The sequence below is a fragment of the Ixodes scapularis genome, unplaced genomic scaffold (genome assembly GCF_016920785.2).
Source record: "Ixodes scapularis isolate PalLabHiFi unplaced genomic scaffold, ASM1692078v2 PGA_scaffold0__279_contigs__length_252992795, whole genome shotgun sequence".
Classification (NCBI taxonomy): Eukaryota; Metazoa; Arthropoda; class Arachnida; order Ixodida; family Ixodidae; genus Ixodes; species Ixodes scapularis.
Window position 1 is genome coordinate 125,733,173 of NW_024609835.1, and position 112,956 is coordinate 125,846,128.

The 112,956-nt window shown below is 46.4% G+C and overlaps 3 protein-coding genes across 5 annotated transcripts; 2 read left to right on the forward strand and 1 right to left on the reverse strand.

Annotated features, from left to right (window-relative positions):
* The first annotated feature begins 4,144 nt into the window (after nt 1-4,144).
* On the forward strand, nt 4,145-18,941 carry LOC8026858 (palmitoyltransferase ZDHHC23-B). The gene is made up of 5 exons (XM_029970644.4): nt 4,145-4,491; nt 4,957-5,211; nt 9,599-9,943; nt 10,384-10,560; nt 16,842-18,941. Exons 1-5 carry the CDS (start codon nt 4,358-4,360, stop codon nt 17,032-17,034), a joined length of 1,104 nt encoding a protein of 367 aa, XP_029826504.2. The 5' UTR covers nt 4,145-4,357; the 3' UTR covers nt 17,035-18,941.
* An 8,917-nt stretch (nt 18,942-27,858) lies between these two features.
* On the reverse strand, nt 27,859-79,160 carry LOC8037074 (zinc finger protein 425). Its single transcript, XM_040217844.3, has 11 exons — nt 79,004-79,160; nt 76,840-76,969; nt 74,063-74,247; nt 68,922-69,135; nt 65,122-65,286; nt 58,519-58,826; nt 56,266-56,377; nt 41,456-41,642; nt 34,354-34,540; nt 32,744-32,853; nt 27,859-29,045 (listed from the first exon to the last, which is right to left on the reverse strand). Exons 1-10 carry the CDS (start codon nt 79,007-79,009, stop codon nt 32,746-32,748), a joined length of 1,602 nt encoding a protein of 533 aa, XP_040073778.1. The 5' UTR covers nt 79,010-79,160; the 3' UTR covers nt 27,859-29,045; nt 32,744-32,745.
* Nucleotides 79,161-80,630: 1,470 nt separating this feature from the next.
* Nucleotides 80,631-108,471, forward strand: LOC8041101 (kinesin-like protein KIF20A). Of its 3 annotated transcripts, none has more exons than XM_029972633.3 (8): nt 80,631-80,785; nt 86,166-86,456; nt 90,309-90,557; nt 94,695-95,354; nt 97,159-97,599; nt 100,563-101,093; nt 101,572-102,378; nt 107,000-108,471. In XM_029972633.3, exons 2-8 carry the CDS (start codon nt 86,184-86,186, stop codon nt 107,228-107,230), a joined length of 3,192 nt encoding a protein of 1,063 aa, XP_029828493.2. In that variant the 5' UTR covers nt 80,631-80,785; nt 86,166-86,183; the 3' UTR covers nt 107,231-108,471. The 3 variants fall into 3 exon arrangements, with proteins under 3 accessions (XP_029828493.2, XP_042145641.1, XP_040359581.1); XM_042289707.1 differs by lacking the exon at nt 80,631-80,785 and having other exon boundaries at nt 86,186-86,276; nt 86,410-86,456; XM_040503647.1 differs by lacking the exons at nt 80,631-80,785; nt 86,166-86,456; nt 90,309-90,557 and adding an exon at nt 91,766-91,840.
* Nucleotides 108,472-112,956: the final 4,485 nt, after the last annotated feature.

The following is a 112,956-nucleotide window of genomic DNA, read 5'->3' on the forward strand; positions in this document are numbered from 1 at the left end:
GGGGGAGTTTTGTCAACAAATGTTAAATTTTTCACCCGCACACGGATGGTGATAGACATCTCGGTGGCCGCTGTTGCGTTTGTTCTGACCATTTCTTTACACACTGGTATATTTCAGCGTTTGTACGGCAACAGAGCGATTTAAAACCTGCAAATAAATCACGGGTTGTCAATTGCTTCCTTCGTGAAATAGCAGACGCTCACAATTCAAGCTCGCGTTTGAGTTCGTTGCCCGCGGGACGCAATTTCTATCAGAAAATCTACTTTTTTTTTTTTTTTTTTTTTTTTTTTTTTTTTACCGTTTGGTTTCGCGACACATCGTAGCAGACGAACCCTCGTCGTCTGCTCCCGCTCCTCACCGGCCCCACCGGAGCGAGGCATGACGGGATTGCATTTTGGCGCACTCCCGATTTTCTCGGTGCAGCGAGTGCATGCACGCGTGGGGTGTCAGCGCTGAAACGAACTCGGAAAGTGCAACCACTCGTGGAGTGCCGGCCGAAACGAACCCGTTCCACGCTGCGAGTGGGCACGCGTGGGCACGAGTGCCGTGAAACGAACTCGCTATTAGTTCAGAGGCTCTGATAGTTTGGTCTCGGTGGGCGCGAGCAGTTCGGGTCTCAAGGGGCAGTTTCCCAACTGAGTGTTTTAGTAACGTTGGCTTAGGACCTTAGGTAGATGACGGCTCATAGAGAAATTTCGTTTTTCTCAATTATCTTCTGGTTAATAGCGAGTTCGTTTCACACGCACTGGCACCGTTCGAGTTCTCTCCCAGAATGCATCGCACTCACAGAGTGTTGCACGGAAAACTGGACTCAAACGAACTCGCCAAATGCACCGAGTGCAGAAGACTGACGCTGCCGCCATCTATGTTGTAGAAAAGGTACCGACTTCAAACCGAAACTAGCGCCTTTCTGTTCGGAGTGATGCGTGGGAATGCGAGAATGCAGTCGGCTACCAACGTTTATTTACAAACGTTGGTCGCTGCAACCTGTAGTTTATAGTTGCAATGACTTCAAGCAGCTAGGCTGCTGTAGAGATAATTACAGACGGCGTAAATTTCCGCAACCAGCTGTCTACAAATTGCAGCTGGTTGCGATCTTTCAATTCTTATAACCGTTTACACTGAAGAAAACTGATGATGCTGTCCGAGCAGAAGCTTGATCCGTTTGAGCATGGTATTATTCGTGAACCACTGAAAGGGTACGGCTTAAGACTATCCTGTTGGAATATCCAGCAAAACTGGGACTTTCGATTTGGATCGTCAGGATTAGATATTAGCCTTGGCGAGGGCGTCGAGAATGAGAGCTTTCTCGAACAAAATACGACGGGGTAAGTTAGCTGACGTAGGTAAATGTTAAACATGATGATGTTGCCCAATCCTCGGATAAAGTCTCCATCTTTAGCTTTCTCTGATGCTCATTGGGCAGTCAGAGGTTTCTGCTGGGGGAGTTTTGTCGACAAATGTTAAATTTTTCACCCGCACACGGATGGTGATAGACATCTCGGGGGCCGCTGTTGCGTTTGTTCTGAGCATTTCTTTACACACTGGTATATTTCAGCGTTTGTGCGGCAACAGAGCGATTTAAAACCTGCAAATAAATCACGGGTTGTCAATTGCTTCCTTCGGGAAATAGCAGACGCTCACAATTCAAGCTCGCGTTTGATTTTATGGCCCGCGGGACGCGATATCTATGAGAAAATCTACTTTTTTTCCCGTTCGGTTCCGCGACACATCGTAGCAGACGAACCCTCGTCGTCTGCTCCCGCTCCTCGCCGGCTCGACCGGAGCGAGGCATGACGGGATTGCATTTTGGCGCACTCCCGATTTTCTCGGTGCAGCGAGTGCATGCACGCGTGGGGTGTCAGCGCTGAAACCACGCTGAAACGAACTCGGAGAGTGCAACCACTCGTGGAGTGCCGGCCGAAACGAACCCGTTCCACGCTGCGAGTGGGCACGCGTGGGCACGATTAGAGCACTATATAGCTCCTACGGAGCAGAGTAGCGCAATCCTTTGAACCCCGTGTTTTGCCGACAACATGGCCGACAGAGCGGCTCGGCGCGAGTCACGTGGTACTCAGGGTTCCAGGAGGCGGCCCGCCCTATGGGAGAATACATGGAGATCATCAACACAACACGGCTGATTAAAAAACGAACGGTAAGTTCACACTTTTCAAAACTAGTCTGCCGTGAAGTTAGTAAAGCACTAAACACTTTATCAAAGTTCTAATAATATCGGATGCGTGCGTAAATTTTGAGAAGGCAATTTCCAAGGCAATGGCGTTTGAAGCAGACGATTTTTGCTCGTAGCGGAGATGGGCTTTTCGGGTTGGCCGGAGCGGGTCACGTGAATGGTGTGACGTCGCCGTGTCGTCTGCTGCATGATGCCGCACAGGCAATTTTTTAAAAAAAGTCACGTCCTTGCGGGGCACAAAACTTAGCGCAAATTATTCTAAAATATACCATTATTATTTCAAAAACGATTGCCGTTCCGTACAACCCCACAATACTGAAGAAACAACGATTTTCTCACGTTTTCTATGCATTTCTGACCGCAGTTGGAACCTCCGGGCGTTCGCCACTAGTTGCCGAGAGGCGGCGTTCTAGATTGCGCTACTCTGCTCCGAAGGAGCTATATAGTGCTCTAGGCACGAGTGCCGTGAAACGAACTCGCTATAAGGTAACGTCGTAACGTCATCATCATGTACTAAAACTTTCGCGTTTATCCCAACCGCCAACGTCACATTCTCACGAAGCTTGAGCTATCTGCGATGCATAGTGTATTTATTTACCCGGCCGAAAAACACGGTCCTCGTTTCTCGGAAACTCCACTTTGTTTCACTACCGCGGAGGATGCTACGGGCAGGGTGTCACGTGTCCTTCCGGTTGGTTGGGCGAAACTAGGCGAAACCAGGCGAAACTACGGAGAGGGCTCGTGTAGCTCGTAAAGTGTATCACGGTCACCGCGGTACATCTTAAACGAAGTATTTTCAGTATAATCATTCCAGTCGGAGCTCGGCGTTCTGACATCCCCGCGCGCTCTCGTTTAGCTGCGAGGTGATGGCAAAGGGACAAAAGCGTTGATTGTCTGCAAACGTCTCCACCTTTCCACCTGCTTTTCTTCTCACCGCTTGAAAATATAGCGTACAGGGTCTCTGGAAGTCAATTCTGATCGGGGGGGCGGGGGTCAAGGCTCACAATCTTGCAGTGCAGATTCCCCCCCTCCGCCCCAACTTTGAAGATCGTACGCGCGGTAAACCGAAATGGAGGAAGCGACCTTTGTTTAGCCGAAATCTTTTCTGAGTAACAAAAAGAGATCTTCAATATCTCTAGCACGCAAGAACGTCTCCTGTCACACCGAACAAAAGTATGAAAATGATTGACGGATGGCAGAAATGCTTTTCGCGTCTAGGCGTCGTGCAGAAACTTCAAGGGGCGCCTCCCATGCTAGGCCAGCTCTGAACCCTCTCCGGCCATTATGGGATCAGTGCACTTAATTGGCACGGTATTGGCATGGCCGAGCTTGAAAGAGCCGATCCCAAGCAAAACTCGTCAAAGAGAGTGTGCAGTCCCTCCAAGGGCATATGCTCCGGACTGCTGTTAGTCGAAGCGCTCTGCCAGAGACCAATTTCCCGCGGCAAGAGGTTGGAGGCTTATCCAGAGCCGGAGGGAGGCCTCCTCCCCTCCATCCTTTCCGATGACAAGGAATGGTAGAAGGTGCCTTTCCTGTCCCCGTCCCGCTGCCAGTGATTAACATGTGACCAATACGCGCGCCTCAAGGCTGGCTCTGAAGAGACGTTTATTCCGCTTCAAGCTTGGAACGCGCGGTAGCATGTTGCTCTGACTACATCAAGGGAGGGTTGTGGCTTCAGCCTTCAGCGTCGGGGGGGCATGACCCCTACGAAAAAAACATGAGGAGGGCGGACGCCCCCCCTGCCCCCCCCCCCCCCGGTTCCGGAGCCCCTGATAGCGTATGAACGCTTGCGACCACTCTTCGCAACCGCAAGCTGACATCGTTGACACGAACTCTGCTCTCTCCAATCTAGAATATCTTCGACTGGATTGTAACAGATGGCGCCATCTTCCACCCAATTCTCGGTTTGAGACATTTGTTCCACACGGTTGCTTCCATTGCCGCCATCACGTCAATTTGGTGTCCATTCACATGTTCATTTGTTTTTGTTGTTTTTTTGTTCGGTTGTGTCAGTTGTGTCTGTCGTCTTCATGTCCCTGACTGGGAAGGCTCACGCTCACACCGTTTGAGCTAAAGCCGGGTGCATGAAAAGTAACCATTCATTAGACGAGTCGTGACTGCAGCGCGTGATTTCACGGGCTCGTACCGGCATGCACGCCTTCTGGAATGTCGGCAGGCCGGCGGAGTCCTCCAGATGACGATCTCTTCTGCTGCTGCGAGTACGAGTCCGAGTTGGGAGAACGCGCCCATTTGTTGGCATGCCTCTGCGATTGCGAGGCTATAGACGAAGTCTTTGAAAGGTGAGGAAATGACTCCGAAAGAGCAAAAAACGTACGCGGAGCGCGAGTTTACGAAACAATGCCTCTCGGATGGCCTTCGGGTAGCCGAGCCGTGACGTAATTGGCGTCCTCTCCGTGGCTGTTTCATTCAACGCTTCCGCAACCACTACACGTTTATTGTCGTGTAGGTTTCCCAATTATTGTGCTAAAGCGCTGTGTCATCGAAGACTGATACTGATTACCAATCCGGGTTAAGCACTGTTGACGCAGAAAAAAAGGTTTGAATCACGACCGGTCGTGGTGCAAAACAGGCGATGTAGTAAAATAATGCATGGAAAGAGTAAAGATGCTCGTGAACTCGTTGCAATAAGTCACGCACAAAAAGAAAATCAAGGGGAAAAAACAGTTGAGATAGAATTGGTTAATCCATAAATCCATTCGGGCATTTCTTGAACATTGACGTCCGTTTGTCTAAAAACATTGCAGGATCGTGACCCGTCGTCCGGTCCCCCCCGTCTACTGGTCCCGGATTTCCAGCACAGTGATGGACCGCATTCGGGTGCCCTGGTTCGGGGGTGCAAGGCGTGTCGAGCCCGACGTCATGTCGGCCGTCGTCTTGCTGCCCACTGTGCTGTTGCTAGCATGCCATAGCTGGACTGTCCTCTTAGTCACATTTTCGCTGCTACCAGTGTGCCTCATTCTCATTCATCGGCGAGCTTCCAAGAACAAGACGAGGACAAGGTACGCTCATTATGCAACTTTAGGCATTAGATATTGACATAATAAGGAAACTGAAGGGTCCGGTGTCGTAGCCTGCTGGATCACCATGCCCATCTCTGCATTTCATCCCATCCAGCTCTCATTTTGTTTATGACGACACCTTGATTTTATTTTAGTGTGTTGAGTTTTTTTTTGGTATCGGAAGGAATTTGAACGTCGAGTGCCATTGAATTCACAATATTTTCCAAGATGAAGTGCATTCGAGTGTACTATCGCGGACAATATGAGCTGAAACAGCGCTCCGGCCTGTGAACGGTACTACCTGCGCCGCCTGTCGCATCGCTCCGCAAACACACCGCACCCTGATGCCGAGATAAATTCTCACTTGCGCTCACTGCGCCGCTGTGCTCTTCCGGCCGTCTGCTAGCGAAAATATTCGCCAATGGAACCACCATCACGATGCATGTGCCGTGTAGCCCAATGTTTCCAGCTAACATGCATTTCAGTGCCTTTCAAGAAAGCGCCGAAGTGTAAAATGCGTTGCCACGCTCGTATCTCCTCGAGGAGCGCTGCCTGACGGAGCTGCCTTGGCCCCCAAAAGGTACCGATCTGAATATCATCGAACACGCCTGGAGGCGCATCAAGGTAGCCATGTCACTGCGTCCCCTCTACCGCGCCACTGCCGACGAATTGTGAGAAGCGGTTAGACGTGAATGGCTTCGGGCCGAGCCAGACTTCGTGACCGCGCTCCATGATTCCTTAGCAGAGAGGATGAGAGCCGTGGTCGCGGGTTAGGGGAGAGTGACGCGGTATTAACTTATTTCATAAGTTTTACTGCGCCTCGGAACCCCCTGAACCGGACTTCTGCTGATTGGAACAAAGCTTGCTACTACGGTTGCGACACAATGTTCCATGCCGTTCACCGGCGCATACTGAACTTCCACTCCGACTATTAATCTTTTGTGTCTGACATTGTCCTCTGCGAATATTCTTTCGATGCAGTTTCATGCTACTTCTCATGACCAATATATGACTGTTGGTCACACTTTAGTAAGACTAGAAAATTTATAAATAAAACACTGGTGTCTTGTCATCAACTTTTCTTGTTTGAAAGAAACACGTGGGCCCGGTAATACTAAGATAATATTCTTGAACATTTTTATTCCAATCAAGGTTACAAAACCTTCGCATTAACATGTATTGTTACCGTTGTTTTTAAACAGCTGTGCTCAATAAAAAATGAAAAAGAAGGAAATACATTGGAGCCGGCCTAAATCCGGTAAAAAGATTTTGGTTAATATTTTACGAGGTCCTACTTTGTAGATGCACCTAATCAGATAAAAACAACTTGCAACGTAATTTGATGGGACTTTGAAAAACGATAATCGCAGCTGCAATTTAAGATAGCACAACATTTTTTCTTCCCCAGTCAGCGTTTCTTCTACTTCATTCTACGCGATGGAATGAAGTAAATCAATTGCACAAAAAAAAAGGACGGCAACTGTAATCTTCTGCCCCCCCCCCCCCCCCCCTTCTTCTCCCCCCCTCAGCCCCTGCCGCCCTACCGCACACACGCACGCTGTCGCACACGCCGTCTCGCTAGCAGACTGCCGGAAGAGCGCAGCGGCGCAGTGAGCGCAAGTGTTAATTTATCTCGGCCTCAGTGTGCGCCGTGTGTGCGGAGCAAGGCGACAGGCGGCGCAGGTAGTACCGTGCGCCGGCCAGAGCGCTGTTTCAGCTCATATTGTCCGCGATAGTACTATAGAGCTTGGTTCACACACTTTTGTTTGACTGTGAGAAACAGCGCTAAGACTCCTTGCGTTCCACTGCGACGCATTGTGCGAAGTTAAACCTAGGTGCTTCTAGTGTGCAAGTAGCACTTGAACGCTTTCAGTTCTGAACTAGACTGAAAGTTTTGAAGTATTTGCCAGATCAAACCTACACGCTATATGTGAGAACTGGCCGCTTATAACCTTCTAATAATTGTTTGAAGCCCACAGTGAAAGAATGTTGCATCCAAAAATTGGGAAGTATGAACACACTGAAATTGTTTCATGGCCACCTGAGAGATGGTGTCAGTGTGTTCTGTCAACGTAAGTAGGTGCAACAGGTCGTAGCACAGTTTATCACAACCAAACGCAAGTGTGCGAATGAGTCTTAACTTGTCACGTCTCCTTTTGTGAGGCGAGCATCTTGTCTAAGCTCCTCTTGGGTATCGCACCAAAAATTAGCTCCCTCCCACTTTTCAGCCAACTTAGTGTTTCTGGTTAGCAGTGGCGGTCTTAATGGGGTGGGCGAAGGGGGCGATTGCCTCCTCCAAAATCTCGTTGCTTTTTTTATTTTTTTTATTATGCATATGTTTAAAGATAGCGGGAGCACTCTTGTTAACTGGAAGTGTCCAGTTGACTTCGACAATGCACACCTGCCACACCGCACAGATTATTTCAAGTTATGTCCTCTCTTTAGAGGAGAATGTTAGCCGTCACTTTGAGGCCTTTTTGGTTTAGTTGGCACCATGTGACACGGCGGCGACGTAATCTCGTAGGCCCTGTTTTAAATTACCTCCCCCCCCCATACCAATATCTGGAACTTGCCCCCCCTACAACCAATGTCTCGGGCTGCCTTTGGTGGTTGGTGGGCTATAATTACGGTCCCGTGTTTTTAGATAAATCCGAAGAACACTCGCCAGTAAATTTTCTGTCAATTCGGATTTGTTTTACCAGTAAACTTTATAAGAGCACGTGGTCCTGAGGAGATGCCACTTCAGTTTCCTTTGGAATCTCGTACTGACAAAACGGGTTTGCCTTTTAGCTTCTCGAGGTTTGCTTCAGGACAATGGGTCATAACACTCACTTTATTTATTTTGTTTTTGAATTTTAAGAAATTGGGAATACAGTAAAATCAACATTTAATTTCAAAGAATTGGGAATCGAGCAAAAAATAAACCCCAAAATTTAAGTGAAAAAAAAAAAAAAAAAATTTTATACACAGGTCTAAATTTCATGATAAACATGGAAACCCTAGCTATAATTAGGGTGTGTACTTTCCGGTGTTTATTTGTGAGAAAAATCGGCGGATGTTTTTCGGTGTTTATTTATTTTCAAAACACCGGTGTATTTCGGTGGAACGTCTCACGACGAGGCTAAAATCGGTGATTATCGGTGAAAAAAAAAGCGTTTGATCACAGACAGAGCTATTTCTCACACTTGGTTATTATAGTAGATGCAAGCATACTTTCATGCTTGCATTTACACGCAAGGAACGTGCTGCCGTCATGGCAGCACGTTCTTTGCGGTTCGCAACCCGCAATTATGAAAACGCACGCTCTTGTACGACACGGACGTTGGCATTGCCTTCCAGGAACCACAGCAACCTCTGAATACATGGCTTGCACCGACATCACTTGGCCAGACACAATGAGTAAAAGGCACGTGAGAGCCTATTCTCCACTGCGTTAATTTTTCCCCAGAAGGGGGCTATCGGAGACACAATGGGGGAAAGGCGTATGAGAGCTTAGCTTCCACTGCGTTCAATAGACGCTTTTGACCCCCAGAAAGGAGGGCGGACTGACGCCACCTGCAAGCCATGTATAAACACTGGAAGAATGCAGGATCCACGAGATAACACGTTTGACGAACCCCTACGGGGAAAGGGTTTCGCTAGGTCGGAAACTAGCAACGGCCGATGTTTTTCGGTTCTAACCAGGGCGAACATGTCCAACCACCGGTGTTTTTCGGTTTTAACCGATTTTATGTTTTCGTCACCGACGGATGTTTATCGGTGTTTTTCGGTTAAAACCGGAAAATGCACACCCTAGCTATAATGTATTAGCAAAGTAAACAAAAGGAGGCACCAACGGTGTTTGACCTTGTGAAGCCGATCTTTGTTCAGGAGATTTGAAACATCAATACTGATCCATAGTTCAAAAGCCACAAGCTTCTCCTTTAGCCTGATACTGGGCGCTGAAACACAGACTGAGGGAAACAGCGCCAAACGTCCTCCATACTTTTGGCGCTGTTTCCCTTTTCCTAACTACGCATAACCAACTCGCCCAATTTTCAGCGGAGCCTGTCGGGCTGCGCATGGACAGCACGTGGTTTGTTGACTGACAACAATCGCAGATTCCTCGACGACCACCAGCAGAGAGTGTGTGTGGCTGTCCAGACCCACGGGACGAGCGCGCTTTGAATCTCTGTCCAGGGACGCAAGTGAAGGAAAGCTTCCCCCTGACAAGACAAAAAAAAATGTGTCAAAGCAGACTGGAACCAGAGGAAAATCTCCACTTCTGGTACATCAAGTGCTGCGACTGTGCAGAGAACATGTCCTAGTTCAACAGTCTGTTAATGTGACGCTTGGCATTTTGCCTGGTCACTTTCCAGCGAGTCTTCAGCCTCATTGTTTCCCCCAGGTTCTTCCTGTCGTGGACGGTCACGTCGCTGGTGCTGCTGCTCGGGGTGTTCCACCTGGAGGTGGTCCCTTACCTGGAGATCCTCTATTCTGAGAACTTCTTCCTTATGACCATGGTCACCTTCACCTGCATCTGCGGCTACCTGGTGCACAGCAATCCCGGCTATGTGGGTCCGGTCGCCGCCGAGATGGTCAAGTCCAGCAACGCTGCGGCCTCCTGCAGCGTGGATTTTGCCTACGGCGAAGGCGACACGTGCACGGTGTGCCAGTTGGTAAAGCCGCCCAGGTGCAGCCACTGCCATTTCTGCGGCCACTGCGTCCTCAAGAGGGACCACCACTGCGTCTGGTGCGTGGCTGCATGTGCTCGATTTCTTTGACAGTGGTCTTGTGTGCTGGGAAGTTGGTGCTCGAAATATCTGGTGTCGGGAATGGACGACGTGGGGCCTTCGCTCGTTAGGAAAAAAATTGTTTAATAACCAAATGAAACCAGAGGCTAGCTTGTATAATAAGCTAAAAATAGTTGTTATACTCTAAATTGCTCGTTCAGTGTGCAAATTGCAGAGTTCTCTCATTCTCAACGTATTTGCAAGCAGAGTTAAACCGAGTGAGAGTGCTGGAGGCGTTCGCCGCTAGCCACCAAAAGACTGCGCTCAAGTTTACGTTACTCTGCTCCCTGCGATTGCATACACAATGTCTCTAGTTTTGCTAAACCTCAACTTTGGCTGCAGTTTTCGCTAGGGGAGTGGACGGCCCTGATCACGGACAAACGGCGCTGTTTCTGCTCAGGCTCGACACGTGCGTTGGGGAGAGGAACCACAGGGCCTTCATCCTGGGCCTGGCTGGTCTGGTGGTGTCCCTCCTGTACGGGTCCAACCTGACCTTGACCACGGTGTGCCGCCCGAGGACCCTCTGGGGCACTGTGCTCGTACCAGAGAGCTGCTCGGAGGTCTACGAGGACATCCAGTGAGTGCTTTCTCTCGGCTGCCGTATCTCTCACAAATCTGTCTTAAAAGCTGGAAAGTATTAAAAAACTAGCTGTTCGGTTTATTTTTATTATTTTTGTTACATCATTCACCGAGTTGGTTGAAAGAGCTCAGCTTCAGGCAAGCTTTTTGAGCCAGCTAAAATTGGTAGCTTGAGTGCCGGTTCACTCATACATTGCAGCACTAAATCAACACTAGGAACAGCACTGATCCAGTGCTGTATCATTGGCGAGGATATCAAACTATATATCTTTCCAAAAAACGCTCCTAGGCTGCCGTCATGTTGCTGATGCTTATACGGCTGGTGCGACTCTCGCGCCCTCTACCAGCTAGAAATTTTATGCCACTCTCTTGGACTGTGAAGAGCCGCTCAGTGCGGTTCTCTACCTATGTTTTTGCGGTTTTGCATTGGACGTTTTCTAACCCCTCTTGAAAGTTCCCACTTAATATTTTTTTATGCGTGCTGCGTACCTTTCTGTGTTATCTTCCACTGTGAGAAATAAGGCTGGTAAGTGCCTGCCATTCAAGCTTTTCTGCTCGACTTTCACGGGAAATGGAGGAGCTAAAGGACGTCGAACGGCCCTTGACGCGATTTTGCAAATATTGTTCTCCCCCTCCCAGAGATAATCCACGTAGAATCCTCAGTAATCTCCAAAAATAGTTGTCCGGGTCGGGGTGGGAAACAGGTCAGTTGCGTTCGTTCCTTGCCTTGGTGCTGTTGGGAAAAAAGGAAGCTCTCGCCAAAACGTGCCCCAAAACGAAGTCAGCTTGGATTCCGTCCGATCGTCAGGATGTGACTGTCATCGACTGCGACTGTGTTATTTGAGATCTTTCTCAAATAAATTTGTTTAGGATAACGCTGCATCGTGTGGTACGTACAATATATTGTGCGAATGTCAACACTTGCTCAATTGTATGTCCGTGTCCTGTCAATCGGTAAACACATTATTTGTGAGCGTGAAAAATGCATATATTTCGGCTATTTTCTGTTGTAAATTATTTTCGACAGCTAAGCGCTTTGTCATTTGACATGCGGCGCCGCCAAAACTTATCGTAAAAAACTGAAACAATAAAACTAGAACTATACATTCCAGTTGCACTCGTTCTGTCGCGCGCATACCCAACAAAAATAGTTTATAGGTTTTTTATTGCTCTTTGTTTTTTTTTGTTTTTTTTTCAAATGTGGTACAATGCTTTCTCAATGACCTCGGAGAAGTACATGCACCATGAAACACAAAATACAGCGGGAAAAAAAAGTGAATAATATAGTTGCAACTTTAACCACCGTGGCAATAATTTTGTGAGATTCAGTGAGCTTATGGACCTTTTCATCCTCTGTCGCATGGGTGCTGCCATTTTGAAATCGCGTGACGCAGCCGCCATAAAGTGGCTTCAACTTGTCGCTTCTCACTCCCCTCCACGCCTTGAAGGCGTTGTATTCTTGTTTTACGTAGCTTTTTACCTCAGTTTTTTTGCCTTGCTTTGTGAAATGTTGTTTGATACTTATTTTTACTACCTAACTGCGTGCCACCATTATGTGCACAACTTGTGCACTTGGTTTTATAACACATTTTGACTATTTTCACCCTTGGCGTACCGGATACACGTGAGGAAAGGAATCAGCGTTAGCACTGGTGCACTTTGAGTATGTAGACGACTCTAAGACACACGAGAATTGAGATGCCAATTATTTATGACAGCTCAAATTTGCTTAAGTGATAGTGGCTAAGGGATAGTGGTGCAATAAGAAATGCAAGGTATATTTATGATCACACATTTATGATCTTAAAGAAGACAAATATAGTCAACGCAAAAAGCCACTGTGTGTGTTTCTTGAAAGCATTGTAGGTACTCTGCCTTCATAACAAATCTAAAAGTTATTTTTTATTATATGGGGAATCATGTTTGTGGTATAAAGATTCGCTTGATCTGTTTATTTATGAATTTAAAGAAACTATAGACTGTGCTCGGTCGCGTGTCTGCAGTGATTCAATGTTTTAAATATATTCGATTAATTTATTTAGACACAAAGGGGTGGGCTCCTCTGGTGAGAAACGTGTCAAAGACAGCTTGTGAGTGCCTGACAAAAGCACCGGAGGCACGCAACATGTGACGCTGAAGAGAGGCCATCTGCATGGGAATAACTCGAGTGCAGCGTTGTCGATGCCGGATTTACTCTCGACGCCGCTGAAAGTGAAAACCGTATCTGTTGAAACAAACAAAGATCTGTCTACACAAATCCATGAAGTGGTGCCTCGCATTTGACTTGAGCCAAGCTTGCTGGAGGTCAATTCTTTTTTGTGCCATTTAATTTTATTTTGCAAATTATACGGAAGACAGACATCAGACTTCAATTGACAGGTTGGTCCCTTATCTCTCATTCTCAGTACGTTGTAAGGAAATGTCCGTATTGGCCTTGAGATTGACATAGAGGTGGCGCTACTGCTGTGCTGTCATTATCATTACAACAGGGATAGAAGCATGGCCGCCCCATAGGCTATCCACGTTCGCATGCAAGACGGTGTAGATTTTTGCATTTATTTTGTTTCATAGTATCGGTAGGAAAATGATTTTAGTGGAAAATGACGCGGTACTGTTCGGTGCTTCAGTGGAGATTGAATAGTGTTACCAGTGTACGGCCTAAATATAAATAATTGCTCGTGTGGATGCGTCGTTTGCTCTAGGCAGACCAGAGCAGACGTAAGGAAGCATGTATTACCACAACGGAGGCCTGTCTCTGGGTAAATTGCCCTATTTATGTTAAATATTTGTTTCTTTTAAAGGAGATGTATCGGTTCACCAGCGTGGGAATTCAACAAAACAATGAATTCAACCCGGATAACTTAATACTGGTTCTGTGGGCTGTGAAATCGTAGCGATCAGTTGGGCTAATGTTTTAATCAAGCCACAGCTCTGATCAACATTCAGCGTTTTATGAAAGTTAAGGTTTGTGCGAGATAACTAAAATATGGGGAACGGCGGTTGTATGCGAACCACTACACTAAGATTATGGAAGGTTTCGACTTTATAATAATCACTTTGCTGAATTTTCACGTGAAACGATACAGTAGAACCTCGATTTAACGAAACCCGGTTTTACGAATTTCCCTATTTAACGAACGAATTCGGATTCCCCGCGCAGCCTATGCACGAGGTATCCCTTCCTTGATTTTACGAAGTTCCCAATGTAACGAAATAATTAGCGGGTCCCGGTGACTTGTTAAATCGAGGTTCAACTGTACAACACAACCTTTAGTAGGAAGAAACGACAACAAAAACAACCGTTTATTGAGGAAAGCTCAGCTGAGCCGGAAACGGGCTTGTGTCATCAAGATCCATGCTTCTAAACGTGCGCCTGTAACAGATGATGCATGGCGCACGGTGGTGACACGGTTTGATCTCGAGGCAAATAAGAAATAGTTTCCTGTTGGGTACTTCATTTCTTTAAAGAAACCAATGGAGAAACTATCGCTTCTTTTTTACACTCCATGTGTCATTAAAGGGAAGTTTCCCGGTCGGCAATTTTCACAAAACGTTGGTGTCCTCGAAGACCGAACAGTGGGCACTAAACTTCCGAGTTCATCTGTTCTCTGTGATTCAGCACATTTTTAGTCAGGTCTTCAACCTGCTTTTTCACTGTGCCTCCATTCACTATAGTAAGTTACAGGTTAAGAAGGTAGCGGCAAATGCCCCTCGAAGGGAATCATATATCCCTCCGCCACCTTTGCATCCAATAGCGTCCCATCGTTTCCGTGACGTCGCGGCCAATGCGCGAGGAGGGTCTTACTTTTCTGTACATATTTGCTTTATCTTTCGACTTTGACTTAGCATTGTGGAATCCATGAGCGGGAGATTAGAGTTTTCCCCCTCCGATAAAAACAAATTTGACTTTCAGGGATTAGGTTCCCCCTTCAATGGTTACAAAAGCTCTTTCAGGGGCTCGGTTCCCCCTCCGATGAATACAAAGGTCGCTTTCTTAAAAAGTGGGGGTCGAAGACAAGGTGGCACCACTCTGTGGTTATTATCCATCCATTGAAGCGGAACAAGGAGCGTTTCCAGTGAACTCTTCTTTCGACTGCGGAGGGATTTGAAACGGGCGCATCACGCTTGTGGGAGGAGCTTCTCCTACCTTCTTGACTTGTAACCAACTATAGTCTCTCCATTAGGTAGTTTATTTTTATGGAAATTAGTATCGGCGGGTACGTCCAGTGCGGCCGTAGACATCGCTGACCCTCCCTTGGCATCATTTCAGTTGTTTCACCACCGAACTTTGCCGAACGAAGATCGGATGAAGGTGTTCGTAAAAGCATCCACAATTTAGGTTTGTAACTGTCATGGTTCTCAAGGTGGCCCATTACCACTGTATAATTGTTTCTGAACCACAAGGGATACATTGATATCACGTAACTAAGCGAAAACGACTTAACACATCAACACAGCCTCGAGTCCCCTGAAACCGAAACCAACCAAATTGAAGCCACCTTATGGCGCCATGTGTGTCAGCGCCTTCTGTCCACTGGTCAGGTAATTACTGAGATGAAAAGGTCTATTGCTGTAGATAGGTAGTATCATTTTCTCAATATGGGAACTCCAACCAAAAGTTTTTTTCAAATAACATACATGCCAAAAAACTTTAACATTGTTATGCACTCAATTTTTTGTCCTTCAAAAGTAATATTTATGTAATGTAGGACAGGTTTATGTTTTGATCTAAAGAACATAAATTTTTTTTTACGAGTGTTGAGGTTAGGTTGAATATATTATAACCAAGAAGGTAAATCATTAAGCCAGTTGTTCTAAACTTGCTCAAGATATAGTATTCCCGGCTTGTCATGGCATTGCCATTTTTTTAATTTTTGTAACCAATCCTACAATACCTCCTGCACTGGAGCTGGTGGTATGCTCAAATAAATGATAAATAAAAATGCCCGCCTTAGGGCTTCTTGTTGACACATACCTCTACAAATCTACAAATTTCAAAAGGTGAATTAAAGGAAACCTAAAGTGGCTTTTGCATTTAAGAAAGCTGGGAGAGTCTTGTTTCATAGGTATATACCATAAAAATAATGCATATAAAGTTGTATTTTCGATGTTACGAATAAAGTGTTCGAGCCTTCCCCTTATGGCCAGTTCACACATACATCGCTGTGGCTGATCAATACTAGGAACAGCATTAATGCAGTGCTGACTTGAATGTAACTTAGCATTGACGCAGCACCATACCAGTGCTGTATCACTATAGTGTAGCCTGAAGTTAACACTGCATCAACGAGGTGCTGAGGTAGCACTGTGGTGTGTGTGTGAGCAGGCCCTTAAAGGGGCACTAACGTGGATCTTGAGTTTGTCTTTTTATGGCAATGTCTGTCTGCACCCTAAGCATCCTAACACAAATCCAAAATTACAGTGCCTAATGCATAGTCTTTTTTCCTATTAAAAATGTAACCAAACAATCTGAAACGCGCCATTGTTGTTGTTATTGTTAATGGGGAAACATTGTTAATGGGGAAAAAAGGCCACTCATAATTGTGATTTGGGGTTTTCTAGGACAGTAGGGAGCACGGGTTAAGTTTGCACCATAAAAAGATGATCTCGGAGACCACATTAGTGCACCTTTAAGAACTGCAAATAGGGAAGACTTAACACCCTTAATTACACCGAAAGATGTAATCATACTGTTCGGATCAACAATGACCTCGGCGTAAATGTGGCTAGTTAGCAATGGCAGAATAAAGCGAATGTTGCTGACTGGGTGGTGCAGTTATTTATTTTTGCTCCACCGCCCCTCACCAGAATAACAAGTTTGGCAGGGGCACAATCTAAAAATAGCCTTTTTAAACTTTTCTTGATTGCACCCCGAAAGTTAGCCCATTCCTTATTTTTGACCGATTCGCTCTCGATTTTGGGTGGGCTACCTCTCGGGATATTGAAGTACTCTCCGGAATTTATCGGTATATACATTAATGTCTCATTAACGTTAATACATGCCCATTGAAATTAATGCCGTGCACATGGACAAAGTTTTTGGGGACGAAATGGGATAACACTTGCATTTATGTCTCGTTATTATAGACAACTCTAATTGTAGACTACATTTCGAGGAACAGAGGTGTCCATATTAACAAGACGTCACTGTACCGAGAACATGGAGACCTACTTATCACCAACCCCTCCCACCTTCGTGCGACGTGTGCACGTACTCTCCCCGTTATGCAAATTTGTCTCGCGCGTGGTGAGCGAGCGCCTGTCTCTTGGTCGTTTCAGCATGTCCCTGTGCTTCGTGTCTGCCGTCTACGCCCTTCTTGTGGCGGTGCCGGTGGCCCTGATGTTGCTGCAGCAGCTCTGGCTGGTGGCCCTGAACACCACCATCTACGAGCTGCGCAGGCACCGCATCGGCACCTACAGTCGGGGAATCTGGACAAACTGCAAGATGTTCTGGTTCCCAGACCGGAGGTAGCATGCAGTCACTGCAGAAACCTGCGTCGGCTACGAGACTTATTTATTGAAGGGGGTATAGAAAGAGGACATGCTGGATGCCCGTGAACTGTTTTTTTTTATTTCCTCAGACTTTCATTCTTTACACCTTTCGTTTTTGTTTGTTCTCCAGAAACTTCAGAGTAGTGTGTACTTGCCCATGGCTTAGAGGTTCTATGGTTTAAAGCAAAGTGCATTTGTAGGAGTGACAAGTTGTTAAGGGAGACAACCTGCAGTAGTTTTATTAATGTTCTTTTTTTATTTTTTTTTATTCCATTTTGTGTTAACATACCTGTTACAAATCGGAGGACACAAAGAAGCACCCACGAGGGGACCAGTATTTTTCTCGGGGTTCTTAAACACCTACAAGATTGACTGTAGTATGAATGGCCCCTGATTGATCAAAATTACTCATAGATGTGGTTCAAAATACCTAAAGCAAATAAATTACAACTAACATAATTATTTTTAGGTATGTACCTCAGCAGTTTGAATTACCTCAAATGAATCGTATTTGCCCGATTCTAATCCACACTTTTTAATAATGAAGTCTGTGCCCTTGCGGAGCATGGTGAGACCCAATCGAAATGTTTTACTAGGGAATACATCCTACTCCACAAAAATTCAATGGCCTTGGCACCTATAGCTTTTGCATAGTTGGAAGAGCTGGACGTGCACAGATTGGAGTTTTCTCCTTTGCATCGGGAGGAGTGGCTGTTGCCATCTATCATTGTGGAAACTTGTCAAGACAGCAATGACACCCGTTTCAGCTGCCTTGCCAAATCTGGTATCTTGGTGTGTTGGCGGCAACCCCTCTCCCTCAGCAAAGCATGACAGCATGGACAGCACGTTGCACGTGCATTCTCTCAGATACTGGGTTTCCCCACTGCCCAGGGAGGATTTGGTGCTGTGGGGACACTCTAGTGCAAATATGACCAGAGTATAATGTATTCTCCTTGTAAAGTATTTGGCCATATGATGAGACACTTGATGTGACTTGTGTTCTGAAGGTGAGTGCAGAGAGGAAATTAGCTTTGCAGACTCAAGTGTGAGGCAGGAAAATGAAGCTGTCTACATTCAAAGCTTGTTGCTTTTTTATATTTATAGTTTCTGAATGCAATATTTAATGTTTAACCACGAGATTTACAAAATTGAATTACCATTTGAACTTTTTTGCAGATTTTAAGCTCGTTATAATAGACCTTGATTTACAGTCTAAGCTCGTTATAATAGACCTTGATTTTGACCAAGATTTCGGTCTGTTGTAAGAGGAGTATCTTGTATGGCAGATATGAAGTTGTGTAAATGGTATGTAGAGGAAAACCAACCGAACTTCACAAATCGGTAGGTTATATCCAAATGTCTGTTGTAACCAGGTCTTTTGTAATGAGCTAAGACTAACTTGAAGCCGATGGTGGTGCATGATGAATAAGTAGTCCATCATAGTTTTTTTTTGTATATAATTGTGTGCTTGTGCTGCAAATGGAACGCATATGACTTTGTATGTACAGTGCCCACCAAACTTACAAAACATGCAAATTGTGTCTTTTCTTATGGGAGTGTTATCCTGGCGGCTGCCAGGCAATGGTTTTGTGATGTACCCCTCGACAAATCATCCCGTGCTCCGTATAAGCTTGGTGAGCTCTGTACATACAAGTGCAACACTTTTAATGCAACAAATGATTGGCTTTCTTTTTTTCCTTTTTTTTTTTTCAAACCGAAAAGTTGTAATTGAAATTTTTTGTGTGGTGGAAAGTTCTTGTTTGGGACATTTACCCAAGCTGTAAATTTTGGTGCCTTCCAAATAATGTTTAAAATTAAAGCGCAAAAAAAAAAAATGAAAGCTGTTTACAACTCCCTGTAACGCCGAATTAGAGCGCAGCTCTTGAGGAGGAGGAGGGATGGGTACTAGGGGGGTGGGTCAAGTGACCTCGGGTGGCGGGAGGGTCACGTAACCTTGGGGGGGGGGGGGGGGGGGGGTCACGTGACGTCGGGGGGTCACGTGACGTCAGGGGGTCACGTGACGATGCCGATGACGTCATCAGTGACGTCACTGATGACGTCATCAGTGACGATTCCGACGTGGATACCGATGACGTCATCAGTGACGTCACTGATGACGTCAACGGGTGGGTCACGTGACCTCGGGGGGGGGGGGGGGGGGTATTCCCAGGTTACGTGACCGCGGGGGGGTCACGTGACCTGGGTAACCATCGTGACCCTTCTGAGGGTAACCCTTGTGAGGGCAACTCGTGACCCTCGTGAGGGTAACTCTCATAACCCTCGTGAGGGTAACTCTCATAACCCTCGTGAGGGTTATGAGGGTTAGTAACCCTCGTAGCCCTCGTGAGGGTAACCCTTGCGAGAGTAACCGTCGTAACCCTCACGAGGGTTACTTGCGGAGACGCCGACACCGCTCAAGCCGGGAATGGGTGCCTAAGAGCTGCGCTCTAAAAGCACCAATGTCATGTTTGCGTTAACAGTATCGTGCAGTGCACATGAATGTGTGTTCACATTCCCCTTCAAGCTGTAAAAATACTACTATAGAAAGAAAACTTAAAGGGGCCCTGCAATGACTTTTTGACTGGTTTTTAATTTGCACTGAACCTGAGCGTACTGAACGTAGTAACTTAATCCAACTTTTCTTTTCTCAAATTTCACTTTATTTTAAAAGTTATAGGCAAATTAGAATTACAAAAACAAGCAAAAAATAACCTCCTTCATGACGTCGTAGGTCCTGCCTTGAGTGGCCTTGAACTAGAGGAGGAGTAGTGAGCTCATCGAGCGCACACGGCTGCCGCACTCCGTGGCGATGGCTCGAGAGGGCGCCACTAAAGCACGTGTTGGATAGGCTGTATGAAGCGGGCGGCCAGGGCAGCTCGTATTGCATTTGCAGCGCGACTAAACACTAATTCGGCATAACATTCCATTGGCCACAAACGACAGCAAACACGGGGTAAAGATCAGTTCAGAACGGGAGCCACTTCGCGCTGACGCACCGCCAAATGGCCAAATCGCCAACAGGGCCCACGCCGAAAACCTTCGGAACGCTCGGAACCGGTCGGATTCTTAAGCCGGTATACGACCACAGCGCCGCCGCATACATCCGGGACCTTTCTACGCTCCTCGTTTGTCGTAGCCGTCGTAGCCTCATCCCACTAGTCTTTTCTACTATGTGCCATTTTTTTCCGCCGCTTGGTGGCGGGTATGTCGACGGGTCATTTCTCGTTTCCGTACTTTCTAAACTGCATTTGTTTCTTTTCTGACCTAAAATAGTGAACAAAAACCACTTTCATACATAATTGAAACGGTTCGCGACACTTATATTTTGTATCTCGACTAAAAAAGAGCTCTTAACGGCTTTGACCAGTGGCAAGCCCAGGACCAAAGACGTCACATTTTGCGCGCTTTCGGTACCGCAGGTCGCCCTCGTCGGTGGAGGAGGTTTCCGCGTCGTCCGGTTAAAATATGACGCACTGATACTTAGTTACTCTCTCCGTGCCCCATGGCTTGCCCCAGCCCCAAGAGACGTAGAAACCGCAAAAAAGGTAGACGCTTAAATATGATTGCAGGGCCCCTTTAAAGGGGCCCTGCAAGCACTTTTTTACTTGTTTTTAATTTGCACCAAACCTGAGCGCACTGACCGTAGTAACTTAATGTAACTTTTCTTTCCTTGAATTTCGCTTTATTTTAAAAGTTATAGGCAAATTAAAATTACAAAAACAAGCAAAAAAGAACCTCCCTCATGACGTCCTTGGTTGCTTGAGTGGCCGTGAACTAGAGGAGAGATAGTGAGCGCAGCGAGCGCTCACGGCTGCCGCACTCCGTGTCGACGGCGCGAGAGGGCGCCACTAAAGCGTGTTCTGGATAAGCTGTATACAGCGAGCAGCCAGAGCGGCTCTCATTGCATTTGCTGCGCGATTAAACACTAAATCGGCATGACACTTCATTGGACCCAAACGACAGCAAACACGGGGTAAAGATCAGTTCAGAATGGGAGTCACTTCGCGCTGCCGTACCGCGAAATGGCCAAAACGCAAGACAAAGCTACTCGCTGAAGGCCTTCGGAACGCTCAGAGCTGGTCGGATCCTCCAGTCCGTAAACGACCGCAGCACCGCCGCGTACATCCGGGACCTTTCCGTGTCGGTGCCTGAACCCACTACTGTTTTCTAGTATGCGCCGCCTTTTTCACCGCTTGGTGGCGGGTATGTCGAAGGGTTTTTTCTTGTTTCCGTACTTCATGAACTGCATTCGTTTCTTTTTTTATCTAAAATACTGAACCAAAACTACTTTTATAAATAATTGAAACGGTTCGCGCCACTTATATTTTGTATTTCGACTAAAAAGAAGCTTTTAGCGGCTCTGACCAGTAGTAAGCCGAGGACCAAAGACGTCACATTTCACGCGCTTTCGGTACCGTGGGTCGCCCCCGTCGGTGGAGGAGGTTTCCGCGTCGTCTGGGTAAAATATGATGCACTGATATTTAGTTACTCTCTCCGTGCCCGCTGGCTTGCCTGAACCCTAAGAGACGTGGAAACCGCAAAAAAAGTAAACGCTTAAATATGATTGCAGGGCCCCTTTAAATATTGTTGGCATAGTAGACAAGTAGTAGAAAAGGATACTATGTGTTTTCTCGGTAAAGCATGGTGGATAACTGGAATTGCTGGTCATTTCATATTCATAATCAGGTGCAGTGTTTGCACACTTTTCTTTTACTGTGGGGTTAAATTTTAATATTGCAGTCTTTTTCAAGGTAAATGTTCCAGTCTAATTGTCTGGGTGAATGCCAAAACACATGTCATTTTTAACCGTGATGCCAACCTAGTGACACCTTACTATTATGCAGGCACAGAGAGTCAAGGGAGCTGTTTTCAGCATGGCTGGTGCCCCCAGTTCATTGTCTAGCATACAAGTTCTCAAAACGGGTTCCTAGGAACCCGGGTTTCCCTAGAGTACCCTCATGGGCTCCCCAAGCTACCAAATTTTTTTCGACCATCTTTGTAGCCCATAAGTAAAGTTTTTTTAACCAGTTTAAGCACCATGTTAGCAGATATGTAACGCTCCCTCGCATACGCATTGTTGTTTTCAAAATCTGCAGGCCTCTGCACTGCTTCACTGCACCAACACAGAAACCAAGAGAGGTTTCTCAACGGCTATTCGGGACACATAAGGGCCCCTCGAGATAGGAAAGTTTGAGAACTTCTGATCTAGCATGCAAGCTGTCTTTGTGCTGGCAAATGCTCACTCATTGTTATTGGTTTCGCTGATGTTCTCAAAACAATTTCTATACTAGTAGCTCTTCCGTGTATATATGACGCAGAGTGATGGTTAACAAGGGCATTACTCCGACTGGTCCGTTTAAGCCGGTCGTGTTCTTGCGGGACAATGTTGGTGTCGCGATCTAAAGCTGCCATTTCGAAGCATGCTTTGAGGCACGTAATATTAGGCCGCCAAAACTATTTACTAAAAGTACCTACTTTTATGAATAAAAATCGAGATTGCCGATTAGAAGATGCGAGCTTCCTCTTAAAAGGGGTGCTTGTCGACTTCGTTCCTTTTCTTTATTCTGTGTTCCTGCGCACCTCTGAAGAAGACCCGCAATTTAAGCCATTGTAAACAACTTAATAAACATTAAAAATAAATGTGTCACTGAACACTTCACTTTCTGGGGAAACTGGCATTAGAACCACATTGAGGTATTAGTAGGTAGTTGATATTTGCGGAGTTTGCCTTTCTTATTTTTGCTATGGACCGACATTTAGTGAAACTTGCGTGAACTAAGACCCTCATGTACACTGGCACTTTGCCTCATCCTCACATTCCAATGTGAACTGTACATAAAACAGGCCACAAATCCTTTGTGTCGCCACACCGCCATCACCAACAAGGTTATCTCTGAAACACCACGGTCACCAGCAGTATGATAACGGCGGGAAAGGGTCGCAGCTGTTTGTCCCGCCTCCAGCGCAAACCTTCAACAATGCTTTGGCGTCTCACGAGCTTGGAGCACGCATGGGCAGCCAAAGCATTACAAAAGGCAATGAGCACCTGCCGAAAGCCGAGCGTTTGAAAGAGACGCTTCACCATTCTCATAGTAAACAAATTAGGCAAAAGCAAATAGGCCCAATTCTCTCAAAATCCTCAAGATGCGCCCACGTAATGCTGGCTGTGGCGTCTGCAAGACACGACCATAAAGGCAGCACCATGTGAAACACAAGCATCTGTCAGCGCCTCTATGTGTGCTAAGAGAGTGCCTAAAAAAAATATAAGGAACAAGCAAACAACAATATGCAGCTCGTGGCCTCGGCGTTCTGTCGAAACACAGAGAACTCATTCTTTTCAGCCGTTTTGTTTCTTTTCATACACCGGTCCAGCCCTAAAAATATCCCATTTTGCTCACTGGAAGCGCTGCTCGAAACTCAAGAGCTAAAGGCCTATTTCAGTATGGTCAGCTTTTAAGGAAAGGGAAGCTTTGCCTCGATTTGAATGTGGTTCCCCAGGCACATCCTGTCGCAACCACCAGCCTCCTATTCTGAAGCAGAAGAGAGGCGCAACAAGCGGAATTATGTCCATATGCAGGCAGCGGCGGATGTCTTTTGCACTTGCACTGCTTGGACCGGCACAATCTTCCGCGTTTTCTCTCGTGCCGTTTTCTATAGTCGTGGAGACAGTAGTACCAGCAGGGTTTACTAGTTGTAACTCGTATACTGTGTGGTGGTCACCGTCGTGCACTAGTCATGCTGGCAGCGCCATAGAGCTTATGATTGTCTCACGTCACTGGCCGATATCAATTGTGGCATTAGCAATGGTAGTATAACGAAATGGGTTGGCTTTTTTTCATTTGTTGTCGTTAAAGTGGCAACATAACAGCGAGTTTGGAAGCTGTGTTTCAGGTTTCCGACTCTTCCATCAGCTGGTGTAGAAGCAAAAAATGAATTGGGGCAGTTCCAGAACCTTTCAACACCGGGACGCAAGTTTGCAATATCTGGCATCAGGCATCTCCAAACCACGGCCCGTGGGCCAAATCCACCCCGCGGATGTCTCCTGACTGGCCCGTGGCTGGCCACAGTACTCCAAGCCCAGTTCGTAGCTCGCTGCTACCGGCGCAAAAATAAGTGGGCGTAAAGAAACGGTGCGCGTAAACGAAGATGCCATAAAAAGATGACAAAAATCTGCCTATCGATAAGGCGCGTCCTCTCACCACATTATTCTTTGAAGTTTGGACATTGTTATTACTGGCATCACCATCTTAGTCCCCTGTTCTATATCAGTGTAACGATGCATGTTAAAATTCCTTTGCATTCCCATGTATATTGTGCTTAGTGTCCGGTGTCATATCTACTGCATATTGTCAGCATCTGTTCTATCATTCTCATTAGTCTTCTGCCCTGCGTGAACATACCAAAGTTCCCATGTGCGTTGATTTATGCCACAAGTTGTCTAGGTCCCAATTATTGTGTAATGTCAGTGAGCTAAATATTGAATTTCAAAATAAAATATCTTTTCATCCAGTATTTTTTTTATTCTAAATTTCAATTTTGTATTTAGATGCTGATCTAGGATTATTTAAGCTTATACCTCATTTATATTTACTTATTTATTTTCCAGCCCTTGAGACGGCAACAGATCCCTTAGCCAAAAAGTTTGGAGACTTGTTTTACATTATGCTCATCGGTCTATGAGACTGGTCGAGAAGTTTTTCCAGTTTACCACCATGACCTGCACTGATGTTCGAGTGTTTTCTTTGTAGATGTAAATAGAAGTATGAGTGCTTTGTCATTAGGCTGTCCCCCTCCCAGAATCACCAGGCACACCATTGCAGGTGACTCTGCCATTTCCTTCGTCTCTAGATCACAATGCAAAATGTTTGCTTCTAGAAATATGGCTGCATACCTTCCAAGACACTATTCGCAACTCCAGCCCGCCGCTCGCCCTCTCGCGAACAAACAAAGAACCAGAGGAGCGGGGAGAGCGGCGGCGGCACGGAGACAACGGCAGGGACTGTCGGCCTTGGTGCCGCTACATTACCGCATGGTTCTGGTCGACGTGTTTGTACGTAAAGCAGTTTTAACGAAAAAAGTGAGCGCGTTAGAATAGCAATTCTTGTGTTCCACCCCGCAACAATGTTGCACAAAGGGGCTGGGATATCTTATTTCACTAGGGGCATTTCGTATATCGCATACAATGCAGATGCTGGTCTTGTGGTCGCCAGCTCAGTTTGTGCTCAACGTGACGGCAAATGCTCCCTGGGGAGCTTTATAGCGTACGGTTTACGAAAAGTTTATTCTTTGCCCCAAGTAGGAGACTAGTCGCAGGCTACTGTACGGTAAAGCATTGCAAGAGGAGACTAGTCGCAGAACAGTATGTCAAGCATTAGACATCGGGAATGGGTTAGCGTTTTCAGACCGTTACAAGGAACATGACCATTTGTTCCGAGCCTTTTCAAGAGACAGAATACGCATACTTGATTTCAGGTAATTACAAAATCAAAGAAATGCTCAAAGCTTTTTAAGCGAGTCTGTGCTAGCCAGCCGTTCGTGACGAGAGCTTTCAACGGGCAGTTTTGGCGAGGCGGGTCTCAACGCTGCAAACACAGCTCAAATTTATGGTGTATTAAAATAGCTGACAGAGCAATAAATAAAACTCCTAAACATGCTGATGGCTTCAATAGGCAGTTTTAGCATAGCATTATTGCAAGCTACCGGAGCACGGCAATGCTGCTGGCAGGTGCTGAAAATTGTGCTTCAAAGGCGCGGTACGAACTTGCGGTTGCAATGCTTTACCGTACAGTAGCCTGTGGCTAAGCTATCCTAAAACTAACCATAGTGTATTATGGTCACGGGTTGCAGTACGCTAAAACCGTGACTGTGAGCAGCGAGTGGCGAGCATGCAACACACACATTAATACTGTGAACACTGCTCTTCCAGAGCTTGACTGTCTTCGTGCACGGCTCACTTTATAAAGCACTAATGGCCAGACAGAGCACAAACACCATGATATCTTCAGCCCACTGAGGAGGAGGAGGAAAGAACATTTATTGTCCGACAGAATTGGCATTCTCCCTCCCCCCTCGGCACCAGGCCGGGGAGGCAGGAGGCACCGCTTTAGATGCTGGCCAGGAGGTCTTGTGTCCCGGCGGCCTCTTCAGCCAAAAATATTTTGCCACAGAGGCGTGGCCGATGCCCAAAACGCGCTCTCCAAAGCTCTGCAAGTTGAGGTTTCCGCAACTTCTAAATATCAGCATGCTCGTTTTCCTAACACACATTAGCACCTCAGTCACCTGTCATATGCTCCTGCCAACTAAATAGACTAATTATTTTTAGCACACTGACCAGCATGTGCACGGGTAATCCTGGGAAATCTATCCCTGTCCCTTCCACCGTCTTGGAACTACCGCCCCGCCAACTATAGGGCGTTGGAGTTGCGAATAGTTGGTCGGCGGTCATCTGAAATGAACTTTGGTGCTCGTTAGCGGTGCGCTTGGGCTTTCTGCCGCCTCTAAGCATCCAAACCACTTTGTCAATGTTTTGGTGGAGAAATAAAGCATGGGGAACCGCACGGTTTGCAAAAGTATTAAGTTTTATTCACGAACATGCACTGCTTGATAAAACAACACCCCTTACAATACAAAAAGAGCAAGGGCAACAAAATGCAAAGAAAAATATCGAAAACATTTTACACCTTCTGGGCTTCTGCTCTGGACGGTAGGCCACTAGGGATGGCCGCATAAAACTGCCAGGCAGAATGTTTGTGGCACGGACATTTGTATGTACACTGCTTCCGAGCCAATGCAAACTTAACACTGTAATTTAAACCGGGAGTATGTTCAGAAAGCATGGTTGCCATGAGGTAATGAACTGTTTCTCCCACCCTCCAAACCCCCCCCCCAATCTAAAAAAAAATTCCAGATTGCATGTGAGCAATGTGGACTGCACTGCTTTTGAAGGGAAGTTCCGGCAAAATTTTGGACAGTCACTGACTTGCCTCAAAATTGGTTCAGCACGTTAATAGACATCTGAACTAGTACACCAAATTACAAGTCTCTTTTTTGCAAAGTACTAAATATATAAATTCGGTCAGTTTGAGACTCTACTGGCAACACTGAAAACACAACGTCAAATGTCATATGGGGGCAGTACAGCTTGTTCCCGACGGGCTGCAAGAAGTTTGACAGTGTGAAATGAATACTGGCATAACCTACACCAGCATAACATGAAAAATAAAGAGTGAGATACCGCGTTTTTAAACTGCCTGCTCAACTTGCGAGTTATGCAACGACGTGTGATGTCGCTCCACTGGAGAGTATGAGAAAATTTGAATGGTTATATTTGCGTAAGACCTTAATTTTCTAGAATTGTGCAAATATTCAAATCTTCTAATAATAAGCAATTTGACATTCGCTTCGGGATGAACTGCAACATTCATATTTTGCAAAGTGTTGACTGCAGAGCATTGGCTCCGTTGAGCGTGCTGTTTACCGAGCACTGGTGCACTGCGGAGCAGCAGCACCCGCGAGGCTCGCTTCCCTGGGTGTTGCTTTTCCGCAGTGCAGGGGTGCTCAGAAAAAGGCGTGCTCCACGGGGCGATAAACACTTTGAAAAGCATAAATATTGCAGTCACGTGCTTGGGAAAAAAAGCACACTTTCAAAGTGGGATGGTGCACACCTGGTATATTTAAAAAAAAAAAAAAAAAAAATGAAAAGTTTGTGAATGTCGATACCTACACTGTAGCAAAATTTTAAAAACTAAACTGTGCCTATTATGCTAGAGTTTCTGTTAGGTAGAGATGTCCTGACAACCTGCATTTCATAAATTCATTTTTAAGAAAGGACATTTGCATATACCATAAAATCTCGTGAACGCCAACCCAAATTAAAAAAGATAATTGGTGAAAAACATGGGGTGGGCTACCGGACGCGATAGCCAAACTTTATAAAAACCAATAATGATAATACGCGGGGGTATCCCCTACAAACCACTAAAACGGGAACTGATACCTCCAAAAAGCGGACACGGCAAATTCGCGTTTCACGATTCGATAAACAACCGGGAATTAGCTACGAAGTCCCGTTTCCCTGTAAAAGATATTGTAGATCACAGATGCAGCAGACTTGCGTTTCATGGTGCAATAAACACGCATGGACAGCATACATGTCGCGGGAACCGATATCACGGACAAAAACACGTGAACCTGCCGCAAACTCTATTGCCACGTGTACCGGTACTGCAGATCACGCGGTTGACGCAATTCCCGTCGTCCGCTGCGTGATGTCTGGTGGGAATCGGGCCAGAAAAACAGGATGGGTGATCTCTCGGGTGAGGGCGTCCTTACGGTATTTTACGGTAGGTACAGTTGCGCATCTCTGTAGGTTTAACTTTACGTCAAATGCGTCGTTTAACTGCCATCCCAATATAGGCATTAGACATTCTCAGGCCACGGTCCATAAATATAGCTAGAATAAAAGTAACAGCTTTGAAATGGACAAGTGGAAGGAGTGAAAGGATTGGAGAAGCTATTAGAAAATATTCGGCCAAAACCATTATTCGCTTTGAATTTGCTTTGAACTCAAAATCCACTAGTATTTGCCCATGCATATTTCTTTCTGAATAGCCATTTTGAATTTAAAAGTAATAAAATAGCACGCCGGGAAGAGTAAAGCCTAGGTACCCCTGAAATGTGTCTAGTTTGCTTAGCTCGAGAAACCGCCGGAGCTCCCCTCAAGGCTGGATGATCGCCATATGCAGCATTCTCGTAACATTGTACGTCACCAAACTTTGTTGTCACATGAACCAGCACATGAACAAAGAGGGATGAAGATTCTGTCTGGTGTAACAACTAGGTTGCCAAGATATCGGTGGTCCATGGAGAAACTTGTTTCCTTATCACAATTTTGTTTTGTATTCAACTGCACCAATGACCCTGTAGGACCCTCTTGCAGATAGGAACAGGCATGGAGGCACGTCGCATCCCCTCTGCTGCGTATGCCGGAACCTGTAAATATAGAAGTGTTGATGTTAATCTAATACTGGGATCTGAAACCTATGGTATGGGTCACGAGGACTGTGTCACAGTCTTGCTGCAACCTAGTGCAGAGATACAGGCAGAAGTGTCTTTGTTTATTTGACGCGCTTAGACTGCCAGTGGGCTCATTAGCATGATGGCAAAGAGAGCGGTAATGGCATTATTGTGACTATACTATTCGTTCCTAGATGAAGATTCTCAATTACACAAAGGGTACAGTCATTGCAGCATCCATTCAGCTACTCTTTTTCTAAGTATGCATGCCGTGTTGGTCACATTCTTCTTGCAGCTGCACTCTGTTTCACTGTTGACATTCAGCTATTCTAAAGTATGTATGCCTTTCTGGTTTTTGTGTCCAAAAACTGCCACCCGACGCAACATGTTGGGCTGCCCGGTCGCCCTCTTCCTTTTGCTCTGCATCCCCCTTCTTTGCCTCCGTGCTGTGCTCCTTTCCTGTGCTGGAAAGGGATTCCGGCTTTTGCAGTAGCCCGTTATCTTTAGGTTTTTCCTCCTGCATACATGCATGCGCTTCTGTTGTGCTATGTTTGCCTAGTTAATCTACCAGAAAATACTGGGAAAGCGCCCACTCAAAATATTGAGATACTAATCATGAAAAAATGGGGGATGGGCACTTGTCCGGCCATGAATTTTACTTATAAATGTACTGTGCATATCTTCTCAGATCTTCCAAATTTGGGAATGGGCGCTTAGTATGGAATGGGCAGATGTGCGGTATTTTATCGTAGTACGGTAGTTTGTGTCAAGTTCAGAGTTTCTAAATGTGCATCACTCGTGACGTGCAGGCGTCGAACTTCATGGTTTGCACCGGCATGCATGTCCAGCTTCACCCATCCGCATTAATGTGCTAGGAGGCGTGGGGGAGTCTAGAAATTCTGCTCTAACCTAACCTAACATCCCGACACATAGGTGGATATGTTTTTTCAAAAAACAGCCCACGTGAAATAAATTATGTGAAAGTGCTTCCCGTTTCACCTATGGGCCCCCAAAAGCGTTTTAGTTGTTACGTTTCCCCAGATCATACTCTTTTTTCTTTGCGGCCCCTTGAAAAAGGTATTAACGGGGTTCTACTGCAACCCGTCTGGCTAGCATCAGAGCTGATGTGGTGTAATATCTCGTTTTCATTCATACTGCTTTGCACAAAAGGTAACGAAAACATGGCCATTTGATCACCTCCTCATGGCCCATGAAGCCCACAAGAATGATAGCCAATGATAGGATGACAGAAGTTTGGTGCCCGCTTACCTATACTCTTTAGAGTGAAGTAACTTCTGTCAGAAAAGAGGCAACTGTAACCCCGGGCTGAGACATCTTTGATCTTCTTCAGGATATTTTTCCTTCATCAGTAAGAGTATCTCATGAAAACTACTAGAATCATGTCAACAGTATTAGGAAGATACAATTGCTGCAAGTTATATACGAAGCTTTATTTTTATTTTTTTATGTTTTTCTTTACACACTACTACCAAAATGCAAATTTCCATTGCATTCCACTAAATGGAGTTTCAACAACTCTAAAAACAATAAGTGCTAAAAGCGTGAAGTGTTATTTGTTAGGAAAATGAACAAAAAAACTTGACTAGCAAACTCCTGACATATAAGTGTATATGTTTCTTCAAATGTCCCATCCACAATAGATTGATCTCACCAGCCGGTTTGAGTACGCTACCGTTGCCGCAATGCATCGAGGGAAGTTTAGTCTTTCTGCACGTGCCACCCCCACGCTGGAGCTCTGCGCTTGCGGGTGCGAGACTTCTCAGGCACTACCACCTGCCTCCTGCGAACTAAAGTTATGGTGGCTTAAAGCATGCTCTGAACGCTTGGTGAGATCGGTCTATTCGTTTGCCTTTCGGGTCGCCCATGCACGTGAGTAGTGGTAGCAGACGTGGCTGTACGCCATTTTCAGTAGCGCTTCAGGACGGCATCGAAAGTCGGTAACAGCGTGGGGCCGGGAGCAGCCCAGCATTTTAATTGCTGGATTGCAATCACGTTCACTTTTCGCCTGCAACAACAATACAAGCGTAATAACTGGCTAAAGTTTTGTAGGAAGCCATTTGAATGCTTCCCCATTTACTGATAGATAGCACCAAACAACATTCGCAAAAATCCGATTGCATCTACGCCATTGTGCAATGTGCGTCGCAGCGACAGCAACTTCGTGCTCGCGTAATTCGCTATCATTGCAATGTTGTCATCAATTCTGCGCCGCCTTCCGAGCACGATTCTGAGGATCTCCACGGCATTTATGCTTCCGCTCTCGGTTCCGTCATTCTCATGCCTGATCCATACTCCGTTTGTGACGAGCCTCCTTAGCGCGCCGTACCTGAAAGACTCGTTCTTCAGACCAGCTGCAAACGTTTTGACGTCTAGTCATACGGTGTGCAAGTTTGTCTGCTAGGATGGTCGTGCACGTGCGTTGGCACAACAGGGTGTCGACTACAGTCGACTATTTATACGACAAGGTCCGGGCATGATGTCGTCGTTGGTAGATTCCCGGCCCGCCCCATGTGCCAGATACGCTGAAGCTCGACAACACTTGCTGCAAAGCAGCAGACGGCGCTGCATAGATCCACTAGTATTAACGTTAGAAGTGGGGAGGGGGGGGGGGGAAGGGAAGGGAGAGGTGGTAATGCTACAGCCCCATCACCTCCAAGGCACCATTCAAGAAACGGGCTTGCAGCCTGTGCCATTGGCGGCCTTTGCCAATGGCAGCCTATGCCATTTTCGGCATTCGTGCTTGTGGCACATGCTTTACTCGCTTTCCGAAACATCGGACGTGCACGTGTTGGGCCTGTGAAGATCCCACGTTGGGCCGTCACATTGTAAACATTGAAATGGTGAATACGGACAGAAGCTGAGGAGGAGGAGGAGATGAGAGCGTGCGGGGACTTCAAAGCACCGAGCCCTGGTCAGAATAATTAGTAGGTAGAATGCTAGTGATGGGCCAAAGTTTTGCCAAACTTTTCTAAAGGTTTGGCAAAAATACATTGTTGACAGACCTAAAAGTGGATATTTCGTTTTAGTCTGGCAGAAAAAGTTTTTGGGTTTCTCTCTCAAGCTTAAATGCAACGTATAATGCATGTTGACACAGCTATTACTAAATGAGGTGATATTTTACAAGATAATTGTATCAATGTAATTTTTGTGTCTTTACTGTCAATTTTACGGCGACTTTTTGCAGAAGCGGTGTGACAACGAGGTTGGGTAGTAGCAGGCGCAGTCACGACACGCGAGTTTCGGTTTTGAGGCCTCGTCAGCACAAAGTACAAGTGTGTACACCGTTAAAATAAAGGCGGTGACACTGTGTTCTTACTTTCTCTGTGAGTCACCCTTTCGTGTGGCTTCATTGGCACTTTGAAAATAATTTCTGCAGCCTCTGTGCACCAAATTAAAAAATAATCTCGATATTCGTGATCCTGGAGGCCAAATGACGATGTAGGAGTTTTTCCTCAAATACAGAACTGCTTCAGTTTCCCTTCAAAGACGCCAGGCTAGAGGTGGAACTGCCCTGGCTAAACCTTCCGTCTACGGCATAAACCAGTGTCGCCACACCTCGAAGGCAGACCGACTTTACGCCGTTCAAATGTGAACAAGAAATTTGGTTTGGTTCTTTGGCACTCGAGGGTCCGCAAAGACCCCCGGTTCCCCACCTCTAGGCCGTCCGTTTCCGTCTTCCCCGGGGACGGCCCCTCTTCCTGGTGGTGCGTTTGGGCTCCGCCTGGCTTGCTTCGGACACCCTCCGCGACACCTTCTGCGTCCCCTGCAAGGCCATCCCTTCGGTCACCCAACTGAACCGTCTCTTGCTCCCGCCTCCCACAGGCACCAGAGAGAAGATGCTCCAGTCTTGTCTTCGGTATGTGAACTGGCACAGACCACAGACCACAACAACCCACACTCTAAAAATAAAAAAAGTAAAAAAAAAAAAAAAAAAAAACCTTGCATGCAACAAACTTTTTAATAAATTTTTTTTTTCTTTTTTTTTTAATATGCATGCATTGTTGAATGTTCAGTCTTTGCCCAAATGCAGCACTAGCCGTCCAGACCAGATGCCGAAGTTTCAGAACTAACCCTTCAATCCTTGTCTTTTCCAAAAGGTGCAAGGAATTTTCTGGAAATTTCAATGGATAACGGGGCTCGTTCTCATTTTTGTTGGCCATTATTTTACCACAGAAAATTTCAGAAAATCGCACAAAACCTTTGAAGAAGATAACGGTTAATTCTGAAACTTTGGCATCTAGTTTGGGCCACTAGTAGTGCTACATTTGGACAAAAAGCGAGCACTCAACAATGCGCTTCATTTTTGCGATTAAAAACGCTATATATTTGGGGGGATCCCCCGTATATCTACATAGGAAGGACCACTTGCTTCTCTCACTGTGCTGAACAGTACCTTGAACACAGTTAAATAAAAGTCAATTTAGACCCTTTACAACAACCCAGCACATGCAAAAATGACTCACGATTCCAAAGAAAATGTTCACTCCCCCTTTGCGCTTGATCTCCTCTCTCAGTGTAAGCCAGAGGAGAAACTGCTCTGTTGCGCCACACCTATCGTAAGCAAATTCTTTTAAAGGGGAAGCTGAAGAGGTCACTGATTTCGAACAAACAGTAAAGGTTCTAATGTAGACACTTGAAAAATGATGTCTTAAGTTTTATTTTGATCTCATTAGTAGGAGCGTCGTAATAGCCAATTAAAACTTGGATGTAGACCCGCCCGTCGCAGCGCAACGGCAGTAAGAAAGTGCGAAAGCGGAGAAAAAGACTAGCAAAAGTGACGTCATCAGTGAGGTCAGACGACCCTTGCTCGCCACCACGCTGCCTCGGGGATGCGGCCAATGACGTCGCGACGCTCTGGACAGATAACGGGAGACAGAGAGGATCACCGTGTGCCCAACAGCAATCGCTGCACATATTTCTCGAAATAAATGCTGTTTAGATTACTTCCGCTGAAGAGAAGTACGACAACTGAATTTACGGGATAAAACGCTATAGAAGTCCGTTCCTAACTCAGATTGCTTGAGAGGTGCTTCAGCTTCCCTTTAATGCTACTGACCACAGGTAGGCATCTTCTTACATGGTGCTCGCATTACGTAGAAAGATAGGGTGCAAACATTTGAGAGGGTGCCTGCCCATTTTTTTTTTTCACATAAAAGAGGAAAGTGGATGCTGGAAACTTTCAGATAATTGGACATTTGAGAGTGGTTTTGTCCCACTCTTGCGGCACTCGTTTTCCCTTCATCCGGACAGAATAGGGCCCGACCTGAGGGGCAGCTTTCGGCAGCCGTCCTCTCTTCTTGGCGGTGGACTGCAGCAGGGGGTGGCGCCTGAGCACTGCCAGGGGAATGTCTTCCTCGCCAATGTGCTTGAAAGGCCGGTTCACGCACAGGTATGTGCCATGCAGGGACTGCAACTCCTTCGTGGCAAAGGTGTTACTGCAGTTCTTGCACCTGTAACGGGGACAAACAAAAAAAGATCGCCGCCAAGCACACAATGGTGACCGCTGTCAAAGGGACACATTAAAACGGAATAAAAAAACGTTTAGCCTTTCCACTCTCGTAAAGAGGGAAGACCAGCAGAGCTGTACTCGATACACTGCCACAACGCGCACGCGTTTGGTTCTCCCGCTTCTTCTTTTCCGACACGCCGCCGATCGTGGATACGTCTCCGGCGAACCAGAGTCGGTCGCACACGGCGCACGTGACGCCAAACGCGTCCTCCACGAACTCCCTCCAGAACCTCGCCGTCGCACCCGGGAACTGTTCAGCCGGCGTGGAGTGCAGTCGTCACCGAGCCTCACGCTTGTGCTTGGCCTCCATGGCACGATTGTCGTCCGTGGCATTGGCTCACCGGCGCCCTTTACATCGCTGGTTCTGTTCCCGGCGGCGGCTTTCCAGGCGAGCGATGTGCTCTTTGGCAAGGCAATCTGAAGCGCTGGACGCAGTGGAAGTCGAGGCAACTGCGGCTTTGCGGCAGTTGCGGACCCATTCGCGCGGCTGCGTACGTCGCTACTCCTTCCGCAGCCTGTCTCCTTTCCACGAAAGGGCATGGGGCCGACCTATCGCGAGTCCAAACCGAAACTGACAAGAGCAGAGCGTAGGAAACAGCACGCAAAATAGACGAGGACAAAGAAACAAACGTGACAAGCGCTGCGTTCGTTACGTGTGCTTCTTTGTCGTCGTCTGTTTTTCACGCTGTTTCCTACAATGATTTCCCACCAACGCACATTACTGTACTCTGTTTCCCCTTGTGTTGTATCGCAGGAAAGGCTACAAGCGCGAGCTCCTCGCTCTAGGGCACATCTCGGTAGCATAAGCTCTCGTGCACTATAAGGGCAGCTGCTAACGCTATGAGCTCGCGCTTCTAGCCTTCGCTGCGGTACAACATACGGTGAAACAGAGTACATCAATTCTTCTATGATAGCTGGAAAGGTTGCCGCCATCTACGAGCGACGGCGGAAACCATACTGGTTGTGTGCTTGCTGCCGTCGCTTATAGATGGCGGTAGCTGTCCAGGTAGGTTTGTGTCGACATACCGGACACGATCCTGGGGAACCTAGCCCTTAACAGCTCCACTGCAAAAACGTTCAGCCCTTCCACTCTCGTGAAGAAGGAAGACCAGCGGAGCTGTACTCAATACACTGCCGCAGCGCGCATGCGCCCGTTTCCCGCTTTTTCTCGTCTGACACGCCGCCGATCGTGGATATGTCTCCGACGAACCACAGTCGGTCGCACACGGCACACATGACAAACGGGTTCTCCACAAACTCCCTCCAGAACCTCGCTGTCCACCCGGGAACTGTTCAGCCGGCGTGGAGTGCTGTCGTCGCCGGGCCTCACACTTGCGCTTTGCCTCCGTGGCACGATCATCGTCCGTGGCGTTGGCCCGCCGGCGCCCTTTACATCGTTGGTACTGTTCTCGGCGGCAGCTTTCCAGGCGAGCGATATGCTCTTTTTTGGCAAGGGAATCTGAAGCGCTGGACGCTGTGGCAGTCCAGGCGACAGCGGCTTTGCGGCGGTTGCGGACCCATTCGCGCTGCTGCACACGTCGCCGCTTCTTCCGCAGCCAGTCTCCTTTCTCCGAAAGGGCGTGCGGCCAACCCATTTTGAGTCCAAGCCGAAACTGATAAGAGCGTAGGAAACAGCGCGCAAAACAGATGAAGAGGAAGAAACACACGTGACGAGTGCTGCGCTTGTTACGTGTGCTTCTTCTTCATTGTCGTCTGTTTTTCGCACTGTTTCTACAATGAATTTTCACCGACGTGCCCAACTATCCATTCTTCCATGATAGCTGGAAAAGTTGCTGCCATCTATGAGTGACGGCGGTAACCAGACTGGTTGTGTGCATGCCGCCGTCGCTTATAGATGGCGGTAGTTGTCCAGGTAGGTTTGTGTCGACATACCGGACATGATCCTGGGGAACCTAGCCCTCAACAGCTCCGCTGTAAAATGGTCCTTAAAATACCAGAACTGCTTCTTGCTTCCTAAAGGCAGACCTGCCAACCCTACAATGCTGAAAATACTATAGGGGATGCCAAAAAACACTACAATTGTGTGAATGAAAACTGTTTTATTCTTCAAAACTTGGTTTAGGCAAAGAAAAACGCCTCAACTAGGGCAAAAACACATCATACAACACTGAGGAAGTTGCAGCTTTTGCTTTTCTCAGGAAGTCCTTGTCGAACACTTGTTCATGGCATTTCCCGGACTGGCTGCATCTCACGACTAACAACTGTTCAAGAGTCTTTTTTGACATGGAGGAGCGGAACTGCATGTGTGCCTTCTTCACTTTGCTGAAGACTCTTTCGCACTCTGCATTGCTATCCGGGACTGTCAGGATTCCAAACATCACTTTTGAATGCTTAACATACTTAAAAGTGCCATCCATGTCTCGAAGATCAGAGACTACAACCCACTGCTCATCAATCCGCTTCTGCATAGTTATTTCAGCAGGATGATCTTTCCACCTGTAAGTGGCTGAACTGAGCCTGAACATCATCCAAGGCAAACTTCATATTTTGCTCTTCTGCAACTGTCAAGAAACTGAACTGGGAGGTGGCCGATGAAGTACTTGACATCAGCTAACCTGGCTTGTTTAATGGTGGAAAGTCTGGCCACGTCCATACTTCTCAAAATCTCAGACTTCAGAGGAAATTTCAGGATGATGTAAGCACTTGCCATTACAAAGAATCTTCTGATTCGTGCAAAAATCTCTTGCCTGGCTTTCTTCTTCAATGTTTGCAAGTTCTGCGCTGTCTGGCTGCCAAGTACCATGTCTTCATCATCTCTTTGGTTGTCAGAAGACTTGTAGTCAACGTCTGTCAGCACATCCGTCCCTTTCATCACTGACGGTTTGACAAAGTGCAACATCAGGTCCCTAAGTAAGCTGTGAAGGATCTCCCAGAGCAGATGTAATTGGGGGGGCCCCAGACTGCAGAGGCACGTTCACCATTTCAATCTCTGGAATGACCGTCAGCAAGAAGTCACAATACACACTCTTGACATCCGACAAGAAAAACATAAACAGTCTTTCTGCCCTGTTCAAGACCTTGCCATCTTGACGCTTTTTGATTTCCAGAGAAGGAGCTATATTCGTTGCAGGAACACAACTGTCCATTCTCGGTCTCTTAACTTGATGAGCACCCTCTCCTTTAGTTTGATTGGTAGCTTCAAGACCTGGCTAGATGACCTTACCTCTCTATGGAAGAAGCTAAGCAGTGGCTGCGACGGCTCCACAAGCCGTCTTTAAGCTTTTGCCAATGACAGCCACCTAGTACCGACAAGCTTCAAAATTTTCTTGGACTCTACATCATGGAGAGACTGGAAAGATTTCAGCTTGTCCTTCTTTTTAGAACTCTTTTCGAGGTAATAGTAAACATCAACTAGTGCCTTATCCACACTTACTGGGAGGCATGCTGAGCCTTTCTGTGCCGCCAGATTGATTAACAGGCAGCAACATGCAACATCCAATGACGGCAATGTTCTCGTGATTCTCCTCGAAGACAGCAGCAGCACCCTTCTCGGATCCCATCATGACTGGTGCATTATCGCACGCCATGCCAATACAGTTCCAAATAGGAATGTTCTTGATCGTTAACATCTCCACAACAAGCGCACCAATGTTTCGTACCGTGGAGTCGACTTAGAGAGCAGGCATCGCGAGTAGGGTGACCAACCGTCCCGCAACTCGCGGGACTGTCCCGTATTGAGGGCTCGTGTCCCGCGTCCCGCGAGAAATTCCCAAATCTTCAAAATGTCCGGCATATCACACCGTCGTAAAATTCACTCCGCAACTCATAGTGTGCCGAACAACGGGCACGGGTAAGCACGGAAATCGCTGGCAATCGTGTGAATCGAAATGGTACGCTATTTTCTATCCAAGCATTGCGTTGTGGCTCTCCCTTTCGTGGCAAAATATTGTAAAAACAATTGCTCTCCAAAAGTTTAAATATAAAATATTGTAATTATTTTCAAATTGCTCTATCAATGCAAAAGTGTTGCTCAGGTTTTTTTTTTTTTTTTTTTAGTGAAGATAGTTACATTCACAAAAATCGAAAAAGAACATGTTAAAAATTTGTGTAGGATCATTTTGATAAAACTAAGCGTTGACTGAAAACAATAATTCAAAAAAGATTTACTGTTTCTTATTTCCATTTGATGCATTAAGTTCTGATAAAGTCGATTTTTATGTTTTCAAACTTCGACACATTTAATAACATGTTTGGTATTGAAAAATATATCAGTGTGAGTGGAAATTATTTGAGCATAATTGCTGCAATTAAATTAGCAGGTGCATAAACAGTACAGGATAATAAATGTGTTAACAGAGCCTCGGTTCCCTGTGTGCCTACTAATAAATTTCCTCTACCTACCTTCCCTCCCCCCCCCCTCTCTCCCCCCCCCTCCCCCTTGCCCCGCGTGTCCCACATTTCGCTAGCAGGAAAGTGGCCACCCTAATTGCAAAAAGGGCAGTGCAAATCGTCCTGTCACAAAACGTGACTACGCTGGGATAAAGCTTGGCATCGTTGCCAACGTCATTGCTCCCGTCAGTCGCAACCGAGAACGGCATGCTCCTTGAACTACTATCAACATCGCCAATCTCTTTTTCAGCCATTTCCTTCACTATTGCAGCTGTCTTGGTTCGAGCAGAAGCGTAGGTAGGAGCTTCTTTTGGGCCCGGGAACATTTTCCAAAGGAGGTCTCCGGCGTGATCAGTTGAAGTGAATGGCACACTGTGTTCAATCAAAAATTGACCGCATCTCCACGTGGTGAATGATCTTGATTGGGGCGAAGCTCTGGTGGTGCTTGTCTGCGTAGATGCTGAGCCACAGCATGCCGAGCCTTTCGTTCGTTTTCATTCATGTCAGAAAGAGAATGTGTGGTATGGAACGTGGTTATATACGCATTTGAGCATTTGACCGCAGCGCCCTCTCGTCTATAAACGCTGAGCCAGTGCATGCAAAGTTTAACGCGATTATATACGCATTTGACCGCAGCGCCCTCTCCTGTGTAGATGTTGAGCAACTACATGCAACGTTTCATCCATGACCATCCCCAGCTCTCGAGTTACTACCACATCTCAGAGCCCCCTACTCGTCCCGCAGTCGTGGCCAAGTGGTTAAGGCGATCGACTAGAAATCCATTGGGGTCTCCCCGCACAAGTTTGAATCCTGTCGACTGTGCAAACATTTTTTTTTTTCATCACATTTTCTTTTTTTTGCTTTACACGAGCACATGAGCACGTAAGCTCACGAGCACGAGCACCAGCAAGATCGATGCGAGCACGGACCCCGGACGGACAAGTCTAGACCCTAAGGAGCTTCGCCCCTAAAAAACCAAGGTTCTGGTTGACCGACTGTAAACTCACACCTTGTTTGGATATACCCAAGCACACTGGCCGCAGGCATACGCATATAAATTTTATGGCCTAGGATCGAATCCTGAGAGGACCGCAGTGGCAAACAATCCTTTCTCCTTTCAAGCAGTTGGCGATATTGACAACAGTTGCCCTATGCCCTACTACGACAACTACAAGTACAATGACAATGGACATCATTTCTAGTGGTGGGAAGGGTCCATAACAGCTATTGCTGTAAAACATGCCATGTGGAGTCGCTGTGTTGTGGTGTTTTGCAGAAACCTCACAAAAGACGCTGAGTGAAGCACTAGACTTGCAGCTTAGTAAGGTACGTTGTTGGGCTAGTTGGTTCATCTTAGTAAAACATATAAAATAGCGCAACAGAAACAAGGACAAGAAGTAAAAAAGCGCTTGTCCTGTTTACTTCTTGTCCTTGTTTCTGTTGCGCTATTTTATATGTTTTACTAGACTTGCAGCCCCATGCTATGACGTTCCATAGACCAGGACAACGAAGGCCCCTGCCAGAGGCGCTCACAGCGTCAACAGCGATATAGCCCTGGTGTAGTGCCAGCCAAGTACTGGAGAGAGTCAACCAGGATATACCTGGTACAGGCAGCCACGACCCCCAACGCGTAGCACTGGTCGCTTTGGATAGCGGTAACTGTCGAGAAGGCAAGCGCAGCAAAGAGGAAATTAATATATGGGCCATAACGGAACCTCGACGCCTCGGACATAGGCTGAGGTAGGAGGTCATAAGTACTGGCAGATCCTTTAGTCTGATGTTGCCGGCCTACAAAGTACCCAGTAAAAGCTCGACGCTGTCGCCCTCACGTCCCCTGTACTAGAGCCTCACTGGAATAAATCCTTTTTGCCAGATGCAACATTAAAAAAAGGATGACCTCAAGGACGAAGTTTACGACGACCTCAAGGAGGACTTCATGGACAACCTCGAGGACAACGTCTAGGACGACCTCGAGGACGACTTCTAGGACGACCTCGAGGACAACGTCAAGGACGACCTCGAGGACGACGTCTAGGACTTCAAGGATGACTTCTAGGACGACCTTTAGGACGACGTCTAGGACGACCTCAAGGACGACATCTAGGACAATGCCTAGAGAAATTCAGCCTTTCCACTCTGGTGAAAACCAGAGTGAAAGGCTGGGACGGTTGCCGCCATCTATCAGCAACAGCGGCAACCAGACAACCGGCATGCCAGTTGTCTGCTTGCTGCCGTCGCTCATAGATGGCGGTAGCTGTCCAGAGTTTTGTGTTGACATTTATTTAGTGACGAACACGAAACTGGGAAAACTAGCCCCTAACAGCTCCGCTGTAAAAATTAACACGGACCCCCAATGAACCACACCCTTGAATTGGTTGGTTTGGCATACATGAATAAACAACATTTGCTCGAGCGTTTAGGAAAGGCACAGCGACGTAAGAAGGAAAGCAGACTAAAAAGTCGCCAATCTTCTCATTGTGCGGTCAAGGGCAGCAAGGCAACTCACTTGAAGGAATGGGCGTAGCTGAGGTGGATGGACAGGCCGTTGGGCTTGTGCGTGACGAAGGTGCAGTGGGGGCACTCAAAGGTTGCACACCGGTGAGCCAGGGCCTCCTCACAGCTGTGCAGGGTGGAGTCACATGTCTTGCACTTCCACCCAGACTCCACAGACTTGATGGCAGCAGCTTGGGCAGCTGTGTGTAACAGATGCCACTTCATTTTTCCTGATTTATTTATTTATTTATTTAGATACCTTAAGGACCCCCTTGGGGGTATTACATAAGGGGTGGGTACAGAGCGTAAAACAAAAGGGTAGAAAACACGCCAAAAACAACTCGCGCACAAAGAGCAAAAACACACAAATGTGAAAGGCAAACTGTACACATATAGATGGTTCGTACAAACCTAAAGTGGGGAGTCTAGCAAGCGTTTCTTAAATTCTATCGGGTCATGAGTGATGATGACGTTCTCGGGAAGATCGTTCCAATCAATGGCAGTGCGTGAAAAAAATGAATTCTGGAAGGTGACGGTTCTTGCTTTGGGGCGTCTTACGCCGGGGTTATGTCCCGTACGACGAAGCCGATATTCTGAAGATATGATGTATGATGACCGGAGGCACTGACTGTAGTAAAATTTGTGAAAAAGAGATAGCCTAGCAAGTTTACGACGGACAGAAAGGACAGGGAGGTTTGCACAGATTTTAAGATTAGTTACGCTAGAAAAGGAAGAATAATCTGAGTAGATAAAACGTACTGCACGATTCTGGAGTGATTCGAGGTTATTGATGAGATAGGCCTGATGCGGGTCCCAGATGGCAGATGCGTACTCCAATTTAGGACGGACAAGGGATGAGTAGGCAAGCAGCTTTAGGTGAGGAGGGGCTAGCTTAAGGTTACGTTTTAAGAAGCCTAGTGAGCGATTAGCAGTGGAGATAACGTGACTGATATGAGTAGCCCAGGAAAGATCAGATGAGAGGTGGACTCCGAGATACTTATAGGAAAGGCTTTTCTGCAGAGGTACGTTATTAAGTGAGTAGGAAAACACGGAGGGGCTTACACGACGTGTAAATGACACGAGCTGGCATTTCTGGACGTTAAGAGACATCTGCCATTCTTCGCACCACGCTTGAATTCGTATGAGGTCATCTTGAATGAGTTGGTGGTCCGAAGGGTTAGTTACTTGGTGGTAGATGACGCAATCGTCAGCGAAGAGGCGAATATGCGACGTGATTGATACGGGTAGGTCGTTAATGTATATTAGAAATAGGAGTGGTCCAAGGACCGATCCCTGAGGAACGCCTGAGGTGACTTCGGCAATAGAGGATGATGACTGGTTAACGGTAACGAATTGATGTCTATGCGTAAGAAAGCTAATGATCCAGTTCAAAATCGCGGGGTCTAAGTTAAGTTGATTAAGCTTGTATATGAGACGTCTGTGAGGGACCTTATCAAAAGCTTTAGCAAAGTCTAGAAAGATGGCGTCAGTTTGAATGTTAGAGTCGAGGTTAACATGCAGGTCATGGACGAAAGACGCGAGTTGAGTTTCACAGGAGAAGTTTTTTCGGAAGCCGTGTTGGGCGGAATGGATATAGTTGTTTTCTAACAAGTGATGAATGATTTTGGAGTAGATGATATGTTCCATTATTTTACACGACACGCTTGTTAGGGAGATGGGACGGTAGTTAGAAGGGGAGCACTTGTTTCCGTTTTTGTAGATTGGGACGATCTTCCCAACTTTCCAGTCGTATGGCAAGGAACCAGTAGAAAGTGACTGTGCAAAAAGCTTTGCCAATATTACGCTAGATATATCTTTAGTATTTTTCAACACTTTTACATTTATTTCGTCAATACCGGCTGATGAAGAAATCTTAAGGGTGTCGATGATTTTCACAATGCCAGCCGGTTCAAACGTGATCCCATCCATGGATGTAGGAAAGGCAGGAGGAACCATAGAAAACATATCATTGCACTCTTGTGTGAACACTGAACAAAAAACATCATTGAATTTTTCTGCACATTCGTCATCAGGAACCAAAGAGTCATCGTCGTTTTTAAGATTGATTACTATTTCAGGTTTAGGATTAACGACATTCCAAAACTTTTTTGGGTTGCTCTGCAGCATGCATGGGAGATCAACATTAAAAAACGCTCGTTTTTGTGTTCTGATTGCGCTTCTGAATTGTCTGTCGGAACTATAGAACTTATCCCAGTCCGAGCTGCGCTCCGTGGTTTTGGCTTTACGAAAGAGTCTCTTTTTTTTCGTGCTTAAACGTTTCAGGGTAACATTAAACCATGGAGCAGAAGCGCTTTCGAAAAATGTCACAGTTGGGATAAAGCTTTCGGCTAGTTGTTGCATTTTAGATTTGTACATAGTCCAATTTTCACAGACGGACCGATTGTCAAAGTCTATTAAAAGGACATCTAAGAATTTCCCTAGCTCAGTATTCATTCCTTGATAATTCCCTTTCTCGTATAGTTTTACGGTTTTCTTCCGCTTCGATTTTGACTGAATATTTAAAGAAAATGTGCAGTAAATCACTTTATGGTCACTTATTTCGTGTAGGTAGTTTATCGACTTTAGAGAGTCAGGATCAGAAACAAGGATGAGGTCAAGGATGTTCGAAGAGTGGGTGGTTGATCGTGTGGGTTTAGTTACAAGCTGCGAGAGATCGAAATTGAAGCAAAGGTTAACGAAACCAGTCGCTTCACTCGTATCAAGAGGGACCGAAACGGATAAGGCGGGCCAATCAATAGAGGGGTAGTTAAAGTCACCGAAAAGCAGAATACTGGATTTGGGATATTTAAGGTACAATTCATTGAAAGCGTCATTGAGGTTAATTAGAAAAGATGGATCGCTGTGAGGGGGTCGGTAACATACACCGATAAGGAGCGAAGCGTGTTGAACCGTGCAAGAAAGCCATAGCATTTCCAACGGTGAAGACAAGCTTACTAGGTTGCACACAAAACTATCTTTTATCGCAATCAAGACCCCCCCTCCCCGGCCACTTTCCCTATCTTTGCGGAATATATTGAACCCAGAAGTGCCCGTAAAAATTTCTGTATCAGTTACCGATGATGACAGCCATGTTTCAGTAAGCGCAATAATGTCACAATCGGTAGATGCAATTAGGCTACATATCTCGTCTTGTTTAGATATCACGCTTCTTATATTTGTGTAAATAAAGGACAGTGGCTTTGGGGGAGTGGGTTCATGACCGCGGCGAAAAGATCGGGTTAGTTAAGAAGGACACTCTTTTACGGTGTTTGATGCGTCATCAAAATAGTATCGTTTTTGTCCAATGAGGAGCGTTTTGAAACGTAAGGAAAAGGGCATAGCTTGGTTACGCGCGAAAGTTAACAAATTCCTTCTAGCACGCTGAACCGAAGGAGAGAAATCTTCACTTACAGCGAAGCTAGTGTCCTTGAACTTTTTACCCTGAGAAAAAATTCGTTCTTTGGTTTTATGAAGAGCAAATTTTACAATTATCGGGCGGTTCTGATTGGGACGATATCGACCTAGTCGGTGGGCACGCTCGATGCCGTCTGGCATGATGTTGATATCAAGATGTTGAGAACAAAGGTTTATTATTTTCTGTTCCGACTGTGCCCACGTTTCCCTATCAGAGTCAGGGAGGCCAAAAAAAAGAAGATTCGAGCGCCGCGATCTATTTTCCGAGTCATCTACGCGTTCAGCCAGAGTCGCTAAACTGTCAGTAAGGGTCGCCGTGACACCGCGGAGTTCGTCAAGATCATTTCGAATGGAATTAAAATGCGAAAACTCCTGCTCTATCCGCGTCATTCTGTCAGACAGAGCGTTGACCGTCTGGTCAGTGAGTGTAAGTTTGTTTTTGATTGCTTTCAGCTCGTCGAGTACAGTTGTTTGGCCGGCGTCAAGTGCAAAGACACTAAAGTAGTTGTGTGTCTGCCTTTTTTGTTTGTCTCTGTGTGTGTGTCCTTAAAACGTTCAGCTGGCACTTTAACAAGCATGAACGAACTAGCTCAGCTTCAAGCCGCTAAAGTAGTACAGTTAAACCTGGATGTAACGAACCTGTATACAACGAAATCCTCTATTTAACTAACTTTTTCAATTCCCCGACACAATCTTCATAAAAGCGCTTGTATTCGTGAACTCCATGTAACGAAGTGCTCGCACTGGATAACCTTGATTTAACAAACTCGCTCCGCCGCAATCTCCATGTTTTTTTTGTTGTTTTTTTTGACTCCAATAATTTGGATTTGTTCGACATTTTGGACCTAAAGGCGGAACCGTGACTTACCCCATAGAAATAGAGTATATTCACGACAAATGGTTCGGACAACTTGAAGTCAGAAAGTTTGATTATTCGGACAAAATCGCTGCGAGCGATCAGCAAAAAAAACCATCGAGAAGCAGCCATTTTGAATACTATGTTGGCTGCAAATGGACTGGCTTGGTTTGGTAGCGCTACTGGCGCTACTTGAGTACTCCCGAGTCCTACCGCTAGGTGACGCTATGCTAGCCCTTTTTTTTTCCATTTAGCTGCATGTCATCATCATCATCGTTATTATCATTTTGCTTCTCCCGTTTCTTCACGTCGCCAGTCGCCATTTTGTGCTCGTGGTGTCGCGCCTCTTATCTCGTTCGCACAACGCTGGCTTGGACGTCATTGTCCCATCTGTTCTTTTGCCGCCGCGATGTGTCATTAAGAAGCGCAGAAAATACTCGACCATAACGCTACAAAAGAAGGCAGCGATTCTCAAGCAAACAGAGAGTTGCCGAACGAAAACAGAGGCGTAACCTGAAAGAAGGCCCTATTTACAGCTTTTTTAAGCCCACTTGGAAGTAATAAAGGCAAGTTTTTCAATCTGCTGATTTTTCGGACAGCTCTATTATTCGGACGTTTTTTCGGTCCCTGCAAAGTCCGAATAATCGGTCGGCAACTGTACCTAAAATGCAGATATATTCTTGTCCAATTGCCACCAAAGGCGAGCACCCTTTGGTGCCTATCGCAAGGGAGGTCTTGGATGCCATCGATGTATTATGCCGGGTCGCCGGCTCCCAGGACGACGACAGTGCTCGAAACGCTTTGGCGTCCTTTAAGGTTGCGCTGCGTGCTGCCTTCGCTCGCGCGAAAGACACAAGGCAAGCTTACAGACTTCTTTTCCACTAAATAAATGACGTGGTGAGTTTGTCCATGTGGATTTTTAATTTTCGCTTTCTTTCCACGTGTCCTTGACGAGTTTTTCCACGAAAACTGCATGCAACGAAATCCTCCATATAACGAATTATTGCAAACTTTTATCAATTTCGTTATATCCAGGTTTCACTGTACCTGGACCAAGCAACAGCATAGCTTCACCCAGTGGTTCTCAAGCATGGATGTGTGGGGACCCCTTGGGGACTGCCAAAGTGAGGGGGGACCCCATGCCAGGGGGAAGGGGAAGAGGGAGTACAAAAGAGGAAAACTAACTGCAGAATGAAAAGGGAATCCTTTCCTGTTATAGACAGGAGAAATGAGAAGCATGAACTAAAAAGATGAATGGATAGATAGATGGCTGTACCTTTTACAGCAGGCGATAGCTTGCACCGCCTAGCCACGGTAAACAAAAAAAACTTTTTTTTTCTAGAGTGGAGGGAGGGAGGGAGGGAGGGAGGGAGGGGGGGAGGGAGGGGGGGGGGGGGCATCTGAGGGTTGAGGTGAGGGCTTCACGGACCCCAAAAATATTGCTTGACTGCGATCTTGCTACAAGCGAGCCAGCATTGGCGTAGCTCACTGATGTCGTCATCATAGTGATAGTCTTTGTATCACGGAGCATTCTATCCTACACACAACCGCAGGTAGCATACAAAGCGAGCACCCTACTCCCTTTGCGGTAGAGTGCTCGCTTTGTGGTGAAGATGGTGTAGTCATACAGTCGTTCGGTCCTAGGGTACCTCGACGAAGCAACGCTGCAAAGCACTGATGCCACCGAGTGGCAAAGCTCATTACTACGGTACGCTTGGCCCCGAGAGAACTGATGACGTCACGGATGCAACCTGGTGCAACGAACATACCGAGATGCATCGCGCTCTCCAGTGCCCGATTTTGAAGCGCTCGCCAAAATCTGGCATTAACCCTTTAAGTGCCTTGGACGAGCTGAGCTCGTCGGCCACTTTCTGGTTATAAATGCCATGGACGACCTCAGCTCGTCCAGTGGATTTTCTGGTAGCCCATCAAAACCACGGAAGAGCTAGGCTCGGCCAAGTAGTTTGCGGCGCTGGTCATAGATGGCAGCACTTGTTTTAATTGGCGCCTTTTTTTTCGCCACCGCTGATTTTTGCCTAATAAACTTTTAAAATTTTATCTGTTATACTAGAGGACTAAAACTCCTTAATAAAAATATATGGCATTTTTAGGCTTTTTTTTTTTTTTTTAGTGTGGCACCTAAGGGGTTAAGAATGAAACATATAGCCATCTGCTTAAAATACACGAGTGTAATTATCATTTACAGGTGCTATGGGTCCTATTCGGCTCATTTCTGAACGGTTTGCATGTGTCTCAAATTTTGATTCAGTATCCCTCTAACGCACCGATGCCACCGAGAGTTCGCCTGTAAAATGTGGAAAATCGCATAAACTGGGGACGCAAAGTCGGGGTTGCACTGCATTTGAAAAAGATTAAAAAATAAGTGTGGAAACTACATTAGTGGAAATAAGACCAAAAAAAGGCCACGAAGCTTAAAACAGAATGGCGAGCATGGGACCACTACAACCTGCTAGTCTGTTCCCAAAAGCTTGGCATAGATCCAACAACTAGAATTATTCTGTGCATAATTTAGTGAAATTGGTCGTAACTGAATAAAAGACTAGCACAGCAGCCTTTTGCACTATGCCATATTTTAAAAGTATTTTTGTGCACTTTACTTCAATGAAGTTTCTCTGTTTTAGTAACAAGAAAAGAGGTATGCTCAAGAACCCGTCTGGCACATGTAATGGGATTTTGGGGACCTTAGTGTGGAGAGCTTGTTGTTCTCTTCACGCCCAATGTTTTGTACTGATGTCACTTAAAGGGCAACTCCACTTCATTTGTTTTTAAAAATACAATGTAGTCCTCTTCAGTATCACCTAGGAAGACCACACGTCAAATATTACAACCTTGTTCTGTCTAAATGTTTCCTAAACGGTCCGGCAAACTTTGCAACTCGCCAAGGTGTCGAAATCTGCTGACTGTAGCGGGCGAATTGAGGCGCTACCAACAGCGCAGTCAAGGCTACGGCGTGGGCGTAGCCAACATTGCGCTAATTGTCAGCGCTATCGTCCACTTTTGATTGTCTTTACTTCTCTGGGCAAGAGTAATGGGCGACGTCAGCAACGTTTCCTCTTGGGGCGCCTGCGCAGTGCCCTTCTGGGGAGCCGTCCGGCCACCCTGCCGTGGTCCTGCCATTACCGCCGTCTCCCGTGTCACAACCACCATCGTCGTCTCACAGTTTGTGGTTACTGTCTCTCCAAGTTTTGTCCACACCACAAACACTACTTGCGCAGACTTATACCGCAGTTGTGCAGACCTCGTTGAGTATCGTAGACACCAAAACGTGGTAAAGAGTGCGGTGCGGATGTGCTTGGCACACGCCCACTCGAATCCCGCCAGTCGTTGCGTAGAGGATCACATGACATCTTGTTCCACGTGATAGCCATGTTCTTGACGGCCCAAGGCCAATGTTGTCAGACAGAGACAAAGTTTTGGTTTCGATATCTTCTCATGTTTAAAATTAGATTTAAAAATGTATATCCTATTTTTCGCGAAGCAAATGACATAGAGTCAAATCCGTTTACAGTAGAATCTCGTGAAATGGAAATCACTTAAACGGAATTGTCGCTTAAACGAAACAACTATCTCAAAGTTGTTTGGTTTTGTATTCATGAAATGTAAAAATATTCCCGTTAATCGGAACTCAAATTCTCGCGCCTCCGGGTAAACGGAACTGAAAACGAAACTATGTCGCCGACAAATATTCTTTGGTATTGCAGAAAAGAAAAAGAACTCCGAATAATAAAGCAGTATAAAAAATGTTTTGCTTATTTATTAGCTTTATTGCCAAAAATTAGTATGTTTGCATTTCTTTTTCTCCTTTTTTACGCATAGGTGGCTGTGTTGGGTAGGCTTGGCTCAACAGGGCTTCCGCTGGCATCTTAGGCCTAGTGGCCTAGTCTCTGCAATGGTGGCACTGGACCGACAACACCATGCGCTCAAATTAGAAAAAAGGATCAATAGTGGTTGCTTCACGAAAACCGCACTTGCAACGAAGCATCCATTTCCAAAAGTAGCCTGAGAAGGATTCTTCCCGACAAAGAGAGAAAAGAAGAGGTTGCTAGATCTCATGCATGTCTCGTTTTTCTCCACCCAGTGAGTGATTGTTTTAAAGACACCCTGGAGAGAGCAGGGAGAGAGCAGGGAAAGAGGGAAATGGATAACATAAATATTGGTTCAACGTTTTTTACACAGCTTGTGTGAATATAAAAAAAAGCAGCAATTTGGTGTTTTTGCCATTATTTTGCCTTCTACATTCATTAGCTGGTGATTACAAATTGTGCACTTATGGAAACAGCATTTAAGCTGGAATTTAACATTTTTAGCGTACGTACATTCTATACTCTCAGTAAATTAAACTCCTGATAAATGGAACAGACTTTCCCAGTCCCTTCATGCTCCGTTTATTGAGATTGTACTGTATATATCAAACTCGCAAAAAAACGTCTACTAGTTTGATATAGAGGGTAATTCAATAAAAAAGTTTAAATGAATTTGGCTCTCAAAAATCCATTTTCTGCTGACACATTACACAATGAAATAGTCTTGCGTCTTCTGCTGCTTTTTCTTCATTGCATCAGTGATAACAATATTTTTCTACGCTATCAAAGGACTCCAAAATACTGAGGCTGCTGCCTTCTATATTCGCGCATTAGCACCGAATTATGCCGAGAGCATGTTTGAGCAGGAGCACCTTCTCCTGCAGAGCGCCGTTTTGCTCTGCAAGTTGACTTTCCCCTAAGGCAGGCTGCTGCATTGGGGAAGGCCAGCTACCAGGGCAAGCTGGCTTTTTTTTCTTCCGGGCGGCCGCATGAACCGCCCGGAAGAAAAAATATTATTCCCTTTTGCGGACGGAGCGGGGAGAGGGAGCACAGAGCACCCTTTTCTCGCTCCCTCTGCGAAAGAGTTTTTCTTCTTTTTTTTTTCTGGGCGGACGGTGGACACGGCCGCCCGGAAAAAAAGAAAAGCCAGCGTGCTCTGCAAGCTGGATTTCCTCCAATGCGGCCACTCGCGTTGGGGGAAAGCCGGCTTGCAGAGCAAAACAACGCTCTTGGAGGTTCGATATATCCGTAGCGGTTGCTATTTCTGGTCGATGTAGCCACTCAACGTCTATACAGGAGAGGGCGCTGCGGTCAAATGCGTATATTATCGCATTAAACTTTGCATGCATTGGCTCAACGTTTATAGACGAGAGGGCGCTGCGGTCAAATGCTCAACTGCGTATATAACCACGATCCATACCACACATTCTCTTTCTGACATCGACCGTTGACTTTAGCGGTGGAGATGCGTTCCCACGGCTTTTAGCGGATCCAAACTGATCCGCTAGAAGAACCACTGGCTCTGCATTTCACCGACCATAAAGCAGCAATAATGAAGTCGAAACGCAACCCGGAACTTAGCACTACCTTTGAGCAATAAAAAAAAAATCAGCACCATCAGCACTACCTATGAACAATAAAATCAGTATCATCAGCACCACCAGAGCTTCGCCCCAATCGACATCATTTACCACGTGGAGATGCGGCCTGTTTTTGCTATATATTATCACTGTAACATTACTGTGCGCAAACATTGTTCAATATAAGGGATAGTTCGATGTAAACGGTTCGATATAGTCGGGTTTGGCTGTAGTGCCTTTTACTAGGGCTTTTTAATGTAAAATCACTCATTATCCCAAAATCTTTGGAATTGAGACACATGCAAAAGAAAAAAAGCATCTTTGGAAAAAAAATGTCATAAAACAAATTTTCAATGAAGGGAAAAAAATTTAGAGCTCTATTTACAGCACAAAACGAATCTGTGTGCTGGCACCTGCAGGAGCCGCTGCTGGTCACGTGGAAGATCTGTGCACCGCCGCAAAGTCACGCCACCGCCACTTGCCGACTGTGGTGCGCTGCCATTTAAACGCGTTTCTCCACGCCGCTGGCGCCACAGCCGGAAGAAAACACACCGGCGCGCCGCCGCCATCAATTTCTGACCGGCGCACAGGTCTATTATGGGGTGCTTTCGCTCTTTCAGGAGCTTCCTTCGGGCTCTAAAAGTTACTTCTTAACCCTTTCATGGTCATTTTTTTTTTTACTTGGTGCGATAGCAAAGGGAATACACTAGTTTACTGTCGCATAAAAAATGTAAGACTTAAAATAATACTACACACACTTCAAAACATCTGTGGCATGCTCGCTGGAGGCTGAACAAAAAAACTTAGACGCACCCGACGACTAAAACTTAGACGCACTCGCTTCCAAGAAAGTCTAGCAGACGGTACGGCTGTGTGTCGGATTCCGGCTCCGACTACGAGCTGGTTTCCAGTTGTTTGTAGGATGTTGAACTGTCATCCGACTCGGAGTCCGAGAGCCACCGGTCCAATCCCGAAGAGCCATTGCTCCAATATCCGCTATGCTACCTCCGGAGCAGTCACCACGCACAGCAATCATCTTGTAAGAAGCACTTGCAGAGAGCGTCTAGATTCACGATTTCAAAAAGCCGCGCCAAAACAAATACGACCATAGTTCCCTACAAACCTACCAGATAGCAGCACGTCCCCGCGAACGCGCCCGTTCAAGCAGAAGCGGGAATTTTTTAATCAGCAGTCGCGGACGTACATCCATGCGGGACGCTACTGCGCTGACGTAGAGGTACGTCAGTGACCATGGAAAGGGTAATCTTAATTTTTTGTAGCACTTTTAACGAAGATGAATAAGTTACTTTTAGAGACCATAGGAAGCTTTCAAAAGAGCGCAAGCACCACGTGATAAATAGCGGCCAACTACAAAGTTGTTTCGTGCCATAAATATAGCTCTTAAATGTTTTCTTGTTCGTTGTAAATTTGTTTTATAACTTCCTTTTCCCATTCAAGCGGTCTAAAAAAATATTGTTTTTTTTCTTCCTTTGCATGTGTTCTTTAAAGGGGCAGCGCAACAATTTTGATGTTGAATTAATTGGCAGTTTGCATTTTTTATATTGTTTATGCAAGCCTAAGTGACCAAAAACGCACCACCTTTCCCCGAAAAATCGCTATGCAAATAACAAATTATTTGCCGATCTGCAGCCGCCTGTCGCGATTACGGGAACTAAAATGACAGCGTCTCTGGGGGATACGCGGAATTCAAGAAAACCTCTCCCCCTCCGCTGCTACACTCGCCATCGGCCCCGTGGCTACCCGTCCTTTGTGTCGATCGCTCAATGCGACCTTCGACAATGCTAATCCTTTAAAAGTCAATAATCGCGAAGGAAGCGGCTGGGGTCTCTGAAGAGAGAGATCCCAAGGGGAAACCACATGATTCCCCGAGAGTACCGTATTTACCCGAAAATAGGTCGACCACGAAGATAGGTCGACCCCTATTTATTGAGCCCACCGAGAATAAAAAGAAATAATTCAATTATAGGTCGACCTTTCTTTTCTTTTAAGCAACAGGGGAAAGTTAGGGCAAAAGAAACAAACCCTTATTTACAGCACTCTCAGCTAAATCACAGGGCGATGTCAAAAACTTATTCATCGTCAGAACTTCCGCACATATCGTTGTCCGAAGCTTCGTCAGCTTGGTAGACATCCTCGCAAATTGGCAACAATACCTCACTAACACCGTTGTAAAATGACGACAAGAAGAAACGAAAGAAGGTGGAGACGGGCGAGCGACGAAAGAACAAATACTAAGACACGAGCAAAGCTGCGAGCCCCGTGAGCAACACGCGACCCGCCGGAAAAAGAAAAAAAAAAAAAAAAACTAAAGTACCTCTGTTTTTTTTTTTTTTTTTTTTTTTTTGCGCGTTTGCGAGGAAGAGAGGAATGGAGGGCAAAGTGCACGGCGCATCGCGTTCCTCTCCCTCCCCTTCCCCCTTGCCCAGCAGGGGGAACGCTACAGGCGTGATGGCGAAACCGAAGCCCGAGGAATGTGCGCGAGAGCCCTAGCCGGCGGCCGCGGGCTGTCGGCTGCTGCTGTTCGGTTGTTTTTGTGCATCAAAAGCTTTTTGAAACAAGAAGCCGCGCGGCTCTACCGCAACGCCGGCTAGGTGATTGATAGCTTCATACCTTCGGTAGGGTTTCAAATTTTGGTCGGCGAATTAGGTCGAAATTCTTTGGTCACGATTATAGGTCGACCCTCAATTTTTGACAACATTTCCGAAAAAAAAAGGTCGACCTATATTCGAATAAATACGGTATGTCACTCGAAAGTCAACGTGGAGAGTAGAGAGGCACTTAGACCTTCGATTTGTTTCATTTTTTTTTTTAAACAAGAACTAGCGCTTGCAAAAAAATATGGTTTTCTGCTTTTCGTTCCATAGGTGACGCAGATTAATTTCCACAGTTATTTGGCCAAAGTCTGAAAATTGTTGCACCGCCCCTTTAAAAAAACACTGACACACCCCAAAACTATTGTTAAATTTTTTTGCCAGGCGATTTAATATGGTGTCAGAAGATTACCCAATCAATATTTTGCTACAGCATCACATATATTCTTAATAAAATTGTTCAGCCTTTCCACTCTCGTGAAGAAGGAAGACCAGCGGAGCTGTACTCGATACACTGTGTGCTTCTTCTTCGTCGTCGTCTGTTTTTCGCACTGTTTCCTACGATGAATTCCCACCAAATATCCATTCTTCTATTATAGCTGGAAAGGTTGCCGCCATCTACGAGCGACGGCGGAAACCATACTGGTTGTGTGCTTGCCACCGTCGCTTATAGATGGCGGTAGCTGTCCAGGTAGGTTTGTGTCGACATACACGGACACGATCCTGGGGAACCTAGCCCTTAACAGCTCCGCTGTAAAAACAAAAAACGCAACTGCTCGAAACCAAAACTGAAGCTGAACTGGGGAAAAAGAAGAAATGTAGAGGAGGAGAAAGCTGCCGGAAGTCACGTAGCTACGCCCAACTTTGTTTTCTCTTCTTTTCTTTTTTTTTTTGTTTTTTTGTTTTCTTTATTTTTCCAGTTTGTGCTTTTCCGGTGTGAAAACATCAAGCACAAAGTGCTTGATGTTTTCACACCGGAAACACGTTTGCACGTTTTTTAAGCTCTCACCAATTCGTGTCAGTAAGACGAGCAATGTCTTCAGCCAAAAGAAGAGACGACTCGGCAACACCTTTGTGCAAATCAGCACGGTGGTCGGGCGTGACACATGGAATAAATCTTAATGGGTTGGATCGGTAACTGATTTCTCTTTCAAAGCTAGAAATTCAATGGTACCAGGAACAACAGTTCTGAAATAGAGGTCCCATACCCGTCATCCGCTGCCATTACTTAGTCCACTTCGTTCAGCCGTCCAAACCTTCGAGCAATATGACGCTATATTGAGAATTACGCAGAGAATGCACAGAGTGCTTCCGTTTCCCTGCGTAACATTTTTTCATTCAATCAACGTATTTGCAGTTTTTAAAGTCCACAAAAAATGGGTATCATTGTTTTCTATTTTTATAATATTGAGTGTGTGCCTTCGATGACCCACGACTGATTATATTTGGTCTTTGTGTATAACCCAAAGAGGCATGTGACCACAAAGGAAAGAATGAGCACAGCTCAAACCGGCCAGTTCTCGATCGGCGGTTTTCGGTCGGAAAGAAAACAAATTTTGAGCCGACCTTAGCGAGCATAAGTACCCTGTCAGTGTCTTTTTAATAGTGCCTGGGCACAAAAGACTAAGCCTATTTAAATTTTTACGAGAAAGCAAGTTGCACCGCCAAGCCCCCAACTACCGTATAATCGCGAGTAAGGGCCACACCCGTGCAAGGGCCGCACCACCGTATTTAGGACAAAATATTGCAAAAAAAAAAAATTAGAGAAATTATTTGTATATGCGCCGCAACCCCTTGTTTTTGAGGCGCGCCGACTGTAATGCAAGAAAGTTTCTATGAATACTAATCGCTAGGTGGCGCTAGCCACTGCCCGAACATGTAGCGGCATGTCTCCGCATCCCCAATATTTGCTCTCCACTCACCTGTATCACCATATGGCACAATGGCTGCCGACCTCGATCGTGGTCGGCCGCGCCGTCGAGATGTGTTTAAGTTGCGGCCGGAAGACATTGAGAAAAGATAAAGGATATGTCAGCTTCCGTGGCAAGCGCGAGGAATGGGGATTCAGCGGGCTCGGCTCGCGCGTGCACTCAGGTTTCTGAATGCCACTGTACACTCTGGGGAGGTTTTCTTTTGTTCTTCGATTCGTGTCAAAGCGTCGTGATTTGTCTGCCTTTTCGCGCAACCAGAGCTATGGGCAAGAACCATTTCAACAGTCATACGGGATTCAAGTTGAAAGTTGCCGCGCATGCTATCAAGTACAAAAGAAAAAAAAAAAAAGATGCGAATTGCGCAATATGTAAACTAATTAAATTCGACTGACGATTCAGTCCGGATTCTGGAGTGAAGGCGTTTTCGACCAGTGCAGTCGAGCGCGCTCATGTACGTTCATTTCAAAATGTGGATACAGATTTTTTTTTTTTGTCCGTGTATGGGCCGCACCTTGAAAATTTGCCCTCAAATCGGGAAAAAATAGTGCAGCCCTTACATGAGTTTATACGGTAAAAAGAGCACAAACTGTCCTTGACGTCACTCACAGGTTTGAGTGGGTGTCTTCGGGCGGCCTCGCGTAGCAGGATGGGTGTGGTTGCTGTTTGTAGGGGGAGCCTTGGGCACCACTGGGCTTACTTGGGACCCCCCGGCATGAAACTGAGAGGAAAGCAGAAATAATTACTGGCCTATGTGTCACCGTATCTCACCTTAGGTGTCATAATATGACGCCCTTCTGCTGCCGTCGCACAGCCGCGTGGATCAGTAAATCATTCGCAAAAATCCCTGCAAGGCCATTGCAAAAAAGAATGGCTTCACACTAAAAGCAATAGGAAACGTCTTTACCAAAGATGTTTTCCTGTCAATCGTACAGCCATACAAAATAGTCAAAATCTGTACATTGCACAGGTAATTTGGGAGACTTGCCAAGTATGTTCATATCTAGGACCAGGGATGGGCAGTATTTCAAATACAAGTATTTGAAATACGTATTTTAAATACTTTGTGTATTTTGCATTTGTATTTAATTACAAATTGGATAATGTATTTCATGTGTGTATTTAAATACTAAAATGTGGATATTTCAAATACAATTGTAATTAAATACAATCTTGTGGGTGAAAATACATCTTGTTTTTATGCAAGTGGTAGTAAGATATAGTCTCCATACTATATTTGGCCATGGGGCTTCTTTCTTTTTCTCCTCCGGTTTTGTTTTAAAGGCACTGTCCAGAGCAGGACCAAAACTAAATTCTGCACCGAATGCAGTGTCTCTTAATCAAGCAGAAGCGTTTAGTGACTTTGTGATTACGGTGCTAGTCCAGGGCAAGAATAGTGACGAAATCGACGTTCACAGGCAGACTGGCTAAATAAGTGCCTGTGACCACTTGTGATGCTTTCCAGCCTGATTTCCATTCATATTTTTGCCTGGAACCTTCTAAATGCGCGAATCGTCCAGATTTTCGTAACTGGTGTGAGTTGCAACAATAAAAAAATATCTAGCTACTGCTGCGCGTCTTGGTCGTCTCGGTTCTTTGTTGGTCTATACCAAAATGTAATAGACAAAAAAAGCTGCTTGAAGCTCTGTACTTCTTTCAACTATTACGTCAAAGCTGATTACATTTATTTTGTGATTATACTTCTATTACGTTACTAGAGCCTTGCACACTAACTCCCGAGCGTGCCATGCGAAATTAAAATCAGATACCCAGAAACCCGTTGCAGGTACCAAGAAGTCGCTGACGCAAATTTTGAGGAATGTATTTGGAAAAGTATTTGGAGGAGACCAAATACATTTGGTTTTATTTGTATCTTGTACTTAAATGCTTTTTTGGAAATGTAATTAGATTTGTAATTAAATATGTTTTTGACTAAGTATTTTGTATTTGTATTTCAATACATATTTGCATGTATTTTGCCCATCCCTGTCTAGGACAAACCAGGTGTAACTTCTGCCTTCTGTGGTCTTTCATATGGCCTTGTATAAAAATGAAATGCTGCTAGCTATTTCTACATGACGTAACGACAAACCACACGAGGGAGGCTAGGATGCTCTAATCTGGAACCTGTTAAACGCCACCAACAGCAAGGCTGGTACAGTGTGGAAGCTTGTTCGTTTGCTCCAAGCTTTATTTACTATCTGGAGAGATGTTCGTTTGAAACTGCCCTCTGGGGTTACTGAGAAACTCCCTTGCTGAGAAACCGGGGCAGATGGAAAGGATGCATTGGCGAGTCTGGCACAAGGCAAGCGCAGAAGCACCCCTAGGGGACAGATCTGAGGCCCCATGGTGGGTGAATGCGGTGGGAGATGTCCCGAACGTCGGTCACAGGCATGCGTGGTCCAGCCGCAGAACGTAAATGAATGTAAATAAGACGTTCCATCCAGTTATCATCATTGCCACTGCCTCGCTGTCGAGGTCACCGGCCACAAGCGGGTAGGGCACAACGTCCGACGCCTATCTCCGCAAAAGCGGTTCTCAAACTTTATGGTATCAAGGAACCCCTATCACTCTCACTCGACGTCCGGAGAAACACTCCCGAAGTCGGCATTCGCACGACAAAAAGCGCAAAAGCCCGTAGGGCTCATCAACAATAGTGCCCGTACTAGGGATACGCTGGGCACATAGTTACACATTAGCGAGCGCGGAAGGGAGAGTCGAGGAAATTTGGGAGCTCGAAAAACCCCAGAGGGTACTCAGAGAACCCAGGAACCCAGTTTGAGAACCCGCACTCCGTCCCGACAAAAACTTTGCTCGCACCCCAGTCGGAGAGTCGACCGCCTCGAGGTGGGAGTTGCGCACCTTCTGTCTGTGCTGGGTGAGCGCCCCGGGGGTGAGGAAACGGACGGCGCAGTCGACGCAGCGATGCGAGAAGTGCACCTCCTTGTGCCTCTGCAGGCTGGCCAGCAGGTACGAGGTGTAGGGGCAGTACGGGCAGCAATACAGGCGCACGGGGCTGCAGGCCATCTGGTCGTCGCCAGTTGGGGCCTCCCCGTTGACAGCCGCCGGGCCGTTGCTGGCGCCGCCGGATGGGGCGCCGCCCATGCAGTGGTGAGCCGCCAGCGCCAGGGGGTGGGTGAACACCAGGCAGCACTGGCAGCACATCAGGGCTGCGGATAGGAGCGAGGCTGTCGGCCGACGTCGGAGGTCCCCACGCAACGAACGATTTCGTCACGGTCGCCGACGAGGCGAGAACAGCGGGAAAGAACTTCATTTGCCCCGCCTCCGGGACCAGCATGCTTTGTTCAACGACGCTTCGGCATCTCGTGTGCCTCAGGCGCGGTCACGCGGCCGGAGCACGGCGAAAGACGTGAAGCACGTGCTGGAGGACGGGTGTTAGAGAAACGCGCCCCGACGTTCTCTCTCTGTCGGCGGCTACAGATCCTACCATGATCCTAACATGAAAGACTGCGTAAGATCCCGACCTACGCACACTTGGAGCGCCAGTCCTTGGGTACTGCAACATAGTTTCGCAAGTGCTTTCAGCATGCCCTCGGAGAAAACATACGAGGAGGATCTGAGGGTTTTTATGATGCGACGAAAAAGCAAGGAGAAGAGCACCCTGCTAAAATTTCCTTAATAACGCAGTTTATTCATTTTCATGCACTGCACGTTCGTCGTCAGAAATCGTGGTCCCCAGTTATTTTGGAGCAATGCGAGCACATTTTGCAGTGTAACACATTGTTTGTGTGCCAGGCGGCAAAAATTAACCGCGCACCGCTGAAAGCTTTGAGCCCGCCCGACTGTGGCTCTAGCGTTCTCGAATAACATGACGAAACTGCAGAACTCGATGCTACCCCATTTAAAAGTCTGAAACGATTTTCTATACTTTTTTATGAAATGGCATCTGTTTTTAGCATTAGACATTCATTTCCAAGTTATCAGGGGCTCTACTGGCCTCGTTTTAATCACAAAGAACTTCCCAAACTCGTAACTTTTGAGTTAAATAGTGCTGATTCTGGAAATTTTCAGCATCTTATCCCAATTGCTGGTACCACACCTAAGCAGAGGCTGAGCTTTTGGCAACACATAATTTGCCTCCGCGTTACAAAAAGGTTATTTATTTTCCTCCGCTATCACCCTGCATAACTGAATCTAGGAACACGAAGGAAAAACATTTTTTTAGAAATGCAATTTATTTTGGGAGTTATAAGCAAACTAGGATGACAAAAACAAGCAAAAGATTTTAGCACCCTGACATACTGTATTATGGAAAACTCATTGATTGGAGGGTTGGAGTGAAGCGACTGGCCAATTGGCTGCAGGTTAGGTTCATGGCTGTCACGCCTAAGACAGGTATGCATCATCGCCATAGCCCGTTGCATTCTCCTAAATTCAGGCACCGAACGCAATCGTGCCGACGTCGTCCACCATGCCGCGCCCTGCCGTGCCTAGAAGAGTCCGACAAAACTGAGTCCAGTGCAGCCTAGCGCCCGCGATGGAATCCACCAGTTTCGACTGAGATAAACTTGGGTGCAAAGGATAAGTGAAGTGACAATGAACACAAAAGGGAGTAGGGATGCCGCGAACCACCCTAGGTTCGAATTCGAAAGATTTCGATATTTTCGAACAAAACTGATGTTCGATTTCGAAAAGTTTCGATATTTTCGACCGTAGGGAAGTTCGAATTCGAAAAATTCGCAACTTTCTAAAATTGTGGGGTTTCGAATTCGAAAAATTCGAAGCTTTCACGGTTTCTAAAAGTTTGGGTTCGATTATTTTGAATATTTGTTTACTTGAGGTTCGATAAATTCGAAGATTTCTAACTTTCCTAATTTCAAATTTGAGAGATTCGAATGTTTCAAATTTCTTTGGATCTAAAATTCGAAAACTTCGAACGTTTCGAATTTTTAAAAACATAAAGTTCGATAAATTCTAAGATTTCGAATTTCTTTCTACGAAAAGTTCGAAGGTTTCGATTCTCTTTTAATGTTAAATTCAGAAGAAAAAAAAAACTTTGAAGGTTTTTGATTTTTTTTAAGTCCAAGTGCGCAAAGTTCGAAGTCCGGTTTTGGTGTTCCGCCACAGTTTCAGTTTCAAATAACGTTTTCACGCCTCACTGGTTTTCACAAAATCAGGCTTAGAAAAGTTTGGGTGTGATATTTAGACTGCGCGAAGTTGGTCAGGCATTTAAATGAGACGACGAGTGCCCCTGATGTGCTGGAATATTTGCCAGTCCAGTGACGTGTAACAATAGATCACTAATTGTGACCACCAGCCCGGGGTGGTACTTAACGTGCATTACGAAGTAGTGATCCTACGAACGCACTGTTTAATGATACTCATCCAGTTCGAAAAAACGGCCAGGGGCAGGCAGGTCGTTGAGGTTCACAAAAACCTCGATGTGATCTGGCAAACTGCCCCCCTACCCCCTTGCACGCTGGTAGTATAATCCGATCGAACGCCGCCCGAGTGACGCTGGCATATATTAGGGAGTTTTAAAATAGCGCAAGCTAAAGCTTTGCGCACGCAAAGAATAGTGTCGTCGCCACTGCGCATGCTACGAACGCAAACCAGGTTTCGCGCTTCGCGTGCGCAATTTTAGCGTGCGCTATTTCTAGGAAATAGCGTGCGTATGCAAAGAGCCTTTGCACTTCTCCAAGGAAGATTCATGATGAGAAGTTGGCTAAAGTCAAGACAAGCAAAGTTAAGCAAAAATGGCGGCTTCCAGGATTATGTCGGCGTATGCTTTGGCCACAAGAGTTGGTCGTGGCTTTGGCGACGTCGTGAGTGCGACGTCGGCGGCATCCTCGCGACTGCGATTTTCAATACAAGACGAAATTGTACTCGGTTTGGCAACGATCACCGGCAACTTGATGCTTGCAACGCGCGAACACTTCTCGGCGAAGGTCAGTACACGAGACCTCTCTTGCCGAGGCGACGCAAGCGGGCACGACCGGTCAACCGCTCGCGTCGCATTCTCGTGTTTAAACAAATCTAAAATTGTGATATGGACGAAAAGACTTGTTTCTTTCTAAAGTTACAGCATTTTGTGTGTGAAATAAAAATTGTCACTATCTTGGTGGCGTCGCAAGCGCGAGATGCTTGGGCTTTTGCGTCGCAACGGAGAAACGCTATTCTAAAACTCTCTTGCGTCGCGTGCGCTAATACAAGCGCTAAATTTAGCGCTAGCGTGCACTAAAATTGTGTACGTTATTCTAAAACTGCCTATTAAGTTTAGTTTGTACAGGATGCAAAATCCTGAGACTGGGAATGAAATTTGAAAGAAAAAGTGTAAGAAGACAGAAAAAAGGGGACAGGACAACGTTTCAAACTCAGCTCAGGACAACGTCTCAAACTCAACTCAGCTCATAACTCAGCTCAGAAATAATGTCTCAAACTTAACTCAACTGAGTTTGAGACTTTGTCCTGTCTCCTTTTTTCTTTCTTCTTACACTATTTCTTTCGAATTTCATTCCCAGTCTCGGGATTTTGCATTATGATCAACATACACCAACTCGCCTGCACCTTGACAATTTTTTTGTTTGTAATTGCTTTGGAGGTTTATTTTCTGAGGCGGAAGAAACGTTGAGCAAAAAGCACAGAAGCTGACGCAACTTGAGGTCGAGGAGCGTTCTACCATACCAGTGGCGTCAGAAGAGGAAAAGCGGGGGGGAGGAGGGAAGGGAAAAGGGGGGAGCTCCAGTCTCTCTCCTGCCCCTCTCCCAGATATTTCGGACTTTAAAGAAAACAATACGGGGAAAGAGGGCATGGTTGAGCTTATTTTAATCTGAAATTATTTATGCATATGTATAGCTACTGTCGCTCTTCACTGCATAAAAGATTGTGTAGATGGTCATTGTTAAGGCCGGTTCTCACATGCAGCGAAGCACTGATGTAACGCTGCTCACGTGCCGTCAGGCACTTATCGTATGCCATGAGCAACAGTTTTGACGGTGCGATACAAAGCTGGTGAACGCTCCCGTCGGCTCGTGCTTAGCACGAGGTCAGCGCTATGCTTGTAGCGCTCCGCTGCATGTGTGAACTAGGGTGCCTAGTGTGAACAAGCCTTTAGAAACTCGTTGTCAGGAGGCACTACTCGTCACGTGCTCGGTGGCTCGAAAGTTCAGAGCTATGTCTTTTCGACCTAAATAACTGTGCCATGGGTAAAAAATAATCAATAAATAAACATAACAATAAATGCAAAAATAAATAGCTGGAGAAAAAAAAAACTATCAAGAACTCGCCGGAAGTGTTGTATTTTTGCATATTCAGAGGCCCAGAACTATGAAACAAGTTTCTCCTACCAAAACGTGTACAGGCCAAAAGAAACACGTCCCAAAAACGCAAAAATAAAAAAAAATATATTTTTTTTATGACGCGCTGAACTTGAACAATTTTAGAAATCTTCCCCCATGAGTTGATTTATTCCTCAATGTGAAAAAAAAATAAATACATTATTTTGTATTCTGCAGATGGTAATGATATGTACTGTCTCTGGTGTTAATTTAAATGCGACACCCAAACAATGTAGGCGAAAAAAATTACCAAGTTTAGGGAATAATTGTCTGTAGGTACATGTTTGGATATTTATTCGAAACTTGTCTTGAACAACAATAATCATATCTTAAGACGACACTCACCTAGGCTATATATAGACAATGCTTAAAAAGTTTAACATCTCTACCATAAATAGCTTCGGTTATAGAGTGCTTCAAATATGGCACAAATGACAATTGTCAAAAACCCGTCGTCCTTCCTCGCTCCTTCGGGAATCGATTTCTTTAAAACCAAGCATGCCAGATGATTGAAATAAACGGCATTGTCTTTCGCAAGGAATGCAGCACCCCATGCAAAATTGCGGAAAAAAAATTACGAGTGTACCTCACTGCTTGAATCCAAATGAAACCGTCCGCCGGTCTTTCGAGTTCGACGACTTCAAACTTTTACCCTAAAAGTTCGAAGTTCGTCAAACTTTTCACTTTTCAGGAATCGAGAGTTCGACAATCTTCAAATTTTTTTTGTTCGAAAGTTCGAAAATTATCGAATTTCTTAGCGTAGGAAGTTCGAAAGTTCGAAAAGCTTCAAACTTTTTATGGGCAAAAAGATTGGAAGTTCGAAAATCATCGAATTTTTTAGTCTATCAAGTTCGAAAGTTCGACAAGCATCGAATTTAGCAGCATAATAAGTTCGAAAATTCGAAAAGCGTCAAACTTCTTAATTTAGTAAGTTCGAAAATTCAACTTCGTCGAATTTCTCAATTTTGGAAGTTCGAAAATTCTAAATCTTTCTAACCTTTCGAACCGCTTGATTCGATCACTGAAACTTCGATTCGAAAAAAGTTTGCGGCATCCCTAAAAGGGAGGTTGGGAGAACCCAACGCTTTGACAAGGTTATACTCCGTTCACTCCCAAGCTGATAGTGCGCTCGAGGCTAAATGTTTGCCGGACCAATCTTATCGCTTGACCTCGCTCAACGCGCAAGAGTGAGGGGAGAGGGGAGTGGTCACATGGTTCAAGGTCGACAGTTGAGTGGTCCAGCGAGCATGCAGCTTCCACTGCACTGTCAGCTTAGGGGTGAACGGAGTATAGGAAGAAGGTGGGGTGGAATGGAGGGGGAGATTAGTTGCCCCGGATACGCCATCCACATGTGTGACGGTGTGGACCAAAATTGTATGAGGCTATGCTTCGACGCTCTACACCAAGGACTCTTGGAAGCCCTTTGCCGACGCCTTGGCTACTGCGTCCGGTCTGACTATCTATTTTTAACCAAAAGCGGCCCTCTCTCTTCCACAGATGCTATTTCATGACACCGCGCTCTATGTTTGCGTCATGTAACCTGGCATATGGTAAAAGTTGAACAGCTTGGATTTTTTATTTTAGCGAGCTTTTTTACACACTCGGGGTGAGCAAAAGTGAAAACATCATTAAAAAACCAAAATTAAATTTAAAAATTTTTCATTTATGCTTGGCTGCACAAGCCACGTGTTTGAGACCCCTGACTTAGATGTAAGAAGCCTGTGTTGCCAATCAAGTAAAGCACAATGTCACTGTTTTCATCGTCTTTCTTGGAACATACTATTCCTCGCGGCTCATCCAATTGAGTGCAGAAGGTACACCATCACAGTGCACTTTTGGTTTGTGCGTATCCTACTGCGCCCTGACTCCAGTTGGAATAAACTATAAGAAGGCCGCCTGCTATCTTGGAGCGATCCAGGCAGCACCACCGTCGACGCGCAAGAGCGAAAGAGCAAGAAATAAAAGAAATGTGCCCGCCAAAGGAGCAGGGAGAAGATGCCGCCACCTTTCTTACTCGGGGTCCTCAGGTGTGTTCTCCTGTCGCAAAGTGACGAGCGGTTTCGATGCATTCGGTCGTGCTCAAACACAAGCGCGTGAACCAGCCTCCAAATGTGTCGAGGCTAAGTAGAAGACACCCAGAAAAGCAGAACGAGAGGAGGTCCCTCACCTCCTAGTGGCTCGTGAGTGCTCCGCCTGGGTATCAGGACGTTCTCCTGGATGTAGACATCCGGAAACTCTGGGTGCTTGAGGCCGTGGGCCGCCAAGCCGCTTAGTCGGGGGAAGGTGGCATTGCACAGCCGACACATGTACTTGGAATGCCGGTCCTCAGGCACTGCAGCAGAGACATACACGAGCGCTTTCAGCGGACCCTCGGAGGAAACATGCGAGGGGAGCCCGAATGTTCCGTATAATGTAGCGAAAGACGTTAAGGAGACAATCTCACCGCCAAAACAATTCACTGTTAATGCGTCCATTTCAGTTTGAATGCGGAAAACCCTTTAATGTGGCTACTTACCCGGAACGGACCTCATCTTCCCGTTGAAAATAACAGAAAAGTGTATAACTTTTTAATAAAATAATGGCTAGTTCTGAAACTGTGGCATCTGGTCCGGGTCACCAATGCTATATTTGGCTGGAGACCGAGCATTTGGCGATGCACAATTTACCGTATTTACTAGCATATTGGTCGATACGTCGTATAGGTCGACCCCCTAACTTCGGGACCCCCGAAAAAAAAAAAAAGTTGGAACGGCGTATAGGTCGACCCCCGCAAGCTCTGAGCCGCCGTTACGCGGTGCCTGGCACCGCGTGACTAATCGGCCACTCGAACGCCCGCAGTATCGCCGATGTGTTACGCGAACATATCAAGCACGGAAGCAATGATCGTACAGGGCTAAAAGAAATGTTTATTTTGCACTTTCGCAATCACTCATCGGACGACGATGCACACAAATCACTGTCCTCTTTGCCACTGTCCTCGTATACGGCGTCGTCCTCGGTGCCATCCATGGCATTTGAAAGACCGCACTTCTTGAAAGATCTTGCGACAAGCGCGTCTGGAAGATTGTACCAGGCGGCCGCGACCCATGATGCAACCTCGGCGAGGGATGCCCGCTTAACTCGGCCCGTTGGAGTGAGTGGGTTGTCGGTCTTCCCCATCCACTCCGTGTACAGCTTTCGCACACGGTCTTTAAACGGCTTGTTTAACATCACGTCCAGCGGTTGTAGTTGCGACGTCATTCCTCCGGGGATCACGACGAGGTCGGTTCCTGATGAGCGCAGCTTTTCCTTGACCTTGGCTGTCAGATGTCCGCGGAAGGAATCCAGAACGAGCATGTTCGGAAGACCAAGTAAAGCACCCGGACGACGGTCCCACACCAGCCTTAGCCATTCCAAAACCAAATCGTCGTTGAAAAATCCCTTCTCATTTGTTCTGACAATGACGTTGTGTGGGAACCGCTCTTTCGGGAGTGTCTTCCTTTTGAACACCAAGAACGGCGGCAGCTTCCACTCATCCGCCGTCGCCGCAAGCATCACTGTGAATCGGCTTCGTTCATTTCCAGTCGAGAGGATGTTGACCTGGCGGTTGACGGCGCACAGCAGAGGTTTGAACTGAATGCCGCCATTCGCTTCCAGTGGAATCTGCTTTGTCATTTGTATGGGTTGTCGTTACTTGTATAAGAAGTATCAAGGGACTTTACGCGCTAGAAGAAAGAGTGATAGTACAGGCGAGCTGTCGCTGAGTCAGCTGAGTGCCGACGCGCGCGATGAGAACGGACCGGGATTCGCGTATTGGTCGACCCCCCAGTTTTGATGAGGCGATTTTTGAAAAACAGGTCGACCTATACGCGAGTAAATACGGTATTTTGGCACTAAAAAAATGCTGCATTTTGGGGGGGGGGGGGGGGGGGGGGGGGGCACGCTGTACTTTAGACAGCACAAACCGTCAGCTACGACAAACGAAAGCATATTTTTGCTGACCTTTTCGTGGCATTAACCTTCGTTTAACTTAAAGGGGCACTGACACATCAAAATCATATTTTATTTTGTTATCCGAAAAGGCTGAAAATGATGCCGAGACATTACCCTCAAAATTCGAAACTTGGGAATTCACTATTTCTGAATTAAAAAAACAATTTGCAAATGCCGAATTTGAATTTCCCGCGCGATCCGCGCCAGTGCAGTGAGTCAAATTTTGCGGTCTCCTGCGACTCGACTTTCTTTCGGACCTCCGCTCCATGCTGTGAAGCAAAGCGCCGTTGCTACCGCGACCCGAAGCGAGGAGGAGGTGAGCAGGCGGGATAGAAGGGTGCCGGCGCGGGGAAAAACCGGTTTCTTCCCCGACTCGGCGATAAGCCTCTGCTCGAGTGCCGCCAAGTTTTCCGAGGGAGGATACAAAACCAGGAAGTGATATCACACCGAAATCTGATTTTTGGTATTTCAAAAAGAAAGGCCGTAGTGCATTCGCAATTGCGTTAGAAAACATGTTTTACGATTGCCATTATTAAATGCTATAGAAATGTTGCCAACAAAGCTTATAAATTTCCTAATTTTTGATGTCCCTGATCAAAAGAAGCAAGGAGGTGAGCACGGGAAATATAAACGCCAAAAATAAAAAGGCGTGTGCGCATGCAAGGAAATTTTTTTTTGCAATGCATTTTTTTTTAGTGTCTATGACTACAACTTGCATCGTTTTAGACCATAAAAAAGAATTCGACATTTGGGGTGTCAGTGCCCCTTTAAGGACTGTGATTGGCAGTCTACGGAATAAAACATGCAGAGAAGCACGGAGCGAAACACTTGACAGTAGAGCATGGACCCTATGGCACGTTGGCCCTCTGAAGGGACTGCAGAAACTGGTTTCTTAACAAATTGCGTTATGATTTGCTACACAGTTGTCCGTAGGTGGTGCATTTTGTATACCAATATTCGAAATAATTAGCTTACGTGAGCAAAAAGTATGTAAATAAGAATGCTTTTTACTAGCCACAACGTCCACCTGCATATAACAGATGTCTGATTGGCGCAACAGTCAACGGCAGTAGTCTATGAAGGGCAACCGCGCAGTGGGAAACCCCCCGACAAACCATCTTTTCCATTAGGTTTTGGGTCCATTTAATGTTTCCTCAGAAATAATGACAAAATCACACACATTGACCACGTGCGCATTTTTGCTGCTACACAGAGTTTCCCCTTATAATGGAATGGAACGAATGCTACGAGCCACCCCTGAAAATCCAGCGCTGTGAAAGAATCATGTGACTAGGCACCCTGCACATCACTGCAAGTTCATATGACACTTGCACAGCATGAAATTGGCTTTAATGGCTTGTAGCATCCTTTTTGATACGCCGTAAGGTGGAACCGAGAATAATAGCAAACAAAAATGATGCCGAAATCACTGCCGTCGCTGCGCTGATTTTTGACGAAATGCATTAGCAGTTAGCGTACAGCTTGCGAATCAGCGAGGAATGGGAATTCCAACCTCACAACGGCCCGCATATTGTTGTCTTTGGAGAGCCAATCTTTCCTTCCGGGTGTTAATGGTCTCACGCAAACGGCGTCATCGCTGCGCCTCAGTTTTACATTTGCGCGCACGTCGTGCCGCCGCCATGGCCACTCAATCCCCTTCTCTCCCGCGGCGCGTCACTGGAAGTGTGCCGGAAGACTCTCTCTTGTAAGAGGGAAAGTGGATGTAATGAGCGAACGAACGGAGCGCGCCATGGCCTCACGAAACCAGTCTAGTCCAAATCAAACCACGACCATCCAAACGAAAGATGGCTGCATGCACCGGGGCCATAAATGCTACTGCATTTAAAATGCATGCACCATTCTTCTCTTGGAAAGACCGTCTGCTTTCGGCGAGGCAGAGTCTTTATGAGAAGACGCTTGCAAGGAGACTGCTGTCGCTATCTGTCGGCGGCGAGGGGCGTGCGAGCGCAGATGGGGTCCGAGCCCTGCCCTCACCGTTCACAACGTAGGTGGGGACGTTGGGACCACCAATGGTGCCGTTGATCCCAAACGCCGTCTGGTTAGCCGGTATGTTTGAAGAAAAGGCTCCAATGCCAAAGGTCAGCATGGGTAGGCTGGTGCCATGAAGTTGCAGGTGCTTCACAAGAGCTGCCTCGCTGATAAAGCAGTTGTTGCAGTGGCCGCAGCGCAGCGATGGGTTGGTGTGCAACTGTGGGACAGAAAGAGAGAGAGTCTTGACTCAATTTTATCTTTTCTTTTTGTACGCCCAAGCCAGAGTACGCTGAAGCAACCTAAATACAGTCCAATAAGGCACAATCGAACCTAGGCAATGACGGTGTGTCCTCTAAAGCCGGTACTTGGCATTGTGCGTCCACGCATCTCAAATCGGGCACAGCTGCACTCTCTTGGCACCAGAGATTTGCTACATACGTCGGCTTCAATGTGGTGACATAAGAGCATTCGTCAATTGCATATGCACTATCGACAAACAAAACGCTGTACTGAGCAAAGACGCTCGATTTGCATGTTCCAACCACTAGAGTGAGAGTCACATCACCCGGCTGATATTGAAGCCTGGGAATGCAGAGAAAACCTCGGTCTCAAAAAGACAACAGCTCCTGAAAGAAAAATTTATTTAAGGATCCTCTAATGAGGCATTTATGTGGCTGAGCCTAGATTTCTTGGAGAAATACAGCCAACAGGCGCTCAACGATTAAGGGAGACTAAAAAATATTGCTATGTTTCGCATTAAAACAGCCACCGATCAATTAAAGGCTACTTGAGGCTTCCCCCTCAAACATGTGCAATAGCAATACAAAACTCGGAACATTTTAGAAGCAATGCACTGTTAAGAGATCTGTTCATTAGAAAAAAATTAATAGACTGTATCAAATGCAACTTTTTATAGCATCGAAACATTGAAAATAAGTTGATTTAAAGAAAACTTGACCAGGTCGCAAAGAGGGAAATAACCCAAATGACTTCCGGAATCTCCAAGGTGTTGCTCTCCCATACCGGTCCTTGGGTTCTCCTTTGAATTTCTTTGGAAAATATATATGGCTTGGTAGTAAAAATTAACTTGGTGGGGACCAAACTCTCTATCCTGTTGCAGGTTAAGAAATGCGGGAGAAGCCCCTCTTACATAGTCTCCTCACCACTGTGAAAGTTTTGGAGCAGAAGATAATTCACATGAACAAAAGTAACTTGTCGTGATCCCGCAACAGTCACTTTTGTCCTCATTGTGAATAATCTCTCGTGCCAGAGTATGTACAAAACAGCTGGCGATCTTGAGGAAGCTTTGTGGGAGGCGTTTCTCCTACAGTTCTGAGCCAACAAGCTAAGCATTTTAAAGAATGAGGGGAGGAGGAGGAGAAGTCTACCCTCCCCTCAGTACCCTTCCCTCCTCCTCCTCAAGAGCTGCGCTCCAACTCGGCGTTACAGGGAGTTGTAAACGGCTTTCATTTGCCCCGGGGAAGTCACCTGACTTTGGGGGGGAGGGGGTCACGTGACCTCGGGGGGAGGGGGGTGTCACGTGACCTCGGGGGGAGGGGGGGTCACGTGACCTCGGGGAGGGGGGCCACGTGACCTGGGGGCTCACATGACCTTGAGGTGACCTTGGGAGGGGTCACGTGACCTGGGAGGGTCACGTGGCCTTGGGAGTGGTCACGTGACCTTGGGGGGTCACTTGACCTTAGGGTGACCTTGAGGGGTCACATGACCTTGGGGTGACCTTGGTTACATCGACGGCGACGCCGCTCAAGCCGGAAACGGGCGCCTAAGAGCTGCGCTCTAAAAAATTGCCTGGCATAAGCATTCATCAAATGCAGCAAAGGTGCGTATGACGTTTGTTTGGCACTTGATGGGATGGGGTACGCCGTAGGAGGTTATGGAATGTGGCTCGCCATAGGAGGGCACCATAAAAAGGAGCTGGGGAAGGGGGGGGAGATGGAGCGGTGCACTAACACTCCCCTCTTTCCCTCCTATGGTGAAACCCACAAACCAACACATGCAAGCAAGGCCATGGAAGGTTCCCACAATTGCTCTAATATTTGTTTGCCGGCAACACAGTGACTGGACGAATACCACACCTGCAACAATAGCTTTCATTGTAGCTTGTGTCCTAGCAGGCAGGTTTTGATGATAACAGCAAGTCTCATTAAAAGCAGCACCTGCACCTTAGACGCCATCGAGCTAAATCGGAAACTCGTATCGTCCTGGCTCATCGCCCACCCCCCTGCTGCCTGAAATTCCCCAAAAAAAGTGGGGTGAGTCGTGTCTCGGTGGGTAAGCACAAAATGTTTAGTAAAAGCTAAAAAAACAGAAGTTTCTGTACATATTTAGCGCGGCTGCACAAGAGATACATGAAATTGAAAACTCAAATTAGTTTCATTGTTTTAAGCCTTAAATATTCATGAAAGTATGTTTGTTGCTTGCATACACGCTATGAACACCTCTGATCGGCATACAGCGCAAACGTTTGTTTCGTGAAAGCATGTTTCTAACACCGCTATGCTCTGTTTGTCATTAAAAAAAAATTAAGCAAAAAATTGTAAAAACCAAACAGGTGCAACGAGCGAGCAAGCAATCGATCGGCTGAAAGAAGCAACGAAGAGCGATGCTGGGGATGCAGGAAAGCCGGCGATAGTGTTGGTAAATACTTTGGCGTCGGGCCAAGTTGGGCACCTTGTGAATGACAAGGAGCAGACCCTTGTGCAACTTTCTTGTTTGGTCCATACATGCGTGCACCCATGCGCAGCGTGCTACCAACGCGGGTTGAGGTGGCATTGCTGCATGTGCATGGCGTGGACAAAAACACGGAGCTTGAAATGGGGCGCTTTACAAGCGTCTCTGAGCGGCGTTCCAGCAAATCTTTGTTTACCCGTTGGCTTTGTCCTAAACGTCGCACCACCTACGGTTGCAACGTTCCAGGAGAAGGAGCGGTTTTGCAGTGACCTCATTTCGGTGGAGACAGACTTTGACCTCACACTCCGCGTTTACATTCCAAGATATGGGACGTTCGCTAACCTCGCCATCTATGAATGGGTTACTGATTGTGTTATCTCTCCAATTCTTTTTTACTAGCTTTTTCTGTAAGCAAAAAAAAAAATTTTATTTCGCTATATTTATTGTTTTCTTTTTTGCACGTATGTACTATGACTTCAGAGTCGCAGAAATCGAGGAGGAAATGCGTAAACAAAGTGAAGTGTCTTTTTCTCCTTCGTTTCACTTTGTCAAGGACGTCCTCCACCCGTCAGATCCGCAGCCGCGTTATTCGGGTAAGATTAATGTTTCTCCTACCCGAATGACGCAGCCGCAGACCTTACGGTTGGAGGACGTCCTTGACGTCAGCGTTGGGGTATTTGTAGGGGTGGGCGATCACTCAGTGTTTTTATGGAAATCAATATTCGCCCAAAAAGTGGGGTGGGTGATGACTTGGGGATAGGCAAGGACTCGAGATATTACGGCAAGTTCGAGAAACCAAAGGTCCCACCTTGCTCGGTTAAAAAGTGCCATTAAGTTGAGTTTATTCACCCTTTTTTGTTTAGCACTGAACTCAGTAGCACCGTCTAACAGGTAGCCCTAGCACACTTCCGGCCAGCGTATATTAAATTCTTTTTGTGCATCATCCTTTCAACATAAGAGTGAATTCTGACCATGCTCTAAGCGACAATTTCACGAAGGTAGTGCATAGATTTGATTTTGAAAAATACTGCAAAACCTACTGCCTAGTTCAGAACCAGAAATGCTTTAAGGGATGCTGCATCTAAATTTTGATTTCAGAAAACAACGCGGAAGCGCTAGACGGGGCGCTACAAACCCGAAAGCATCACTCATAAAGTGATATCTCCAATGGATGGTGGTCGTATTCTTGTGAAAGAAGGGCGCACTTGAACAAGGCCAAAAAAAGCCAGTGATGTCGCGATTCTCGTTTCCTCCTCTTCTCGCTTTGACTCTATGAGGACACGAAGAGGGAGGGAAGCAAGGCCCTTTCCCCTCCTCCTCAACAATTTCGGTTCAGCATCCTTTTAGGGGCGACTTGCACACTAGCACCCCCCTGTTTCAACACACAAGAGAAAGGGCGCTGTAGCAATCAGCTACAACAGCGGTCCCAAACTCATTTGAGCGTGCGGGCCAGATAGCTGACACTGCGAAGGCCAAGGGCCAAGGCTAGATGGAGGTGGGGGTAAAAGATTAGGAGAAGAGACCTCGTGACGTTTTTAGTTTTAATTTGTTTGTATGACTACTTTGGGCCCTGACGTGATGTGATACCACATTTTTAATTAAAATGACACCGCCCCGCCAACGCGCTCGCATTTTTAACAGATCAAGAGAGCAAGTACACTGTAGTTCCCGTGGTTCAATTCACTCAGGAATTAACCAAGCTCTAAAAACAACCAGTTATTTGACAATTCCTGTTTTTCTGACGAATTTCATTACAACACCCATACTTCACTTTTGATTCTGATATTTTGTTCAGGCGAGAATCCCGGTCATTGCTCCTGCTGATCGAGAGTTTGCACAGGCGAGATGCAATCTTCAACAAATAACTCACGCTTGCAGCCTAGTAGCGGAATTGTTGTACATTACAAGAAGCTGGGAAGCAAATGATAAAGCGAAACAAAGGTCAAATGAACACAGATCAGTTAAACTATGTGATTACGCTGAGAGTGGAGCGAATTTCGAGCGAAAATGAATTGTCTAGATGAGATCACAATGGCGCACGCCATTTCTAGTGCTCGAGACATGGGAACCAGGACTCGTAGCTGGTTGGTTGCCTGCGGGCTGCGCCTCAGCGAGTCCCCGCCACGGGAACTGGGACTTGTAACCAGTGAGTCTCAACATGAAAACCGGTTCCCGCGTTGGTAGCCGGTTCCAATGTTGGTAGCAGGTTGTCCGTGGCAACCGATTCCCATGTTGGTAGCCGGTTGCCCGCGGGCCACGTGTTTCGAGACCCTCGAGCCACACGAAAAGAAGTCACACAAAAAGAGGTGTGAGAAGCAAGCCTCATGCACAGAGATTTGTCGTGGCTTCTTTCTTGTCTCCTCTTCGTGTAGCTGGTTGCTACGCTTCTATTCAAAGCCCAGCTTAGGCCAGTGCCCAGAGTCTGGCAGCAGAGGGTAGGGGAGTGCACCTGCCTTGAGGTGGTCCCTCAGGATGACGGCCATGTCCGTGGCAAAAGCGCAGAAGCAGCAGGTGAGCAGCGGCCGGTTGGGGCGCTCCTTGGGGCACTCGTGCAGCACCAGGTCGTCCAGGGCCCGGAAAGTGCCCCGGCACAGTGGGCAAGGGTACTCAGTCCGCTCCTGGATCACGGGGTGGCCGCCTGCACGAACAGACAGGGGCTGGTCTCGGGGGCTCCCAGAAGGAGCCTACTCTGCCTATTCGCAACTCCAGCCTGCCGCTCGCCCTCTCGAAGACGAACGGAGAACCAGAAGAGCGGGGACGGCAGCGGCGGCGGCGGCGCAAAAACGGTGATAGGGACTATTGGCCTTGATGCGTGAAACCGTTTTAACAAAAAAAGTGAGCGTTAAAATAGAAATTTTTGTGCTCCACCTTGCAATAGCGTTGCACAAAGGACCGGGATGTCTAATTTCATTATAGACTTTTCGTATATCGCATATGCTGCGGATTTCTGGTCTTGTGCATGGCCACCAGCTCAATATGTGCTCAACGTGACGGCAGCAAAAGCTCCCGCTAATAATGTAGAGCTGTATAGTGCAGTCTACGAAAAGTCTATTCTTTGCCATAAGTAGGAGAAAATTCGTCGCGCAACGGTATGTCAAGCAATACACATCGGGAATGGGTTCGCGTTTCAAGGCAGTTACAAGGAACATGACCATTTATTCTAAGCACTTTAAAAGGACAGAAAACCCGTACTTGCTTTCAGGTAATTACAAAGCAAATAAAGAGATGCTCGAACATTTTAAGCCCGTCTGTGTTAGCCAGCCGTTTGTGATGAAAGCTTAGAACGGGCAGTTTCGGCGCGAGGGGAGCAATGTTGCAAATAACACGGTCTGAAAAATGTATGGTATATTAAAATATTTATTTTGATAGAGCAATAAATAAAACCCCTAAACACATTGATTATGTTAATATGCAGTTTTAGCATAGCATACGACACCCCTAAACTTCCGTTGGACGTACAGAGCACCGACGTTTAACCGACACTACCAACTTTCACGAGCGGCTTGATAGCCGAATTCAACTTATTAAAATTGCTTTAATAAGAGTAAATGACTGTTAAAAATGTGTAATCGGGGTTTTCTTGGCCCTACTGCAAAGCCTCCATTTTTTTTTTTTCTGTAATTTTTGATGCATACTTTAAAGGGCAACTCCGCTTAATTTCAAAATTTTTGAGATAGTGGCCGATTTTGCTTTTTTGAAGCACTCAAAAACAATCCCCAATCCTTTGTTTCGCGAAAAATAAAATATTTTTCGTGTAATTTTACTTTAGCCATGATCACAAACCGAAACCGAAACGGTGGCAAAGCCGGACAACATTGTATATTCGGCATCACTAAGCATGTACACCCACGTGATATACAAGGGGAAGAAGGAGCTCCCCTCTTATCAGGATCCTCCTTTGTGCCTCCTGGATTAGCACCAGGCGTCGCTATTCTCCTCCCAGAAGATTATAGAAGATTAACCTGTCACTCAAAATTCTTACAAAAGCAGCTTCCCTCTCCTCATTTTACTTGGTGTTCAAAAGTATGCGATGTAACACAAGCCGCGCTCAACGAGGCGATCGCCTTATCAGTAGTATCAATAGTCGAGCGCCGGGCCGGCCGAGCGCGTCACTCACGTCTTTCACGGCGCTGGCGCCACCCGTGCTCTCCCCGGGAAGGAAAACAAAATTGAAAAAAAAAAAAAAAAGAAGCTGTACATGCTTGATGACGTCGCGGACGTGCCGGGAGAAGGAATTTGGAGGAAGCGGAAATGCAGCCGGGCAGTGTTGTCTGGCCCGCGCGTCTCATCCAAAACCAGCGGATTCGTGCTTGTCAAACTTTGACAGCGATTTTAATGAACTTCTAGGCGGAATTTCGTCGTAATATTTGCCATGGGGGTTTTGTAGATGATAACAAAGAGAACTGTATAGTTTTGCACTACTAGAAAAGAAGCGGAGTTGCCCTTTAATATCTTATATCGCACAGTCATCAATCCTCTCGTAAAAATTGGGGCCGTCAGTTTAACATCAGTGCGCTGCACGGCGAACTTAAGTTTTGGGGTGTCGTATATCTGACAAGGGGTATAAGGATTACGACCGTTTTTTTTTTTTTTTTTAGAGTGAAGAGCACGGCAACGTTCCTGGCGCGCGCTGAAAATTGTGCTTCAAAGGCACAGCGCGAGCTTCCGGTTGTAGTGCTGCACCATACGGCAGCTTGCAGTAACGAACATTCTATCAATAACCATAGAGCAGTTTGATCACGTGTTGCCATACACTAAAACAAAGACGGTAAGCAGCGAGTTGTGAGCCTGTGACACGAAGACACCAATACTGCGAACGCTGCCCTTCCGAAGCTCGACGGTCACCGTTCGCGGCTCACTTTTTAACGCACTAATGGCCAGGCAAAGCACAAACGTGATATCTTCATCACCCTCGGACATATTCTGCCACAAACAGTGACGTGGCCGGTGCCTGAAACGCGCTTGCTCACCACAAAGCTTCGCAAGTTGAGGTTTCTGCAACTTTTAAATATCAGCATGCTCGTTTTCCTAACATGCATCAACATCTCCGCCACCTGTAATTTGATCGCACCCTAACCGCTTCGCATTTGTAGACAAATAAATCCTTTTAGAGCGCTGACCAGCGTCAGCGAGCAGGCGCACGGGAAATCCTGGAGAATTTATCCCCGTCTCTACCGCCACCAACACTATGTGCCTTAGAGTGCTCAACACAACAACCCCCAGTACTCACTATGGGAAATGGTGAGCAGGTTCTCGAGCAGCTTGCCCCGGTCGAGGTAGCTGGCGTCCGGCGACTCGTAGATGGCCTCCACAAACATCGCCGGGCAGTAGTCCTCCCCGCCATCGCTGCCACTCGGAGTCTGCAAAGCAAATAGCACACACGACACGACGGTAGTTGAAACTGGCAGGCGAAACTTGAAAAGAAGTGCCGTGGAAGTTGTAGGAATTCGCAAACCGCCGCCGATTCGCCATTTCCCACGTGGTCCGTCAACAACCCGAGTCCAGCCTGGTTCCTTCACGGGAGCGGGATTCCGCTCCCCATTTACTGGTACATAAAACACAACACTACAAAACACTCAATCTAAACTACAAATACACGCGATATTACACAAATATTTACAAATGCACGTTAAGCCAAAGCTAAACACAAACAGGGTCCCCAGGCCTCGTGTCCCGCGATTACCCTAGATTCAGTCACCACACACTTGCCTGGTCTCGGTAGCGTCCAGAGTCCTAAGAGGCTGTTCGCCCCCTGGTCCACCGCCTATATCTCAATCAACGAACGAGGAGGTTTCTCCTCGCCCGCCCAGCGCGCTCTCCAGTGGCTAGGAGAGCAAGCGGCACGTCGGGAGCCGAATTCGAGATCCCGATCGACCCCGCGGCGACGCAACCATGTGATCGTGTCTGAGGCGAGGCAACTGCAGAGCTGCCTCGCGGCAACTATGCCAGAGTGGTTTGATGGGCGCCCTCGTGAATGCACGGTGCGCCATAGAGCCTCAGAGTCACAGCCGACGTCTCGATAAAAGACTTGTACCTTCTGCGGGGCATCTATGAGTTGCTCTGAGGAAGCTCAGACTTTTAGCAAAATGTCAGCTGCCACTCTAAAAGCTTACGAGATTTTTATCCGAACAGCAAAAATGGCAATCATCAAAACCTGCCGCTTCACCATGCGTATGCATTCACACTGCACGAAGTGCAGCGTTACGCATGACGCTTATGCTCGTGTTAGGCCCGCTTCAGACGGGGCAACTTTTCCCGCAATTATGAGGTTGCTGGCGGGTTGTTCCCTAGCTTTCCCTAGATCGACGCGAATTGCTGAGATTGGGTCCGGCTCGAACATGCGAGCAACTCGGAGCAATTCGAAGACGGTTGAAGCGGCTGCAACCAATCAGAGACACAATATTTTCACGTGACACCCCTGTGGTGGTGATGATGACAGCTAAAGACTTAGTTCTGGTTTGGAATGGATGGTTTTCGGAAATAAACAGTTTCAGAAAAATGAGTAAGTATTCTCAACGCCGTTCAAAGATAAAAGAACGCGTTTTTAGCGCGTAGCTGGGCGTCTAATTAGTGAAACAAGAATCAAATTTAATGATGATGATGGCAAGTCGGAGCAATTCAGTTGCTGCGTGTGAACGCGGGCGGCCGGTGTTGCTGGTGTTGCGACGTCAAATTGCTGGGGGAAATTGCTCCGTCTGAAGCGGGCCTTAGAGTTGTTATCGTAGGAACAGCCACAATCGAGGTTGATGAGCGAGTTGGCGTGCGTGCTGATGTCGAAGACGCCTCGTTAGCCGATGAGCGTGCGAACTACGAACACAACCGACCTACCAGTTAGCTGCAAAGGGTACTTTTTTTTTCCTTTACTTGTTTACGACAAGTTAGGCGTCCGGACAGAAATAATCGTTCTCGTCGTTGCAGCTTGAAGCGTGCGCGGCAAACACTCAAATAACCTCACCGAAACGACGCTCACTTGCAGAGAAGCTACAAGACCATATGATATGCTCAAGCTTAACGCTAAACACTCAAAATCGGATACCGCAGAAAAAAAAGCTCGAAGGCAAGACGAACAGTGGAGGTGAAGACTGGCTGTTTTCTTTATAAAGAGTGGCCTCAGATACAGCTTTAGCAAGTGCGCACAGACGCTTGCATATACTGACAGAGGCATCGGAACGGCCGAGACGAGTATGAATATTTGAAATACATGAGGGAGTTTCGAGCGCGCTCGCTGAGGGAGTAAACAATGACTGTGTGCACGAAAGATGCAAAATGACGAGCAAAGAAGCGGGCTCGCGGGCCTCCCCAGTTATTTTGAATTCTCACCCTAGCAAAGGAAGCGCCGCCGAATCGGTGGAATAGCAAAAACGCTGCGACCGATGTTTGAATGAATGGCTTACCGTCATAACTTCACGGGGGTGCAATACGTGCGGAACATCGAGATCTCTGTCGAACAAGCGGCATTTGAACTTTACACAAGCACGGAATCGAACATGGAAGCGAACGAAGAACGGAAGTATGAAAGCAAGGCATTTGCTTCCGTTGGTGACGCTACATGCGGCTACATGTGCTCGTTCTACGGCCAATTTTTTTTTACCATTTAAATAAAATATAATAAATTATATATATATTTGATGACAATATATTACATTACAACAATATAACCTGATGGTTAATATAAAAAGTACCACCAAGCTATGCCACCAAGTGACCAAAATCTTAAATTCTGTACGATAGCGCAAAATACCGTCTAATTCAAATATACACTCAACATTTTTATGTATTTCCCTATTTACTATGTATGTTCTTGTCAGTGTTGCCAGATTGGGCTATTTACAGCCCAATTGGGCTACATTTTTTTCTAGTTGGCGGCGTCAAACTTTCGTGGTTGGCTATGGCTATTTTGGGCTATTTCTAAGAATGCGGCGAACTTTTGTCGTTCCTCAGGTTCGACGCCGAACTTTGAAGTTCGGCTAGTTAATTTTCAAACTTTTAATCAGAGTCGAAACAAAAAAAAAAAAGTTTCCCTTTTGGCTAGTCGAGAGTAGAGCTCCTTCGGAGCAGAGTAGCGGAGTAGCGCAATCTAGAACGCCGCCTCTCGGCGACTAGTGGCGAACGCCCGGAGGTTCCAACTGCGGTCAGAAATGCATGGAGAACGTGAGAAAATCGTTGTTTCTTCAGTATTGTGGGGATGTACGGAATGGCAATCTTTTTTGACATAATAATGGAACATTTCAGAATAATTTTCGCTAAGTTTTGTGCCCCGCAAGGACGTGACTTTTTTAAAAAAGTTGCCTGAGCAGCATCATGCAGCAGACGACACGGCGACGTCACATCATTCACGTGACCCGCTCCGGCCAACCCGAAAAGCCCATCTCCGCTGCGAGCAAAAATCGTCTGCTTCAAACGCCATTGACTTGGAAATAGCCTTCTCAAAATTTGCACACGCATCCGATATTATTAAAACTTTGATAAAATGTTTAGTGCTTTACTAAATTCACGACAGACTAGTTTTGAAAAGCGTGAACTCGGCGTTCATTTTTTAATCAGCCGTGTTGAGTCGATCTCCATGTGTTCTCCCATAGGGCTGGCCGCCTCCTGGAACCCTGAGTACCACGTGACTCGCGCCGATCCGCTCTGTCGGCCATGTTGTCGGCAAAACACGGAGTTCAAAGGATTGCGCTACTCTGCTCCGTAGGAGCTATATAGTGCTCTAGGTGACACTAAATATCAACACCTCTAATATCCTTCACAAAGAAAAAGAGACGGGGGGGGAGGTTATTAGTAAGGACTAGAGTCACTGTATGGCTCTAGTAAGGACCTGAAATATTGGGGTTCTGGTCTGCTTCTGTATTTTGTCCTTTCATTGTATGATCATATCTCCCGGGCTTCTCAATAAAGCTGTCTTTGAGTGTTTTTGTACTTCCGAAAACCTACGAAGGATAAGCCAGTTTTGTACGGATATTCATCCTTCCGAAGCTTCTCCAGTCGTTTGGCGGTTTTTTGGTGGGACCACCTGGCAACACTGGTTCTTGTCACGTGACTCAACGGACACGTTCAAATCTGTACGCGGCCGTTGCATCCACTGTGGTTGCATCTGGTCAGGTTAGCGTTGGTCATTTAGAACCGAGGTATTCTATACGACCACTACAACTGCCTGCTGTTACTACGAGTCCTCGTCCGTAAGTTCAAAGTCTGGTGCCTTCAGCGCTTGCATCATCCACTTCATTTCTCCGTCCGTGCAACATTCCCGCTGTTTCACTATGAACCCATACCATATAGCCCAGTTATCTTGTCCTCAGCCTTCTTGTGTGCTTCAAAGCCTCCATTGTCTCACCCTGTAAGCACAGTAGCACTGAAAGTCACAATGTGCTGTAGTGACTGTATTTGTTCCGGTTTCTTGTCGTTGACGTTCTACCTCCATGGTCCAATGTTCGTTACATTGTTTTGGGGAGGGCTTGTTCCTGTTCTTATAACTGGTAAATCCGTGCTGCCAGCGTCAGCAATGACGTTGACCAGAGTGCCTCGTCATTCTGCCAGTCCTCCGTTCTTTCTGGTGCCTATCAGCGTCTTGTTAGAAGCTACGCGCACATTCCGCCCCCACTGACCTTTTTTTTTTTTTCTTTTTTTTTTTATTGGGGGGGGGGGGGGGGGGGAAGGCCGAGATGAAAGTTGGTGCAAGCTTGCACTTGACGTCGTAAGGCACCGTACCAACCGCCATTGCTCCGTATCATTCCTGTGCCCGAACCTTCTGCAGCATACATTTTGGTCCAGAGCACTGCACGGGCCCGGGCCAGCCCGAAAGCCCGAGCCCGGCCCGGCCCGCGGGCCGGGCTCGGGCCGGGTAGCACGTATTTTCTCGGGCCCGGGCCGGGCTCGGGCTTGAACAAAAAAGTTCTCGGGCCGCGCCGGCCCGGGCCGGCCCGGGCCGTGCCTGGGCAATCTTGTGCCGTAAATCATAAATTGTTGTTGATAGCAAGAAGTTTGCTCATTAATCTTTTAGGTTCATTGAATACAAAAAAAGCGAAGTGCAAATTCACTACAGCGTCGTTAAAAATAACTAAAAGACGTCTTGAAGCTAGAAAGCCTTCAAGCTTTTTCCGTGTGAGCGAGGGTTCAGTGTTATAAATTGTAAACAAAATAAAGTCCCAGACATATGCTTGCCAACCTGTCTGATTCATCGCTCTCAAAAATATCTAGTTCACTATTAGGAAGATTTAAAAAAACGTACGCAAGCGCTTTGGGTACCGTAAAAATAGCGTTGCGATGTAAAACCTATGGCGATGCTAATTTTAGCGTGCCCAAAGTGCTTGAGTATGTTATTCTGACCCCCTTATTGCACAGAGCGCGACACTATATTAGCGTGAACAAGCGATCGTCGTGTTTTTATGTTTATCTTATAGAATCAAAACGCTGTTTTCAAAACTATTAGTGTCTTTAGAAGTGCTCATCTGGGCCACAGACCTAAGCGGTATACTTTGGTGCCTACTAACACCATTTCGAAGTAAAATTCGAAAAAAGAGCCAACGTCGTGTTCGCGGTATCAGTGTCGCGCAGTGTACATAGTCCGTTCCGCGCTTGCACGTTTTGGGAACCATCTTGAAAAATACGTTTTAAGGGGTTAAGTAGGAATATATTAAACTTAAGCTTGTCTGAAAGGGCTGTTTATTTTAAAAACGCGTTGACATGTCAAGCTACTTCAGAACATATTCTTAAACAGAAAAGGTGTGCAGACCAGGCTTAGAACGATGGAGACTTTTTGCGAAGAGGTTGCGATGTGCAGGGCCTTATAAAAGTAGGTTGAAACGGGACGCGTTCAAACGCAAAGGGTGTTTCGGAAACTGGTTCAAATAAGAAGGGCGTTTAGGGAATGGGTTGAAACAGGACAAATTCAAACGAGAAGGGCGTTTAGGGAACTGGTCGAAACGGGACGGGTTCAAACGGGAATGGGTTGTTTCGAGCTACAGTCATTTGGCCGGGTCGGGCGGGGCCTAGAAATTAAAAATTCTGTCGGGCTCGGGCCGGGCCCGGGCAGTGTCTCTTCCGGGCCAGGTCGGGCCGGGCCTAGAAATAAGAATTCTGTCGGGCTCGGGCCGGGCCCGGGCCGTGTCTCTACCGGGCCGGGTCGGGCCGGGCCTAGAAATTCCGGCCCGTGCAGTGCTCTATTTTGGTCCATCGTATTTGTTCTTGGCAAACCTTACACAGAAGAAGACATTCGATCGCGCCAAATGTATGCTGCAGAAAATATGGGTACCAGAGCAATAGTGGCTGGTGTGACGTCAATGCAAGCCATGTGAACCGCAAGCTTTGCTTGAGCCTTTTTCGCAAGCCAGCCTGTACTGGTGTCGCTGGTCTGTCCTAAATAGGGATGCCACGGAACTCCCAAGGGTCCAGTTCAAAAGGTGCCGTTTACGCCGCTTCACGGCGACAGTTTCTGGTGGCTCATTGCAAAAATTTTAACTCACCTGACCTAGCCATAAATGCCGCGTCGCGCTAACAGTCTGTTGCAGCTTATTGCAGAAAAACGCCAACCTCAGCTGTCGATAAAAAGTCGCTCGACGCTCTATAAACTGACTGCCTCCGATATTTAGGACAGGCCAGCGACATCAAAACCTGCACAAATAACGGCAGCTGACACTAAAAGCGCCAAAAAGACTGGGACAGACGACACAATTCCTTTGTCCTTGTCTTCTGATGCTTTTTGTGTATGCTCCATTCACCTTCAAAAAAAAAAAAAAAAAAACGAAAAGAAAAAAAAGTTTAACAATCTAATTGGGATATGCTTGTCAAAAAATTAAATTCGCACTGAAAGAAAATTTTTTTAGAGCCATATTGACGGCGCGAGACGCGATTTAGTTGGTAGTCACTTCCTTTACACTTGTTTTCTCTTGGCATTTCGGGCATGTGGAGGAGAGGTTGATCGGCTTCGCCTTCACATTGAGGTTGCAAGAGCGAATGACCATCTCGTTGAGGTCGAAAGAGTGAATGACCATTCCGTGACGTAATGGACTTTGCGTGCCACAGAATTTAAAATAAATCTCTGACCGTCAATATTGCTCTAAAACAAAAATTTGATTTGCGTAAAATTGCCAAGGTGCACGACCACAACTACAGATCCTGCACCTTGGCTGGATATGGCTGCACGCACAACGCGTTTAGCCGTTTCCTGGACAACTTTCCGTAAATAACCGTTTCATGAACACGTCTCATCAAAACATTGGCGTTTCGTAGACACACACATCTAATAATGTCTTTTATTTTTTTTTTTTTAAGCTGGCGCATGATATATTGGGACGCATTTACTTGTGATGGTCCGAATCTCCAAACTTTTGAAGGAAAGTTCGGCAAACGTCTGCGCATGCACGAGAACGTGACAGGGCGACGGATTGCAAATATACGCCGTGTGGTTGTCATCATACGGTGTATTGCTACATTACTACTACAGGGGTGGAACAACTGCGCCATTTGCGCCATTTTGCGCCAGACGCATATGTCTGCGCCATCCTGCGCCATGTTGCAGAAACTGCGCCACAGCCAATACCTCGCGCCATTATGCGCCAGATCGCAAAACGTGCGCCAAGAAACTTTTTATTTTGTCTTGGTTTCGGTTTTATTGACTCGATTCGCAACAATGAGCGCGTTCAGCCTGGTCGGCCTTGCAATCCTTTGTTCTGTTTATTCTCCCTGTGTATCCCGAGTCGGAAGCGCGCGAAAAAACTCGGATTCTAAGCGCCACACCACCTGCGACTGGATTGTTATTCTTCAACCATAATTAACGGTTAAGCAAGTCGGCTGAGGTGAGGTCGAGTCGTTAAGCGTCAAATTGCCTGAGGCTCTGCGGCCCGGGATCCGGACGTCAGCCAGTTGAAAACAAATGAGCAAGATATTCCTTTTAGTACTTCATCGTTAGAAGTTGGAACCGCATTCTTGCAAGATAAATCGTGATTTGGTTGAACTGAAACGCGGTCCGATCCGAAACCTTTCCGGCCAGCAGCTCTTTTGCGAGTGATGGATCTGCTCGGCGTACTTTAACCTTGCTCCTGCTTATCGCTTCAAATACGATAACTTCGTTAATCGTAGTCTGCTGCTTCGTAATCGAGTTGCACAATAGGATAAACGCGAAATTTGTTGCCCTGTTCCTCCGTGCAACTGTACGTCCATTGCTTGCGCACGTCACGGGGTTCGCACATATAATTACTATGTCAAGCACGTGTGGGTTGTGCGATAAGCAGTGCTGATTTGCATTTTGAGCAGCTGAAAGCCGCTCGGAAAATATCAAGGACGCTATCTTGAGAAACAGGGTACTGGCTTTTTGATTCTCATTAAGGCTCACAAAGTTTCAAGTTTTCGCATCTGTTACACTGTTATCCCACCTACCTAGGTCCCTAACCATCCGTGTGCATCTGTTCTGCTAAGTACGATTGAAATTGCTCCCGTGCTTGTCTAAGACGCAAGCTGAAGTGCAATGAAAACTGATCTGAGCTGCTCCTAGCCTGCTCCAGAACGTAGTTTTAGCTGCTCCCAACCTGCTCCATAACAGCTGTTTCAGCTGCTCCCGTGGCTGCTCCCAGGTACATTTCATGAGTTCCACCTCTGTACTAGCGCATACGGCAAGGTGCAGAGTAGGCAACGTGGTAAATGTTTGTCAGCTTTTGTGAGTGTGGTTCTCTTGAATATTTTCTGCCTCAAGAACAGATCGACCAGGAATTGATGCCAAAATGCCGCAGTTCACTGCACAAATGACAAATGATGGGGTACATTCGGGATAATCCGATATTCATTTTATCTTTCCATTGATGCAACGAGGTAGTTAGATTGACAAGTTCTTTAAAGCACTCATCGCCATTATAGCAACCCTGTTTTCGACTCTCATGTAGTTTGTGCCAAAACAAAATTACTTTTCAAGTAGCATTATTTTAATTTTCATCTGTCTACATAAAACTGAACGCCCTGCGTGTCCTAACATCAGAAACCAGCATTTTTAAAGTTTAAAAAAAAATGTGAATATGGGATACACATTTTTATGCAAAGCTTAAGTGACTTAAACAGAAAGACTTGCATATTTACAGTATTGTTATCTCTTCTGGTGAAGGCTCAGCAGCCATTGCATTCATTTTCGCACACGAAACAATGACTCGCAGACCTTTACTTTCCTTTATTTCAACAATACACAATTGCAGGCTTGCGCTGATGAGGCCACAAAACTGACTTGTATCGTGACTGGACAAAGGCTGTTTGTTCCTTGAGCTCCTGTCATGCTGCGCCATCTTACAGCGTTTGTCAGAAATAAGAGTGAACCTTTGGCCCACTTGCTCCTTGGCAAGGTGGCACCGTTCAGTTTCTTCCTCAGTGCTCCAAGGATTACTGTTTGCTAAATTGCCAATGCACCAAGACCAAGGAGCATGCTACAAGTGTAGTTCCACATATTGCAACTCTGAAGTCAAATAACTATAATAATCTTTATTGGCTTAGGAGAAAGATACTTTGAACCTTTTATACTGACAGATGAGTGCATGTAGCTGCGTGCCCAAAAAGCCTATTCTGTTTTCGTACTCGTGACAGACTGCTGGGTCCCGAGTCATGGGCGACCCCCGACCCTACAAAGAGTCAATGGACGGTGCATCCGACGCCTCTGAATCGGAGCGAGAAACCAGCAGCAATGGGGAGGTTAAGGTGCGGCTGAACATTGCGGCTGGGGCAACAGAACCCCTCAAGGTGTACCTGCGGCTGAGGCCACGAGCTCTGGGCCGCGCTTTTGCCTCCCCGTGCTTTGAAGCCATTGATGCCACTACCTTGGTCTCCACAGTAACCGTGCAGGACAACCAGCAGCAGAGAAAGTTCACCTTCACCAAGGTAAGTCTTTTTTTCTTTCTTTTTTTATTGCTATTCGGCTTTTTGAGTGAGTGTAGTTCTAGGAGGGGTGTAAAGGCAAAATGCCATATTTGCCCGAGTAGTAGTCGCACTTCTTGTGAGCAAGGCCCTTTCGTCGACTTTCTTGCGGAGCACACATACAGCCAATCATCAGGTTCTGCACGGCAAAATGTGGCGAATAGCAAGCTTGAAAACATAATTCTCCATAAAAATGTGATCTGAGCAGTTAGCATTTTTGCATGAAGACATTATCTCTGTCCCGTAAATCGTCATTTTTTTTGCCGATTGTGGCGATTCGCTGTCGTCATGCTCCGCAGGAAAGCAGACCCACAAACCTTGTTCACAAGAAGTGCGGCTATTACTTGAGCAAATACGGTAAGTGCTTGTTATCCCGGCCAGTGTGGGTGACAACACCAGAACATGTGGCTTGTGGTACGTCGCTTTCTGAATACTCTGCAGAGCTTGATGGACTCCGACAAGATGTGTGCTTGTTGAGATGCTCTCCAGCTTGTTTTCCGCAAGAATTTCAGTGTCTTTATTCTCGAGTAGACGTCCATGTTTTATGGTCCCAAACGATAAAAACGTTTTCATGTAGGCAGTTCGTTCAAGACAGTTGACTCTAACTCAACGCAATGCCTGTGCACAGTTGAGTCGTCTGCCTCAACCGCGAGCAGCGTACAGATCAGATGTGAGTGCCAAGTCAGTGTCAGCTGGGACTTCTGTTTAGTCAGTACTTTACTGGTGTCAACCGAACCCAAATGCCAAACTGGAAACAAGCACATAATTTATGTGTTGTTTCCGCAGCCGAAGTGAACTGCTGAGGCGTGATTGCTGGATTTTCTCTGCAGCGGTTGGGTAGTGGGTATGCTGACCAGCATTTGCCAGTAGGGGGATTCGGGGGCGGCACGAGTCTTCTCCTTGGTGCACATCAAGTTTTGTGAATCGTCTGGTAGATGTCGCCGAAAGCACCACATGCCCTCTGCCCATGCCACACTTTGTGTGCTGTCGCTCGTATTGACCGGCACAGGTCTGGAACTTGCATTAGGAAGTGTAGTGTGAAAAGGGTCACTAAGCCACTTTCTGTGATAGTTTATTTGTGGTCATAACTCAATCTATGGGCTCCGAGCATTCTAAAAGGGGCACTGACACCCCAAAGGTCGTATTTATTTTTATTGTCTAAAACGATGCAAGTTGTAGTCATAGACACGCAAAAAAAAACCGCATCGCGAAAAAAAAATTTTCCCGCGCGCGCGCGCGCCTTTTTATTTTTGGCGTTTGATTTTCCCGTTTCTCTCCTCCTCGCTTCTTTTGATCGGTGACGTCAAAAATCAGGAAATTTAGAAGCTTTGTAGGCGACATCTCTATAACATTTAATTACGGCAATCTTAAAACATGTTTTTTAACGCAATTGCGAACGCACTACGGCCCTTCTTTTTGAAATACCAAAAATCGGGAGTTCGTTGTGGTGCCGTCTCCTGGATTTGTATCCTCCAACGGAAAACAGGCGACACCGCTCAAAACCGGTCCGCCGCAACGCCGGCGCTAGCCGGCGCTCGCTCCTATCCTCCTCGCTTTGGGTCGCCATGGCAACAGCAGGGAGTGGTGACAGGAAAGTGGACTCTCAGGTCTCCTCAATTTTTGACGTCAAGGCACCGGCGCCGACCGCGCGGGAACTTCGAATTCGGCACTTGGAAATTGTTTTTTTACTTCACGAATACTGAATTCCCAAATCTCAAATTTTGAGGGTAATGTCCCGGCATCGTTTTCAATCGTTTCGGATAATAAAAAAAAAAATATGATTTTGATGTGTCAGTGCCCCTTAAAGGAGCGAAACACTACATTTATCTGTGGCCGATTTCTCTATTAAAATTGGCATCAAGGATTGATTACCTCGTAACTATCGGCGTCATCGTACAGGAGAAAAAAAAGAAGCCCTTCGCCTCATCCAGTGGCAGACATCTGGTCTCTGTTATAGTCAGGGATAATCAATCTTTCATACTGATTTTAATAAAAAAATCTGACACGCATGAATCTAATGTATGGCATTTTAGGCTGTCGCAGAAAGTAGTTTAATGCCTTTATAACGCTCTCAAATTTTGTGTGCATATCTCGTTTGACCTTATCTCATTCACAATTAATAAATGCTTTCGTGTTTCAAGAGATTCGTATCTGCCATGCCTGCGCTTCCTCTATTGTTCACAGTGCTACAGACCGTCCAGCAGATCTGTTTGTCTTGGGCAAATGAAGCAAACTACTTTTATGCCATTTATTTGTATTGTAAATGAATTTACTTTTAGTTCATAAAAATGTCTACCGCAATATATTTTTCTAGTGCTTCCTGGTTTTTTTTTTTTTTATTTTTCTTGCTTTTTTATGAAATTTTAACGCAGTTTACTTACTTTTCTACCCTTGTCATCTTCTATATTCAGTTTTACCATACATCCAAACGTGGTCAAGACTGGACCACATAAAAGTCAACAAACATAATACAAACTTGCCAAGTCGCCCGTATTGCCCGGAAAACTTCGGAATTTTTACCAATTTGTATGATTGTACGATTGACAAAAAAATCTCTTGGAATACACAAATTACCCCCTCCCCGCACTTAGAAGAGCTGTGCCCGGCCTTTGAAAGAATTTTCACCTTGTACTTTTGACATTGTTTATCTTGTCGCAAAGGACAGAATACACATCTCCTTCCTCATAATGTTTCGATTCCGCCACGTAATCGCCAGGCAAAATTAAGAATATTTCCCGATCTGCAGCCGCGAGCTGCAACCATCAGAACCACGTGGCCAGACGTCAAAGGGGGACTTGTAAAAAAAGAAATAGCAAGTTGTGCTACTACCTGCTCAATAAAAGGTAATTTCCTATAAATCTTGTCGTTCGCACATAAGTATACATGCGTCAAAAACCTGTTATCATAGACAAAATTTTTATTATACGGAGCTTTAGTGGCACCATCTATCTGAGGTCAACAAAACCCTCCATCCGCTACCGCGAGGAGCCGCCAGCAGCCGGACGGCCGCAGTGCCGAATGGCGCACGCATAAGGTCACGTGGTCGCGAGCGGTTTCACTTCTCACTGATCGCGCTTAAGAGAGAGCTTCACCGGAACCCGATGCGTCCCCGTTTCATGTCGCAGCACACGTGACTCGGAAGACAGTGAAAGAGGCGAGAGGCGCCAAAAATCTCAATCTTTGTCTTTTTTTTTTTCTTTTCTTTAATACAATTAGCACATGCAGGCAAAGGCGGTTTTTCATCCTTTACTTCAGAAGGGTCGAGATACCAACTCCCAAATTATTTAAGCAAAGCACTGAAATTGTTGCACAGCTCCTCTAAAAGCTGAGGTACGACCTCGGTTTTCTGCAAGGAAGATAATCGTCTTAGTGCTCCAATCTCCTAAGCTGGGAAGGGAGCCAAGCAGGGTAAAAAGGGGAGAGGATATAGAGTAAGGGGGCGGTCAAAAGTGGACAGCGCGAAGTGTACGTCGGCAAGAAGGTTTCCTTGCCTTGTTTGGGAGACCTTCGAGGGTTTCCCGAATTTCTTCGACAGTCTCTGCCCCTTGGTGAAGTGCTATTTTTTTCCAGTTTAAGTATTACTTTACAACATTCGAGCCATCTAGAGATTCATCACAATGTGCCAGTTTCTCCCTAGTGTGCGCATTATTGTTTATAAGGTCTGTAGGCTTTTTGCACCACTTTATTGGATACATGCCAAAACTGGGATGGGTTCCTTGGCTACCGATCGAGATATGAGTTGCCCCGAGTGTTTCAGGATCCCTGCAATAAAGGTCTGAGTAAATATGGCCCCCACCCACCTTACCTCGGCAACAGGTGTTCCCCGAGCTGTCCCAGCAAGAGGACATCTTCGAGGAGGTGGTGGGCGGACCCCTGGCAAGCTTCATGGCGGGCCACCACGTGCTGCTGTTCGCCTACGGGCCAACGGGCAGCGGCAAGACATACACAATGCAGGGCACCCCCGAGCAGCCAGGGCTCATCCCCCGCACCCTGGACAGGCTCTTCCGGCTGGTCGGCCCACAGCTGACGTCCCGGGCACCCTTCGCTCCCCTTTACTTCGGCGAGGTGAGTGCCCGCCCGCGGCAGGGACCGACCTGGCTGAATCCGCTGAGCACGGTATTGTTGGAAGACAAGGAGCATGCGCTGAAGGCGGAGCTTCTACCGAATTCTTAGCCTGTCTCTGACTGTGGCGGCTTGAACGGAAAGCTGTGGTGGTTTGTTTACTCGCCAGCTTTGTTGAGCTGGCGAGTCCGTGGGATTAGGTTAAAAAACTCGCTATGAAAAACTCCAGTGACGCGATTACCGCGTCATTTGCACCAAAGTGCTTATGCCCTACGAATGTGAGAAATTTTGACCAACATTGTGCCAAAACTAAATTTTACTTAACGCTGAAAATATAATGGTGCAGGCCCCAAATGCTGACTCCGCTCTAAAGTTTCGCAGTGTCCCTCTTGTTCATTTTTTGTTCTAGTGGGACGGTTAGCTTTGTTCAGTGAGCTTCTCACTGTGCACTTATGTACTGCAGTGAAATGGCAATTGCACGAGTAGGCATTGTAATTTTGTGTATCCTATTCGTTGCAGTGTGCTAAGGGTGACACACTTTTTCAGAATGTCACACACAATTTCTGATTACATAAGTTCAATATTTTTGATCGCCAGCCATTGGAGTAAATGAGCTGGAGCAGGGGGTGAAATCTTGGGAATAATGAGTTCGGTAGGATTGTTTTCAAAAAGGCATCTTTACTGTTCACGTGCCGATTTGTCTAATACAATGTTGCATACAAAACATTATTGATTTTCAATTACATTACCACTAGTCTTTTTTTATCTGGATTAAGAGTTGAATTTTATTACACCCTCCAGGAACTGGAACAAACTATGAATTTGGGCGCTTCAGGTCATCCTATTTTACTATTATTTCAGTGGTATGGTATGGTATGTACAATGTGGTTCACCTTTGATTTCGTACAGAGAATGACCATTCGCAGGCAGGGGGTACACATACTACACAGTGCCCTTCATACGTAGGCATGTTGTTGCCGGGTCTGGTGCTTCTACATGTTATGTCCGAGCAGCCGTCGCCGGCTGTCGGAGTTTTAATGAAAGCAAAAACCCATAAGGGCTAAACGATTAGTTCGGTAGGCAGTTCAAACAAGCACACGTGCGAGCGCGCATCCTGGTATGCGCTCCGGATCAAGGCCACACCCAAAGTCATCGCGATGATGATAGTGCCACACCCATGGTCGGTGGCAATGATGATGATAGTCCAGCAGCGCCGACACATCACTACATATGACTGAACAGCTAGTTCTGTGTTTGTGGGGATGAAACCTGTCATGCAATACATGGTAAGAAAAGGTTGCACAGAATTGGGAAAACAAGGTAGGCTTCATCTTTCAGTTGGACATGCTGACACATGAATAATAACACAATGTTCACACTGGTAAGAAAAAAAAATGGAGTCTGTACTGATGCTTGAAATTTTTGGTGCTCTTAAATGGACTTCAGAAGGTTACTCTAAAATGACTAACCAATCGCATTGTTTCACCGTAACTTGGCAGAAGTGGAACGCTACGGCCCTTCGAGCCAATCGAACCAACGGAGGCATGTACAACCCTTACAAAAGGTACAAGGGCGAGAGCATAACCCAGCAGTTGGAAGGGAGACCTCTCCCCTCACGTGGACCCTCTTTTGTGTGTTGCAGACATTTTTTTTTCTTCCCCTATAAAGTTAGCTAGTCACTCATAATTTAAACAAAAACAGCTTTCCTCTTTCTTCCACGGCCGTGGCTTTGACCGCACCGTGCACGGCTACTAATAAGGTGGAGTGCAGTCATGTCTCCCTCCAATGTGCCGATTGGCTCACACCTTTGCCGTCTGCCAAGTCACTGTGAGACAAACATAGTCGGCGTGGCTGGTGGCTAAAATGGGCGGTTCACACTAAGGTTCACACAATAGGGGCTCCTCTCACGAGACTCCTTGTATGTTTATAAAATGTAGAAAGGTTTGTCAGCCTTTTTGTTCAAGTGCATACTCAGCAGCATATACCTGCAAGGGTTGGCCATGCTGCAGCTTGCAAATCACTTCTGCTTGTCATGGCACAATCTGCACCTCCAGTGTTGTGGCTCTTTCAAGAAAACATTGCACTGTATGCTCCAAAAGCCGTAATGTGCACACGTAAAAATGAACCTAGTCTTGACGCAAGAGTGCAGAATCATTGGCATCATTTTGTGGAGCCAGGTGCATTGACTTTGCTGTGTAGAGCTCGCCGTAGGTCTCTTGGCTACATTTGCGCAATGCCCTTCTTTCCAACAGCTTGTCCTTGTAGGCACCAGACAAATGACTGGTTGCAGCTAGTTTTCCTGATGGCTATAAGCATTTGATTGAGTTTTAGAATACATGGCTGCACTCAGACAGAGACAGCTGGATACCACTGTGCGTGCAGTAGTGTCAGGGTGTCTAGCGACTGGAAAAACCAGGAATTCTTGGAAATTTTAATTACTGGGAAAGATCGGGGAATTGTCAGGAATATTGTCAAAAAGAGCCCAGTCGGGGAAAATGAGCAAGAAACACCATTGAGTGCCCTCAGCAAAGGCTTAAGGACTTGGGTGCAGATAAATGGGCGGTCGATTCTGCTTAGAGTGGAGCGCAGGCTCTGCTCACCCAGTGTAGTGTGTGCTACTCGATGCAAAGGAAACGGCCAACAAATCCAGTTCAAGCCTTGGACTGGATTGAGGGCGCGACGCTATACTCCGTTTCACCTTCAGTCCGAGCGCAGCGGACGCTAGGAGCCATCGCAGCCAATGCGGCGTTGAGGGAGTGTCATGCGACCTTGAGCTCCCTGTGTCGCCCCGCCCCACCGGCAGGTCACGCGACTTTCTCCCACCGCTAGATCGGCTGGGTTGGCTCGTGGCGTCCACTGCGCTCGGACTGAAGGTGAAACGGAGTATAGACTAGATCCAGTTAGAGCTACTAGATTTAGTAGCAAATGAAAAAGCTGCAGACCCCAATTTAATTCAAGCCCTAAGCCGAAAGTATCTGAACTTCTGAAGGTGTGCATCTGGTGGCCATGCTGCCTTTCGGTTATTGACGTGTGTGGTTGAGCGTCGTGTTTTCACTGTGTTTCCGGAAGTGGCCTCTCACTGACGATGTCGGCAACAAGAAAGTGCTTGTTAAAGCCGGACTGGACGAACCCGAATATTTCGGAACATGCAAGTTTGATTAAGCCCGTGCAATCATATCCTTATAGTCCTCAATGCCTTGTGTTGTAATGGTCTTATATATTTAACTGCCTCCACAGTGGTCAAGGAATTTCACCTGAAATCGTCGGGGAAAACCTGGAAAAGTCTGGGAATTTCAAAATGATAATTGGCTAGACACCCTAAGTGTCCAGTTCTTTGTCCTTGTCTTCAGGCTCTACCATGTCTTCAAAGATTCAGCATCAACTCGCCCAACGATCAACACTATTAATTGTTATTTGCTAAAGCATTCATTGTCTCATGGAGCGAGCCGACATAATCAGATTTGAAACATTGCAAAACGGCACCTTAATGAAACCACACGCAAAGCTAGCCACGGCACCTTTACACTTCGGTCCCATTGGCTGGCGTGCGTCGACGAGGCTCCCATTGGCCGCTGCACGTCAGTTTGTGTGGTGTCATCCTGACTGTGTTATCACACTGTTGTATTATCACTGGTCCGCTTTCGCTCGCCTCTTATCAGCGCATGGAATAAACTAAGGGGTTCGTTCTGCTGGGAACTACGTTGCTGTCTGTTCCTTCCTCGCACCGCAAGGCACACGACACTTTGAACAATCGCTCACCCGATGGCGCTGCGTGTCCGCGAGGCAGCGGCTCCATTTCGCGCCCAAGGTCAGCGCATTGCGCGCTGCGGATTAAAGAAGGAAATGAAGAGTGGCGTGCATGCTTTCGCGTTCACAACTCAAAAGAAGTAGTTAGGTGTACATAGAGCCTTTTTTTATTCTTTATGCATACGTAGGTATGGTTAGAGAAACCAAAGTCCCACTTACAACAACAATAAACATTCTATTTAGCGTAACGGTGCCAATGTGTAATTTGTAGGATCCTCCCTCACCTGGATTCATTCTATGGTCAGCATTTTTCGTTGGCAGCTTTTGGCCAATTCCAGTTTGGCCACCCCTGGCACATACCAACCAAGGAGGGCTATTCTTCTGCTTCCCCAGGTTCAGCCCTTGGAGCACAGGAACGAGAAGTACATCCTCCAGAAGCGAGACAACCTGCTGCTCCAGCAACGAGCCAAAGGTGCAGCAGAGTACAGCACATTCCTCTTCACCAGCTCGAGCACCACCAGCAGCTGCGACGCATCGGCCTTCAAGCCCGGTTCCATGGACGTCTCTGTGTGGGTCTCGTGTTACGAAATCTACAACGAGAACGTCTACGACCTCCTGGTTCCGTTGGGGCACGGCCAGCGACGCACGCTGAAGCTGGGCGAAGACCACGACCACCGTGCTTACGTCAAGAACCTCACCGAGGTTCCAGTGCAGACCGCAGAGGACGCTTACGCACTCCTCTGCGTGGCTCGGCTTAACCTGAGCATTGCGGAGACTCGGCTGAACCAGAGTTCCAGCAGGAGCCACTGCATGTTTAACATTCGGTTGGTGCGGTGCGACGACGCGTCCGATGAGCCGGCAGTTAGCTGCCTGACGTTGTGCGACCTGGCGGGCTCGGAGAATCCGGGCAAAACTGGCAACGTGGGAAGCCGTCTCAGAGAGGCCGGTCGCATCAACAATTCTTTGCTCGTGCTCGGGCGCTGCTTAGAGGCTCTGCGGCTGGGCAAGGGAGCAGAACAGCGGGCCCCCTTTCGCGACAGCAAGCTCACGCAGGTGGGACACTGGTTTGCTCTTCCTCTCTCGGGATCTCGTGGTGCTGGCATATTTTCCTGGGTTTCGTGCCGCATTTTGCATTGACGAATGGCAACAGTGTAAGCTGGTTGTTATCTCGAGCCTACTGGTGCAAATTTCTAACCGGGCCGATAGCTACCAGGCTGGCATTGAGTTAGGTGGGTATGATGTGGCTTTTGAGGCCCCTAATCATAGAGTTGCAAGAAGTTTCTGCAAACAATGATGCTTCAATAGATGCTAGCATCTATTTTGGAAGCGGTCGCATTGGGGGGGGGGGGGGGTACTGCTGTTTTAGGAGGCCTGGTCAGTGCATCGAGTTTATCTTCTGGTAGAGAATGTGGTTGACACCCTGAACGCGTGGATTATTTCTTGTTCTGAAATGTTATGTGTAGTATGCCAAAAAGACTGTTCCCAAAAGGTTTTGTGTTCCCACCTTTGGTGCAAACATTTATTGCAGGAGATGCTGGGGAGTTCTAATTTTTTCATTAGAAGGCATTCATATTGCTTCTGGATCACTGCCGTTCTTGGTGGCTAGCATCTATTGCTAAAAATTATCTTGTCACCTCATGTACATTAACTAATCAGGGGGCCCCCAAATCTGCCTTGTCAAGCATAAATATTAAACAAATATTCGTTACTCATTCCTCTTTTGGACGTTTGCAGACAGTCTAATGTCAGCACATGCTCAATGACTCCCACCGTGCTTCGGTTGTGCACACAAAAAAGTGTTATCAAAGGCAGAAAGCTTGCGCGGCAGGTGGAGCATATAGTGCATTCTTAATTTGTCACCAACTATAGGAATTGAGGACAATTAAAAAAAAACAATTCGGCATGTTGTTACAAAAATGCTTCATTGCTATCATTGCAATAGAATAGGGTCTTCAAAAAAAAAAACCATTGACATTTGTTCTGTTTTAGCCATACTGAAAGTGTTCAGTGGTCCTTCAAAGGTTTTTGGATTCTTTGAAGTCACATTTCACACATACCTTTCCAGAAAATCCCACAAAACATTGCGTCAACCCCCGAGAGCACCGCGTAGTGCAAGGAATTGTGGGGCCGTTCAGATTGCTTGGTCCACCTCATACTCTTTATGCATCCCAGATGGAGTGCAATTTCTTCTTTTTTTTTCCACAGAGTTCAGAGCACAAGGAAAGCAAAGCCAACGCATCACAAAGTCGATACACTGCCTGCTTTGTTATCGTCCTGCTTTCGTTGCATTCTAAAATCGCTCCTCTATGTGTCGTACATCGGATAGCCGTAGCATGTCTAATGGAGAGCTCAGATGGGGAGAAATCCTGGAGATTTCTCCCCGGCGCGACCTTCGCGCGACAGAAATGTCTGTCTTTTGCTATGCGATGCTACACAGGCTACACGGCAGAGGGATGGAGGGATACTTGAGGGCACATACAATCTTGGTTTTGCAACAGATTGGTTTCTTTTCAAAAATATTCTTTGTTGTTGAACTACGTAGAGCTCGCTAAATTTGCCTGTGCTGATGTCTAGTGTACAAACCGCTGAATTCGACTGCAAATGCTGACATCCTTCTCCCCCCGGCATTTCGTTGGAGTGAACGACTAAACTGAGGAAGAAATTGCGCCTACTGTCGACGTCGTGCACATCTCTGCACGGATTTCTCCCTCGTGTGAATACCCATGGAAGGCAAGGCGAGGCATATTTCCGGAATAGTCTACTGAACAAAATTTCTCCAAAATTCAGTTGGAAATAGGTCAATGCATAGCTTTACATTGCTGCACAGAAGCCAAACTCTCCTTTGTTCAAATTTCAGGTGATGCAGGCTTTCTTCGTCGGAGGCGGCATAGTCTCGCTGATCGTCAACGTCAGTCCGTCCCCCGCCGTGCTCGAGGAGTCGCTCGGGGCACTCAAGTTCTCCGCAGTGGCCACAGAGGTGGTCCCGGTGGCCGCAGAGCCCCGCCACACCAAGTGCCGGGCGGCCGTGCAACGCCTGTCGAAGGTGCGGCAGCGCACCGACCGCTGGTCGACAGACTGCGATGCCTCCGAGCGGTCCTTCGACGAGGACAACGTGGCCGAACTCTTCGAGACCGTGGAGACCCTGCAGCGAGAGCTGGACAGGGCGCAGCAGACTATTGCGCACCTGCGCCAGCGCGTCCAGGCGCAGGAACAGTCCATTGATAGGCTGGAGGATTCTCGGCGGAGGATGGTGAAGGTCTACGAGGAGGTGGTCAGGGTCAAGGTCGACTGTGCCAAGGTGAGCGAAGGGACTCTGGAGCATAGGTCGGCATTTTAGAGCCCCTTCATTCACCATCACATCACGAACAAAATCACGTCTCCAAATTCATTCGCATTCACGTTACAAGGTACTCCGACCTCCCAAAGTCACAGCCCATCCCATCCCGGCGTTCAACCGTGCCCAAACTTTATCCCCTTCACATCACGGCTTTCAAACTCCGCCGAGAATTCATCCCCTTCACATCATGGGGTTCAACCGCAACAAGAATTCATCCCAATCACATCACCGCCGCCTCCGAATTTACGGAGTCATTCACCATCACATCACCAATTCACGAAGTCATTCACCATCACCACGAATTCATTGGAATTCACAATCATGAATTTATTGGAATTCACCATCACATCATGAATTCATCCAAATTCACCATCACTTCACAAAGTTATTCACCATCACAGTCAACACGAATTCACCGGAATTTGCCATCACATCATGAATTCCGCATAATTCACGAACTCATTCAGGTTCATTCTCATTAAATTCAACTTCACGGCTGGTAGCCCTTCACGAGTTCGCAGTTCTTGCGGAATAGGACTGTGGCGACTTTTTATGTCAGCCACTTGAAACCAGGACCTTACCACTTGAAACCAGGACCTTACTCCGTCGGGGAAGTGGGGTATTTCGAGTGCGCGAAACTCAAAGCAACCCAGCCAATGCCACGCTGCAATCGTGTCACGTGAATGTGTTCCATGCGCCGTCACGCGGAAACCGCAGGTCACGTAATATGGTCTCGGCGCCGGATTAGGTGCACCTGCCCGTGACGTCGGCTTCGTCTTCGTCTCTTCATTGCCACTGCCACCGCACTTTGAAAGTGCTCGACAAAGAGCCACTGCGCTGAGGCGCACACGGTTACGCAGCGAGACTGATGCCCAAACCGCTAAAGTCAAATCGGTTCCTGTCGTTTGCGGTGAAGGATGAAAACAACCAGCAAGCAAACTAGCACCTACGTAACATGTTTTCCACCTACTCTGAATTAATAACCGTAACCACTATCACGTCGAGAGTTAAGTTCACGGTATTACTTCCCATCACAAACTTATCAACTTCACGAGCCACTCCCATCACAAATCCATCATGCTCACGAGCCATTCACCATTACGTCACTAATTCATTGAGTGATTCACATCACAATGAATTCTATTCAGTTCATGAAGTCATTCACAATCACAACACATCATGAGTTCATTCAAATTCACGAAGTCATTCACAATCACATTACGACTTCATTCACCATCACATCACAAATTCATTCAAGTTCACGAAGTCATTCACCATCACATCACGACTTCACGACTTCATTCACCATCACATCACGAATTCATTGAATTCACGAAGTTATTCACCATCACATCACGAATTTATTTAAATTCACAAAGGCATTCACCATCAGATCATGATTTTTTTTAATCTCAAGAATTCATTCAGAGCCATTCAGATTCACGCCGGGAATGTGAATGAAGGTGAATGAGCGAGTTCATGAATGAATTCGCCGAGGTATGCTCTGGAGAGTAGTTTTAATCTTTACGGCAAATCAGTCCTACAAGTTTCAACCTGAATCTTGAGTTTGGTACATGGCTTGCGTGTGATAGAGCACCATGTTGCTGGTTATCCTACTTATACAGAATGTGTGCGCTTAGCAGCAAGGCCGACGCATGTATAGAGCCGATCTATATTATTATAGATTGCGATGAACATTATTATTATATTGCCGAAATTCTTGGAAGTATTGTTACAAATGAACAGGCGGGGAAACAAAGAATAACAGGGAAGACAGAAACGTTTAATGGCGAACTTGTGCCCAAAAATGAAAAGGAAACGGAAGATAAAAGCAGAGCGTCGGCGGGCGTCAAAGTCGGCGTAGCAGCAGAGTCAAACGCTGGGGCAAGACTGACTCCGCTCGCCATGAGGAGTCCCTTATGTACCCTCGTGGGTTTCGGGAACATTCGGCGTTGAACTTCCGGAACTCTATCAGACGAGAATGTTCTCGAACTTGCGAGAACCTAGACCTTCCGCGCGACAGTCAAGCACAGTAATCACTTGGGCACGCATGTGCTCGCTCGCTTGGTGACGCGCCTGGCATTATGACTACACGTTTTGGTGGTCTTTTCTATGACAGCTTTTAGGACATCAGATAGAGTACAAAATCAAACTTGTTGTTAAAAATTCCTATTGTTTAGAAGTTCTACTCTGACGAATTTCCCAAGATATGAAGGGTATGCATACATACCAGGTTGTACCATTTGTTTGGCATTCTCTCAAATGTCTCGATATGCTCAGTATGCTTGTCTAATGATTTTTAATGATTATGCATATCTTGCATGCTGCATTCTATTTGTGTGCGTGCATTTGCACATACATCGAATGTAGCACACGATCGGTGTAACTTCGACTGAGGCAAGTGACTTGGCATCCACGCTGTGCTTGCTGTTCAGCACAGTAAAATTAGGAATGGCGAGTGCTTATATTAGACTGGGACAGTGGATATAATGGCATAACACTAACGCAGCAACATTTTTTTTTGTCCTGATCAGGCACACAAACCAAAATTTCCATAGCGTGAGCACTGTTTCCAATGCCTCAAAAGCTAGCTGAATTGCTCCATGCTTAAGTGCTTGTCACTCAGAATTTCCCCTACCTGACAACTTTCCGTTGTGCAGAGATGCAGAATAAACAAGCAAATGCAAGTATGTAAAATGGGAAAGTGCACGAATTGGGCCTATGGGATCTCTCCAAAGAAAAATTCTGCTTTTGAAGAGGAGTTCACCTCCTGTACTAGTACTTTGACAGTCCTCGAAGATGGGGAATTTATCTGTGCAGGAGGTCCAGGTTTTGTCTTTCTCCAAGAGCTGTATCTCCATACATGTGTGTTCTAGAACTTCGCTCGCATTTGCCTGATCTGTTTTTTTTTCTTCTTTATTTAGGTGTACATGCGGATTGAACTGGACCGCAAGTACAAAGCACAACGGAAAGAGCTGGTGAAGGCACGCAAGGAGATCGCCCGGTTGAGGGGAGAAACCGGGCCACCTAGGCTCTCGGACGTCATCGTGCTTGGTGACAGCGAGGACGACAGCGATGAAAGCGACGGGGAGTCTGTTGACGAGTCCACAAGCTCGCTGAACACTACCAGCCACGACTATCCGCGGCAGAATGCTCCTTCGTGCAGCGAGACAGCAGCCCCCGCTGAAGTCCGGAGGTCTCTGCGGAGCACGCTTCAGGCGGAGGTTGATCATCTCCGTGCGCAGCTGGACGCTCTGTCGGCAGAGAAGACATTGCTTCTGGGTGCTGTTTCTGCAGAACGGGATGCCGCCTTGGACAGTGCAGCGCAACTCGACTCTCTGATGCAAGAGCTTGCCGATGCCAGAGCAGAACGGAACCAGGCAGAGCGCGACGCAGACAGAGCGCTGGAGCAACTCCGGGAACTCCGCGAAGAGCATAGAGAAGCTGTCGTCAGTGTAAGCTTCTCCACTACGATTGAAGCGTGCTAATTTACGAAGAAAATAGCGCCATATCTACTGCATCTATGTTATACATTATCTGATCTCTACCTTTGTAAGGACTATCACCAAGGATAGTCTAGTATTATCCAAGCATTGAACATCCCGGGAGATAATTGAGTAATCTTGCGGGATTATGTGGCAATACTATTCCGTGCCTTAGTTGACCTACATGTTTAGGAGACTCTCAACAGTTCAGTGCATTGGTAGTTCAGTCACTGGGTCAATGGTTATGGTAAAACAAACTAAAGCTTCAGATGTGTCTTATCGCTCTTTATGAGCTTGTAACGCTTGGGAAAGGGTAGTGGCACATTATATTTGCAATATGATATATGGTTTCTTTCCTCCAATAATCCCAGAAAACACTGGATATTCAATTATGGTAGACAATCTGGTCAATTTTCTCGTGCTGATGAAGCTGGCGTTGCTCGTTCAGGTGGAACTTCTGAGGAACCAGCTCGCAGCAGTCTCCCAAGCTCAGGAGACAAAAGCCAAAGAGCTCGCAAGCTTGACCTCCCAGTACCAGCAGCAGCTGGACGTCAACGCGGGCCTGAAGAACAGGCTCGCAGACATGGCAGACATCGTCCAGAACACAGATGCCCTTCGCCATCAAGTAGAGATGTTGCAACTGCAGCTTCATGAAGCGACCGAGAGGCAAGAGCTTGCAGAGTCTGGAAGGCTAGAGGCTGAGAGCAAACTCTCTTCCTCTAAACTGGAGCATAGGCGTGAGCTCGACCTCCTGGGGCAACAGCACGAGGCCGCGCAGCGTACCACCTTGTCCCAGTTTCAGTCAAAGGTGGATGACCTAAAGGCAAAGTGCGCAAAGTTCCAGCAAAAGTGGGCAGAAGCAGAAGCGTCGCGAGAGAAGGCCTGCTCGGATGCGGCGCAGAACAAGGAAGCGCTTTTGCAACAACTCGAAGAGGTGCAGGCAACCTTGACTTTGAAAGAGAGTGAGCTGGAGTGCTGCAAGGAGCTGCTCAAGAACAGCGAGGCTGCGCAACTTGTGCTTCTTGAGCGCACCGGTTCGCAAAGGCCCAAGTTGGAGGACGTCACCGAAGAGGTTGACGAAAACGACGAAGGTAACACTTGGCGCAAGACTCCAGCGTCCAAACGGCAGCGGCCGAGGCGCCAGACTCAACAAGTCGGTGACGCTATTGCCTTCTGTGATGACGACGACTTTGCAGCTCCTCGCCGCGTGACTCGCTCCAGGGCGAAGAAGTCCAGCATTTCCGTGGCAGAGCAGGTGAGCACTGTTTACTTTGTCTAGCTTATCGTAGTCTTGCCGACTCCAGATATTGCATGGTCACTCGAGTGCACTCTTTACCTTCAGTTTAATTGAGAAATTTTGTTTCTGGAATTACATGGGGAAGCTATAAAGCCTTGCTGAACTTCCCGCAACCTGACAAGTAACTGATCAGGGATAGTTTGCTGATCTGTGGCAGTATTTGGTCTTGGGAATGGGAAGGGGTTTTTTTTAAACTTCGACAGGAACAAGAAGGCATAAAGTATTACCGTAGTTACACGATTGTAAGTCGACCTCTCCACATGGCACATCAGCAAAAAAAAAAAAAAACATTTAGATGCTTATTTTACTGCAAAAACTTAGAATGGCAAAATATCTGTTTTGAAAGCTCAGCCTCTAACACGCGACCGATGCCTTTTGGCATGCTTTGACTGCACATGTATGCGCGGGAGGCACTCACTCACTCACTCGATCGAATGTCGTTTTAGCGAACTCCAACACTTTAGCAAATAGTCCACCGCCGCAAAGCTGCGTTTACGGGTGGGTCAAGTGGGTTAACATTTTTGTAATGAGCCTCTGTAGATTGTTGCCGCGAGGCGGTGTAATGTAGGCTCAGCGCGGAGGGGTGGGTTAGCATGCACCTCCATTATTTGCTGAAACGTTGATTCGCTCAGATGTTGCTGTTAGCTAAAGTCATTCGCTTGTGTGATACGGACTGCACCTCGCATGAGATGCCCACGTGTTATCGAAACCGGTAAGTTCACGCTCGAGGCGGGACAACTACGCTGCTCCCCGTTGTTCTCACTTCGTCCGCGACTGGACTACGACTCGTCCACACTGGTGATGTCAGGCCCATTGTCATCACTGCTACGTTCTTGAAGCACATCGTCGCCGTCATCCAACGAAATCTCACACTTTGCAAATGACAGCATCAGCCGCATCTTCCGCGCTTGCATTGCACACTCTTGCGGCATGCGTTGCAAGCTTGACCTCAAGCTTATAACCGAGCTTTCATTTGCACGTCAAAAGGTTCCCGGGTGGCAAAAATTGGTCTTCAATCCTTTGCTAGGGCATGCCAGATGCCCCTTCTTGGTAATTGGCACCTAAAACCTTTTTACTTTGTGTTTTTATCATACTCAGTTTTTTATGTTATTGCACCATTTTCACAACTTTTGCTCTATTCCTCATTGCTTCTTCATTCATAGACCGTGGACACAGTAACGTTGCACACCGTTCCTTAAGGGGATACTGAGCCGAAATTTGGATTTCGCAAAGTAAGGCTGCAGACGTGTTGAACTGGACGCTACGAACTCCAAAACATCACTCGTACATCGATATCTCAAACGGATGGCCGTACTTTTGGAAAAGAAGGGCGCGATCAAGCGAGTCTTTTTACATAGCTGTCCTCCGGGAGAATTTGAGAATGAGGAGAAGCGGCCTCGCTTCTTTCCTCCTCGCTTCGGTTCACCAGCTCGACGGGACGTAGCGAGGAGGAGAGGGAATGGGAATCGTGACGTGCCTTGTCAAGTCGGCCGGGTTCAATCGCGCACTTCTTTCCCGATATATCCGTTAGATATAGCCGTATGAGTGATATCTTTTTATTTTGCAGCTTCCCGCCTGTCCGCCCGACCTTGTTTAGTGAGCTCGAAATTTAGGTTCAGTATCCCTTTAAAGGGGCCCTGCAATCATATTTAAGCGTCTACCTTTTTTGCGGTTTCCCCGTCTCTTAGGGGTCGGGCAAGCCAGCGGGCACGGAGAGAGTAACTAAATATCAATGCGCCATATTTTGACCGGACGACACGGAAACCTCCTCCACCGACGAGGGCGACCCGCGGTACCGAAAGCGCGCAAAATGTGACGTCTTTGGTCCTGGGCTTACTACTGGTCAGAGCCGCTAAAAGCTTCTTTTTAGTCGAAATACAAAATATAAGTGGCGCGAACCGTTTCAATTATTTATAAAAGTAGTTTTTGTTCAGTATTTTAGATCAAAAAAGAAACGAATGCACTTCATAAAGTACGGAAACAAGAAATGACCCGTCGACATACCCGCCACCAAGCGGTGGAAAAGGCGGCGCATACTAGAAAAGAGTAGTGGGATCAGGCGCCGACACGGAAAGGTCCCGGATGTACGCAGCGGCGCCGCGGTCGTATGGGCAGAAGGATCCGACCGGCTCCGAGCGTTCCGAAGGCCTTCGGCGAGACGCTTCGTCTTGCGGTTGGGCCGTTTCACGGTATGGCAGCGCAAAGTAGCTCCCATTCTGAACTGATCTTTACCCCGTGTTTGCTGTCGTTTGTGGCCAATGAAGTGTTATGCCGAATTAGTCTTTAATCGCGCAGCAAATGCAATGAGAGCCGCTCTGGGTGCCCGCTGCATACATCCTGTCGAGAACACGCTTTAAAGGGGTACTCCGGTTATTTTTTGAGCTACCTCAACTAACTATATTTTCTGACTCCCCGGCCTTTACCCTTTCCGGTATGCTATTTAGTATCGCGAAATTCATATTAGTTATTGTGAAATCGGCAAATGAAAATGATGCAAAAACCAACATTCAAATATTCCCGCACTTTTCAGTGCCGTGACGTCAGTGGTGGGCAGCCTTGCCAGTCGAGCAAGCAGTCTAAAAAATAGAATATGCCAATCATTAGTTCCGTGGTGGAGCGCGAGGACTGGAGCGAGCTTCCAAAGCATTCATTTGACACCATGAAACTGCTTCGAATCAGTTGGGAACAAATTCTACAGTCCAAAAAGCCCCTGCCTGCCTGCTTTTAACCCCTGCCTGCTTTTAAGTTGCCTATAACTTTTAAAATAAAGGGGATTTCGAGAAAAGAAACGTTTCACTAAGTTACTACATTCAGTGCGCTCAGGTTCGGTGCAAATTAAAAATTAGTAAAAAAGTCATTGCAGGGCCCCTTTCAGTATGCAGATGTCAATTATATTTCCAACTTTGTCCTTTTCCGAGAGCAAAATTGTACTTTGATTTTCGAGTCAGTCCAGTCATGTAAAACTGGCATTAGATACTTTCTTATTTATTGCGGAGCTGAATTCCCTTTTACCCACAACGTAAACTTCGGACGTTTAAGCTTCGCCTTCATAGGCTTGTTCACACACTTGCATTTGACTATGACCAGCTGAAACAAGACCGGTTTTTAAGCCTCTTCTGATGGTTTACGACTGGCTCCGCAGCACCGCATCCGGTTGTAAGCCGTTGCAAGAAGTTTAAAAGCAGTATTGTCTCATCAGGTTGTAGTCAGCTGCAAGTGGTTGGACGGGCCGTAAAAGCGGAACGCGATGGCGTTATCAGGCTCGTTAGCCTCCCCTTCTCATGCTCTTCCTGCCAAGGAGCAGGAAGTGTGGCGGATATGGGTCTAAGCTGGTAGCATGTGTCACGCTCGCAACTGACGGGTTGTGGGTTTGAATCCCGTCTAAAATTCTTCAAATTTTGCTTTAAGGTAAATGAATTACTTTTTAAAGTGAATTCATTTGAGATCTTTAATTTGCATTTCATATTATGTTTTTTAATCACTTTCATATCGCGCTTGATGTCACGTTTCACGCAAGGGTTGTGGTCGTAAGCACTGTGGTCTGCAGGAGGTCATGTGGCTGCACTGTCACGACCCTATGGACCAATCTGGGTTTACGCCACACACACCGGCTTTTCTGCGACGCAAGCTCCTTAACGCCGTTGCGTTAAAATATTTTCGGTGATCGGCTAACCTTGGCAGTTGGTCAAGATGACTGCACACTATCTGTATAACTCCAGCTTGCTGAAGTGCAAGACTGGAATCTAGCTCCTTCCAGATTAGCAGTTTGGCAGTAGTAGTTCACTTTGTTTGAAGTTGCTGTCTCTGCTGCCAGAAGTACGGGGAAGAATAATTTAAAATTGCTCTTCGAGGGTAGTAGGGGGGGGGGGGGAGAGAGAGAGAGAGAGAGAGAGAGGAGGAGGAGGAAGAAGAGGGGGGGGGTGGAGGGGTGGTTTGACTTTTAGATGAACTCAATCCAGGCGGCTATATGAAGCATCAACTCATTTGCCTACCTTTAGACACGCCGCCAAGAAGGTCAGGCAACTTCGTCTCGCTTTTTTGTGGACCGCCTCGACACTTCCTAGGACGGAAAACCAGTTTCTGCGATTTCGGACAACTGGCCACAGCGATCTTAAGCGTGCATCGAAATGGCTCGCGTTTTGCCACCCTGAAACGTAGCTCATTCTGGAACAAGTCTCCAACTCGCGTATTTACTGCATCCAAGGAAGCTGTTTGTCGATTTCCACCTCTCGACACCGTAGAAAGAGTCCATGGCTGTTGCCGGCCGCAATCTTGGCGATGGATGTGGCAGACGCCCGTTCCACCACAGGTCGCTCCCTAGCCGACAGTGCGTGGGAGCTTCGGCCAGGAGTTGGGACTCCGCGACGATACCCGCGTTCTGCAAGATTTTCACTGGGTCTTCTACCACCAGACATCGGACGGCACGACAATCTGGCTTTTACAACGTCGTCTATTGCCACTTCGGGACCGCTTTTGCCATATGGGAGAGATGGGACGCTAAACAAACCAGTCGGAAACTCTTGCTGCCGGTCGTACTCCCAGCCACTCATTCCGAATTCTACTGCCCAACCTTTTGCAGAACCGGAGCGTGCTGGCCGAAGCCAACTCCAGCTCGTCCCCACTGCAACGCGTGCTTGGCTACGTGACTGACGTCTTCTCCAGGGCGAGTGCCGTGGGTGCGGCCGACGCGAAGCTCCGCTCCAGACTGGTCGAGCCCGACCCAGACTTCGTGGACTTGACACTGTCGCACGAAGACAATTCTTCGACCACCACTCCCTGCCGCAAGAGCAGCCGGAGGGCAAGGAAGTAGGTGACGATGCTGTTCCAAGTTGCCACTTTTTATTTTTAAAACTTCCACTTCTCTGTGGATGACTTCACTTTTTGTGTTTTCTTTTCTTAGTGTTTTCTTAGTCATGTGTGTCAGGATGCCGGCAACTTGTGCCAGATAACCTCCTTTATTCTTTTTTTTTAATTAAAATTCCTTTTCTTTGCATGGCTATTTCTTGTTTTGTGCAACAGTCTCTCTTTTTTTTAATTGCATCTTCTAACTCCATTATTTTATTAATGTCTGAATTTATTAGTCTTTTCTTTTTTTTTCTGCATCTTCATACTGTTGAGGCCCCCAGCCCTTCTGTTTTATATAACCATGTGTGGTCCTGTCTGGATGGTTATATTCTGGACTTTGCTCTTGTTGCATTTGGACAGCAGGAGGACCAGGAAGTAAACAACGCTGTTCCAGTCTGCCCATCTTTTTTAAACCTTCCACTTGCCTTTACTAGATGAATTCACTTTTTGTGTGTGCATATGTAAATTAAGCTCTTTTTTTGTGTGTCTGTGTCCATGGGTTTTCTTTTTCCAGCATACTGTATCAGGATGCTGGCAACTTGTGCCAGAGAACTTTTTTTTAATTCAGATGCATTTTTCTGCCTAGAACTTAGTGGACAGCCTCTAGAGTTGTTGGTTTTACGAAGTGAGTGCTACATTGCAGGGCATTTCAGAACTTTTTTTATTTCTTTTTAACTTGTTTTGGTTTTTGAACTATCATTTTCGAAATTTAAGGGCAATGACGTGTAATGCTATTCAGTCGTGTAAAATATTTTGAAAGGTAATTTATAATGATCGCTGCAAATTACTTTTACTGGTGAACAGTACCTCAACAGGGAGAAGTTACTGCTCCTCTCGTTTCTTGACGAGATTCTGTGAAAGTGCATCGCTATTTTTTAGCTGTAGTATTTTATCTCTCTATTTTTAATTGCATCTTTTAGCTCCATTATTTTATCCATATACCATGCATTTGTATTTATGAAGAGCTTTCATGCTTCATCTTTCATTACTGTTCCTTTCTGTATATATATTCTGCATTAATAGCCGTTGCTTTTTCTCGGCATCTGTATGCTGTTCAAGCGTGCAGCCCTTCTGTTTTATGAAACTATACGGTCATATATATGGATGGTCATAATTGCTGACTTTGCCCTCGTTGCATTTGGGCTGCTGTTTTGTATGTGCACTCTAAATTTCCAACTAAATAAAGAATACTGTGTATTCCATGCTTTTTCCCGTTCTTCATTTATCAACCTTTTCTCATGTTTACCTTTATCCCAGTGATGGAAGTGCTGCGCCAATTGCGCCAAGGACGCAATCCTGCTACATGTAGCGCCAAATTGTCGTTTTACCGAAGAAATGCGCCATGCCTGCGCCGAGATGAGATATAGCAATACAAAATAAAAATTGAAGTCTTATCAGAGCGCGTGGCGGTACCGCGGTATTTTCCGCGCCGCAACTGTTAGGCAAACCGAAACTGCGAGGGCATATTATCATCATCATCATCATTGAAAGGAACAACGTTAGCAACACCTGAGACCAAAGCCGCAGAGACTAAGTGAAGAACCATCCCACTGAGCAGCCTGTTTAAAAAAAAAAGGCCGAGCTTGTGGATGTTTTCAATATTGGTCCACCCTGTTCCCGTGCGCTAGCTACCAGCGTAGTCAAAGCTAGTGCGAGCTTAATGCTCTGTGCATTCCTGACTCGCGCGCGGGCTCGTGCAGCGTGGGCACCGTTACGGGCTCCATGCGCGCGCTTGTAGCTTCGGCTGCGCTCGCACCGAAGCTGAAACGAAGTATAGTTGAGTTGCACCAAACTCTGGATGTAGTGCTGGTAAAGCCTCACCGTCCTTTTCGGAGCATAAAGCACCGCCCGACTGGCGCGACTGCAATGTCTGCTCTGGGGATGTCGCTTCTCTGCAGCGCGTCGATGCATGCCGAGGAGCGCACTCAACGGGTTAACTCGCCGTGATCCGATCGTGACTTCGCCAGCACATCGAAAATGGATCGGAATTTTTGAAGCGAATATCAGATACCGCAATGTTTGAAGCTTCTGCCCGGAAGACAACTCTAATCTGAACTAAAACATTCCACAACAGTGAGGGTCGTTAGATGCTGCTGCAGCAGATACCTTAAAAGAAGTGCAGGCTGATAAAGCTAAATATCCTGTACCATCAGAACTCAGTGTGACATATTTAATTTATTTTTTTTATCTGACGAGCAGATAAACTTTATTAAAAAAATGTTTTTTTGAGGTTACTTTGTTGAATATTATATATCCTGTCTTAAAAAGGCGACAGGCGTTGTGTTCCAATAATAGAGATGGGCTTTATATAACAATGCAGCATTATTTCATTTTCAAGTAATATGCCAACATATGCCGGATCCTGCTCCAAAAGGGCCACTACTTGCTCCAAAACAACATTTTGCCTGCTACAAGGCCTGCTCCAAAAGGTCCAATGGCACTTCCATCACTGCTTTATCCTTATAGCCACCAGTGAGCGAGTGAAAAGATGTGGAGCAACCCAGACTTTGTTTTGAACTGCAATTCGCCTGTAGCCCTAAATTTTGAAATTGGACCGAAGTTTTCATTTTGCAGAACCATGTTCAGCACAAACTTGTGTGGTTATTTCAGTTAGTACAGTACAAAAAATTAAGTTACTAACTTCTTCAGTGATAAGAATTAGTTTCTTTTAATTGAAACTGTTCATAAAATTAAAACCCTTTGCATAAAAAAAAATTCTTCAAACCTAGACATGCTTGTATCAAAGTCTAACCACACTGTCCACAAAGTCAAACCGGTCAAATCTGGTTAAAAGTATGAAGGTTCGTCAAAACCCCGAAAGTTTGACCTAAAAATCCGGTTTGGCAAAAGTTTGCGACGCCCGTAAGTTGCACAAACATATCGGACTTTATGGGAATTTTCATTTGGAGAAAGGCTGCATTTACATGTCCGGTAACTTTGGGGCTTATTTGATTTATTCGGATACCAGTACTTTTTTCAATATGCAACCATGAAAATTGGCATTTCTTCGTACCTCTTTTACTGAATTTGCTGGTAAAATAAAAACATTGTCATTCAAAGGTGCCGTTTTCTTCGTTGATGTATGTGCCATGTGGCAGCTACTATCAGACAAATTATTAAATTAGGAGACTGTCTACTGTAAAGTAAATATTTCAAACTATGCTACCTAAATATCCCATAAGAGATTCTGCAAGGAGCCATTAGTGCAGATTAACGTATTAACTTTTTTTTTTTTTGTAGTGCAACAATTTCCAACAGAAAATTGGGACCCTAGCTAAAACTGTAATTTACCACTTGTCCGTGTTAAGTTTAATTACAAACTATGTAACTTGTATTTTACCTTAACGACCTTACTGGAGTTTCAAATGGGAACTGGTAGTATTTATAAATAAATAGTCCAACTGTCTGAAAGATGTTCTGCAGCGATTGAATGTGTCGTAGGTCATGGCCGTAAAGACTAAATACATGTTCAATATTTTTATTTCTATGTCACTCTGAGGTACATAATAAAGCTGAAGAGCATATCTATTAGTTTTTTTTTAAATGTGTATCAAAAATATAAATGATAAAATCTCATGTTTATAATAGAACACCGTGCATATTAAACGTTGCTTCAAAGGCCAGTTTTTGGATGAAAAACAAAGAAAAAAAATGACCGCATCTCCACGTGGTGAATGATGTTGATTGGGGCGAAGCCCTGGTAGTGCTGATACGTTGAGCCGCAGCACGCCGAGCTTTTCGTTTGTTTTTATCCATGCCAAAAACAGATTGTTGGTTTGCTCTTTATGTTTATACAGCCTTGATGGAGATGCGCCTCAACGGGTAATCGGCCTCCTAGCTGTAGATGAGAAATTTAGCCAGTGCAGTACAACTGCTAACCTGGGATTTTTAACGTGCATCGCGCAGTAGTGATTACACAAACGCGTGCCGGTACGAAACTCATCCAGATCGAAACGGGCGGGGGGCGGCGGGGATCGAACCCAGGAGGTTGCCAGCGCAAACTTTCGCTCCACGCTCCGAGCTGAGACGCGTTAGCCCAGTCGGCCACTTCCTCCCCTAAAAGAGAATGTGTGGTATGGAACGTGGTTATATACGCATTTGAGCATTTGACCGCAGCGCCCTCTCATCTATAAATGTTGAGAAAATGCATGCAAAGTTTAACGCGATTATATACGCATCTGACCGCAGCGCCCTCTCCTGTATAGACGTTGAGTGGCTACATGCAGCGTTTCATCCATGACATCCCCAGCTCTTTAGTTACTACCACATCTCAGAGCAACCTCCCCTACTCGTCTCGCAGTCGTGGCTGAGTGTTTAAGGTGATGGACTAGAAATCCATTGGGGTCTCCCCGCACAAGTTTGAATCCTGTCGACTGCGCAAACATTTTTTTCTTTTTTTAACAAGACAGATGAGATGGCAATCGATGTGAGCACGGACGTGCCGGACGGACAAGGCTAGATCCTAAGGAGCTTCGCCCCTAAAACACTATAAACCATCAGAATATTAGTTGTGGCCAAAACGAATGGATGCATTTAATATAATGTCAAGCAAAGATGCAGGTCATGTGCAGAATGCGGTCACGTTCCTGGAAAGACTGCAATAGAGGAATATATCATTTTCAAACTCCCACCTCCTTCCACTTTAGCAGAGTAATTCCTGGAGAGGAGGTGACCTCCTCTCCAGCATTTGCTCTGCTTAAGTGGAGAAGGGTGGGAGGAGCCTCCGCCCTGCTGTGTGCACACATATTTCAGTGCTTACTCGGCAGACGGAACGCTAACTAGCCGAAGTGTAATGGCAAAGTAAAACCACTGAGACAAATAATGGTGTGGGATAAGAAATTCAAGATTTCTTGCGATGAAAAACGAAAGAAAAAGCGCGTGTTTGGAGATATATATTAAAAAGCCCCGTCAGCAGAGTTTCAATTTTTAATTTATACTTCTATTTCAGTTTCCAGTACCTGCCATGATATCGGCCATGCCACATTACCTCGACTCAGCAGAGGCGGCAGATGAAAAAGCCTCAAAGCTTACCAGAAGGTGCACGCCCTACCATTGTGGAAATAATTTCAAAAACTTTGGACCCTTCATTAACTGCCAGTTTGAACACCTTTTCACTAAGATTTTGGAGACTACAAAGCCAAAACGGGCATTATGCAATATACAAAATTCTGTTCGTAAAATGCAGCGGCCTCAACTCGGAAAGTACGCACATCAGACATTCAACGCAGGGGCGGGGGGGAGCTTTAGCGCCCCCCCCCCCCCCGAAGTTTAGCCGACCCTATAATATACACATGCATATTGGCTATTGGCACCCTCTCTGCACCCCGAATCATGGACATCTTGGCTACGCCACTGGTTCAGAAGCCTTCTTCGCAGCCTATCTTATTTGTTGGAGAAAATGCTTCGAAAGGACCTTCCATATTTTACTATATAAATCAATTCAGGCGTGATTAGTAATTTACCAGAGCAGGGGGAAAAAATGGCCAATGCACTACTTTAACACATAAGCCTCACAAAAAAAAGAAAAACAAAAACAGTTGTACATTATTTTTTTCTGCGACTTTAGGGCTTCTGCGCAGACGGGCAATGAAGAGCAGTGGCAATCATTTCATCGAACAACGTTTCATTGACATTGTTTCATCGACATGCGACATTTCATCGACATATTGTTTCATCAACAAATCACTTCAT

What these genes read in the sequence shown, in the direction of transcription:
- LOC8026858 (XM_029970644.4), top strand. Translation starts at nt 4,358, where the DNA reads ATGTCGGCAGGCCGGCGGAGTCCTCCAGATGACGATCTCTTCTGCTGC. An exon ending in AGGGACCACCACTGCGTCTG is followed by an intron (nt 9,944 to 10,383) that starts GTGCGTGGCTGC and finishes GTTTCTGCTCAG; the next exon opens with GCTCGACACGTGCGTTGGGG. An exon ending in GAGGTCTACGAGGACATCCA is followed by an intron (nt 10,561 to 16,841) that starts GTGAGTGCTTTC and finishes TGGTCGTTTCAG; the next exon opens with CATGTCCCTGTGCTTCGTGT.
- LOC8037074 (XM_040217844.3), bottom strand. An exon ending in CACTCACGAGCCACTAGGAG is followed by an intron (nt 58,827 to 65,121) that starts GTGAGGGACCTC and finishes TCCTATCCGCAG; the next exon opens with CCCTGATGTGCTGCCAGTGC. An exon ending in TCACCCAGCACAGACAGAAG is followed by an intron (nt 56,378 to 58,518) that starts GTGCGCAACTCC and finishes CTTTCCTCTCAG; the next exon opens with TTTCATGCCGGGGGGTCCCA.
- LOC8041101 (XM_029972633.3), top strand. Translation starts at nt 86,184, where the DNA reads ATGGGCGACCCCCGACCCTACAAAGAGTCAATGGACGGTGCATCCGAC. An exon ending in GCGACAGCAAGCTCACGCAG is followed by an intron (nt 95,355 to 97,158) that starts GTGGGACACTGG and finishes TTCAAATTTCAG; the next exon opens with GTGATGCAGGCTTTCTTCGT. An exon ending in TCAAGGTCGACTGTGCCAAG is followed by an intron (nt 97,600 to 100,562) that starts GTGAGCGAAGGG and finishes TTCTTTATTTAG; the next exon opens with GTGTACATGCGGATTGAACT.